Raw genomic sequence first — 144,179 nt, 5'->3', positions numbered from 1 at the left:
CTTTCCTTAGCACTCCTTATTCTTGGAAAATGTAAAGATCTGTTAACTGAAGGCCTGGAGAATCTCAGTTAACAATGTTTGTGTTGCCAGTGCACCTGAGGGGCAGAGTTGGAGGGGGCAGGTGTTCACCCACTCTGAGTGACTTCATCATGACTGTGAGTGATCCTTGCTTAGAATGTTAGAATGACTTTCTGGGTATATGTCGGAAAGGATAGACAGACAGTTAATGAACAACATTTATATTTCCTTAATGGGACACCTAAAAAGAAAAAAATTCAGGCTTCATCTCCTTGAGTCCCAGGTGGAGGAAGGAAGACATCCACCTTGCCTACTTAATCTTTTCTCATTCCCTGGGAACCCAAAGTCCAGTTAGGGTCAGTTCTGAAGCAAATGGTGTAGACTGATTAGTGAGTGCTTACTTTTTGCCTGATCTGCACATCAGGTTTCTTCATCTATGCTGTTTCAGAGAGTAACAGTTTCTCGAGTGTCTTTGCAAATGTGATAACATACCCTTTTTTTTTTTGTATGAGGTTATCAGCGAAGGAGATATCTGAATGATCATCCACTCACTCCTGTATACAGGGGCATACACATTTGGGCCTTTTCCTGGCCTTGACTCTGGAAAAGAAGGAGGCTTTTCTTGCATGTAGAAGCCTAAGTTAACCATAGATTTAAGGGCCTAGTAGATTCTTTATATTCAAAGAGCAAACACCGCTGCTATCATTATGAATCACTGTTCCTGATGAGTCTAATTCTTTTTACTGCCATTAGAGCAGATGCTCACATATCTGTACTCAGTGGCCAAATCAATCTTCCCAAACTTGCCATGAATATTCCAGGAAGAATACCAGATATTATAAGAGCATCTCCTGGCCTCGGCATGAGTAGATAGAGCTGTTCCTTCAAGTCAGCTTTTCAGACAGCTTACCCGCAAAGCCTAGGGGTACAACACATATGGATCCCTTGCTGAACATTGCTGTTACGCAGACAGATATTCACAGTGACAGCATATTTCCCTGTTAACAGCCTTCAATACAATATTCTTCTCTCTGTGGCTACGGCTCTCAGCTTCATCCATCTTCAAGTGTGTGAGCTCTGTTGCGGTCAACTATAAACCTTGGGTACTTTTAATATAGGGTATTTCTCAGAACACAAAGCAAGTGAACAAACTGAAATCTCCTGACAGACCCTGGAAAAAGGAAAGTGTAGTGAAATGAAACATATGGGTTGATCATAATCTCCCTAACCAGGTGGATTATCTGCAAATAGATTTCTCCTTAGATGCTACTTTCTTTCTCCCCATCATCTGTCTCTTCCCTTCAGCTGCTAACCATCAACAGTGTGTCTGCTAGCATGGCCATTCCTGTTTTCCTGTCTCCTCTTGGAAATCCTGTTTCCTATGGTCTTGTTCTGTACATAACAAGCCATGGAGAACTAGAAAAAAACATTTTCAATAAACTTGTGTGTTCCTGCCCTTAGCTGCTGCCCTTCCTGTAACTCTGCTGGATGTCTGTTTTATCCCATGTTTCCTGTGCTCTCGTATTGGCTCTTCTTTTCCGCACTCATGCAAAACAAGAGGTCTTACAGGAACTAGGTGTTGAGACTCATCTAGGAATAAACCTATGGACAGACAGTGGATACATGAAAATAGACAGTTCCGGCCCCAAAAGGTTGTCAGCCTGTGTTGGTGAGGTTGGCAAAGGGTGGGACTGGAAAAAATATGGAGTCATTTGGTTAGGGCTAGGCAGCTGCCAAGTGCTTGAGTCAAGCTCTGTTCTTAAGTGAGTTTATTGTTTCCTATGCAGTAGACAAAACTGCCTCTGAAATGCTTGGGGTCAAAATAGATAGATGACATGTTGCTTTTCGGATCAATTTTTGCTTTGTATCTTCCATGTCCTTGTGTTTTTAAGTGTTTTTCAAGGCTGCCTGAAGCCTTGGATTGGATGCTTTTTGGCATGGACTTTGACTAAGATTGAATTCTAGTTAAATAAATATAATGAGATTCTGAACCAACTGAGTTACTCTTAAGATTTGCTCATGTTTAGCTATAATTTCATTTCTGGAATATTTGTAAGGATTAGCACACAACAGCCCAAAAGAAGCATATATGTTGCAAGATAGCATTATGCTTTATTTCCCATAGTTGCTGCTGGAAGATTTCCTTCCTCAATATCTTTTTGTTTTGCTGTGCTTTCTTTCAGTCAAGAGGGGGCCTTTGCTGGTGCAAATGCTGTTTTCAGAAAGCAATCTTACCTACTGTCCTCCTACAGCATGAAGCCACAGCACACATAGCAGGTGGGGTTTACATGACACTGTGTGCAGCAAAAAGCATTTGGTCCATCTCTTTATAGATCTTGAATATGAAGAAACATAATTGGAAAGCAGAACATGGATTCAAAGGAGATGGCTTACTACCCCATGTTTAACTTAGTGTGTATCAAGGCCTACACATTAGGAAATTCCATCCAGTTTAGGATGTAGCACAGCTGGATTAATATCATGGGCATATAATATATATCCAGTGGGTCTCATAAGGGTCATTCTAGGTCCCAGAGACCTCAATCGAATCTCCCTCTGCCACAGCCAAGAAAACAGCTTGATTAATTTTCCAGAGCAATCATCTTCCCTTGAAAAGTGAATACCTTCTTCTCTTTTGATTCCTGTGTTTCCAAGTGTGTCTTTAGGATTGGATGGACAATGTTGTAAGGAATGTTAGGTGGGACGCTAAAACTCTAGCTGGGCAAGTTGTACCTACAACAAAGGGAGAGAAAAAGGCTCATCTTTACCTAATACTATGTGTGAATACCACACTTCCATGCTTACACCAATTTTTCAAAATAGTTTAATTAAAATATTATTGTAATGCCTTTTAGAAACATACCTAGTTAAAATCATCCTTGTTTGGAAATTCTTTCCACTCATCACAAACCTCATGGCTAGGAGGCAGGAGTTTCCAATGATGATTTTCCATCTATTACTTTGGATATCTAAAAGAACTTTTTGTCATCGACAGTATGGAATCTTTACTGTTGCAGTGCAATGTGATTTTAGGAATACTTTAAGGTTCCTGGTGGCCTGAAAAGATTTACAACTCCAAGTCAAATGTGTAGGCTTCTTACAAGGTATGAAGAGTTTGTTGTCTAAGATTTAGATCCACAAAAGGCAGCACACTGAGGGGGGAGTGGGACTTGTAACAGGAAAAACCAGAAATGAGGTAGAGGAGGTAACAGTGGTGCCTTTCTCCTCATAAAAAAGCTCCAACCACCAGCACATCCTGAGCTAGACATACTTTAGTTCTTGGGTGTTTCCTGACTTGGGCCTTGCACATAAGAGCAGTAGAGGCAGGCCCCTGCCTGACTGCACATTTGCGTGTGCAACTGCATGAACTGTTAAAATTAAGACAGATGAGCTCACAACTGTGTAGTGAGGGCTAGAATAACTTCATTGTAAAGGTTAGAGAAACCTCTCATGGCACCTCTAGCCAGCTTAGCTGAGGTTTTAAGGACTTAAGGGCATGTAGACTGAGCCACACACAACTGTGTGTTGGGCTCCGAAGTCTTATCCAAATCTCTTTATGAATGTAGACCAAAGGCTTTCCCTGATCAACAACATAAACCTAACTCCTTTCAAGAGGAGCAACCCATGGCCTCCAGTGCAGGTCAATCAACATGACTGAGACGTTTCAGGTGGTGTCACCGGTCACAGGGTAAAGCCACCTGAGCTCAAGCAGCATGGCAGAATGTCCATTTCAAGGAAGCTATCTGTAAATCATAAAGAAACTAGGATTACAAACCAGTATTCTTTATTAATTTCTCAAGCAGGAGAGCAGAATTAAGATGTAGGTACACTCCACGTTATACAGTATAATATAATTCAAACAAGTAAATATTCTGTAATGTAGTTGTACCTTATCTTTCTAAAGAAGCCCATACCAAGCAAATGCGCTTCACTAGTTATGTAAACAACTTCACTGTGTGTATGCAAGTAGGAGCCCTTTCTCATTACTGTGGCAACCTTCTAATATCACAAAGCTTAGAAACTAATTGCTGCTGTGTACAAATGCAGTTGGCCATCCCTTCTTCAGTGAGTTTATGATATATTTCCTTGGCAGAACATTAATAATAGACTCAGTAAAACACACAGAATTTGCCAACACCTCACAAGGACTTTCCACAGGAAATCCACAGCAATGCAGTTGATATATGTTTATATTTACCGATGAGGTGGCATACACCATTCAGTATTTCTCATTAAAGGTTGTCCTTATTTCTTTCTATTTTTCCTAGCCTTCACTAACATCTGCAATTCATAAAAAGGAACAAAAAACCAGTCTGAAAATAGCATAAACTAACAACATTCTTGCCACCCAAAGCTTCTTTAAATGGATATCCTTCTGAGTCTTTAGTGTCTCAGTCTGTTGCTGATCATAATCCTCTGTCCTGTAATTAATTTTTCAAGAGTTACACTCCTGTTCTGTAAATCAGAGAGTTTTGACCCTAAGTGGGTATACTGCCCAATCTTGCAGGGCAAGAGTTCTCTTTCTGTGCACAGCTCCATGTACTACTCCTCAATAAAATTACAGAGGTCAGTGGAATAAACCCCAGGCCCTAGTGGCTCCCTGGGACCAGCCCACAAAAGAACTTTTCCATTCCAGCATAAGGATAAGTCATAAGTGGATAAGTCATAAATTCATCGAATGTTCTATCTAAATAGAGAATTAAATAAAACCCCCACAGTAACAAGACCCCTATATTTTTAACCCCAAAACTTGTGTGTTGTTTCAAATTTTTTTCATTCAGTTATTCGTGGCAAAAGAACTCCTAATAATGTTTAGAGAGCAGATAAAGGCAAGCCATAAGTAAGGGATGTCTAGGAAAGCTGTCTTAAAAACAAGTATACCTGTGAGGAACAATTGGCAGACTGTTGGGACTTTTATGGATAATTACATTACACAGGCTTTCATAATGTCAGATGTAATATAATAAATAGACTGCTCACTTTGGTGCTCCCTACAGTCAGCCAGAGCTATCTGGAAGACAATTCTTCATTTTTCTGGTTTGTGTGAAAATAATGTCTTTTTGTCGGGAGCTCTTTACTTTGTGGAACACCACACAGCGCAGCAGTTGCTCTTCACAGCTGTAATTAGATTATATCAAACTGGCAGTGTTGAAACACTGGTGCCTGCATTGTTTCAGCTCTAACTCCTGAGCTCCTCCAAAGCACTGAGCTTGCCACAGTGATGCCTGCTGAGGATGGTAATGGTAGACAGGTGAGGATGGACCCTACCCTTGGAGGTGTTAAATACACCAGTCATTGCATCCTATTCTGAGGTTGCTCTCTGTAGTTGGAGGTACTCTGGATCTGGTAAGAATGGTTATCTGTTATTTTCCTATAGAACCAATGAAATGCTGTTAGGAATTTTTTGTTTTGTTTAAAGCAGTATAGGAATATCAGGCACAAAAAAATCCCCTTAGGGAATACATATGGAACCTATTTACTTTTTGCCCTGCCCTGTGCACAGACAGTTTATCAGGTCTTTCAGGAAAGCATCAAGGGAAAAGAATCAGCAGCTTTTGAGCTGTTGTGAGCTAGGAATTTTGCTGGAGAGGGAAATTTCAGGTCTATGCTTCTCACTTTATTCTCCCCTGCCTGCCTGACCCAGTGGAGGACATCTGTGGTAAAAAGGCATTGCTAGTCAACCCTGCACTGAGTTGGGTTCTACTTCTCATCCGAGTGCTCAAGGCAGGTTCCTGGAGAGCTGTCTGTGCCCGCAGGGAGGAAAGAGCTTCAGCCAGATGCCAACCAGTGTGTGCTGATGCTTGAACTACTGCCCAGACATGCACATGCAAAAGACAGAATTTGGGAGCAGAGGCTGGGGTAGATTTCCCCTACAATGCCCCCTGCTCACACAGGACAGTGCTGGCAAAATGAAAAGCACCACCTGCATGGTCTTTTTCTCCCAGCTTCTCCAACATAGTCAAAATAGTCATGCTACCATACCATGAGTGGAGGATCAGCTCTTTCTTATCAAGCATCTCTGTCCCTTTGAAATGATGGTGCTGAGCCTGGTGGATCAGTAAAAAGCCAGATTCTTAACCATGGAGTACGTAACTGCATTTCTGGATACAGCTTGAAGCAAGTGGATTTTTCAAGCAGTGGGGTGAGGAGAGCTTTCAAAATGTTTTATTGTTGTTTTTTTTTCTTCTGTGTCTTACTCCATTCCCCCACCCCCTGCATCCCCCCAACTTCACCTATAAGCCAAGTGCCAGTGAATGGGGTAGATCTGCAAAAGTAGAAAGCTCCCAGTTTGCCCGATATTTATCAGAATCTTGTTCTAGGCATTTCTGGTAGCCATGTGAGGAAGAGACCAAAATAAATGTAACTATCTTTCACAGTCTATTTGAGGAGCCAATCTTTTATGTTATAATGACATGTGCATTTAATAAAGATATAGAGTATTCTGAGGAGAGTAAATCTACATCCTTATCTTGGAGACACTTAGAACGAAGATTTCACTTAATTGTGGCTCACTGCTGAGCACAATTTACCAAAATGGCAGTAAACTGCTATTGAACTGTAACATCTAAAGATGTCTAAGTGCTTGGATAATTTGTGGGTTTTTCCTCCTTTGGAAGAGAGCAATAAAACAGCTAAAAACAGGAAGAAAGAAAGCAGCAAGGTCTTCAAAACAAAGAAGAGGTCAGGTACTTAGGAGCTCTAATACAAACATCACCCCTGAAAGTGGTACACCTTGACCACCTTATTTTTGTTCACAGAGCTGTAGTAACATAACAACCATTACATATTAATAAAATGATGGGCTTGTATCCCAGAGAGATGCAACCCAGCACTGCTGGTGCTTTTGTAAATTTGTGAGAGCTTTAAGAAATTTGCTATAGGTAAGTCATGGACTTAGCTTTCTTAATGGAGTTTCACAGACTCCTTAAAAGTAGAGTGTGACCTCTTCTGCTTCCTTCACAGCCAGAGGTAAAAAACAATGGCTGCAGTTGCACAGGATTTGTTTCCACAGCTGAATCATTTTATTATCACTTGTTGCAACTCTGAGGGTCTTGATTCTGCACTGGTGGCCCTGGGAGCTCACTTTGATCTCTGCCCATTAGTGGAAGACCCCTGGGGAATCAGGCCAGCAGCACTGATGTGCCAGTGACAAGCTGCACAGGTTGGCTGTAGTAACTTGCAACAGAAGTTGTGCAAGTGGTAGCTCTGAGATGGGAGTGGGAGAGGAGTTTAGGAACAGCATAGGCAGCAGGAAAGAAGTGGGAGAAACCAAAAGGAAGATGATGGGAAGGAAACAGACTCCTGAATTTCATCTAGATTTTTCCTTTTTTTAAACAATCTTTTATTGTGGTTTTGCTGTTGTGTGAAGGTTTTGTTTGTATAATCTAGAAACCATGATGCAGGCTGTAATCTTTGTGTTTGCTGGGTACAGAAAGTGTTAGTCACAGCTGCAGCAGATTTTGTTAGGCTGAGCAACAGGCTCCTCTTCCTTGGAGTGGATAAATGAAGTATTCCCAGCAGTCACCGTTCCACACAGATGAAGCACTGGGAGCAGAGATTTGATACACTGCACTGCACAACATCAGTTCTGAGCTATGTGCTTAAAATGGCAATGTAAATTGGTACCTGGGTAACATGTATCGAGAGTGTTATGTTGAAGCAGAATCCCAGGAGGGTGCACCTTCCCTTATTCTTCTTAATAGATGGTGTAATCTACTTCTAGGAGATAATAGCTATGAACTTTACTTATTTGTTACTAGCTTCAGATAACATCTAGAATGCAAAATTCACAATGAACGTATCTCGCATTCATGTAAATCACATTGACTAGAATATACTACTTCTCTCCCCAAGATAACAATTATAATATTCCAAATAATCTATTCTAGTGATGCTAGGGTGTCTAGGGAGGGTTATTACAATATGAAATTTAGAGGAATCACAGGAGTTGAATGTTGGATGAATTTTCAAGGTAATGATGTCTTCAGCTGTGTTTGTGTGCCCAGGCAGGTGAATGGCACACTGCAGAAATGAAGAACGTGTTGTCGTGAGAATCCCTCTTCCAACCATCATCCAAAGGCAGGACTGCTCACATTCCTCTGGATTTGCCAGAGGGATCAAGGAAACACAGCTACTTTTCTTTTTTTCCCCCTTTCCTTTAGAATTTAATTTTGTGTATTTGTTTTGCTGTACATATTGAGTTGTTCATCTCTGTCACTTCTGTTAGCAAGGAATGAATAAATAAAGTCAAATGAGCTGAATGAGTTGTCTGAAGAATAGTGTGAAATTTACTTGAAAAATCATTCAGCAGTTGTTTGAGACAACAAAGAAAACCGAGAAAAGTTGGTTGCACAATTATAGAGCTGGTGTCAGCAGCTTTCAGGTCTGTCTGCAGCTCCTCTCCTGTTTTGCACACATGCAAACAGGAGAGCTTGAGATTTTTGCCAAGGAGCTGTGCAGCCATCCATTGTGCTGAGGCTTTGCTGGCCCCAGGAAGACTGACCCAGGGCTCAGGGGAAAGATTTACAAATGCATTTTCTTATTTTTGTGTGCTACTTTCTAAAATGAGTTTTTCACTTAATTTACCCCGGGGGCTTGGAGTTCAGAGCTCAAGCCCACTGGCCACGCTGTAAAGTAAAATAATGCCCAGCCAAACTTCTGGGACAACAAGGAGAAATTATTCTCCTCCATTTCTTTGTTTGCAACTCACTGTATTTCTAGTGGAGATGAGAGGTGCTGGGCTGGCATCCTTGGACAATAAAATCCTTCACTCGTTTGTGTTCCTTCAGTGCAAGACTCACACCAGGTTCACCAATGAGCTGTGTTTCTGGCTAGAAAGGGCTACCCCAGAGATGCCAGAGTAATTCCATCATCTGCAGCTTACTCAGTCCTTGGCTGCCTGGAAACTCCCAGAGTTGTTAATTAATGTCATTTCTGGTTGTACTTTTCATAGCATAGACAGCAGCTTCCCAGGACTGCAACAAACCAAACAGGCGTTTCAGTTTCACGCAGACCCCGAACAGCTGTCAAATGGTGACAGTGCTCAGCTACTGCTGAGCTTGACCAGATCTGAGATAGCAACCTTGAGAGCTAAGGCTCAGTACGGATTTGCAGCCCTGGTGCACAGGAGGAAAAAAATGTTGAGAGCAATAGAAGAAAGCTGCTTTTAGCTAATAATGAAAAGCAAGTGCTATGAAAAGTGTCCAAAAACATTGATTCCATTTCTAAGTGCTTGCTTAGTTAACCAACCTAATTGTTCCCCTTTCTTATGTGATGTTCACAAATGCATGATGTTCTGAGATTGGCCTTGTATCAAAAGATACAGATATTTGAACTTTCATATCAGCAGAATGGCAAAGAACAAGGACTGAAATATTGGCCTGTTGAGGTCAGTGGAGTTTTGCCATCGACATTCAACTGAGGCAATTTTCTTCCCCAGGCACATTGTGAATTGAGAATAAGGCATTAATCCTCCAATTTATTTTTTTTTTTAGTCACATGCAGTTCAGAAAATATACTTATCGCTCTTGGCCTTTAACCAAAAGGAAGTGTTTTACGAGCAACTGAAGCATGTTTCTTCAAGATTTAAAAGAAGAATAAACTAGAAAAGCAGTATTTATCAATGAATAATTTTGGTCAGAAAAAAAAGGCGAAATGGAAAACAGAACTCCTGCTATTTAAAGGATGTATTAGAAATCTCCCCAAATTTCTTTTAATACTAGAACAAAACTTGCTTTAACAGCAATAATGTTTGCTGGGTTATTTATATGTTATGTCTGAAAAAGCTGACTCCATACAGCAAACATACATAAAATAAATAAAAAGAACTTTTTAGTGCTATACCTTATATGCCTTGTACTACTATTTGTTTGAATCATCAGTCTATCCTCCAAACTTTTTTTAATGTCACTAACAGCGGAGAAGAATTAAAACATGGTTCTTGAATATTATGTCCTTATCTTAAGAGAATGTTTTTTCCTTCTCTCATTTTTGGGGCTCAAGAGTAGTAGTGTAGAGTAGTGAGTAACTGCTTATCAGCTGAGTTGCAGCAACCATTCACCTCTTACTGATGGCCTGTGAGAAAGTGCAATGCAGCAGAAACGGGGGTTGCTGTAGAAGCAGTTGCCTCATTTTTATACATATCCACTGGCCCTCCTCTCACCTGACTGCTACCAAGTCTCTGTGGGGTGTTACTGCTCCCAGGGCAGCACTTACTGTGTTGCTTGCGTGAGCAATCCTCATCTGTTACACTGCAGTTTGCCTTAAACTGTCAGTGACAGCGCTGACTAGAGGAAAACTGCTTGTATAACCTGTTCTCACTTTGCTGAGAGATAGAGATAATGAACTTGAGCTATAATGCAGTAATGCTATCTAACTTCAACTTTTAAAAAAATTATTTATATGTCCACTGCCAGGGTCTTTAACACTAATTTAGCAGAATCAATTAAAAATATCAGACATTTATTATGTTTAGGGTAAGCCAAAGGCAAAATTCTCTAAAATAAGAATGCAATAGAATCATAGAATCATTTCAGTTGGAAGAGACCCCTCAGAATAATTGAGTCCAACCATAACCTAACTCGAGCACTAAACCATGTCCCTAAGAACCTTGTGTAAATACCTTTTAAACACCTCCAGGGATGGCGACTCCACCACTTCCCTGGGCAGCCTGTTCCAATGCCTGACAGCCCTTTCCATGATTTTTTTTTTTCCTAGTATCCAATCTAAACCTCCCCTGGCACAACTTGAGGCCATTTGCTCTTTCCCTATCACTTGCTGCTTAGGAGAAGAGACCAACACCCTCCATGCTACAACCTCCTTTCAGGTAGTTGTAGACAGCAATAAGGTCTCCCCTCAGCCTCCTTTTCTCCAGGCTAAACAGCCCCAGTCCCCTCAACTGCTCCTAATCAGACTTTTGCTCCAGGCTCCTCATGAGCTTTGTCACCCTCCTCTGCACTCTCTCCAGCACTTCAATGTCCTTATGATGAGGGCCTCAAAACTGAAGAGAGGATTCGAGATGGGGCCTCACCAGCACTGAGTACAGAGGCACAATCACTTCTCTGGTCTTGCTGGCCACACTATTCCTGATACAAGCCAGGATGCTGTTGGCCTTTTTGGCCACCTGGGCACACTGCTGGCTCATGTTCAGCTGTCTGTCAATCAACATCCCCAGATCCCTCTCTGCCAGGCAGCTTTCCAGCCACTCTTCCTATAGCTCCACCTGGGGTTGTTGTGACCCAAGTGCAGGACCTGTCACTTGACCTTGTTAAACCTCATACAATTGGACTCAGCCCAATGATCCAGCTGGTCCAGATCATTCTGTATGGCCATACTACCCTCCAGCAGACCAACACTTCCACCCAATTTGGTGTCATCTGCAAACTTATTAAGGGTGCACTCAATCCCCTCATCCAGATAATTAACAAAGAGATTAAACAGAACTGGCCCCACTACTGAGCCCTGGGGAATACCACTCCTGACTGGCTGCCAGCTGGGTTTGGCTCCATTCACCACAACACTTTGGGCCTAGGCCTCCAGCCAGTTCCCTATCTATTGCAGAGTACACCCATCCAGGCCATGAGCTTCCAGCTTCTCCAGGAGAATGCTGTGGGATAGTGTCAAAATGTTACAATGGTTTGCACACTAATTTAACTAAAATGTGGTTTAAAATTTTGAGTTTTGTACATGATGAGAAGTGAGTTGAGGAAGAGTAAGAGAAATAAGGGAAGTAACAGAAAATTTCTTTTATTTGTCTTTTTAAAGGTACATCACTATTGTACCATGCAGTATGATACAGTGCTAACAAATGCAGACCTAAGATTCCAGAGACATTGCAGATAATGAAATGAAATTTTTCTGCTGTATTGCCAGAAACAATAAGACAGCTTTAAACATCCAGACACAGAAAGCAGAACTTCTTAGCCCTCCAGGAGGAATGAGATGCACCATTACCGGTAAACTTCTAAACAGGAACAAACAGGAGAAGTAGAGTGGACAATTTCACACGCGATGGCAGTATCTGTAAATTCAAGATGTTTTCTGATGCACAGCTGTTTTGAGGCGTCTCAGAATGCTATTATATTTATGAAGACTTTTAACTATTGAAAAGTCGGTTAGTCTTCTCAGGGCAGTTAGCAAAAACCTCCTTTGTCCATGACAAAGCCTGTATTATTAATACAAGAACTATATGAACACCGGTGATATATCTGGATTTGCCCTCTTGGGTCATCTTCAAATCTCCAAGTCATATTTACTTACAGTCAATTTAATTTCAGCAGAACTCCTACATTTCAATGAATCTGTTTTTATTGCAGATAGGCTTTTGATACCTGTCTGTTTTGAGAGGTATCTATGCTATTGGATTCAAGAGATCCTTTGGTATCAGAAGGATTCAAGACCAATAGAGAGCCAACTTCTGAAATTCATAGATACTGATGCCAAACAATTTTTATGCTTATTGATAAGCAAACTTTGTAGGCTTCTATACCTGTCAGTCTTGAGACTGATTCTTATATTGGTAGACATTGAGACCTATCAATAAACAAGACCTTTGAATATTGATAGGCATTGACACCTATAAATTCAGACACCTATTTTTAGGCATGGATACTGAAAGCTATTGATGAATAGATATAGATCAGAAGGTATCTATACCTTCTGATCTCAACAGCTGACTATACCTATCAGTCGCAAGAACAGTTTTGATACCAGTAGACATCAGCACCTATAGATAGTGAGACATTTTGGTATTGACAGGCACTGACGTCTATCAATTTCAAGATGTAAGCATCAATATCAATACCTAGTGATATGCACTGACGCCTTTTCATCTCAATAGACATCTACATCTATTAGTCTCAATACTTTTCTTGATATTAGTAGACATTGTGACCTATCAGTAGTGACACCTTTCAATATCTGTGGGCATCAATGCCTAGCAATTTGGACGCTTATTGACAGACATTGATATCTATAGATATTGGCCAATAGCATTAGGTACGGTTAACTTTGTCTCAACTTGTGTCTATTCCTATCAGTCTTGAGGCTGATTTTGATATTGTTAGCATCAACATATATCAATAGTGAGAGTTTTCCATATCATTACTCATTGATGCAATAACCATCTACACCAATTTATCTAGAGACTGCTTTTGACCTGAATAAGCATTGAGATCGATAAATAGCAAGACTTTTTGATATTCATAGGCATTAATACCTTTCTTTCTCAATAGGGATCCAAACACTTCAGTCTCCAGAAACTTTCCACTACCGGTAGGAATCAAGACATAGATAGTGAGCCCTTTTGATGTAGATAGGCATCAAGGCCTATTGATTTTGACATCTATCTAAAGGTGTTTGTATCAATAGGTTATTATCACATCATGTCTATCAATAGGCAGATATCCTCTCATATCAATAGGCATTTATATTCTTAGATCTCAAGACATTTTTTATATCTGTACAAATCAAGACCTAGAGATAGCATGAATTTTCCATACTAGTAGATTTCAATACCTATCAATTGCCAACTCCATATTAGTTAAAGGACATAACATTTTCTACAAAATATTAATGATCATCTTGTAATATACTAAAAGTTAAAAGCTAAATATGGCTGAAAAGTAGTATTTCCCTGAAACTTCAGGCTTAATAAGAAATTATGTGAAATAATGAAAGGTATTCTTAGAAAGAGGAAATTACAGAATATACTGCAGTTAATGATCAGTTTTTCATGAAAAATTATTATCTAAGTGCACATAAATTTCCTGATAAGTATCAGTATAATTGTAAAAGATTAAATCATATAACACATAAGAGTAATTGTGATGTAATTAACCGTTGATCACTCTGTTTCTTTTCCTCTGTTGTGCATGTGTATAGGTAGACAGAACAATTAACAAGTTATAAAACAGTTTGCATTGATTTGTACAGCTCTGGTTCAAAGCAGAGAAAAATCCCAGATGGGCAGCAAAATTAAAATTGCACTGTGGCAAAAAAAAAAAAAAAATTAACCTTGTTCCATTTTTTTGCCCTACTTTTTTCTGAAAGCCTATAAATTAGCTGCTACTTAGGGTTCTTATACAGAGCAAAGCATTTGTTATCCACTTAGCCCTGCTACTCGTCTCTGCTACAAAAAATATCAGTGTTAGTGCACTTCCACTGAAAAGCACTCAAGTATTTAAAAAAAAACCAAGCACACACAACACCAGAAACAATTAACTTTGATCTAAAATCCAGCACTTATATATACAAGAAATGGAACTCAAAGCTTACTAATGCATTTTCTGTGTCCTTTGTATTTGTATTGAAATAAAGTCACTTCATAACAAATGCACTTATTAGTTTCTCTTATATCTGTGTTCTTTCCAGAAGGACCTTAATTTCTTCCTCTTTTTGTCATGTTTGTTAAGATTTGCATTTACTGGGCTCCACTGACAATGTTTCAGTGAAATAATATTAAAATAGCACAACCTAGCACTGTTTGTGGATCACTGCCTTTAACTCACTTGTTACTCTGTAGTCAGTGATATCGGTCTTTCATCCATCATCGTTACAACTTGTTATTGAGATGCTGAAAAAAACTAGGAAATCTCCAGTACCTTGATATACAAGAGGATGAGACAATTAGGTTGGATCCTAAAAAGATGGGAGCATTCACAACTGGCAGTGCTTTGCAGGGGCTCAACTAATTCAGGCACCAGTCAGCTCACAACACACCTGTTGGAGTGCAAATGAATTGCTCATTTATATAACTGTTTAGGTTTCAGATAAACACTGATTTTTGGATGTACTTTTTGTGTTGGTTTTTTTTTGTTTGTTTGTTTGGTTGGTTTGTTTGTTTTTTGTTTTGGGGTTTTTTTTTTTTGAGTTCAAGCTGTTTTTTGGACTGGAAAACCAGATATAGTTAAATACAGATGGCAGAAATAATCTCATACTTTAAATACTAAATCTTGAGCTGGATTTGTACTTGGGTAGATTTTCTTCACCATTTATTTTTATTTCACTATATATCCTTTTAATTAAATTGGGTGCTTTCTAGAGCTTCTCAGCTTCAAGGTTTTGACCCCTAATAAGTTCCATAAAATGTATTATAACTTCCGTATTATTGTCTCCTCAGTGAGCCTGAATGCTGACCGGGAGAGATCATGTGCAGGGACCCCAGTTTATGGGCTGTAGAAGCACATTTTGCTCCCAGGTCTCAGCTGCAGCAGGCACTGTATCCACATAGGTGGTATATAGATTTTCAGGGCACTTTCAAGTATGCAGCCAGTCATCAGATGTCAGCCTTGAGTCACCATGAAATCAACAGTTCATATCAGGATGGGGTCTAGTCATCCATCACCCTCTCACAAAACTGCTTCCTCGAGACCCCATTTATGTCAGAGTACCACGGAAGGAACGTGTGTGGCAGTAGCTAACCATGTTTACAAACAGAGGATTTATTCCCTGTGGTTATAACAAGATCATCAGGCCTGCTCTATGCAAACTCATCTAAAAGATCTGCCTACACACTTAAAAAAAACCCCCACACACAACACCAGAAACAATTAACTTTAATCTAAAATCCAGCAAAATCAAGCGTGGTGGTTTGTTTGTTTTTTCATCACTCTTGTGTGCCCATTGTGAATTGCCCATCATCTTTATTCACAGTCTGTATGAACAGTATTGAGCACTTGTACATCAATTTGAATCCTGAGTGGACTGTTTTTCTGAGGATGTACCTAATCCCCTAAGTCAGGGGATGTCAAACTCATTTTCAACAGGGGCCACATCAGCCTTGCGGTTGCCTTCAAAGGGTCAAATGTAATTTTAGGGCTGTATTAATGTAGGAATAGTTACTTTTACACAGTCCCCAGTGGAAATGAGTTTGACACCCCTGCTGTAAGCCATCCCATATTACTCATTTTGTCACTTGCTAATTTTGACTCACTACCTGAATGCTCTGAGAGCATGGGTAGTAAGACTGTATGCATATTCTTTATTTTAATTACTAAAACATTGCCTATTCTTTCTCTCTGGACACACTATATGACAAAGCATAAAAGAATCATCAGTAATAAATTTACCATGGTATCCGAATGTCCTTTGCAAGGTTTATTTTCACCATGTCAAGAATTCCTCTCTGCTTCGTTTGCCCAATGCATTTCCAGCTGTTCTAGTGTCATGGTTTAACCTGGGCTAGCAATATAACCATGATAGCCGCTCACTCCCTCTCTCCCTCTGCCCCCAAATAGTGGAGAGACAGGAAAGGGAAGGAGAAACTTGGATTGAGTTTAATAAAATTAACAAAATACTAATACACTACCAGTAAATATATACAAAATAGAAATAGAATATAAAATTAAAGATACTCAATGCAATTCCTCATGAACTCCATCTGCACTGAGCAACCAATCCCAGGAAGCAGCACCTGGTCCCAACAGCTGATCCCAGAGAGAGAAAAGAGGAAAACGGCAGAAAGGCCCAGAGGCCTCTGAAAAACGGCAGGATGGCAAAAGGCCAAACTAAGGAAAGTCCCAAACAGAACTTCCCTGACTCCAACAAAAAAAGAGCAAAGAAAGCAAAGAAGAATGCGAGAGCCTGGAAGCTCCTGACTCTCCTTAAATATGAAGCATGATGTTAATGGGATGGAACACTCTTACTGATCAGTCTGGATATTAGTGCCCCCATCCCATCCATGCCTCCCTTCCTCAATGCCTCACACCTGTGAGCAGGGCACTCAGAACATCCTTGGCTCTCAGACCAGAGCAACTAAAACATTAACTCTGTCCCAGGGTGTTACCTTCTTGTTCTCAAGCTAAGTCCAAATAATGACTGTGCTAGGTATGAAAAAGAAAGGTTTCTAACTCCATGAAGAAAATTAACTCATTTTCAGTCAAACCAGCACATCTAAGTTTCCTTATTAGAAGCTGTAGCAAAGTCTGTACCACCGAGAGGTACACAGACTCTAGCACTTTGGGATGACTAAAGAGAAACTGTTGGCTTCAATGGCCTGTTACTGTATGTACATGTCTAGCAAGTCCTTTTAAAGAAGTTCATGAATAATGCAGATCCCTCAGGTGAACCTTCTCTTCCTTGCTTGCCATTTCAGAGTGAGACATACATGTACATAATAAAGAGCATATTATGAAAAGACAGTCTCTAGATGACAGAAACATGGGTGGGTGTAGTATGGTCAGCATCAGAAGCCCAAGTTCAAGTCCTTCTGTTCAGACATGTATGCAGACACCACTCGTTCTGGACCTGTTTTCTTCAACTGGTGATACAGATGCATCCAAATGAATACATGGCAACTCTAACACTGCACATGGGCATGAATTTCCTAATCAGCTATGTTGCTCTTGCCTTCTGGAGGTGTCGCAAGTCACTCATCCCACTTCCCTTGGCATGTGAGGGTGTGATGGCTCTGAGCTCAGTGGGACACAGGCATCAAGGAAGCGCAGAAATTCCTCAAGTTCATCCTCTAGGATCTCCCAGCAGGAAAGCCAGCAGGCTTTCCTTCAGCCTGTTTGCAAGGGAGTCAAAATATACACCTGCTCATCCAAAACTAATAATGAAAACACACGTGGTTGTGGATTACCTTTGCTTGTTGCTCTAATGAGATACTCGAGAAGTCTTAATGTGCCAAACATCACTGTGAATTATGGTTACTTAACTGGTGTACCGGAGAAGCAGCTACTATTCTCTGTCAAGCTGGGAACCAGCGGGTGTTAGGTGCTGTACAAACACCTCAGGAAACAAAGTCCCTGCAACAACCATCCCATTCAGTGAGGACAAGTCATATTATGCTTGCAGCTGAAAGCTACAGCAGCAGTTTCCAGCTTTAGTGCTTTAAAATTTTTATTGCTAGTTAAATAAAAGCAAACCAAAGTTTTCATCTAAATTAAGCCTATAATTTTGTGGGACCCAGTGGCTACATTTTTCACATGGTTGTAGGAAGAGAATGAAATCTCTGGGCAGCACTTATTATCCATTCTCCTAGGCATTCGTTCCAAATTCTGATACAGATCAGCCTCAGGCTCTCTGGTTATTGATCTAAGCCAAAAGGCAGATCTCTCAGCTCCAGCAATTGTTTTTGCCAATGTATTTTCCTTCCAACATTAATACTCTCTCTAATTTCAACCTCAAGAAGCAGCAATAAATTGCAGTTTGTGGCTTTAGCTTGTAAAAGTAGAGTGGACCATATGAATATGTGTTGGACAGCTTGTCACAGCCTGCTGCAAAATCCAATTAATTCTGAGGTTATTATGCCTTCCTTCACTACAGCTATTCTAATTGGGGGGAATAAGGTTGAATGTCCAGCTCAGTATTAGAAAAACACCAAATCTCAATTAATTAGCTGAGATCCCATCAAACTTGCCTATAGTATCTATTGAAATACATGGGGGAGTTTGAGCTTGTTATCTAAACTTACAGGCAGAAAATGGTCAGTGTTGCTCCGTAAGTCAATGAAAGCTACCTTAAAATACAACTGTGTATCTTAATGGCCTTGACTGGACCAAGTGCTAGCTTTCTTGTTGAGTGGGACTGTTACAATTTGTCTTTCTTCTGATGTGTTATTTCCCCATAGGCAGGCTGCCTTACCTGGCTGAACTGTTTGTGCCACTGGTGTTACAGGTCTGCAAACACAGCACAACTAGGAGTGTTGGATCAACCTCTCCACACAGCCCTGCAAGGCGAAAAACGTCTGTACCCTGCAAAGGGAAGGTGCAGCCTTGCTCCTATGGTAGGACAGAGATAATATTAGCTGGAGAACAGGATACCAAATCAAGATGTTATTGTTGGCCTCTTGGTGCAGTGCACCCATGTGGTCCCTTCCTTGGGGTCTTGTCCAGATACATGGGGTTTGTGGCAATTGCACATCCTGTGATGAGATCTGAAGCCTTCAATAGGGCAGCTGATGGCTCTTTAGCACATTTTGTGCGCCACTGTGCCTGTCCTCATGTACACACCTAGGGTGGTGCCAAGGTGATGACGGTAACATCCTCCCCTCCCCACCATGGTGATTTCACCTCTGCCTGGCTGGGGGGCAGGAGGGATGCAACCCTTGACAACATCCTCCTCAACAAAGGAGGTGCCCAAAGTAGCTGAGAAGCTTCTGGACCATATCATAATGACCACAAACAGATCTGACCAGGCTATGAAACTGGGGTCTGGCTGAAGACCTGCTTTGAGTGGTCTTCTCAGAGCAGCCAGACTGTGAAATGGAGCCTTCCCCTTAGACTGGGACGCTGTCTAGGAGCCTTCCCAGGACTGAATGCACCTCACCTCCTCGTCTGGTGAGTCATTGTTTTTCTCTTCCGAATATATCCTAAGAGAGCCCTTGCCTAACCCAGGCAAATGATTATTCCTTCCGGGTACCCTTGACTGACAGAGGCCTCTAGTTTTGTTTCTCGTGAGTGTATGTGTGGACACTATGGATCCTCATTATTCTTACGTGGTCATACTTCAATAGTCTCCTCAAATGGTATCTGAATCTGTGTTTTATGTTGTTGGAGTGCTAAATAGTTTGTATAAATCCTGTTTCTAGTCGGTTTATTTGCTATACTTTTCCGGCTAGAATAAAGTCTGTTTTGGAGCTTGCTGTCCACCTAAATTGACTTTTGGGGTGCCTCTGTGAAAGGGTTTTACTCTGTCTCAAGTCTTAAGCAAGTCAATTGAGAGCACATGACGACAGGATAAAAAAGGAAAGAACATTGGGCCTCCTATTCGATGACTCTGATACAAAAAAAGTGCAAGCTCTTTTTCTGTTTTTAACCTACAGTTTTCTGAATTACTTCTTAAACAGGAATGTATAGCAATTTCTACAGACAGATATAAGGAGCAAATCATACCTTCCCAGAATACATAGTTTATTATGTGCACTAGTATTACAAAATCTCAGTTAATTACTGTGAATTATTCGCTTATTGTTGCTCCTTGGAATTTATAGGACAAAGATCAAGTCTAAACAAATCTTTTTGGTCTTTTAATGGATTTTGTAAAGGCAAGGGTAAGAAAACCCTATCTGTATCCCTACATATTTGAACATTATTTGAGTTGATTTTTTCTTAAGATATTGATGTACAAAAAAAAGGAAATTTAATTTCCATAAGCTACAGAGCAAGTCTCAAACCTAGCATTAAATGTAGTTACACAACTCTGTGAATGATAATAACCCTTTGTTTCATTATAGAGCTGACATTAGTTTTTCTGGAGGATACTAACAGAAATGTTTCAGAAGCAGTTAGCGTTAAACAAATGGTCTGGCTCTTGGGTGACATTAGCTAATCAGATATAAACAAGGACTTGAAACATAGGATAAAAACAACTTAATTTGTAAACTGCATATAAGTCAAATGGCTTTTGCTTGCCCTTTATATTCCGGAGGAATTTTCTCAGAAATAAGCTGGCTAGATAAAGAAAGAAGACAATGACATTTGTCTGGATCTGTTCATATTCACCTGAATCTTTACCCACCATATTTAATTCTTATTTTTATTATGCAGTTCAAGTTCCCAGTCTTGAAGCAACTGAAAGGCTGGAGCTACCTTCTGGCCATGGGCTACCAAGTTAGCTCAGGGCCATACCTTGATTTAGCCACCTCACAATTGATGGGCAAAGACCAGTCTAGGCCCAGACAACTTCTGGTGTGGATGGAAAGAAGCAATGGGCACAAACTGAAACACAGGAGGCCCTGTCTGAATATCAGGAAACACTTTGTTTACTATGAGGGTGACCAAGCACTGGAATAGGTTGCCCAAGGAGGTTGTGGGGTCTCCCTCATTGGAGTTATTAAAAAACCATCTGGACACAGTCCTGGGTAACTGGATCTAGGTGGCTCTGTTTGGGCAAGGGAATCTCACCAGATGGCATCCACAGGTCCCTTCCAACCTCAACCAGTCTGTAATTCTGTGAACAGCAGCAAGGACTCAGGGAAAGAGCCTGCCTCCGTTGCTGCTACCTTGGAGCTGGAGATATAAAATGCTGTGGTTTGGCAGGGCAACTCTGCCAAGAGTCTCTGTGCCATTTCTGCAGCCTATAGTCCAGCCTCTTCCTCAGCAGGAGAAGCTAGCTGGGCTGTCAGTGGCTCTGACACAGGAGCCATTGGAAGAGACAAAATTTGTTGGCATAGGCAAAATCCCAACAGTCCACCACCCTAAGCAGCTACCTACCCTGCCTATGGCTCAAGACAGTCCAATCTACAGCTTGTTCAGATTATGTTCTTATGCACAAATGATGTCTGCATGCCTTTTCAGAGCCTGCAGAAGCCCTCCTCCAAATGCAAATTTTTTTAGTAGCTTCAGAATGTACTGCCTTAAAGATCTTCAATATCCATTACTTGATAATGCTTGCCTTTTTTTTTTTTTTTTTTTTTAAACTGAAGTATAACTAGAAACACATTATTATGAAGAGTGCCACTTTTTTTAAAAACAGAGTAACTAGAGTGAATGCTTATTCTGGCAAGGTTCAAAGGGTTGCTAAAGCTTTTCTATAACCTGTAATTGGGTATCATATTTTCCAGAAACTCATTATACTGTATCTGTGAAAAATGATTTTGCAGCAGATAACATGAGCCCCCTTCATGCAGAGACCATGCATAATACAGTGACCCAAGTCACAGCACAAGGTGCTGCAAACAACTGAATTTGTTGTTGACAATTCACGGTAAACTGAGTTCAGATTTGTTGTGCAATGCAAGGAATTGATAAAAAGTGATCATTGGGCAGATGTGACCTCGAATTGAGCTTATAAATGTTCACATTTGAGAAGTTTTTCCACAAAACTATTTACAGTTCTGAGGAGAAAAAGAATATAATATATGAGTGTTGCCAAATTGCTCGGTGGGCTGTTAGTGATTGTATGACATCTCCAGCCCAAACTCTTCATCATGTAGACCCTGTGCAACTTTTAAGCCAGTCCTGCTTAGGCTGGATTCCTGACAGTTAGTCCTGCCTGTTGATGATAACTGTGATAAGAAATATACTTAACCTGGCCACATAAAAAAACTTTATGGGCTGTAGGTAGCATCTGATCTTTGCACTTAATTAGCTTGGGACCTTCAATGTAGGCATCTGCTTCAGGGGTGTTTCCACATTGCTCTCAGCATGCTTCTCATGCAGCAAAGGGATGTGAGTGCATCTCATTAGCAGGAAAAAGGCTAAATAAATCTTGCTGTGCTTGCACTGACCTCTGGTTTCCAAGTTCACTCATGTTTCTTAAGTTCGCTCCAACAGACATCTGCAGTTTTGCAGTGATCTCCCATGAATGTACTCATGTAGTTAAAATTTAGAAATCCCGGTTTAAGATGTTGTAGACACTGAATCCTCACCACAGTTCAAAGAGAGACTGGAAAATTAATGGGGTCTCTAAATTTGTACAAACCATAGACACATCAGGAAGTCTGTGTGATATATATATACTGCTGATGGGTGAAAAAGTAACTAAGCAAGAAGATTTAGATGTAAATGTCCTACTCTTCCCTAAACATCTGCTGTTGCTATGTCAGAGTGAAGGCTTAGTTGGCTTTTTGGTCTGACTCGGTGTATCTGTTCTCATGTTAAAGAGCTTTGTTTAAACAAGGGACAGACAGAGGTTCTTTACTTATGCACTCTATATTGCTCCCTGGTGAGTATGCAGACGACCCAGGTGCCTGTATTAGATGACTGAAGTTTGAAAGTGTGCCTCTACTTTGAGAGCCTTGAAAGAAGAAGAGGCATCATAGTTGAGGAATGGATCTGCTCAGTTTGACCTGGCAGTCTGAAAAAGGTCTGCAGGAAATTATTTATTCTGGATTTTAATTGGTGGCATGAGATGCTCCTTCACTTTGTAAGCTGTCTCATCCTCCCTGCTTTGGGCCTTTTGTCAAGGAGTATGAGAAGGGGCTTGAGTCCCAGGTCTCTTTCTGTGATTCAAAGCTGCAGCAACACCATTCATCACCCAGACCACGGACTGAGAGATCTCTTGCCTTTAGCCCATATGTCAGCTTACACACCCAGGTCAGGAATATGTTTGCCCAGTGATGTGAACTGATGGAGTTTTAACTAAAGATCTTGCTTCCCTTCTTTAAGGCTAGGTAGCAACAAGGCTGAAAATTCAGATTTAGATAACTAAATTTGAATGTTTGTGAGTCAGTCCTTTATGGTAACTATCTGTAAGTAAATTAATTTCATTTTTATGAAAAGTTAACAACCTAAGACAATGAATATGAAAGATTTAACCAAGGTGACTTAGATGACATTATTCTGGGAATAAAATTCAGCTTAATTGTGATTTGTGTGTTTAAATAGAAAGACCTTTAAATCCTGTTTAATCTGATATAAACTTGTATTGTCATTCCCAAGCACTGCAAAATGTCGAGGCAGGCTCCAAACATCCATGATGTAGTTTCAAATATTGTTAGGTCTTTGTCTCCTTAAGTAATGGTTTATTTTTTCAGTTTGTTTTCCCTTTGATTGTTTTTCCCTACAGAGATCACACTTCCATGCTTTTCTCTGATATGAAGAAAGTGAAAGAAAAACAGTCCAAACTCTCATATCATAAGCTGGGGCGGGGGAGGGGGGCAAAAAAAAAAAAGCGGGGGGGAAGAAAATAAGAAAATAAAAGAAAAGTCAAGATTTCCAAATTAGAGGGTATGGCAAGATTTGTCATGAGCTCTGAAAAAGGTAAAAGGGTAAAATATTAATGGAAATCTAACAGTATGGTTCTCCTCTGAAATGGAAGAATTTGTTTTTCTAGCACTAGCACAAATTCTCCTAAGGGTGTGAGGTTTGCCCTAACGCAAGGAAACTACTCACAAAGTAGTTACCAGGAAGGAAGGAAGGAAGGAAGGAAGGAAGGAAGGAAGGAAGGAAGGAAGGAAGGAAGGAAGGAAAACTTCACTGTTTCTATCTTAGACATGGGACCAGAGATCAGATGTGACCAGAGGACAAATGATTTCCTGGTCTTGACAGGCCAGAAATAACATAGGAGAAGAGCAAGAAATGTAAAAACCATCTCTCCTGGATACAGCTATGATCAGCCTGCAGGTAGACTGCAGCATGAGATATGGAGACTTTTTTTTCACTGTCTTTTTCCCTGGATGCATCAAGCTAACCAGTCAATTAGAGAGCAAGATAACATGTATCACCCCAATAAGCTCTGAGCTGTGTCACTGGAAGCACTGCATGTTTAACACCCATACTTATTCAGTTTGTTTATTTAGTTACCCATACAGTAATGCTTATTGTTAAGTCACTTGCAGAGTATTTAAGCACATGACAGCACAGTCTCAGCTGTCGTGCTATCTTTGTGTTCATTGGAAAATAAGAATGAGTCTTTTTAACATAGCTAAAAGGATGAGGAAAATAAAGGTGTCGTTTCTTGTTACTTGCTAGAGGTAGCCCTGGCACAACCTTGACTCTGCAGGGGAGAGGATGGCCTAATTTCAGCACAGAGAGTGTGTGGTTTCTCTGCTGAGATTGCCACTGTGGCCCATCCAGCAATTAATGTCACTGAGGTCACCAGGCAGACATGAGGTGGTAACAACTTTCAGTTGCCACTGAACTGCCTGGATCCTAGCCAGAGACCTAGAAATTGGAAGTTTTGCAGGCTGCTAACAGTCCCCTTAGCTAACTTTACTTAACATATTTCAAGCTATGGAACAAGAGAAGAAAAAAAAGCAAAGGCAAGCAGATGTTGCAGGGATGATAAAAAAAGAGGCAAGAGCAATGGGAAATTGGGTTGGCAGGCAAATGATGCAGAGAGATACAGACATCAAAACGAGTAGTTTCAGATGTTTGTCTGTCACTGGTTATCGGTTGCACACCCATCCCATATGGTTTTAATACTGAATGATCATGCGCAGTATCTGCTTCTCAAATATATAGGATTTTGTTCTGCAGTTGATTCCCTAATCTGCAAAGCAAAAGACACTTTTTGTTGGCAATTAGTAGTGCTGTGGTGAGTCACTCCTCTACTGGTGGTTCACTCCCTCCCTCTCTTCCATAAATGCTTCTAAGCACAGCTGCTATAGAAATATCTTTCACCTAGGGGAATAGACCAAAATAGTAAACTCTATCCCTAAAAGTTAGGATCCCCCAAAAGTCCTGGTTAGTGATTAGCAGACTATTAGACTAGAAAGAATAAAAGCCTGAAAGTACCTAACAAATGTGTTCCTTATCAGTTTATTTTTTGCTACGATTTCTGCTTAAAAGTACAACAAAATTTCAATATATTTATGTTTCCATAATAAGAGAGAGTTTGGTTTCTTTAACATCCTTTAGCCATTGCTAATGTCCTATGTTGACACCATTTTGCTTATAAGTAAATTATCATTCTGCCACAAGAAAAAAAGATCTGAGTCCCAGTACATGGGCCAGAAGCTGTGCTTATGACAGAAGGCACATGTTACTTCCACGGTGCTGAATTTTGCAGTAAGCTTTGATGCTGTAATAACTCAAGTAATTCCAAACAGTTTTTCGTTTGTTTGGGTGGTTTTGTTTGTTTATTTGTTTGTATGTTGGGTTTTTTTCTGTGTGTGTGTTTGTTTTTTTTTACTATAATATCAATGAGAGGATGACAGAAAGTGTGCTTTATGCAGCAGAAAGTGTAGCTCTCAATTGACTGAGCTTGTGGAGTCAGTCCATCTGGACTGATGTAGTTTTGCAGGTTCCTGTGCAGCTCAGTGGGCTTGCCAGTCTCTTTAGATTCTGTGCTTTAGATAACAGGGATGATTTGCCACAGTGATGTTTAGCAACTGGTTCATCTCCAGGGATCTAGAAACAATGACTTTTTAGATGGCACTTTTATTAATTTGCTTACTCCCTTAAGCAGATTTGAATGGAGCTAATAGGCCTGGATTCTTTATTTAGTTAACCAAGGACTTCAAAGTTTTCTACTCTTCCTCTGGGCTTTCACAGCTAAAAAGCCCAGGTTATGCCCTTACATGCACTGGGATCTCAGCTCTGCTGCATGCAACTTCAACTCTGCCTTCTTTTGCAAGTAGAAAACACCAGACACAGAAAAGAAATAGCCCAATCCTCTTCTCAAAACAAGCAAGCTTTGTAGGTTATAAAAAAAACCCAAACAACTATTTGAGTCAAAGCAGCTGATGGCAGGGGAACAGCCTTTTAGACCAGAAGAGGTAGAGAATAGGCAAATGAACAAACGTGGGTAAACACATTGAAGAATATGGGCTGGCCCATGACATTTTCCCTTGCTACCTGAGCTCTACAAGATATATGTCATGTTCCCAGGAACCTGGGCTCAGGAGTTTGTGGGAAGGTTTCAGTCAGGAAAATAAAAATCACAGCAAAGAGAAACATGCACTTCTGGGTTATTTTGCTATCTTAGTCTCTACTCTGAACGTATTCTGAACTGTTGCCCGCTTAGTGTTTCTAAGTATGGTAGCAGCACCAGTTGTCATCAATTGCTCAGTTCACCATCCTGTGGCTTGCTGTCCCTCCAGACGTGCTTCAGACACAGACTGGCACCATCCTGAGCAAACTGAGAGTTGAGTTTAATTTCTAATATCATGATTTATTCATTAGACCATGGTGCAGACTGACAAGCCTGAGCTTTGCACCATGTAGTGCCTTTTGAAGGCAGGTTTAGCAGTTCCTGTGCTCCCTCAGCTTGGCAGCCCCATTCAGTGGGTTATATGCTCAACCAGGGTAGCTGATGTGAATTATGAACCAGTTTGGTGCTCTGCTTTTTACATCCTAAATCACTGTGCTTGCTGCTCTGACAAATTCTGATACAGTGTCTTGTCACAGACCAAACATCATGCTCTCCTGGCAGCTTCCTTCGTGCAATTTCCTGATACAGGAATTCATGTAGATTTGGTAAGGAAGGACTAGCAGGACTGAAGGCAGTAGGTAGTGATTCCCTCCAGAAAATGGAAGGACTGGTCAAGGCAAGGGAAGACAAGGTCAGCAGATGTGCTGTGATGCTGAGGAAAACTATGGCACGATAAATAGCATTTGTTCCAGGTGCTGATAGCTTCTATCCCAACCAGGGTATATTGGGTTATAGCTGGGGAGGGAAGTGCAGTCGAGGTCATTCATGCCATCAGATTTTGCATATGGGCTGTATAAAGTAGAACTAATAAGACCCTTAAGTGCTGTATCACTGCTACCATTTCATCACAGTTCTACATCCAAAAGCTGGGAATTAAGACATGTCTCTGTATTATCCCTGGGGTCAGCTCTGACATATTTACTCTATTTTAATTAGCCATGGCCAGCTCCAGGTTGGTTCAGGGGATCTCAGAGTGAGCATTTAAATTTGCTACAAAGGGATGTGCATACTATTAACTCTCCAAGACACAAGGGCAGTCTGGAAGCGACAGCAGAACATGTGTGTACATTTATTTTTGGTTACAGAAAAGGTGGGCCACGCAGAGTGTGGATACACTGCCCCTTCCCATTCCCACTATGCTGGCAGGAGGTTACCCTCTCCACTCTGTCTCCAGCAACATCAGGCACAGTTCTACTCTCAGGTCTATACTGGCACAGGGGTCCTGAGGCCCCTCACAGTCAATGCCAAATGTGCCACAGCTATCCCATCTCACCACACCTGCACTAAGTGAAGGAACTGCAGTATCAGCAGGACGTCAAGGGGAGCAGCCCTTTCAGTTGGTAGAGCAGGTGTTGAAAAGACCATTTTGCCTACATTATTCTGTTCACTGTAAGGTTATCGCCAATGCTGATGTCATATGTGGGGGCTTCACCCTCCTCTGGTGGAGGGGAAAGGGTGGAGGAGCACATAAAAGCTTAGATACTGGAATCCTCTGTGAATCTCTGTTAGATGTGGCATTGCAGGGACCAAGTTTAAATTGCCCTCTGTACCTTCCTTTGCACAGAGGGAAATATCAAAAAGAAAAATAAAGTGCTACAGTGATTTGCAAGGATAATTAGAATGTGGCTTTGGTTAATGTCCTCAAATAAACAGCTAAAATACCAATTTTTCTCCACTTGGCTGAAGATAATGAAGTATTGCGGCCATCTGAAAAGAATGGGCGAAGATTTCTTCAGGTTTTTAAATAAACATACTTAGACAGTGTTTGTGTGCATTTTATGATTGCTTCCTACAAATATTCTGGCAGAAAGATTTCCTGGCAAGAATATACTTCAAAACAGTCAATATTTAAAGTATTTACTGATAGCAGATTTGGAATCCTTGAAATTTGCACCAAATACTCCATTTGCAGAGACATTATCCACCGGAAGCACAGAAATACCATGTGAGTAACACATTAAGTCTAAACCAGTTTGATTTTTATTTTTATTTTTGAAAATCTACAAAAAGCTGCTCACAAACAACCTACAATTTTTGGAAATTATTCACAGAGTAAGTTAAAATGAAGAATAAGGTAGGTAACATCATAGACTGTTCAAGGAGATTCATGGACAAGAAAGAAATAGACTATATGCCCAATTAAACTATTTACATTTATACTGCTGGAAAATTAGTCATTCAATTCTACTGGCAACTATACATCTGTGTAGTATTCATGTCCCAATATGGAAGGTGTTTCAAAATTGTTCTTCCTAGTGTTTACCAGAGAGGTTTCCACTTAAAACAAACAGATGGCATAAATGAATGAAGGAAAAATAAAAATTAGTGATGATACTTCTTCATGTTTTTCAGCAGTAACTTTTAAACTGAACTTGTTCTACAGGCACATTATCCTTAAACTGCCAAATCACTGGTATTCCACATGCTGCACTGAACAGCACCTGGCTATGCATGCCCTGACCCTACCAGCTGTCCCACCATGGTCTTTGATTATCCTTCTAACACTTGGACTTGCAACCAGTTGTTCTGCTTCCCATGCCATGTCCTTAACCCTTGCTGTAATGTATAAATATTGCAATGGGTTTTCTCTGACTTTATGTGGCTTCAGTGTAGTCCTGTCATTATCTCATAACTGACTGCTGATCTCAGAGCAGCAATGCTTCCTTCAGTATACTGTTAATCATATTAGCCTCTTCTCCCTTCATTTCTCTTTCTAACCTTTTTACTGGTTTACTTATTCTTCCTTTCTAGTGTATTAAAACAACCCTAGAGGCTGAGCCTCTTGTTTCTGTTTCTTATTTTAGAACTCTTCTTGTCAAATTGGGCAGCCTTGACAACTGAAGAAAGGAAACTTTAGGTTAAGTCTGACCACTGAAAAGAGGCTTCTGTACATAATAATGCATCATGCCATTTATGCCATAGAGGCTCTTTGGGACCCTCTGCAATGTGGCCTCTGATGTAGTATGCAAAACAAACAAGACACATGAGAAATAGGATTTTGAAAAGCAGGCAACTTGCATCCAAGCAAAGTAATTGAAGCTGCCAACTTCAATAAATATGTAAGGATTTGAAAAAAATATTAGCTATATCTTTGCACACCCACATTCCATAAATTCAGACACCCACACAGTTTATCATATGTATTGCCAAATAGCTTGGAATTTAAAATAATAAGTGAGTTGATAGTTTATTTTATTTAGGTTATATTCATGCATATAGGAGAATGACTATTGCTCTTATCCATCCACTCTGTAAATGCACTGATTATCTGTGTATAAAGCAGGCAGTAACTGCATTGAACACAGTCAATTGGAAGAAGCAGCCTACCTCATGGCAAAAATTGTGGGAGTGATCCAATACAACTTTGAGATGGATAGCAAAAGTTTGATGGTGTGACTCTCTTTGATATCACAAGTTTGATGGTTTAAATTCTGTTATGAAAATGACTCTAACTATTGAAGCTATTTTTGCTCTTTTTTTGCTATTTTTTGCTTTTCTGAAGGTTAAAAAAGGACAGAAACTTCAAATAGTATATCCTAGTCTAATTCCTGTTTGACTTTCTAGGAAAAAAAAAAAAAAAAAGAAAACAAAACCAAACCAAACAAAACACCTTTCAGTTTTCAGTTGCACATGGTATGGCACACTTTGAGTTTACCCTCTCCCCAAGATCTTGTGATAATTTCTGTGTATTTGGGATGGATTGGGGATAATTGTAGGGAAATAATCTACAAAGAAAACTTTAGGTAAGATGGTCAACGTTGTGCTGCCTTACTGAAGTCAATTCTGTGCCCCTTCTGCACACAAAATGAGATGATTCTCCCACTTTTCAGTTCCTCTCCAAAGTGGCTTCTTGCCTTACTTAGTTTTGGCCACAAAATTAATTCATTCAGAGCCTGGCCTCCTGCCATATTGCAGGTAGGAAGAATTGCTTAAATACTTCCTAATTGTCCTCAATTTAGCCCTGGTTCTCTTGTTGGAAGGCTTTTATTTCCATAGCTAATGTTACGGTTGGCTCACTTTAGCCTTGGATGCTAGTCCAAGGCTTCCACAGTCCACTGAACGTATCAAGCTTGATCTTGTGCCATTGAAGTCAATAGGAACTTTGTCATCAAACAAGCTAGAAGCAGGAGGCAATCCATAATTAGTCAACTGATTGCTGAATGCAACTTCCTCTTTAACAGCCTCTGATTTATTTTCTGCTGAATTATTTTCTGCTGATCTGTATCTGACTAAACACTCTTGCCAGTGTATTTTTGTGCACTCCCCTCTTCCCAGAGTGGTTAATCAAATGACAGTTGCTGCTTGTTTTTGTCAGAAAGAGGGGATGGGATGGCATAAACCCCACAAAATACAAGCTAAATAAAAGACCAAAAGAGCCAAAACCATGGATGGCTGATGTTGGGTGTCTACACAGAGTCAGTAGCACCAGGGCCATCCACATGCCTGAGTCTATCATGAGCAGCAGCAGCAGCTCAAAGCTCCTTCAGCACCACACTACCGCAGCACTGTCTGATCCCCTCCCACTTACATTGCGCCTGATTAACAGCCAGCTGCCTCAGCCCCGCGCTTGGGAAAGACTGTCCGAAAATTCATTTAAACCAAATGGGCTCTCATTAGTCTCAGAGTCCTCTCTCAGTGCAGCACAGCATGACTCTGGGACTATGTATTATTTGGTTTTAATCAACATTGCCAATATTTGAGAGAAGGAAAGAGAGCAAGGTTTCTACTGCAGCCTTTAATGTGTCTCTAGTGAGATGCTGTTATATATTGGGCTGTGTCTCAGTATAGGGGCTTACTTGACAGGCCCTGTCATCATCTGCCTCCAAGGTTATCATTCATGCTGCTGGGAAGACAACTTTATTGGACTAAATATTGGCATGTGTCTGTGTGGCCCACACAGGTAAAGACTCTCCCTGGGCCTCATTGGTGTGTCTGAGTCACTATGTGTGGGTGTAACAACTGCACTAGTTATTATTAATCTCTCTGAAACCTCTTTATGGTGATTAAGGGAGTACTGTGTGAAAGCAGTCTGTTTTGTGGGCTCTCGCCAAGGAAGACCCAGTGAGCAGATTTTGTTGGATCCTTCAGCCAAACTGCTCTTTTCTTGGCAACTGAAATGCACATCAACATAGATGCAATGTCAATTTCCAGCATTTTTTTAATGTACTTTATTCATGGTTTTTGGATGCTACACAAACCACTAAAATCAAAGCACAGTACTTAACATAGCCAGTCACTTTTTTGATGTGCCAGTGTATATAAATAAACATGAGCAGAAGATAAGAGGTCACATTTAAAAGACAGAATGAAGGGAAAAGCATGTGTGTTCTTGCCTCCAGTCCCCTTTATGTGGAGAAGGGGCTTCAGTGAGGGACTTTGATATGAGTTGAGTGACAGGTATATGTTGGCAGGTACTGGACCCCCCTACACCATGACCAGAACAGCTCAGCAAATTGCCAGGGATCTGCTCAATGTTTTCTCCAACCTGACTGCTAAAGGCTGGGCATTTGGGGATCTGAAGGGTCAAGTTCTCTCTGAGTTATCTGTGAAGATGAGCTCATGTGGCAATGGCCCGCAACTACATGGAAGGTCAGGTAAACCCAGCTATGGGTGAAAATAATGATCACAGAGAAGGTTTTAGCCTCCGCATGTCACTAAGCAGGGCTGGTAGCTAGTTTCCATGGCTGAGTCAGTGGAAGGGGAACTCCTGTTCTCTAGAGGAAGACTCCAGGACATTTCATCTGACCCCAAATATTGTATTTTCTTTGAGCTGTGGTATCTTTCACTTCTGTTTACTCCTGTATACATAGTTTTTTTAAAGAAAAGCTCCCCCTTTTTCTCTCTTCCCATCTCTATTTCTGACAATTGATCAAAGCCTGTGTTTACTATTCTACTATGTGCCTCATGACATCTTGTCCTCATACACCAGAAAGTGACTGTCTCTAAAGCAACTTTATGAGGCTCAGTAAAGCAGAGTAAAATAGCAGCAAACTGAAGTTTTTCCAGCTCAGTCTGTCCCAGGAGAGCTAGGCTGGGCAAAAACAAGGCACTGTGAGGGAAGCAAAAAATAAGAATAAAAAAGAAACCAGGCAGTCTCAGGAAGGGAGGAAAAACCCCAGAATTTAACTTGAGGCAGAATGTCAAATACATATTTAGAGTTCAGAGTACTACACCAGCCTGACTATACTCAACTCTGACCACCTACAGCAGTTTTTACATCACCAGCTTTGTGTCATTAAGTAATTAATGTTGCGGTGATGTACCATTTTCTTCTGTATCACTGCACTCACTACTCATCATACTGTCATCATTTCAGCTTCTATTGCATTAAACTACTTAACAGGAAACACTTGCTTTCTGAGTTGATCTATTCTGTATACACAGATTATGTTTTGGGGTTTTTTTCCCCATTTCCAGAGAGCAACAGATCAAATATGCCCGAGAGGCTTCTAAAACTCATTTCGTCCATCCATAATGCCAACAAGCTTACCCTTAAGAAGACAGAAAAGAACACACACAGGACACGCTTTGCTAGCTTAATTTTGTGTTCCATGCAAAGCATGTCATATTCTTCTGCCTTCGTGTACACAACCATAAACTGACACTGACTAAATGAGGTTATTTCTACAATGAGGGGTATCGGGCTGTATGAGTTGTACATCCCTGAGTGATTTTCAAATAGGGTTATGTAGTCAGAGCATTACTCTGCCTCTACAGCAGAAAGAGGAATGATCCTTGCTTTACCGTGTTCGAGATGGTGCCAGTTATCGCATTTTAGTTTCATCTGTTTTGTTAATCTGCATCAAAAGGCTGCCTAATCATGACCTTGACCCTCTAGTGCCCACACAGTGATGTACATGCACTGCTGCAGAGGAGTGATACAGCTTCTCCAATGCAGCTCTGGTCCCTGCAGTAGGAAGCAAGACAATGGTGGGCTAATGTCCTTTCTTCCCCCTAGGAGCTACACAAGGGCTGGAAAGAGTAAGATCTTTTACTGGGACTTTGAACTGTTTATATTTAGATGAAAGGCAATTTATAGACTTTAAGTGCTATTAAAGAAATAGGATGATGAAGACTTGGCTAAAAGGAAAAAGAAATGTAAGCTTATGTGCAAATGATATCATAGCAACCAACACCACCAGTCCTTGCTGAGTTGGCCAGTGTTAATGGCCATGGAGGAGAAGTGCTAATGACCCCTTGACCTCCCCAGTAAATCCACACTTGAAAGGGAGGGGATTAAAATGTCTTAAAAATCATGTGCTGGAAACTGAGCTTAACGTTTTCCTTATGCTGATGTCAGATGACTTTCCCAGCACCCGCATTGATTATACATGCTTCAGCAGGTCAAAACAGAAGCACAGAAGTGCTTGTAAAAAATTTTACGTGTCTTAACTTGGCATGGCTTCACCTTGCTGTCTTTGTTGAGGGACTGCTATGACATATCTGAACTGCCTCCACAGATTATCATCATCTTCTTCTCCATTTTGCCCACTTTTCCATTTTGTGAGTGTGGGAGTGCACAAACATGTGAGCATGCCAGTGCAGTATGCCCCTTTCAGATTTGCAGACCAGTTGTACTGGACTCAGTCAGCTGTGCTTCCTTCAAATGGAGTAAGAGTTCACCCAAATTCCTGACTTTGTTTAGCAGCATTTAAAAAAAAAAAAAAAAAAGAGAGAGAGAGAGAAAATACAAGTATAGCAGTAACTCACTGGCTGAAAGGGGAGAAACATAAATATCTACCAAGTAGTTAAAAAAAAAAATTAAAAAGTTCCACATCGTAAAAGGAGAAGAGATATAACAATCAGTATGCTAGAATGAGATGTATGGACAATTACAGGGAAAAATTAATAAGATCCAACAAAAATAAATTCTAAAACAGAAATTCAAATTATCTAAAATCAGTCTCCCAGAAAGAAAATCCTTTTGCATGTTGCTAGCAAATCTCTATGTGATACTGATAAAACCTTGTTTGATATTACAATAAATATAAAGAGGAGACAGCATTACCCAAAACCACCAGCAATCTGCCTCTGTTAGTCTTCAAGTAATGCAGTTTTAAGTTCTGTGACTAAAATGAATGAATGAAGATTTTTACAGCCACTCTGTCTGCACAAGACACAACTGCAATGAAATTGCCTTCTTACTCCAGAGAGACACAAAATTTAACTTACAGCCATCAGAGACCTGTCTGCAGAGCCACATTTGTACTAGGGAAAATAATAAAAAAAAACCAAACCAGGCTCATTTTTTTGGTTCATGTCCTTTAAATTGTTTTGAAATTATATCAACAGGAGCTTGGAAATATCATTTACTACATGACGTTACTTAATACAAGTAAATATATAGATATTATTATAATATTGTAGTTATTATGTAATTACAAATGAGTGGTACTTTTGTCTGATACCTTGAGGAACCCCTCCACTGCCATCCACTGAGTCTGAAACGAGCAGCTGCTTCCTCCCCAGACTGGAGGCAAGTTCAAATCTCGGTTGACCTAAACACATTTCTAAGGTAGTATCAACTGCCCCAAAGCCTTATGAGGAATTCATAGCACCCGTTGGTCACTTCTGCTGTATGTGATGTATATATCAGTTTGTGGGCTGTCATGGCTCATTTGCTGGTACTTACTCAGAGTTGGATCTGCCATCCATTGTCACTTCCAGTAGCATCTCACTGTGTGAATAATCTCCCCGTAGCAAAGCAACCACCTGTAGGTTCTAGAGAATTTTTTGCAGAAACCCAGCATTATTTTATCCTGGTAGGAGGCCTGAGCACTCGGCCACTGTGGGTGCTAACCAGCATGTGCTGAGGAGCATACTTTTTGCCCAAAGTCTGGTTGCAGAGTCTGAACCAGGAAAGCCTGTGGGCTGAGGACGCATGAGGCTGAATTGTGAAAAAGGACTGTGCACTGCGACAACAGCTTTAGAAGACAAAACAAAACTGGGTTATATTTTATGCTGCTAACTTTTGAGTATTGTTTAAAAGCTGTTTTGTTTGATTAGTCTCACTTGCTATTTCTAATGGGATAAAAAATATTTCCAACATAAGAGTAATCTTCCAAACAGAAAAATTATTTATCCCTCTGATACTCTCTATCTATAAGGTATTTGTATTTCTGAAAAAGGCACACTAATATACAACATGTCAGAAACAGCACACATATCTCGGCGAGGCTACAGAATAACAGGTTTCTGAATTCTTCAAAGCAACACAGAGTTCATTTTTAGGATGTTCAATATTTTTCCTGTTTGGAAATTCAGTATATTTTGTTATGTGTGCAAAGGAAATAGGGGACTGGGAATGGCTTAATTAGGCACATTTTTTACAATTAACTTTTTGTCAGCCATGGAAAAAAACAAACCAAAAAAACCAAACAACAAACAAACAAACAACAAAAAAAAAAAGACAACACTCTAAAACTTAGCACTATTGTAAATTGGATATTTAGCAAAAATGAAAAAGCAATTGTCTATCTCTCTGACAACCATCCATCTTAAATATTAGTCATCCTCAAAAAGTCACACAGAAGTGGTTTATCTGAAAATGCTTTGAAAAGCCTCTCTACTGCCAACCCACACAAGAACACTTGGCCCACTCTGCTATGCAAGCATGTTGCAGAGCAGCCTGCATTGTTGAGAAAATAATTCAGTATTACTTTAGCTTCTTTGTTTCATTGCCTAGTTATATTCTTCACTTTATTCTTCACTTTACCTACATGTACATCTCATCTCCACAAGAAATCAAATTATAGCATAGCCTTACACATAATCAAAGTAAAACAAGAAACCCTCTTTAACTGAGCAAGACGGAACTCTATTTGGATGGCAGCTGAATGTCCAAAAATTTGAGAAGTGGCTCCTGCAGACTGTAGGTAGCCAGAAAGAATGTCTTAGGGGCAACCACAGTCATTTCTGAAAGAAAAATGGTGACAGCCTTGGAGCACTGGAATGTGAGTAGCCCAAAGAGCTCCACCTCCATTGCCTCCCCTGCTGCCTGGAGAGGAGTGGACAAGAGCACCCCATATGTACAGCAAAACATGATAGAGTTGATATTTTGACTGCTGTGAGGACGCACAAAGCATGAAGAGCTTCTTTGTGCCCAGTACACTGCTCTACACCAGTGCTCAGCTTCAGCTTCCTTCTGCCTTGCGCTATTCCAATGCACAGTAGCTGTGACAAAAAGTGGAGGATCCTGCAGGAGGTGAACACTTATCGCTGCTGCTGGTCTGAGTTGTGAAAGCAGGCAGGAGTCTTTGTTTTCAACCTGAGGGAGGTGCAGCTCTGCCATGGAAAAGAATTATAGTAATACCCTTCCAGCTAGAAAATTTTTAAAACTCCATAGGACTTCCAGCTGTTGAGTTTATTTTCTTTTTTTTTTTTTTCTTTTGTTCTTCTCTTTAGGTTTGAATTTCCACTTTTGTTCTCAGACCATCACTATAATCTTATGTAATGGAATCTGTTCATGCCTCTTGGTCTCTTGCTGTGTTTCGTTTGCAGCTGTATGATGTACATAGTAATTAGCTGCTGATGTACTTTTATCTGGTCTCTAGTCTTTAGCATGGTTTATTGTACTTCACATTCTCCATATGCTCTAGAAAGTCAGTCAAAGTCCTAATCTACTTACATAAAAAATAACTTCGAGCTGTGAAGCCTGACACTGGTATTAAAATGCTTGATGGAATTTCTGTACACATGCACTTGTGTGTGTGTGTGTGCAAGTGTGAGTGTGTACCTATGGTAGAAAGAATTCAGGAGAGCATACTTGTTAGTGCATTTGGCAAATATACTAAAACAGATTAAAGAAAAATTTGGGTTGTATCTGCAAATTTCAAACAATTATCTTTTTCTGAAGGCGATTTTTCATAATAAGCATGCATATTCTTCCATAGCAATGTAAGCAAACATCAGCAGAGTCCCAGCCTTTCGTTAATTTTTTGTGATACATCTTTGTGCCTCATAAACAAGTATTTATTGCCATGTTTATATCAAGAATGTGGGATTAGGGAACTGTGACTGACTAAAAATTTCAAAAATTAGGAAAAAGGCTAGAATCTTAATAATTAAGACTACAGTCAACAGGATAACTTTCATGAATGAAGTTTTAGAGCAAAATATAATATTCAAACAGTCAGGCTCAGTTATTTGGATGAACTCCTGATCCCACCAAAGCATGTAGGAAAGGTAATTTCCTAATGTGCCATGTGAAAGAACATTTCAGTACAGTTTCCTTGTATTGGGACAATAAATGTTTATTAAAAAAGCATTTCAGTAAAAACACTGCTTTCAGCAAAATTAAAGCCCCCTACCTATAATACAAACTAGAAATATGTATAATTTTGCTGAAAGCCTAGCTTATTTGTGTGTGTGATAGAGACAAATGTAATCAAAGTGAGGCAATTTCAATAAAAAGGAAACAAAAAGACATTTTACATCAAGCTGCCCTTCCATTGTGTCCCTTCATAATAATTTCACCATATCTGTACTTTCTGTCAACATATGGCTGGGACTTCTCTGGAGGAACTTCAGGATCCAGGAAGGCTCAGGTTCCAGTGTTGCCTTTGCTGCAACAAGCCATCTACTTTATGACCTATGCCTGTTACTAACAAGTCAGGAAGATGAGGCCATAGAGGTGACTCCCTGCGTTCCTCGTGGATGTGATATTGAACAGAGGTGCTACAGCCAGAGGAATTCCTCTCTGACAGCTCTTGGGGGAGCAACTTGTCATGTTACGTTATGATAGGCACTTCCATGCCATTCTCACCTCCCTGTATAGATATCACACAAGCGTTACTGGATCTCAGTTGCACAGCATCTCTGCAAAAGTAAAACACCAGTACAAACAAAATCACAAGACAGGCTGCAGGTACAATTTATTTGACAAGTATCTGTCCATAATATAGATGCCAACTACAGACATGACCACCCTGATATGGCCATAAAGAAGCAGAGAAGCAGTTCCCTCTGGGGGATATTTCTCTCATCCTAAGACAGGAATAAAGTAAGTCTGATGCACTGCATTCTTGACATGTCCATTTCTCTTCATTTCTAGCTTCTGAAGGGAGACAGAAATGACCATCTCAGATGTACAGTGTAGTCATCTGTGGTGAGGCAACATCATTTTCACCCTACATGCCAAGTGCACGCCAAGTAAGACTCACATCCAGGCACAGCCCTATTTCCCTAGCAGCATGGGCAGGGAGGAGGAATGTGCCTAGGCTGGTCCACCCATGTGTAAAACCAGGCACAAGCTGGCACTGTTCTCAGTAGATGACCCGCGTACCCAAAGTCCTTTCTCACCTCTACATTGGTCTCTTGGCACTCAGCTGAGCTGTTAGCAGGAGGTCGCGGTGCTTCCTGCTCCACCAGCAGTGTCCAACATCAGTGGTCCATGAATGTTACCATAAGCACTGAGAGACTGAGTTTTAGGAGATAGATATTTTATTATTTTGTGTCTGTAAGAAAGGCTGTTTGTCATCCTCAAGCAAGGCAGCCACAAGACATTGCTTAGTTATGTCAGGATCACAAGCTACAGGCACAAAAATGCAACCCTCTCGTTCTGCCTTTGTCACTAACACCCATGCTACTTCCTTCTGATATTTTTTAATTAGATCACCATTATTTTTCTCTTTTTATTCACTTTACCTTATTTCCCTCTCTTTTTCTTCCTGTCTTCCTTCTTGCTGGAAGAATATGCAATTTTCCAGGTGAAGAAAACAAATTTTAAATTGCAGACAACAGCAGGAAAATCCTGCGTGGGTTCATCTTTCACCTTTCCAGCCAAGCATACCTGACAGGAGGCATAAATCATCCCACACCCTCTGCAAACCTACCTGGATTTGAGGCACGGTACAAAGTTCATGTCTTGTTCTGATATTCCCCTGGCAAGTCAATGGGCAAAGAGGCAGTTAGACCAGCTTGCTCGTCATCTGACAGCCAGAGTGATGGGCAATACCAGCCTTGCCCTGTCTGGGATCCCAGTAATGTTCATTGCTCTCATCTGGGAGCAAAAGGAGGATTGAGGAGGCACTAAGGGCCACCTTTGAACTTCAGGTCTCTCCAGGCACTGTAAACCCGCCTTTTTTTTTTTCTTCTCTACCTCTGTTCTTTCTCTCCTCATGCACCCTTCTAGCATCACCCTTCTAGCACCCCCTTCTCAGTAAAATGCCGCAAAGGGATGTAGAGACGTCTGGCACTGGCCTTTCAATATATTTAAACACTAGCAATTCACTGAGCTGGAAAATTGTAAATCTGCAATTTTATTGAAAAAGGTGGTCACCTTGTTCTTTGGAGCCATGTTCAGAGACAGCGGGATAATTAATGGACCCTATGTGACACAGAGACAAAGAATAGCAAATTTTAATAAAACTATTGGGATGATTGTTTTAATTTCTACGAATCAGACTTCCTATGTCTAGTTTTGCTTATTACAAGAAAAACCATCCTGTGCAGGTGAAAACTTCGTCACACAACCTGTTTTTCCTCTGAACTAACATGGAGGAGGACAGCAACTGCTACTGCAGAATTAGTAATGTCTGCTACCTGTGTATTTGATGCCTACCCTCCACCGTGTCTAGACATCTTCCTAGCATTTCATGTAACAGCATTTCAAACCAAAACAGAGACAGACCAGAGCTGTCAGCACAGCTCATTTTAGTTATAAAGTGCATCCTTACTTGATGTGATGTTGGGAAAGTTAAGCAAGACACACAACTCAAGTAAAAAAACCTTTCAAGTGGCCAAAATAAAAGGGGAGGCAAAAGGCCAAAGTGGAAAATAAAGTGGAAAATAAAGGTGAAAGGTTTCAAATGTAGGACAGTAGTCTCTCACATAGAGGGGGAGTATAAATGAAATGAAACACAGCTTGTCATCATCCTTTTCACAGAATGTGGGTGGACTGATGTAGCTGTACTGAATTATGGATAGTGTTGTGAATTATGTGCGTAAAGAGCTACTACAGAGATGACATAACCCCAATTTGGAGGAGAAAAAGGCCACAGAGCTGTAAAACCTGGCCACAAAAATACATAAGAGGTGATGAGAGAAGCAGCATCACCTCCTTCAGGGAAACTCTTTCAAATTAAGGACATAGTATGAACTAAGAGTAGAGTATCTCCTCCAAAATAACTAAATGTGAATGTGTCATTTTTTGGAATAAGAAAACTTTTTCCAAATTAGCGAAGCCACTTTAGCAGAAACAAATCTTCCAGAATAAGTCATTAAGCAGTTAAGGCCTCTGAGCAGAGAAGTCCTCTGCAGAGAGGATGGGGAATACAGCAGCTGTAGAGCAAGCTCTTCGTTGCTGATGGCCACTTGTCTTTGTTAGATAATTAAGATTTCCTAACACCCAAATGAAATGGTTGACTGGGGCCTAAGCCTTCAGCACTCTTAGGAGGAGCGCTGCCAAGTAAAGATAACTGAAATGCCAGGTTAAAAACAGACTTCTACCCTTTCTGTTCTTCTTATTCTGCCAGTTCTGTCATTCGGTCTCTTTAACACATCCATCATTCAGGAGCTGAGTCATGTGCTTAGTTCCTCATTTACACAGCAAGCCCTGCAAACATCAGGCACAGCTGAAAGGGTGCAAACTAGTGATGTCTGTCAAGAGCAACTATTCATCCAACCTCATGATATTTAAAAATAAAATAAAAGAGCATATAATTTTTTCCTTACTTATATTAAGCTGCATCATTTATGAATATAGCCTGTGTACTAAAAGAAAAACATCTGCTGTGAGCTTGGAAAACAAATCATTATTGCCTGTTAATATCTTTATTTAAATATTTGGGGAATTTGTATATTAATTTCATATTTTGTAAAGGATTCTCCCTCCTGTTAGCACCATAGCTTCTTCAAGTTCTTATGTCTGTGCTCCCAGCAGTTGCACACAGTTATAGCAAATCAGGCCTGATGAACCACGGACAATTTCACACTTGTTTCCATAGCTGGGTGCAGCACTCAGTGAGAGGAGCCACTCAGGCATATGGCCTGTAATAAGCTGAACTCCAGCGAGCTGGAACCTCCTGCTTCAACAGCTATTTGCCCATTTGTTTTCTTGCTGCAGCTCTTTGATTATTTCCCTCCCTTTGAAAGAATGATGAAAGCAGCCACAGGGTTTATGTGCCACCTCCACCAAATGTTGCCCATATTCCAGTAATCAGTCAGAAAGCAGGGGATATGGGTGGGGATAATGCGCTCACTGGGTTTAGAATTCCTGAGGGTTGAAAGGCATGCATTCTATTGAATATGTGCAGTTAAAACTTCTCAAGCCAGCTAGGGAGGCTTGTGGTGACCACCTTTCAGCTGAGGTTGTCCATTCAGCAACTGGCAGTCTTAGTTTTCTCTATTACACCAAGACTGGGCTAATAGTTTTTTACAGTATATCTCCTCCATAACTATTACAGCATTTCATTTAGAGGCACATCAGCTTAAAAGTCTTTGAATACTCGAATCCATCTCACTGAAAAAGACCAGTTAAACAGGTGACATTCCTAGTGAGCAAACACAGGGACTTCCACAATGTAAACATCTAAGGAAGAAACAATAAAAAGGAAAAAGCTTCATCCCTGCACTAAAGAATGTCAAGTCATACAATTTCTGAGGAGAATTCAAGGGGGCTTTCAATAAACTAGACCTTGTTCCCCTCCTCTTAAGTCTATAACTTGAGCACAGAAGTTGATCAAACATTTATTGCTGGTGAAGATACAGGACAACAGCAAGGTTGCCTTCTGAGCCCTGGGATAGCACAGAGAGTGCTCTACATTTGTCCTAATTGGAACCAACTGAGAAGTTTTATATCAAACTGTTTTGCAACAGAGAGTAGAGCTTTCAGTGGCAGTGAATTTTTCATGAAATCGTTCTGCTTTCCACAGAACATTTCAATTTTTCATTGAAATCTGAAGCAGGCAAACCAAGAAACTAGATGAAATACTTCAGTTCTGAATGGCCACCATGGCACTCCAGAGGTCTCAAGTTCCTCCCATTCCCGTTCTTTGTTGGGCACTTGGCCCCTCCACCAAACTGCATTTCCCAGTGATGCTCTGGCCAGGCAGCAGTGCTGATGCACACCTCCCCACCAGCACGAGAGAAGAATACCTTTCATTATGGAAGATGCAACGACATCAAGGAGTCACCACTTTGTTTGTTGGGACTTGCAATCCTCTACTACTGAACTCAATCATTGTCAAAGGAATAGGGAGGAAAAAAAGCATGAGTATAGGGCAATATGGAAGAGAAATGGGCATGGATCCTTTCAGCCTTCTCAACTGCAGCAGCTATTTTGTATAGGAAATGAAGCGGTGCTAGAGGGCTCTCCAAAAATGAACAGGACAGATACTGAAGCATGAAAAAGAGGCCATTCAGTCATGCTCAGCGACAGCCACAGGATGTGTCAGCCAGCTTTCATATAGAGATCAGTCCAGCACCCAGTCTGAAGGTCAAGGAGCAAGAGAAGTTAATATATTAGGGGAAGGTGAATTTATACCCAAAGAGCATGAAGAGGACCCACAGAAAAGCACAGAGAAAATTCAGGAAAACAGTCTTTGACATCCTCAAGCTGAAAGTGAGCACTAACAATAAAAGTAACTTAAAGCCAACTGGTGACTGTACTTTTTTTCCAGAGAGGTTTGCTTTTGATTTCTCCAAGCAAAGTCTCAGCTGGTGTAATGTAGATAGCTGATTTCAGTAAAATTCATGTCAAATTACCTGTTGAGCTTCTTGTCCTTATAAAACTGGCTTATTATCTAAGGTGCAAAATACGTGCTTTGGCTATGCTTAAATTCATGTTCAAGCAGAAAATACCATGAGCTGGAGGCTTCAAAACTGACAATGCTTCCTCCCAGCTATTAAAAAAAACAGAGGTAAAAAGCTGCTTTCACTCCTGAGATCAAAAAAATCTGGCATATAGTTTTGAAAATCTTCTGAAGAAAGGTGAAGAGTGGATTGTTAATGTAGGGTAGCTCTTAAAAATATCTGCAAAGAGGATCAGAAATAAACATGCAAAAGGAACTTGACACATTTCTCGAAGGGAGAAGTTATGAATGATTTGATATGTTTGAAAATTGGTGAGAAGACTTGCAGAACCAAAAGATCAAGAGACTCTTGATCAAGGAAATCTAGGAGAGGCAGAAAGAGAATCAGAGGTGAAGGAATATAAGCTCATAGCAAAAAACCTTTTTTTGTTGTGTTTCAGGCCCTTTTTCTGGTTAGAGCTGTGGTGGGCAGGAAAGGACAGAGATGTGAGCACCTGTCTTTTAAAGCTGAGCAACATGCATTGAGCTTCAGAAAAAAGTTTGATTCGGATTCTGTTTGAGGAACAAATTGATAAGCTCTGAGTGGTCCTCATTTACCGATCCTTCTGTACAAGGGAAAATAATTGGTGAGTTGATCAGATAAGAAAATGCTGAACAAGGTACCCAATTGTAGCAGAAAGCTGATCTATGGAAAGAATTAGCTTCTTGATTCTCTGAGTCACATAGGAAACTTGAGAAAGATAAAGAAAATTATCAGGTGCTGATGAGGAATTTACTGGATTGTTTTGACTGTGCCAAGTGGCTTTCAGGGCAGGATGTTCAGCAGTGCTTCTTGTGATGCTTCAAAAAAGTCTGCCATATGATGTCCCCTGTGCTTAACATTGGTGGGCAAGCATGTATGTGGATAACATGGGTCTTCCATAGGAGCTCAGTGACCATACACAGAGTAGCACAGTTAGAGAGAGCCACGACTACCCTGTCTTTATCCATTACTGTTCCGTCAGCACTTGCAAAGCAGAGACCAGTTTTAACAGCAAAGAAGTACCTAGCATGGCTGGAATTGCATACACCATCCCCATATGCTGTTGAGGTCTTTTACAAGGCTGACGTCTCTGGTTGGTGCCACCTGCCCGGCTGCCACCGGTCGGCTCTGACCTGATGCGAGGGCTCAATGGCTCAGCTGCCGCAGCGGCCTGCAGCTGCTGCTGTGCTCATCTTTGATCAGCTGAACTTAAAATACAAGTTTCTATTGAGGCGAGCAACAACTTTTCTTTCACCAAGACACGGATGCTGGCAACTGTTTTAGAATTCCATGTTGAATATTTGTCTGTGCGTGTGCGTATGTGCACTCTGTTATTTGCAATATCCGCTTAGAAGCAGTAAGGCAGAATGCCTTTGTCAGCTTTGCCTTTTTCTATTTGACAACTGCGGATGTCATTTTACTTTTGTTTGTGAATCTCAGCCTGCTTGCTGCTGAGTCACAGAAGAAAGCAATTGATAATAAATATAGCCCCTTATCAACCCAGAAAGCTGTAGACCACTGGAATGACAATCAGAAAGAGAGTCTTTCTTAACCAGCAATAGCAGAACAGAAGGATCCTGTTTTCTGTGCAGATTTCTCTGTCATTCACAAGCTTTGACTGATGTGGGCTGCATCCTCCAAACCAGAAACATGAATATAAGAAACAGTAGCAGAGACTGCCCTCATCTACAGGAACTGGAGCGCAGCATTGCCCTTACAGGCCCCCTAGAGTGGCTATCTGCTGCTAGGGATTTTACAATGCAAAACAGGAAGCTGAAACACAGAAAGACAACTGAACCTTTCACATCCATGTTCTGATTTCCAAAGGATTTATCCTTTATCCAACAGACCTTAGTCTTTCAACTTGTTTGACTGAGGCATGAAATATTCAAACTATTGTCCACATTTTTAAGTTTAAGAAAAGTTCTCTTATTGCTAAAAGCAGCGCATTTCAGATTGACTGGAGGATGATGGCATCACAGGACATGACTGTGAATCCATATGGTTCTGGAGAAGATAGATCTACATGGTGTGTGACGATACATTTCTTAGAAAATTGGCAGGCTATAGAGTCCACTGATGCACACCACCATCCTTGCAACCACAGAGTCACATGAAGTGGAACTACAATGGGAACTTTCAGCTAATGAATCAAAAAAACTGACAGTAGGACCCTACTGTTGCATTATGGTAGAGATCACATGGTTGTCCAGCTGGTAGCTTGAGAGATGGAATGAGACAACGAGATGTATCTCTTCTTGCATATGAATGAAAGGCTTCCCAGGATCTCTACAGTGACAGAACAATATGAACAATCCCTGGGCTTGGAGATGTCCTTCAGCCTTATTCAAGACAGCATATAGACCCTCTATGCTCTTCACTACCACAGTCCAAAATATTGTCATCAACTGTAACAGTTTCAAACCAGCACCACAAAGTCCTACCTGTTTTCCTGCAAGAAGCAGTGTTTCTGAAATACTGTCGGGAATCACGAGAAGGATCCTGGGGTGCCTCTGAGAAAAGCTGGTCACAACAGGGGAACCACTGAATCAAAGTATAAGATAGGCCAGATGAGATTCCTGGAATTAAACTCTCACTAGTCTCTTCATGGGTGTTTAGGCTTGAAAACATTCTCTTGCTCACAGACAGGTTTATTCTGCTGTAAAGAATTCACTCAAGCAGCCAGCAGGGTAATGCACAGAGACTTCCCTCAGGGCACAAAGAGCAAAGAAGTATCACTTCCAAAACTGTGACTGGCAAATCACAGCAGCTGAAAGTTGCAGTGCAATTGTAGACTTTCCCATATACACAGCTAGTAATACAGCATGTTTGGGTGGCTTCCACCACCTACTGTTCTCAGCTTTCTCCTTTCTTTTCAAAGTTGCATCACATACAACAAAGTGCTGCTACTTCCAAAGCCCAGTCTCCTGAGGAAGCCCAGAAAGTCATTCTGCTGTTGCCCATTTGATTTGCATCCACATTAATTACTCAGGCAGTAATTGAAGAGACTTTGAATATTTATTAAAACTACATCAAAGGTGCAGTGCTATTTTCCCTTCTTATATGACCTGCAAGGAAACAGAAAAAAGCCCTAGATGATTCAATTCAAGTTATTTAGGCCCATAGCTTTCATCTTTTCTTTTTTTTTTTTTTTTCTAAGAGGTTATAGGCTGGGTTTTGGTTTTGTTCTTGCCATGACTAATTTAGTTCTCTGTGGGTGTTTCAAGGATTTTCCTAAGGAGCTGCATTGTTTGTAATGACATTGAGGGTGAAGGAACATCAGCCCCTCTCTGAAGTCCTACACTGGCTGAGAGGAAGGCTCCCAGATTCATACTCTCCTCATTAGGCCAAAAGGTACACTATAGCCCATTTATTTCAGAGACAAATGCCAGCAGGATTGAGATGTGCAAGTTTGCTTGCCCAATGTGAGCAACAAAGAGAGGCTGATCTCCTGCCAAGCAAGAAAGTTGAAGTGACGAGAACATTAGCCTGCTAAGCCACAGTGCTAGACTTGATTGCTGACTTAGGAAGGATAAAACACATTTTATTTACTGCAAAGTCATAGCTTCAAATAGATATTCAAAATACATGGCTGAAATATTTTCTCATACTTACACTCTAAAACAGATGTCATTGCCTTGGTGCTAGTGGAGCATACTATGTTACACACTTACCCTTTTCATAGGTTTGACATTAATGCAATCATAAGCACAGGATTGACTGCAAATCTATCTATTTATTTATTTATTTACAACAATCCCATGCATTTAATAGAAAAGCATTAGGGATTTCTAATTTTTTATCCTTCCTAAAAATATGTGCTCTTTCTTTAAATTAAATTAAAAAAAATGTAGTGGTTTTGTTGTTCAGTGTGAACTATGATTTTCCTTTGTTATGCGTTACGGCAGGAAATTTAAATAGAAGCTCTTCTGAACTCAAAAAGAAACTTAAATGACAGAAATAAAAAGTTCTTCAGTTCTTCTGGTTTCAGTTGTGTCAGTGACCTCCGTCCAACTTTTCTGGGGCTTGATATTTTGCTCACTTAAATCAGTACACAAAACCCCTTAGCTTTCATGAGATAGAAAACAGGGTTTAGCAAAAACGCTTACCACTACCTGTCTCTACCTTCTACAGTGTCTGGTGTTGTGGTATTTCACAAAACACAAGGTGTTTTATTTCCCTTGTACCCAAAGCACACATAAACAATAGAGTATTTTGGCTTTTCCAGCATGTCTCTTGTGTTAGAGCACCATTCTTTTCTCATGAGCATCAGCCTGGGTTGCAAGCGGGATTCATTTCATGTCACTGCAGCTGTGGAAAAAGTACAGAGGTCCCATATTTGTTTTTGCTCCCTTGGGACGACAGATCTTTCTGTTCTAAGCTGTCTTCCAAATAGCTGCAAATCATTAACCTCTGGAGCTGCCTTTTGTGCTGGTGCCTCACTGTACAGGAGTCTGAGAGATTACAGTAGACCAGAAATCTAACTTTTTGACAGCTGTGACTAGTGGAGATGAATCCCACTGTAGGTAACATCTTCTGCCATCTTTATTAGTCAAGGCTAGTTCCAAGTCTCTCTAGCACAATGCTCGTGCTCACCTTGGTTTTTGTCCTAGACCTCAGCCACAATTAAGACCCTCACAAGAAACTTATCCCTCAGAACTTCAAAGCCAGCTCTTCACCTTCAGAAACCAGCACTGGTGTGTATTTCACCGTTATTCTTCCCTACTTCTCATGAAAAAAACGTGTTCTCAGGGTTGATTCTGCACATGGCATACTCTCTCTCCAGTTCTGTATTGCATTTCCTTAGTTAGCCTTTGCTGTCTACACTAACTGAAAACTATTAAAAACAACAAGTACTTCAAAACAAGCAGGTGTCAAAAAGCAAGCTCTCTTCTAAGTATCCCTTGCTGCTGCTGACCATTACTTGCAGTTACAAAGCTGATAATTTAAACCTTGTCTAGCTGTCTCCCACATTTCTAAAGCATCTCCTCCCTGAAGGAACTTTAGCTGTCCTATTCTTTCACTCAGATTATTATCTTCACGTTACTCCCGTTAACACATCTTGTTGAGAAATCACTCAGGAACAAAGCATCTGACACAGGTCTGCTGCTGTCAGTGCCTGAATCCCAGCTGTTTGGCACTGGGTTAGAGGAGTTGCATGAGCTTCTGCAACACAACACAGCCACCAGCAGTCAGGGCCTTCCCCGTTGCTGACTTGTTAGTCATAGGTACATCAAGGAGTGGAGCATGTATTTTTTAAACCTGGTATTACCAAGGTGGCATGTTCCCTGAACTGACATTGTGGTTTGCATTTTGGTGTATTATGGGCTTATTAAATATTTTGGTGTGGATGTCACAGCAGGTAAGTAGAAGATGAGATGGATGTTGAGACCAAGGATTTGAAATAGCACCACCCCGCCCTGCATAGGGCTGAGCTGCTCTGTCTGCATCATAGTCTTTGGTCCCCTATTTATCTGCAATGGGGAACTTATTGCAGGATGTTGTGGCTCCCTCTCAGCTCCCACCACTATGACTCCTTTACTGTTATTCTAATCAGGTTGCAGCATCTTTGATATATAAATCCAGTCCTCCATTTACACCACAGCATACATCATTGCTGCAGTTGTCCTGATGTGTGCATATTTATATTTATAAATACATATGCACTCAAATTATTTATACATGTATATTTACATATACACACAAAACCTCTCTCTTATACACACAGTATATATAAATATGTATACACAAGCATATATATAAAAGAATCCATGAGCTCTTTTGACCTATAATTGAGAATTACAAATTGGATAGAGGATGAATGCAATTTTCTTTATCCTTTTTTTTTTTTTTTTCTATAAGGGGTTACATATCCTGTGAATGGAGCTAGAGTAAAGCATAATTTGCAGCACAGAAAAGAAATGGTTTTGATGTTTATGAATCACTACTGTCAAATTTGTACAAGTAAAATACAGTACACTAGATATATATACACAGCAGCCTCCTTCATGTTTAAAACATTCTAGAGAGCTTAACAAGTGATAACCTAAGATAAAGCTACTGTTGGGTCAAAGAATGAATTAAACAAGTGTTGCCTTTAGTCTTGACATGAAAGCATTTACAGAGCCAATGTTCTAAATCTCTGCTGGCAGAATATTCAGAGGTAGCAAACCAAAGAGCACTTAAGATGCACAGGCTCTTTCAGCTATGGATTTATAATGATATTCCTGTAGAGCATTTGTAGAACACAAAACCTGACTTGAGCAGTAAAGAAGTAATACCTCAGCTGGATATGTAGGGCCCGGAGATTAGATGAGTACCTGGAATACCTTCAAGAGCTAAAGAAAGCCTGAGAATAGATCACGTTCTGGGGGACTGACAGCAGTAGCAGCTGACTTGGTGACCCTTCCCTCCCCTTCACTGCTTTCTTAAATTCATACAAGCTTTTTCTTGCTTACATTTTTTAGGTACATTTCATGATTATGCAAGTGCCACGCTGAAAGCTCCAAAATGGGTATCCTTGGCACAATGGCTACAGCCATACTTAGCCCAATAAACTACTTTCCATCTGTCCTGATTGAATCAGCATGAAGCAAGGGAGAGGGGAATTCTCCCCCTGTGGCACTTGGCTGAGCAGTTAGTTGTGTTGCTTTCATGATGTAGATACCTGTCAGCCAAGATTCAGAGAACTGGTAAGATTTGGGTGGATGCTCCTTCCCATACAGCATTGAAAAGCTGAGGGATGACTTCAAGTTCTTCCTCAACTGATCCCAGCTCAGTCCAGTTTTCTGGTGTGGATCTTACTCCATCATAGTCGTAGTAGACGTCGTATTGGAGTGAACCATTTGTCCCTTCTTGAACCCCCAAATGTACTTTAAAAGTATTGCATTGCATGTACTTTAAAAGTATTGCATGAAAATAACTGGTTCATTTAAAAAACAAACAAACACCCCCCAAAAAAAAACAAAAACAAAACCAAACCAAAGGCAAAAAACAAAACAAAACAAAACAAAACCAAAAAACAAACCACAACAAACCTCCAGGAAAACCAAGGGGCCAATAACAAACATAAAACTCTGAGAACATTTAGAATGAGCCAAGCCTCTGGTCCTGACAAAAGCCTTTCATAGCTATAACTTTTCCCTGCGAAGTGCAGTAGACAGAGCCATAGACTAAATTGTCCTTAACACAAAATTTATTTTGATGTATGTCCCACTGTTTTGAAACGATGTTTTTCATCGAGAATTCCAATAAAGAGTAGAAGTGCCTGAAATTAGAAGAAAGTGAATTTTAAGTGCTTAATTCCAGAATTGCTATTCAAATCTACCTTGATGCCCACATTCTTTCGGTGTCTTGTATTTTATTTTCCTTTCTGTAAGCTCTAGAGATGCCCAGGATTCTGTTTTGCCGACTACATAAAAACACCCTCTGTCTGAGCATCTCCAGTCTAAAAAAAATCTAAAACCTACACAGACTAATACTTGTCATAGAGTACACCTCATCCATAGGGACAGGATCAGACACCACACAAAAGGGACAAGCTCCTGTATTTCCTAGGAGATACTGCTGCTTAAGAAATGGCAAGCACAGGGTCTGTGCCCTCTGCAGCCTGCCAGGGTTCAAGCACGTCTCCACACAGTGGAAGGGGTCCTCACCTCGGCAGGACAGGCCAGCCTAAGCAGAGGGTCTCTCCACTGGGCTCACTGCATCTGCACAGGAAAAAGTATATGGAAATTGGGGGATGAGAGACAAACGGGATTTGAGGAGGGCTCAAGCAGCTGGGGCACTCACCTGCACTCCTGTAGATGTTGGGAGTTCTGGCACACCAAGGATGACCACAGAACTGCTACCTGTGAACGAAAAATTAAATTTTACAAATCCCTACCCTTGTGCAGTCCCTGCTTATATCCTCCCTGCTTATATCCCCAGAACTATGTAAGGTGCAGGAACACCTTTACTCAATGCACTGTTTCATTTTACATTTGTAAATGCCTTTTAGAGTATTTACCTGAAGAGCAGGTTCTTGCCAAGGGACTGGCAGCTGATTTTTGTAACTTGTTAGCTCTGCATGGTGAAGGGGCCAAGATGCACACCTCATGCCAAGGAGCTCACCTCTCAGCTGTGTGAGAGCACACCCCTCTGCTGTCATGGTGCTGAACGTCTCTGTACATAAAAACTGCTTAAAAGGTTGCTGTTAATATGTAGTAGAGGTTAATTCCACAAGTTGGGAAAGCTGATGTTTTGTCTCAAAACAAACACAATGTATGTTTGTACTGGAAGTTGTAAACAAGGAGGCACACTGGGTAGGTAGCCTCAAGCTAGCAGAATTTTTTAAAAATCCCGAGACTTGTCTTTACATTATTTATAGGCTGGAGAAGACTCATTGTTTATGAAACAACCGGCAGCCCTTGTGCTACATCTATTGACACAGTGAAATGTTCTTGGATAGAAATTTGCTTTGATATCCTATGGAGATTTTCTCCTAAACTCTTAGTTTCTTAAATATGCTGCACTCAAGCTCACCCCTATCTCTCACATGCACGCTCTCTCGCTGTGCCTCATATGTTGTATACAACACTTCACAGCGAACTGAACCCCATGTGGGGGGAGAGAATTATCAAGGGTGTATGATATCTTTAAAGAGCAAATTAGTAAAACATTGATTCTTATTAAATGAAACAGAAGCAAATTTCATGAAGGCGCTGGCAAAGAGTGAAATAACTGTTACGTAGAAAAAGTTGGTGTGTTCTTTGCAGAACACAACATGAGATAAAGATGCTACTTTTATAATAGTATCAGAAAGCAGGGAACAAAGCAAGAAAGAGTACTGAAAGACTAATTCCTCCCCAAGGAAAACAAGACAAAACACTGTGTCCTAAGAGAATAGTCTGTACTCATTGTCATCCTTTATCCTTCATGACAATGCAAAAGCAGACAGCAAAGGCTCAGTGGGTCAAATTCCACTGTATGTTACTCCTCTGAAGTCCAAGATAGTACACCAGAGATTAAAACAGACCATGTCAGACTCAAAACTGTTTTTGCATTTTATTTATTGTTATTTATTGAACTGCAGTAGCCCCTAGAGGCTCTCAGTAGGACTGCTGTCTTGTTGTGCTCCAAGATCTAACAGAAAAGGACAATGACGGGACACCTGGGCACTCACTTTGATTTCATTAAGGTCTGGCACAAGCTCAAAAGTCTTCTTCTGTGCTTATTTTCCAGAGATCAGCTTCATGTCCTCTTTTTGTATGTATCACTGAGTGAGATCCTCTGATAGAAGACCCCCAAAGTTGGTGAAATTACTACTACATACAGCTTGCTGTTGTCTGCGCCAACTCATCCTCACCTGTTGCAAGCATTGTTGCAACTCATTTGCCAGAAAAAAACAATGTCCCTGAAGTGTCATAGATGAGCTTCACAGCAGGGATCTTCTCTTAGTCAGTCCCAAGATGTCCAGAGGAAAAACAAAAAAAAAAAAAAAAGAAAAAAGTCAAAGTTAGCAGTACAGCTGCCAGAAAAGCACTGGGACAGTTAAACAGAATCTTCAGTCATTCCCCTTGGGCTGGAAAGAATGATGTCTTGTCATGTGGAGCTGTTAGGAGAAAAGTAATTAAAAGCTAAGAAAAAAAAATAATTAAAAGGAATACCCCCTCTATACCAGATGTTTTGAATTGCTATAGACGTTTTTTTCTTTATTTGGAGAAAACTGTCCTTCTTCTTTTCCCTAGCCTAGGTCTTCAAGCTATACCATTGCCAAAGAAAGTAGCTTCACTATTACATAGGCTTTTTACAGTATGAAGATACCACTACATACTGCAGGGACAGGCAAAGGACAGAAGTAGACATGACAGTAATGCTGCACCCCTGCCCATTAAATATATAGGCAAACAGCCTCTGGTGTTCCAGAGCAACACACCTGGGTCAGTTGGGAAAGGACATGCACGACAAAATCACATGTATTGAAAGGACAGCAAAGAAAGTTCTTGTTTTCAGAAGATAATCTTCAACACTAATAACGACAAGTCTTTCTGACTAATCCAATTTGTCTGTAGTAATCAAGGGATCCTGGCAAGAATCTTAGTCTTCTCCATGCCCCAAAGACTGAGCCTTTTAGCACATGGCTATGTCCTGATGCAAAGGGATTAGGGCTTCCTAGTCACCTGCCAACATCAGTTCTGCAGAGTTTTCTTCAGTGACTTCCTCTGTTGCTTGTCTTTGCCTGTCAATACCTACTGAGGCTGGATGGAGCTCATGCCTCAAGATATTCTGTTATGGCCATTTAGCGCCAATTCTCCTGCTGGCTGTGACATGAGGTCCTCAATGGAAGATGTAGAAGGGATGCCTTTGTATCTGTTTTTCTCAATAGCAAGCCAAGACTGGTTTCTTCTTCTCAAAGGTAAGTAATGAAAGGAGAGAATGTGACAAACAGGAATGAGAAGGAAAAATCATCCAAGCACACCCATGGGAAGGTCATAGTTAATGAGGAGGATATGTGAAGAACAGAATATGAAGAGTACAGTCTAATGGAATAGTATTTGTCAATACCTCACTGCTGCAGACCTGGCATAGACACCTGTGCGATTAAAGAAACAGGAGGTAAAACAATCATACCACTTTTTTTTGTAGCTTTCTTTTCCTTTCAGTTAAAGAAACCCAAATGAACTGACTATTTGCCAATTTAACTCTCTAGCAGATGCTGTGGCCTGCCTTGAGCAGGCAGGGATGCTGGGGTTCCCTGGAGGCACCTCCCTGGGTACTTGCACAGCACTCAGCACCAAACTAAGGGTGCTCCAGCCCAGCAATGAGGTGGGAGGCACAGACCATCATGTCTGCTGGGGGCACAGACCATCATGATAGACATGGAAGGGAGCACACACACTGCCTGGCAAGGATGCTCCTTTCGTATGTGTTGCACAAAGCCCACTTCATGTTCAATGAAGTTCAAGTTTCATACCTTGGATCACTGGGCTTAGCCAGGCATTTTTTCTTGCTGGAAATGTGATTATTCAGCTTTTCCTCAGGTCTGACCTAAAGACCATCTACACAAAGGTAGAGGCTCAAGGCAAAAAATGCTCATAGGTTTCATTTATACATGAACTGGAACAGAATATAAACTAATGCAAAAGGGAAGCCATACTAATAATAATTTATCATGTCAGTGTGTGCAATGGGTGGTATTAATAGCATGCCTAATATTTTTTTGTTAAGTCAGAAAAGATGCTCTGGAGTGATATTGCTAATGACAGTGCCGCATTGTTATGTAGATGAAGTTTCAGGCCAAAAAGATTAGTGGTGCAATTCATACTACGTTTTAGTGGAAAAAAGACAAATCTAGCCTTCCTTTTAGTCCCCCTTTAGGGATGACTTTTTTTCATCCTTTGGATCCAGGACGATTTGGACTACCTTTCTGCCTGGTGTGACCAATGTAAATTTAACAGCAGTATTCACAATGGACTTAGGTGTCTAGAAACTACATTAGGATCCAGACTCTCTGGATTGTTTCATGTTTCCCACAGAACAAAATCTGTCTTGATGTAGTTTTTCATGTAAACTGGGCAAAACCAAAGTATGACATTTCTAGCCCCCAACCCCACACTACCCTAATGCCTCCACTGGTCTTCATAAATACAATTCTTTCTGAGAGATGTTGTCAATGGGAGCAGAAACAATGGGAGCTTAGAACAAGCCAAGAACTAATAAAAATAAGTACCCTCAGCAGCTGGTGAATGCTTGGGATCTGCATAGTTTCCAGCTCAGCAGGAATTCATGGGCCTCCAAAACTGCCCCAGAACTGATTTGGTGGGCCACTGCAACTTGAAGTTGAGAGCAGTATACAGTATATGTTAATAAATATGTGTTTTCCTTCAGAGTTTAAATTTTCCTTCAGCTCAGGCTATGTAGCTAGTTTGCACAATGCAGTTAGGAGAATTTGTTGCTGCAACAAATTTGTTTGCAGTAGTGGTTCAATCAGGACATGTGAGCCACAATCGAATCTAATTCATTTTTTCCTAACTGTATGGACTCCTCAATACTAGTTAGAGTAAGAGCTCATTACAGTAAGAGCTCTGCCTATGAATATGTACACAAAGCACCCCTGTTGTAAAAGCAGCAGCCATTTTACGTTGTCACTTCTAGAAAATAATTTGATTTCCCAGAGTGAGAGAATGCAACACAGGACAATCATGGATTTTATTCGGGCTAGCACCTTCAGCAGTAAAGTGGTGGGTGTAATCCTTAGAGAGAGGTTCTACCATTTTAATCACAGCAGTAGAGTGGTAAAACTCTGTGTGTAGGCAAGCTATAAAATAAATTTTGAGAGCCTGTTCTGAGCTATGGCATTCCTATATTCTTGCTTTTATACTTTTTTTTCGCAACCTCCGTAAATTAGGATGAGTTATAACCTAATGTTAACTTGGATGAAGGCTGAGTTTGCAAGAGGTGCATGCAGAGAGAGGGTTGTATATTTTGGGAGGGTGCTCTGTAGCTCAGATCCATTGCTTCATTTCTGACTTGTAAATAGTAAAACTATTTGTTATTCAGTTTTCAAAGACAGCAAAATGTGTCAGCCTGTCACACTCTGTAAATCAGCTGTCAATAGGAACTTTAGAAACAGCCCATCTTCCCTTACTGCCTAGCAAATAACAACTACCAAAAAACTAAACACTTGCCTTTTATGTTCTTCGGGAAACAAGAAAGCAAGAAGAAAAAAGAAAAAAAATAACATTAGCATCTTCCATGGAGACTCTTTTATGTGCTGGCACTACAATCTTTTGGAATATTTCCTCATTCTGGTTTCATTCACTATGTCACCATTAGCTTTGTGTTCTAGATAGAGTGGCTAAATTACTGTGAATGCTATGGTTAAATTATTAATGTTGCCTTGGTTGCTAATCCAGTGCTGACTGCGTGTTACCTTGGATTGTGTGGCTGGTTATAGTTCACTGCCTTTTGTCCCTGTCTTCCCAGGGTACCATCTCTAAGCAATTACCAAGCCTGATGTTTTCTTGTTATCTTGCTAGTTATTAAGCAGCTCTCTTAGCTTTTCCCTTGGTGTCACAGCAACAGCATTAATAGACCTGGATTGGACCTGGAATATGGAAGTTGTATTTCTATCCACAAAGCAAGCCCAGCTCAGCCTGCAGCACAGTAGGCTTCCCTGCTTTGCCATGCCAGACCTTAGTTGACCTGCCAAAGTGGACTAATTAATGCTATTTCTATTGCTGTCACCTACATCCAGGGAGATAAACTCATATCACACAGCTGAAGTCATGCTATCAACTTTTCCTTGTTCCCATGCAGGCTCTCTGGATGTGAACCAGCAGCCCATGACTGACTCCATAGCCTGCACAAATTCCTAGAGCTATCTACTGCCTTTGCCATGGATTGTTTCAGCATTGTCCAAAAGAAGTAAATAAACCAGTGGACAGAGCCAGCTGAGAACTGAAATTTTGGTTTGCAGGCTCTTCTTCATTTCAATAATTCTAGTTCCTAGTTAGAATAAAAGCTATTCCCAAAATAACCATTTGCTACAACTGCCAGTTCTTAAAAAAATACATTAATGGACAATTTTAAAATATTTTGCTCTGAATCATTTCACTTTAGTTTTATATGACATTCTGTGCTGTAACTGTACATCTTTAGTATGTCTAATATCATGCACAGAAAATATATAGCAATCACAGAATCACAGAATCATAGAATCACAGAACTATTATGGTTGGAAGGGACCTCTGGAGATTATCTGGTCCAATTCACCTGCTGAAGCAGGTTCACCTAGAGCAGATCACACAGAAGGTGTCCAGGCAGGTTCTGAATGTCTCTAGAGAAGGAGACTCCACAGCCTCTCTGGGCAGCCTGTTCCAGTGCTCTGACACCGTGAAAGTAGATAAGTTTTTCCTCATATTCAGATAGAACCTCCTGTGCGTCCGTCTGTGCCCGTTGCCCTTCATCCTATCACTGGACACCACTGAAAGGAGTCTGGTCCCATCCTCTTGACATCCACCCTTGAAATATTTATAAATATTGATGAGAACCCATCTCAGCCTTCTCTTCTCCACGCTAAAAAAAAACAGCTCCCTTAGTATCTCCTCATAATCACTTACTCTAAACAACTCATCAAAATGAAATGCCGCAGCATTATGTTTTGAATTTTCCCTATAAGAAGTAAATAATTGAACTTCTGCATAATACCAATTTATGTGAAGCCACATTTTTAATGGAGAGTTGGTTTTCATCTGCTGAGACCAACAGTTACAGGCAATATCATGTTACATTTATTTGGCATATCAGAATGCACTAAGACATGGGGGTTTTTGTTAACACTCACAGGTTAGTCATACACAGCCAGAAAAAAAAGGCTACTTATTCTCTGGATCTCAAGTTTTTATCCTTTCCATATTGTCCTCAGGCTTGCTTTGACCGGTTTCTTGCTGTGCTGGATGTCATGGCCCATGCCTCCTTTCCAGGCATTGGGAGGCAGAAGCACAGGTGTGCCCATCTCAGGGGCCTGGCAGGGACCCACCTGAACCCAAGGCACTGGACTGGCAGAGGGAAACCAGTGCTACCCTGGAGCCCAATAGAGCACCCACAGTGACCTCCTCTTTGCAAGGAAGTGCTTGTTCTGAAACGGTTGCTTGTGTTTTCTGGCCCGCATAATATCTGCTTTTTCCTTTCATGTGCCAAAACCTCATGGTCAAAGTGGAAGAAACCTATCTTGAAGTAATTCTCCTATATATGTACCTAAATACGTGCGTGATAATTGCGCTCTCCACAGCCCTATCCACCCTGCCTAGACAGCAACAGAAACTTCTGGGCTGATGGACCACTATGGTCATGCACACGCCCCTTGGTTGACAGACAGGGCCTTTGACCAATGAGATGTCTCAGCTGAAAGAAGTTTCCAGACCACTGCCATAAATGACCACAGCTCAGATTCAACTAGGGTATAAATGGAGTCTGACAGAAATCCCTTTTTGAGTTGGTCTTCAATGGAGCAGCAGGTAGGTAGTGGGAGGGTCTGCTCCTTAGTCTGACCATCTAAGAGGTATTTCTTAAACACTTTTCTGACTTGATAAGTAATGTGGGTACTCTTGAGAGTCCCCACTTCGAAACAGAGCAGGAAGATGCACATTTTGAGTTACCGCTTTAGAGTTTTGAGATCTGATCCTCTTGAGTTTGAGTCAGTTGTGTAGTAATTGAACTCTTAACCAGTATCTGAACGTGTATTGTATAATGTTGTCAGAATGCTGAATAATTTTGGATAAACCCAGCTTGTAGTTGGTTTTCTGCTAAACAGCTTTGGTTAGAATAAAGTCTGTCTGGAGCTTGTTTCCTGGCTAAATTGACTTTTGGGGTGCTTCTGTGGCAATATGTGTTTCTTCAGTTATCTCTACCTATAGAGATGTATTGATATCAAATCTCTATTGTGTTTAGATGGTTTTGCCCATCTTTGATATTGAGGAAAAAAGTATTTGAGTAAAAAGTGCAAACTCATTTCCTTGCTTTTTGAGCTTATTATGTTTTTTCCTTGGTATACTTGGAAAACAAATACTGTCAGCCTTTGTCAAACTGAGGACAGCTGCAGTGCCAGGAAGGAGGATAACGGCAGCCTAGCAGAGCAAAGAACACATGGCTTCCCACCCACTAAAATCTCTGCTGCCTTAAAAAAAAAAACCAAAGCAGCCTATGCCAACTCAGCAGAGGCATCACTCTATCACTCTTTTCCTCCTCACCAACCCTCCTGCAACCTCCCTCTGGTGTGGGCTCATCTTCTGTCTGCTCTTTGGCAGGAACCTCAGCAGGGAAAGTTTTTGTACCAAGTCTGCCAGGCAAGTCAGGATGACAGAGTTTGAGCTAACATGAAAATTAGCAAAAATCAGCAGATAGATGTATTGCCTCCAGCCACTGAGACACCATCAAAAGATCTACTGTTTGACAGCTGGGTCCATAGGAAGTCCTTTGCTCTAGGTGTTGAAGCAGATGCTAGACCTCTTGGATCTTTGACAAGAGAGAAGACCTTTAACTTGACTGCCTCCTGTGTCTTAGATACACTTCCTTATCATCTTGTTTCTGCAAAAATTTACTGCTTTATAAGGGATGATAGCACCAATAAGTCAAGAAGCTCTTTGCTTTGATTTTCTCGGTGGAATGATTGTCATGTGAAGCCTGTTACTTTCTTCAGTCTTGGCAAGGCAACTTTCAATGCTGGTAAGGAGTCAGGAAAGCATTTACTTGGAAAGAGGCAGGAGCAGGCATACATTTCAGAGGGAATATTTTTGTAGTCTACACCACAAAGAAGAGCCATGCTGAAAAATATGGCCTACCAGGTACAGCTGGATTAACGATGAACCAAGTTTTCTCAGTGACAGAAAAGACCAAATGATATTCAGTATACCTCAGTCAATATTAGATGCTACCTGGTAGTAAATGGTTTATTCCCATCTATGCTTACAGACCACCACTAGGTCTGGGGAGCTATTCTGATCTCTATTGCAAACAATGTAAAGCACTTCTCTTTGGTGCCAATGAGAGCACTGAGCTGGGGCTCCTCGCTGTCTTGTGCCATGCCAGGTAAACTCATGCAAGGCTAAAAAAGAGGTTTGCATTGGGGTCAGAGGATGGAGGAACTTCTTTGTTTCTCTGCTTTTTGAAAGAAGAAGGAGATGAACTTTAAAACAGAAGAAAATGTTCCTATCCCAAAAAAAAAAAAAAAAAGAAAAAAATCCCACTCTAACATGGCATTCAACTATTCAACTATATTTCAGCTAAATTTTACTAGAAATCTGAAGCAAAACTGAAACATTGAATGCCATTTCAAATGGAGATTTTAATTTCATTTGAACTCCTGAAAACATTTTACTTATGAAAACCCATTTATAGAATCATGCTGCCTGCATATCAGTTTCGCATCACTTGCCTGAGTTCAGCCAAATTTGACAAAGACATGGAGTCCTCAGCAATAATGAAGGCTCTGCAGGTGTCATGACTATCTTCAGAACAGCCTTTGGGTGGCTGTGCAGAGACCCTGTCAGTGGCTTCAGCAAGAAGAGGTAGCAATGTGAGTTCACCCGTTACACATAAAAGAGTTCACACAAGAAAAAGACATTATAAAACATTCCAGCCTTTGGAGATTTTCTGTTAGAGCTCTAAATAACCACAAATTCAAATCCACAGGAAAACAGAGTCACTAAATCTGCAGCTTACAGAACTGCTTTTCTCCTTTTCATAATATTTTTCTGTTTTCTATCCCTGGATGTGTTCTAGAAATGAAAGGCATGTAATGTTCCATTTTCTTCAGTTTCCTGTCTTTCTTCCCTCACAGTTTTTAAAAACTACCTGCAGCTACAAGTTTCCAAACAAAAAGGGGAGCAGGGAGGTCTGTAACTGTTTTTTGCTAACTTTCCCAAAAGCAAGGAATGTTTGTGGAAGCAGACGTAGTAGAAAGTAAGCTTTGTCTTATGGAGAATCTTTTTAAGGTAAGAAAAGGTAAAATTTCTAGAAAGGGAAAAAAAATTCCTTCATTTCCAAAACAAAATGGTAATGCAAAAAAATTAAAAAGGTCCATATGAATTCCCTGAAGTTAAAATAATTGAAAATGTCTATATTGTGATGTTGAAGCAGCAAAACTGAAATGTCCAAGAACTAGATCATTAAGTGAAGGCCTCATTTCCCATACAAATGCAGAAGCATTCCCTAGAGTATATTTCCTGTGATAGGCTGCTCTTTTAACATATATGCTTATCAGTGACACTTGAAATATGTGGCTGCAGTTTTCAGTCTCTGAGGGTGGTTTGTTACAAGTCTGCACGTTGATAGCAGTGAACATGTATTTGTATCTTATTTTTTCAGCGTCCAAAGAGCACCTAAGTCTTTCCCTATAAACAACACTTAAGTACAGTTACTGGATGGTAGCAGCTCTTTTGCAATTAACTTCTCTTGGGTCAAGAAGGCAATGAGGATTTTTATTATGCAGGTCTTTTGTGGAAAGCCTTCCCAGAGAGATACATCTTGCTTATTGGAAATTTTGTGTTTTCACATATCTGAACATGAGCCTTTTTGTTATGTTTTGCTGTTGTGGTTGTGGTGGTTGTTTTTTTTGTTTGGTTGGTTTTGGTTTTTTTTTGGGGGGGTGTTTTTTGTGGTTTGTTTTGGTTTGGTTTTGTTTTTTTGTTGTGTGTTTTTGTTGTTGTTGGTTTTGTTTTGTTTTTTTAAATTTATTTTCCTTTCTGTGATGATAGCTTATTCACTTTTGGACCAAAACAAGAAAGGGGGTATTTAAATAATGGTATACCTAGCTCCTGTTTTTCTCTTCTTCTGAGTGTCATTTTTTTTCTTCCTTCTCCCCCCACCTTCCTTGAGAATAAGAATATCTTTTGTCTTAAAGATAACCTTAGTTTTCTGAGACCAGCTCATCTGGGGAGCTTGGTGAGTTTCTTATCTAGGAAACAATGAAGTGCAGAGCACAAATGGAATTGCTTTAACAGCTAACAGGATGGGATCTGCATGAAATTTCCCCCACTGTCTCAGCTGTTCTCACTATATGCCAAATCACAGTTTCAGAAGGATGAAATACATTCATTTCTGCAGACTTTGATTTGGCTGCTACAGAACCCTGTCCTTCCAAAAACAAAGGCCTCTTCCATAGTCTTATACAAGAGAATTTGGATTTAAAGACTAAAGCTGTATGAAGTTTCAGGAAAATTAAATTATATATAATTGAAAAACATTGTCCTACACTGCTTGAATGTATCTTGCTAAAACCTACTTTTTGGGAAAGCAGATTCAGGCAGTGGGCCCCATGATAGGCACCCAGGTGTCTCCCTCTCTGATATTGCACTGAAAAAAAAAAAGGTTAAACTTTAAATTCCTGGGTGCCAGCTTCAGCAGTTCTTCTCTACAATCTGAATATACGTCAGCCTTGAAGCCTGCTGCAGTGCTGACTGGCAGGTGATGCCCTGCCTGTGCCTTTCCACTCACATGGTCCCATCTGCACCTGTCCTTTGGGTTAACATCAACACCCCAAACCACAGGGGCACTGGGATCTCTGTGTTCCTCCCTGTGGTCTGAAACTCCAGATTGGTGACAGGCAACATCAGCCCTCACACCACTGAGTGATCAGCTGACGTTCAGGAAGCCCACAGAATAAATCGCACACTATCTTTACTAGCTAGCAGAGGATGGCTTGGTGCTACAGAGCTCCTGGAGCCCAGGACCATACAACCCTCCTCCAGATGAGGGAGGAGGAGTGGTGTTCCACTGACATGCCTAGACCCAACTGAGCGCAGGCAAGAGATGTCATTTCAGATGAGTAAATTCAGAGAGTGCCACCAGTGACTGTCCATGCAGACTCCTCTGTCACAAGCTCAGATGTGTGTCCCTTAAATCATGGACATGTATGAGTTGCATGACAGCATGTAAAAACAGCTCACACTGAGCTCTAGCAAGTCGATAAACTTTTGCTTAGCCCTGTTGAGCACTCTACTGGCTAGGAGGCATATGAGTTTCACAGATGTTCTAGGGGATTTTTTTTGGTTAGTTGGTTATTTTTATTTCAGTGCCCATGTGTTCACAAGCTCCATTTCAAGAAGATTGTCACGGAGCCTGCAAATAGCAGTGACTTTTAATTGCTACCTATCTGTATTGGATTTGAACCAGTGACCCAGAGATGAGAAGAACCATTCCTGATCCCATTACCCATCTCCTGAGTCCACCGGTCCCTGAAGAATGTGATTCATTAACTGAACTGCTCTTTTGCTGATTGTATTTTTCCAGCACCTCATAACCTACATGAAATTACAATATTTTTCCCATTCTGACTGTATGTATGTCAGATACTTACATATCTCCAGTTATTTTGCTAGCTAGCCTCATAGGAGTTGTGTAAATGGCATTATCAGAATTGCATCTCCCTGATTAATTATTTCCAATTTTATAAAATAGCTGAGTTAGTGAAGACACTATCAAAAGGGTTTTTAAATAAACATGCTTAATCTTTTGGAGATTAAAAGAGATAGTATGGGTGACATATAATGATTATTTTACCCCAAAGCCATCAGAAATACAATGTACAAGAAAAACACATCAAATAAATAGGCACAATAGAGAGCATTTCAATGAGAAGATAATCACACTGCAGGATTTGCTTCAACTCAGTGGCCTAAATATTGCCCTATAAGAAAAATACAATGAAATAAGAATATTAAAACAACAAAACAAAAAACAGATTTATAACTGAGTCTGTTTAAAAAAAGGTACTACAACTAATATCTAAGGTCATTTATTTTTAATTCATAGTATCTAAATTTGTCAAAGAGACAAAAATTAAAATAATTTAAGAAGCTAGAAAGAAAAAAAACAAGGTGATGAATTTCTGGCATGATGCACACTTTTATTGATAAGAGTAAAATGGTTAGGCAATGTGTCTCTAACCAGATATCAAGAAAATTACACTGTCTGACTATCTTCATATTTTTCACAGCTATGTATTGTACGTAAAAGAAACACACGGCCTGCCAGTGTGGAAATTTATTAGAAGCAGTGTAGATTCACTCTGTATAAAAGGAATTAATTAATAAATCATGCATCCTTCTGCAATTCATCCTGGCTGCAAAGGGATGGCTGATGCAGAATAATGCACGGTTTTCATACACCGTGCTGGGCTATTAGATGTACAGATGCTATTAGGTTCTGTCCAGATCTTCTGTTGGTGTAACCTGCATAAATCAAGTGAAGTTAATTGAGCTATGCAGATTCACCCAGGTAGATGGGAGAAAATCACATATTCATTTATAGCATGCCTGAGGAGCCCAGAGAAGGTTATTTTAAGGCATATTGTGTTCTTTGAAGTTAGGAACCTGATTAACTCTTTCCAGCAGATGCAGCCTCTTTGTGACTAATGGCTTTTCCACTGACTAGATATTTGGAGTTGTACTCCACAGGGCTCAAGCTTTTTGCCAGATTTTGACTGAGAAAAGATCACATTTTCACTGTGTAATTATTCTGTTAATTAAGCTTTTCACACATTTGTGTCATGTGCACTGTGGCATTTCATCTGCCCTCAAATCATTCTACAAAGAGCTAAGGTAGGAAAAAAGTCATATATGCTACCTGGATACAGGCTTTCACTAGCAATTTTAGGTCATAATCTTACCAGCTGATTGTCCATGTAGCTATCTGACTAGCATATAGCCTAACTTACAAAGACCCAGTGTTTTCCGACAGCCAAAACCAGTGGTCCAAAAGAGCCACGGATCACTCACAGCAGTTGGGAAGGGAAGAGCTTTGCTTGACCCTTCTAAAAGACTGGGCTGAAATCCGCTCCCTCCCTTCCTCCCTTCCCAAGCATTTTGCTTTAATAAATTTTGCTAAGATGGCTTCAAGGACTCCAAACTCAAACCCACCCTTCTAATATTGTTCACTTAACTGACATTAGAATAAAACCTCACCTCAGGTAAGGAGCCCCACCACAGATTTCTTATCAGTCACTACCTACGAACAGTACATGCTATGTTCACGTCAGCATCAGGAGAGGAGAAATAAGCAGTCACCTCCCTTTTGCTTGAAGCTACAGACAAAATATTTTTACACTGTTTGACTTATTTCAGCCCAACTTGTGTGACAAATACATTTCATACTAGGCAATGGGCAGGCTTGCAGCCGCTGCTGGAAAGGCAGCAGTTACAGGGACTATTGCAAGCTGGCCTAATGTCTCAGATCTCTTCAACAGCTCTTTGCTAGTTCAGATGCCAGATTCATCTCTGCTGGGCTACAAGGGTGTCCCCTCTAGTCAACTGCATGTTGACACTGTGCAAGTATTAGATTAAGTTCTCAAACATCCAGAATTCCCAATGTGCATGTTGGCTTAAATACAGGGAGGACACAGAACCTCATGGCTTTTGAACATTACATATTTTAGTTCCTGACATGTCTAGAAAACACAAAGTTACTCAGACTCGAAAAATGCTCCTTGCAATTGATGGTTGGCCTGTACTTACTGTGTACCGGGTGTTAGATGTAATCAGGCCAGACAGTTCTTGATGGCTAGTGCCTTGTTCTCCCAGTAACCAGAGGAAATAGTAATATAAGGTGGAGGGAGGAATATGGCCCTGAGGTTTAGCATCAAAATTTAATTTTCCCGTTGTTCTGTAGATGTATAGTACCAACAGTACTTCTCAGAAGTAGTAAAATACATCAGCTTCTTGTTGGCATGGAAAAAAAAAAAATATACCAGCTGTTCGATATTCAAACACGGCAGTCACATATTTGCATTGACATGAATGAGAAAGGTTTCTCAGTCATTTCAATGAGAGCTTGGATGAAAGAAGCAGATCTAAGAGTTTTTTCTACTGCTTCTTTTAACACTGCCTGCAAGGTACTTTTCTACCTTCTCCTTTTTTTTAGCTTATCAATATATATTTCAGAGTTTTTTACTTTAATGTTTAACACATCTTTTTTAAAAGGAAGCACGATCAGTTTCTAACAACGCTACTTAGAGTTACAGTGACACAAAAAGGCAGCCACAGACTGTGAGAAAAGCTTTCAAAAGCCCACAGGAGGTGACAGGGTTGGAAAGCTGATACTTTCATGGCAAGTTGATCCCTGGTTAAATTCAGCTGGTATATGCTGTAGCCTTTCACAGGTTCCAGGTAGTACTCTGGACTGGGATAGATCTCTATCACTAGTGCTGAAATCAAGGCCAACATTGTATGGTATTAGTGCCATGCATCAACATGAGGGCCCTGAGTTCTGCTTTTCCCTTCAGAAAGCACTTGAGTTCATTTATTCCACCTTTTAATCAGGCACCACTTCTCTTTTGACTACAGCTTAACCTAAGGGAAAATCTGAGTACAAGCTGAGCAGAAGAATCCTACCTGACTTTAGTCAAAGAAGAGTGGTTTTATTCTTGATTTGAGGCAAGAGGCAGTTTGATCTTAATAATATTGTGCTGTAACCTCCTCTCAAATTAGGACACTAAGAGTTCTTTCACTTTTGTTTCTGCAGGTCTTTGGTAGGTGGTTCGCATCTTGAATATGATTAGCAATCTGTACAAAAACACAAAGTTAAGAATAAAGGAGTCAATTAGGGTTATATTCAGGTATGCACACCACTCCAAAATAGTAAGAATTCAAATAATTATGCAGTTCAAGGATAATTCATACGAGTGTATCCCTTGAGAATCTTCAGTTCATCCCCTGATCCTTATTTCTAATTAATCCTTGAGTACTTTTGTAGGTTAATACAATTAACAATAGGGATAAACCCTCTGCAGTCTTTAGTCGATTGGATTTGCAGAACTTGCTTTTCTTTGCTATGACCAGCAGGGGTCCAAGGAAGTCCTGCTGCCCTCTTAAATCTGACTTAATTCCAGCATCAGCCAATGACAGGCACACAAAACCATCTCATTTTAAGCACACTAAGGGTACCAAAGAAGGAAAATCAATTTAGTTCAATATTTCTTCAAATGACTGCCACACAAACCAACATGTTTGACCTCCATATACACATTTCCTATCTTCTCATTGTACTCTCACTATCCAAAATGAAAACTGCCAGCATGTCCTCGAAGGCATTAGATTTAAAACCAAAAATGTATATATAAAAACAATGTTTTCCCCCAGGAATTTAAAGAGGGAAAGGTTCTGTAGGGTGAGACTGAATTTGGCGTAAGATACTGATATCTCCTCTCCTCCTCTCCCCCTTATTTTACTAGCCTGTTGCTGTTTCTGTCTTTTCCAGGTCTTTCCAGGTGGATGTGAATCACAAACACGGGTGCTGCTCCCCCTGCCTCTGTCTCTTTCCTTATATGCTCATTAACTTTCTGCACTTCATATTATAGTCATCATAGTTTAATACGCAACTTAGATTTTCCTTTTAATCACTCACAAATGTGTAGTCAGGACCTGGTATACTTCTTTTCCTGATCACACATAAACTGTATATGCAATATTGGGTCCCCAGCCCCTTTCCATCTCTCCTTTTTTAGTGTCTTCTCCTTCCATGCACATTAGGTTATCCAGTCCTTGATTATCACACCAAGGGTTTCACTGGAGAATCTCAAAGGGCAACACTTAACTGGCAATGGGTCCTTTAGTTTCCAGTGTCTTGTTAACCTTGTTAACCTCAGCACCACTAACCTCCATCCACTATTAGATGTTCAAAGCTTCTTAGATCGTGTCCTTCATCTCTAGATAACTGCTTGCAGGTGAGTATTTACGTTCTGTTGAATATCTCTCCCTCAACAATGAGACAGAAGGATAAGCATTGATGAAATACCTCTGCAGGACTCCTGTTTCCAAGAAAGAGACTGGTATCCTGATTGCATCCTGCAGCTCTCCTGGGTGTACTGAAAGAGCCTGAGAGCCCACACTCACACTAGATGTTATTATTTTCTTTTCTGCAGAATCTCAGAAGGTTTCCAAATGGATACTTTTGTTTTGCAGGCCCATGGGGAGTCCATGTTTTTTTTAGTTTGAAATTAAAAAACCAGTAAAATGACACCAGGCATTTTTAGTAAAGAATTTGTTATGGAATATGAATACTGAAAATTGAGAAATTAAAAGAACCATTTAAAAGGGTTTTTGATTAAATCTATATCCCCACTGTCCTTTATCGCTGTGTGTCCATGCCTTCTGTGGTTCCTTTTTCCATTTTCAAAAGCATCTGTACTGCAGTAAAGGACTTAGGAGGTAAAAACCTTCATCTGTGTGGCTATACGTTCAAAATGTGTGACTGCAGAGTGGAAGCCTGAAATGAAAGGGCTTATTAATAACATTTTTTATTCATACAGCAGTAAGAAAAGGCTTCATTTGTTCATCCCTTGATTGTCTTTTTCTTTTCAATTACCTTTTCTAAAAGCAAGCTTAATGTCATCTCTGGATTCCAGCAGGTTTCCAGTTAAAATGAAAACAAGACAAAACACTTTTCAACTTCAGGTAGGTTTTCCTGTGACTTTTTCCCTATAATTTCATCTATTTGTTGATAAAGCATCTGGTATCTACTAACCTGAACTGAAAAGAGCTAATTTTTGTGGTGGCTGACAGGGCTCATAACTCCTAGTCTGGGTGCCAGTCCCCGACACTGGCTGCCTAATATGAGGACTTCCCCCCAGTCCGAGACCTCAGAGCAACCTTGCACCTGGGCTTACAAAGTGGGAGAAATCATCCCTTCTGATGGTCTTCTGGAGTCCGACTTTCAAGTGTGCCCCACTGAAGAGCTTCCCCATCTGCAGAGCTGTGGCACAGCTGCCCTCACTGCACTGCCCCAGTGGTGGTGGTGGAACAGGAGGGCACATGGGAGCTTGGTGTGAGGTGGTGGGTAAGACCTGATCCCACTCTGGGGTGTTCTTCTCCCCCATTTTCCTCTCTTATGTGGCTCATCCTCCTTCTGCCTCCACGCATAGTTTATACTCCTACTTCCCCAGCAGCGTTCCCTGTAGAGTTCTCCAAGATCTCATGTTCACACAATACTGATTGTGCCCCATCTTCTGAGCTGGGCCAAAACAGTCCAGACTTTGTGAGGCTATCACAATGAGATGAGGGCTTCTAAGCTGAGTCAAACCTAAATTGAAACAGGAATGCAATCTCCTACCAGAATGCGGCAGAAGAGTATAAAAGAAAGGAAAATGTCTCACCTACGAAAGTCTGATTTCCAATCAGACTGTGCAGGACTGCCTTAAATACATGATTCAGAAGGGTGTAAAAAACTTTATAGTGATGTAGGTCGTGCACTGTAGGACCCATTGAGCACGTATGGCTTTCCAAAATCTGAAATAACTATAAAGTCTTTCCATGATCCTTAAGCTTTGGCTGGTGTTGAAAAGGGGACTTGAGTAAAATGAGAGCAACGCCTCTAGATAGTTTTGTGTAGATGGTAAGTGATCCTTAACCCATCATTTCAAACTGAACGTGCATCCCATGGCAGAACTTTCCATCTCTATACAAAGAAAGGCTTGTCCTTTTACTGTAACATTAATTAATAGATCTTTGCAGTATTTCTTGTATTTTCCTGTTTATATGGAAGTGACATTAATACCAGTTTACACGTCTTACAGGGGATCATCTATATTTCAGCTTGTGGACAATGTTTCCAGTACTTGAGTTTGTTGAATGTTAATTAACACTAGCCCCTAGTGCAAAACACCTGTTAAAAAAAAAGAAAAAGAAGCAAAAAAAGTAAATAATATGCTATTTGACTAGTTTGAGAGGAAATGGCATTATTTTTTTAAATCAGAATTATTGGTAAACTAATTATCAAACAAAAGCTTCTTAAATGTACTTTCTGGAAAGCAAACACAAAAGTCAAACAATAGGCAGCTAGAAACATGTAGAAAGCAGCAATCATTTGGGTGGTGCTGTAAAATCCACAAAGAAAATTTGTATTTTCCTTATTGAAGGTCTGTAAATGATCTCCTGACTGACTGGTATCAGTCAAGATACCTTTGAGGGACTCTGTACTAGGAAATAAATGCTTTTTGGCTCTGAAAAGTATATTTTTTCCTGGTTCCTACAAACCAATTGGAAGAATAATCCATTTAGAGAAGAGCTGTTTCTGGATGAATCAGAAAACCAGCTGATTTTTGATAGGTTATTCGGTTTCCTCTGTGATTATGTTTTGTCAGTTAGCTAAGAGGGTTTGTTATGGAAGAGCTTTTGATAACTGCCTCCTTTACTGAGACAGTCTAGTTTTTCTTGGCTATGGACTCTTTGCAGTAGAGTTGGTGCCATGAAATAGGGAAATGAGTGCTTAAAGAGCTATTTTTATGACTCTGTAATTCTATCTCACTTTTGTTATTTTTTTCCCTGTGATTTTTCTTAAGTGTGCTACCTTAACAAGTAACCTACCTCCTCCTTGCAAGTCAGGAGCTATTATTTTTAACAAAGCCAGCTGATTGCTGCCAGCCTTCTATTTAGCAACTATTTCAAGTATTTATCCTAGTCAACTGCTATTGATAGCTTATAGCATTGTCTGTAAAGATAGATATAGCTGCACATTGAGCAGGTCTGTGTCACCGCATACTCTGCAGTTCTAATTAATCCTCCTTTGCTCCCTAGTCCAGTGTGCTGTAGGAAGCCCAGATTCACCTTTTTGTTCTAATTCAGATCTGACATACCCAGGAGAAGAAAGAATACCCTGCCTGTCATCAAACAATGGGCTAGGCTGGGCTAGATTATCTTCAGCCTGTCCTTTCTTGTACAGATAAGGAGGGCAAACCCAAGATCGCAAGTCCACAGTAAGGAGTGCTGTCGTCCCTCACCTTGGTTGCTGAGTTCCAACCTTTCCCAGGTGTTGGCACAAGTACATAACATGCCATGTAGAAACATGGATCAGTGAATGAATCTGGTTAAAATCTTATGCAATATAAACATGTTAAAACTAGTTTTAACATGGAGAGGTTTTCTCACTTTATCTTGAATATGGCTGTATTGAGGAGAATTTCACACAGGCTATTGTTAAGGAACACTGACAGAACAGACTAATTGATGCATACACAATTTGTATGTTTAAAAGTACCTTTTCTTTTTGGCAACAATCTTGTTTGTATACTAGTTATAAGAAATCTGGGCTTGTGGTTAAGTGCCAGCAGGAGTGAAAACTAAACCTTGAGGGTAAAAATTGCTTCAAGAAGCCAATTGGAACATGGTAATATCTTAAAAAAAATCCATGCACCTTCTTGTTTCCTGATACTGGGTGTCATTGGAGTTCTGTGTTCACTTTGCTTTGAGGGAGCAGAGACAAACAACACTGAAACATCAAATTAATTGCTTTCCAGTCAACAGTCCTTCTTCCAAACGTATTAGATTACTCATTAGCTGACCATCATTTTGAAAAGACTTTGCTTTCTAAGTTACATCCAATTAATTGCAATTATCCTTAGTTTGAACCTAAGACCCCGTCCTCAAGATATTATCCACTAAATGAAGTTTTGACACTAATCTCCCCACATTTTGTTTTTGTATGTAGTCCTGTATAATCCAAACAAGAGTGCATCATTATACTAATCTCAGACACAGAAATACGAATCTATGTTGAATGGGCAGGTAAGATTACTATGTCTCATTACCACTTACAAACCTTTCTGTAACTGTGTTTTACACTTGGGCAGTTAAAACGGCAACCTTTCTGAGGTGCAGAAAACAGTTTAAATACAAATCAAAGCATTTGACGTAATTAACGTAGTTTTAACATCTTGATGAGATCATAAAAAATGGAATAAGCTGTTGAGAGATAGCAAAAATGTGACATTCTAAAGGGCTTCACAGTTCTGGAGTTTTATCTCATACTCTGCTGAAACTCATTAATGTACCTCAACTGAAAGCTGTGATTTTAGAGAATCTGAAATTAAGATTTTGCATGCCTATTTACATGCAGATTATTGTAAAGAAGTTGTATTACCATTTGTTCCAAGAAATTCAATTTTGCCAGGTGTTCATGTGCAAGCTAAATAACTATAGTTGTGGTGTGTTCTGTACAAAACCAAGGCAGTTTTATATTAGAGATTTTCCAGACAACTTAGATTATTATTTCTAATCTCAGGGTAGGGATTAAGAACCTGTAATAGACCTTGGTGGCTAGAAATCAGGCAAAACAATATTTACATTTCAAATGTCAGATTCTCACAACCTGTCTGTACTATGTGTGTGGGACTAGAAATTTAGGACTAAACAAAATGGGATCTTCTGTTGTCATGACATTACGCAGCAGCAGCAAAAAGGAACATGCCATTTGGAGCCTGTTCCTGAAGCAAAACCCATTCCGCAAAACCCTTTCAGGGCTCTCTCTTTTTTTTTTTTTTCCTTTAAAGACCTGGTAAAAGGAAAAATATGAATTAGTTAACAGAGATGGTGCTGACAGTGACATATACTATTCACTTTGCATTTAATATAGAAACATCCCACAGGCTAAGCAATGGTACCCAAGACTCTCAGCTTTTACAGTTGTCCCCTTGTTCTCAACTCTAGCTACATTCCTCTTTTTCGTGCCTTTCTCCTCACTTCGCTTTCACTCCCAGTAAATTTTCTTGATTTCTCCTTTTCACAGTAAAATAACTTCAACATGACAGGCAGAAAGTACATCCAGCTCTCATATGGTATTTAGGACACCTCAGTTAGAAGTTGCAAATGTAGTTTTGAACCTCCTGATCAAGGAGTGAGTCAAAGCAATTTCCCGGTTCCATCCATAAGATACTGCCTTGTCACCATTGAAATTGAACTGTATTTTGCAATTTTGGGGGAGCCAAATACTCTTGGCATATTGTAGATTAGTTATGAGAATGTCTCTCAATCAGAACCACTAAGGATGCTGAGGGGAAGCTTGGAGTTTCCCCAAAGATATCACTATTTTCCCTTCACCTGTCAGAGACCTTTCCATACCAAGGATCATACAATGCTGCTGCCCTTTGAAAAGCCACGTTCATGAATAATTTTTAATTACCACTGCGTAGGACTAATGGTCATCTGTAAGTACAGAGAACCCATTGCCAAAGGTGATAATGATGGACACTCTTTTTTGAGCAGTTTACAACCAAATGGCAGGAGAAATGAAGTGGTATTGTCCATTGCCTTTCACAGCGGAGCAGGTGGAAACATAGATGAAATAACTTGAGTACAGTCACAGAGGAAGTATAAGACAAAACAGGAAAATTAAGCCGATGTTGAAGTACCTCATAGTGCCTTAGCCCCTAGCCCTTGCCTACTCTGTTAGACCTTTCTGAACTATGGAAAAATCTTCCTCTAATTTTTCTGATCCTGATGCAAAGAGTGTAAAAAACAGGGTAGGCACAGAGAGATTTTGCCTCCCAGTTTTGGGCATAGTTGTGGTGCTAAAAGAGCAGCCCAAAGGATGAACTGCAACCTAGGATTCATATTCTGGTCTCTCCCTATCTCAGGAATGGAAAAATTAGTCCAGGCTAGTCTTCACCTGACTAAGATGGCCCACTCTGGGTGGCTGGTGCTCTGATGAGGATCCATGTACTCAGTTCTGCCTGTGCTCTGACCCAATGTCCATGTACATCTAGGGAAGGACACGGTGGCCCTGTGAGTCTCTCTGTCTCCTCTGCACTGGCATGTGCCGTGCAATTAGTAGTGAATCTGCTGGAAATACCACTTGCCATATCCCTTCTTTTCCTTGTGCTTAAGTTTTGCCGTTTCTTTGGAGAACAGAGAAGTCCTCAGAGTGATGGTGACATATATGAAATTATATAAACTGTAATCTATAACAAGGATTTTTATATATACATGCACACGTATATATGTTTTTAATGTCAAAGTGTTTTCTTACTTATTCTATTTCACATTTCAATTGTACTGTACGGATTTCTAAATCTGTTTTTTGAGTAGGTCTCTGAATGTCCCCTTAAATTCAAATGTCAGTGTATTCGTCTAGGCCTACTTGCAGAACCAGCCAGCTGAGAAATGGAGCATGAATTCATTAGCAAATCATACCCACCAGAACTGACCTTGCAACCTGCCTGAATCAAAAGGAAAGACTTAGCTTGGCTGGCTTTTTCTGTGGAAAAACAGAGGCTAACCAGCACAGTCGAAGAGGGCAAGATTCACAAAGACTGAAACATTATTGTCAATCTTGTAGCATCAAATAAAAAACAATAGAAAGAAAAAAAAGTAGAAATAAGTGTCTAAGACTACTCCAGTAGATGTGACAGTTGCTTACTAGCTTTTTAAAAAAGTGCACAGGTAGACTTTGTCAGTGTGGAACTGTAGAGTCACATAACGACAGCATACCCATTTTCACTCTAGGGAAGAGAGCGTTTTACAGCGTAAAAGAAATTGCTGTAGTGACCCAGGGGAGCAGCCAATGTTTCTTGGATCAGGACAATTAACCAAAACAATATTGTTAATTTTGCCACAGGTTTCAAATGATCTAGAAAGAAGAAAACACACTGTGCTAATAGACTCAACTTAGGTTCTGTAACAGAAGGGAATTTCAGTAAAACCCTGCAGCGGCCAGGGCTGTGAAAGGGAAACCAACACACCTGCAGGAACAGATATGCATGGATCTTAACAGTGCAGCTGAGCTTCTGTTTGCTGTGTTCAGAAGGGAACAGCCTTGACCAGCACAGGCCGGTGCTATGATATGCCCCAGCTGGCACCTCTGTCACCTCTAGAATCACAAAGAGCTGGCAACCGCAGTAATCACCTGCACACAGTGCCTTTCCCCACCTCCCCACCCTCAAGGGTCTCCTGACATACACATCTGCATCACAACAGGCATTGCCCTAAGTAAATATTAGCTCCACACCACACATACGGAAATAGAGTTTCATGCCTTATCCCTGCTTACACAAGCCACTGGTACAACTAGTCTCCAACAACAGTCCCTGCTGAATCTTGATTCCCACACAACTGTGCTTATAATGATTTTAGAAATTAGCAGTTTTGTGAGCCCCTCAGCCTCAGAAGTGTTGAAGCAGGAGAACAGCCCATGGCTGCCTGCAGTGAAAAGGCCCATAACCTTCAGGCTGGTGGCACTCCAGCCTGTGCCATAGTGGCTGAGGCATACACACATCTGAGCTGGTGATAACAGCAGTGGTTTAGGCAAATACTTGTGCCAGCGATGTTCTGCCTGCCACTATGGTGTGCTGATGGAAGACAAGGCTGTGATGGACACACATACTCCTACAGCAGCAAAACACCACTGGCAGAGAGCATTGTTTCTTTGTCAGGAGTATTTCTTCTTTTCTTCTTTTTAACTAGATGACAGGGACCAATTAAAGTAATGATACTCACAAAGTATTTCCCTTGGCTAACAGCAGCCTATATTAATGTTTGCAGAAGTGCAGCATTAGGGCCATAAACTTTCTCGTTAGATGTTAACACTTCGCAAGATGCTTCTAAGTCCTGTGAAGTTCTACATCTATTAGACTGGTGTCTTTGTATCACAGTATCACAGTATCACAGTATGTTTGGGATTGGAAGGGACCTCAAAAGATCATCTAGTCCAATCCCCCTGCTGGAGCAGGAACACCTAGGTGAGGTCGCACAGGAACATGTCCAGGCGGGTCTTGAATGTCTCCAGAGAAGGAGACTCCACCACTTCCCTGGGCAGCCTGTTCCAGTGCTCTGTCACCCTTACTGAGAAGAAGTTTCTTCTCAAATTTAAGTGGAACCTCTTGTGTTCCAGCTTGATCCCATTACCCCTTGTCCTATCATTGTTTGCCACCGAGAAGAGCCTGGCTCCATCCCCATGGCACTCACCCTTTATATATTTATAAACATTAATAAGGTCCCCCCTTAGTCTCCTCTTCTCCAAACTAAAGAGACCCAGCTCCCTCAGCCTTTCTTCATAAGGGAGGTGCTCCACTCCCTTAATCATCTTTGTTGCCCTACGCTGGACCCTCTCCAGCAGTTCCCTGTCCTTCTTGAACTGAGGGGCCCAGAACTGGACACAATATTCCAGATGTGGTCTCACCAGGGCGGAGTAGAGGGGAAGGAGGACCTCTCTCGATCTACTAACCACCCCCCTTCTAATACACCCCAGGATGCCATTGGCCTTCCTGGCCACAAGGGCACAGTGCTGGCTCATGGTCATCCTGTTGTCCACCAGGACCCCCAGGTCCCTTTCCCCTACACTGCTCTCTAATATGTAATCTCCCAACCTATACTGGAACCTGGGGTTGTTCCTGCCCAGGTGCAGGACTCTACACTTGCCCTTGTTAAATTTCATTAGGTTATAACAACCCCTCTCTTGTTTCCCATGGCTGATTGTATTGCAGTGGCTCTGTGGATGTGAGCACCCGAGCAGCACAGCTGTTACTGCCCAAGGCACAGCTTCTCCTAGAAAAGCCATAGAGGTAGGAGTCCCGGCCAGGCAGTTTCTCTTCTGTAAACAGAGCCTAATTTTGCAACTGTCTCGTTTAATGTTTTTGTTTGTGGAGTAGGGTTTTTCTTCATAACTGTTGTAATAAATTATTATGAAGAAAAATTCTCTGTTGAACTTGACAAAGCTTCTGCTTACCAAAAAAAAAAAAAAAGGTAGATATTGACTTTGGCTTGGATTCTTCCTGCTTATTCTAATTACCACTCATTATATTCTTGTGAAATGCCAGACTTTCAAATATGTTGCAAATGTAAACAGTGAAAAGAAATTAAACGTGGAGATTGCACCAAAAAAATCCTCAAAGAGTTGTTTATTAACTTCTTCAGTTCCTGTTTCAATGTTCAATCAAGCAAGTGATGTGTCATGATGGGTGCAGGCCCTGGAGTTTGGTTCCAGATATGAATTTGCTTTCCTTCCAAACCAGGGCCTTTCCAGACCTGTGACTGACCTCCAAGTCTGTCACTGAAACTAAAACCAAGGCATTGTTCCACATTCTAAATTCAATTTTCATAAATTGTGAGCATTTTTTTTGAAGTTCAGTGCCCAGTGCTAAACCCTTGGAATGATAAATAAGCTGATGTTGGAGGATTGTAACTGAATAGCTACATCAAGCTCTGATTGTAGACTTCTGCTATAATTCTCTTATATGACCTGGGCCTCTGCTTTGTTATTACTGTGTATTCTAGTCAGCATCATGGCCAGTGAAAACTGCCCAGACACCTTGGTGGGAAATCAGTACAACAACTACCCAGGGCTCCCCCTCTATGACCAGCTCTTGTTCAAGGACCACATGAGAAGCAGGATGGACAAATAAGGAGATGTACAAGAGGAGCACTGCATTTAGGAGGAAGAAAAGGTGTGAACACTTTAAGTGTAATCCAGCACCATGTCCAGGAAAACCAAGCCAAAGAGAAAAGAGACAAGAGCTCAGCATACTTTTAAATATGGGCACACTTGCAAACTTCCAAAAGGGCTAAAATCAGTCTCACGGTGGTATAATCCAGGGCTTCTGCTCTTTTGATGAAGCATGTAGCTCGTGCTACATTTTCAGCAGCAAAGCATCCAGAATCAAGGTGCATCTTCAGAGCAGAAACTATTATTTCTCTTTTGAAGAAAACAGTTGACTGAAATCAGGATTCACAGACTCTAAGGATGCAAAAGTAATGTGAACAAGGCTACATCACTTTGGCATATTCAAGAGCTGTACCAATTACTCCAGCTTTTCATCTTACCTTAAGGTGCACAAATACTCCTTTATTAATCATCATAATCCTCTCCTTGTTTCACTGTTCCTCAGTTTTAAACAGAGATTGCTAAGGACTAGGAGAGATTGCTGGTGTTAAAACATTACAGTGGAATGGTCCCCAGTCCTCTCCCACCTTGTAAAAGAAGGGACTTATTAGTCATATACAAAGTGCTCTGGACTTGATCAAGTATATCAATGTCAAGTCTATAACAACATCCAAAACAGAAAACTGGAGTCCTAAGCAAGCCAGATGACCTTCATATCTGAAAATGCCATATCAATGTCACAGTGAAACCTTGCATTTATATATCACTTTACCTCCAAACATACCAGAATATGTGAAATGATTTACCAGCACCAAGTTATATTGTCATTATTATCCCTGTTTAAAGATGAAGATGTTTACCAAGATCCTGGACCTGTAAGGAGTTGCCCAGATGACACTACCCTGACACCAATGGGACAAGTGTATGTCACTTTGCATGATGCCCTATCTGATCATGCCAAACACATAGAGGGCACTGCCCAGAATACAAATTTTAGCTCCAGAAGCAGTTCCATTCAGGAAAGCAATTAGACATGGCCTTAAAGTTGAGCATGTGCTTTTCTGTTCCTGGAACAGAATACACAGCTCCTGATTACCAGTCTTTTGCTCAAGGCATTATTCTTGTCTTTGAGAATAATGTTGTTAAAAACTTGAAGGAAATAGTTATTTTGGATCAATCTAGACAACAATTTCATCTTGGATTCTTCTGCTACTACTGAAATCAGTGAGAGTTTTGCCATTTATTTCAATATAATAAGGATCAAGATCTTAATGCACACAATAGCTTTTAATTGAGTAAGGTAAAATAATTAGATTATTGTTTGCTTTGCACTCTTCTGAGACTTTTTGCAAAACGATACCCTTCATCTTACTTCAGTGACAGCCAGATATTCTGAACAGTCTGTGCATTTGCATCTTTAAGTTAAATATAATGCCAATTACAAAAAACCTCTCCTCAGATTTGAGACTCCTTTTAACAGATATTTGGTAATTGTTGCAAGTTGTTCACAACACTCTGAAACCAGCTATAGGCAATGATTGCTTTTATTGAAGAAAATAGAATGACCACAATTATGTTAAATTGCATTCTCTTATACTTGGAACTTAAAATTGGAACTGTGCTGAAAGGAACAGATAGTGCACAGATGTTAATGTAATTTACACTGATACTTGAAATTAAATTCTACAAATTACACTAGTCTTCTTTACTTACATAAGCAACAATTGGTCACTTAATCATTTGTTAATGATCATACTAAGGCAAGACAGCTACATGGCAAACAATATATTATTGCTGTAAGCTTGTCCAAATCCCAATTTAGGTAAACTAACAATACTCCACCAAGTTAAATTCCCCCTGTCTTTTGATCTGATATCCTGTTTTCTTCACTTCAGCTTAAATACTGTTATGGCATGCTGCTAAGCATTATTAAATACTTTAAGATGCTGTTGTCACATCAGCATGGCAGATGAGGTCCCCCTTAGTGTAAAATAACAGCACACTGCTGATGTCTAGGGAGCTACACTGAATAGTTTCACATTGAAAATTTGACCCACTGGGTTTAGATATCCAAAAGACTTAAATGGTATAATGTAGTACAGATTGTTAGGGATTGTAAGGAGACTAAGCAAATAACAGAAAACCCAAAGCATATTCTCATAGCAACTGTTGCTCAACCTCACTGCAAAGTGAATACATTTCAGAGATCTAGGTGTTCCTGCTCTGGCAGATGGATTGACTAGATGATCTTTCAAGGTCCCTTCCAATCCCTCACATTCTGTGATTCTGTGATTCTATGTGTAGGAAGGTAAAGCATTAAGTTCTTGATTGTAATGCCAGTTTTTGGTGTTTAGTTGTTAGTCATACTAGAAATCACAACTTTAGTAGTAACTTGATGGAGAAATCTTTTGCAAACAAAAATGATATAAATGATATGTATTTGAGCTGTCATCAGAGCTTGCTAGCACATGAACTCCCCAAGGGATGGAGCAATTTTGTAGCAAGCTTACACAAGTCTCCACAACCCTGCAGGGCATGAAGCGCTCTCTGCATGACCTGAGAGGATGCTAAAGGCACTGATCACCCTGCAGGTATATTCTAGATTAGAGCATCATGAAACGGTTTACAGGAGTTTTTATTTCAAGTAAATCACTGTCCGACAAAACAGTCTAAGCCTTTCCATGACTGCTGTATCTCTCCACACACACGTATGCACCTGTTAGCCAGTTAAGCTACAGACCTACAGTGTTTATCCTTCTGTACTGCAGGAGTGATTACATGACCATTGTATATGATACAAGGCCTGCCTTTTCTGTTTGTGTGCTGTCCCTGCTTATCTTAGGTCTTTCAAAGGTTAATGTCTTCAAAAATACGCATTTTTCTAGCACATTCCAATACCAATTAAAAAAAAAAAAAAAAAGAGAAACATTGTTAGAAACAGTTGAATTTCAAAACGTAGTAGCAAAGATGAATAACAAGCAAAACCCTCAATTTCTGAATCGGGTGCAATAGCGTCTCCTTATTAAGAGAGGATTCTCCACTATTTTCTCATACAGTTGCCTAATATCCTGCCCTGCCTAATTCTCCTTCTATGCTCCTCCTACTGTCAATGGGGACAAAGAGGCAAAGCAGCAGAAAATCCACCTAGCAACTTAGCAAACTTTAGAAATTCGTGCCGGCGGAATGGATCAATTGACTTCTAAAGGTGCTTGGCTCTCTCTGCTGGTCACAGAGGGAGCTGAGATAATTTGCTTGGACTGGACAGTCAACTTTTACTAAGTTTGTAAGGGAAGAACCCCTCCTTGAAAGACTGAAAGGCTCACTGTTCAGATGAGCTTAAGAGTTTCTTCAAAAAGTAAGTAGATGATAGATATTTATACTACATGCAACTGCACACGGTGCCATCCCTCAGCTCTGCCTTATCTCCTTGTGCCTTTGCTTGGGAAGTCCAGTAAGGCTTCTTGGACTAGATCACATTTCACTGTCTCAGCTATGAGACTTCAGAAGATTAGAAGGTTAAAAAGAGCCTGTTTGTATTGTTTCCTGAGGAAAGGATGCACAAAGGAGCAAATCTCTGTGCAGTACTTGTTCACACCTTAAAATAAGACTTGTTGGGAAGCTTTGCCTGCATAATAAATAGACTGTGCTATTGAAGGTGAAAATTGCATTCCTGGTTCCCTTTCAACACCTTTTTTTGAAGGAAGCAAGAGAGGTAGCCTCCAGAATATATCGGTCATAAAACTCCAATTAACTTATTTTCTCATTATTCTATTTGCTTTATAACTTGCTGGTTTGTGATATACACACCTAACCACTGCTTGAAAAGACCAAATACTATTTGAGGTCACCCTCTCAAGGAAGCAATGGCTTGTATAACCCTGTTTTCTCTGATTTCCTGCAGAATCCCTCAAATCCTCCTCTTCAAAGGTATCATTTGCTATTGATCTCTGCTGCAGCAGAAAGCATATCCTAACACACACACTTAAACTGAAAATTAGAGCCATCTGGAAAAAAAAATCCCTTTTGCAAAACAGGCTGAGATTTGAACTTGGTCTGTGCCCAGTAAAAGAGGGAAAGGAAATCGTCCCACCATCCAGTGTTTGCAATCTGCGTCTGAGATGCACAAGAGCCAACCTGAAGTCTCCATAGCTGGCCTGCCCACAGAAGCTTTCTGAACCTGTCTCTTGTATACTGACTGGAAGCTCTGGCTTCCACACTATGAATTCAACCCCTCTCCATGCCTCCTATTACAACTCTTCCATTTTGTATAAAATATTAATGACTTCTTGCCCAGAAAGAGGACCATGCAATGCTTGGATTTGGTGTTTGACCCCTCACATCACAAGTAAGAGGCTGCATCACCTGGCTCTGTTTACTGAAAACTCCAGAAGAGATTAAGAGAAAGGCTGACTACACACTGCTGAATATAGTGTTTGTCATTAGGAAGGTGCAGGTAGAAAAGTGCCTTCTGGCTTAGGAGTTTAATGCTGATTTCTTATATTTCAGAACCTAAACACTGGAGTCCTGGTAATGCTGAAGTGAGTCCCTGTTTCTACCTAAGTATCCAGGACCCCACTGAAAAATGTCCTGTTTTGCTGAACCAATGCTTTTCAATGAATGTTGAAGAGAATATGATGCCAAAATTTTGTGAGCCCTCATAGTGAAGTTTTGAGCAGACTTCTCTGGGAAGTTGTATATTTACATATAAGCTCCCTAGAGCAGTGCAGTGCCAGTTCAGTAGCACACAGCAAAAATGACATTAGTCCCAGGATTTACATATAAGTCATCCTCTCTTATCAAGTCTTTAGTAAATGGTTTGAGGGAGCCCAGACACTGGGAAAGGAGCTATGAAGTTTATCCAGAAAAAAAATAATCATAATTTGCTGCTGCAGTCTGTTTTGGAAAGAATTTCTTGAGCTAAGGTAGGCTGAAGTCAGGTAAGGGCAGACAAGAATACCATAGTAACTTCAAATCATGACAAAGTGCCTTGGGGAACTTTTGTACCTTGATGAGCAGCATGCATTTTAGAAGGCTTTGCATTTGTTGTTTGTCTTGTTCAAGATCCTTTTGGATTCTGGTAGCTGTGGTTTTATTAAAAACTACCCTTATTGTTGTGAGGGCTCCCAAGCTGATGGCCTCAGGTTGAATGCATGCCTTTACAAGTGGCTTGAAATCACTCACTGTCACACTGACTCTTCTGTTTCATTTTCTGCTTACTGAGCACAGAGCGGAGATGGATGCTTTCACTGGGCCTGTCACCTGCAAAGCCTTGGAGGGAGTGCCCAGAAATAAACAGGATGATTTTTCTTTCTGCCCTGATTCCAGTGGAAGTCAACTTTTTCCTAATCCTTCTAGAGTATTCTGTGTTTAAGGGAAAGAGATAATCTCACCTATCATTTTACACATTAACCCCACATGCATGTTTTACTCCAGTCCTCAGTATGTATGTGGCTCTTCCACTTGAGGGTAGCCAGAGGCACATTGTACCATTTCCCGAGTGACTCCAGCATTTGCCCCTCACTGTGCTTCCAGAAGAATTCATATCCATCCCTCTGACAATCAGAACAGAAACTCATTCTTAACTTTGCAATAGCCTTCCCAGTTCCTCAGTTCATTATCTCACATTTTTCTTTACTTAATATTTTTTTTCCTTTCAATTTGTGTGATTCCAGTGATCAAAGCTGGCTCCCTTTTTCTTCCTCTCCATGACATTCCATCAGTGAATGACTCTGGAGGTGAACAGCTCTCAGAGCACATACACATCAGGTGCCTCTGTGAAACCAAGAAAAGTCAAGCAGCTTCTCTAGCAGATTTTCATCAGATGGTGTTAAGTTCAAAATGAACAGAGAATAAATTTTTTTATTTTCTGTATGTAGAGTCAAAGACCTAGAGTTCTACAAAGAAAAAGAAAGTGTCAGAGGCTTTCGTAGACCCCAAATATAGAAACAAATGAGAGAACAGAGATGACTACTCTGAGAAATCCTGAGTGAATAACCTGTTGCTCTGGATAAGGCCAGGTCAGCAAAAGAGACACTCTTTATGCTAACATGCTCCTTACCAAGTGGTACACCAGAGTCCTGAATCCGTGGTACCTTGAGCCACGGATTGTGCCCAACTGCAGAGTAGTGAACTACAAAGCCTTGTTGATTTCCTTAAACATAAAGTGCAGCCAGAAGGGTCAAGTTTCCCCCAGGGTTAGGACTGCCTTTTGCCGTGTATTCCAGTCTGCAGAAATTTTAAGTATTCCCTCCATAATACTTTCTGAAAAATTTTTGTTCATTTGTTGTTTTATAAAAATTCCATGGATCTTGAGATTTCCAAGAGAAGTAAAATTTTTCCAAACTGTCTGACCAAAAAAACCTTCATTTCTGAGCTTAATTTAAAAAAAAAAAAAAAGGTAAAAAGGAAAAAGAAAAAAGAAAAAAGAAAAAGAAAGAGAAAAAGAAAAAGAGAAGAAAATAGAAGAAAATAAAAGAGAAAAAAAAGAAAAGAGAAGAAAAAAAGAGAAGAGGAGAAAAGAGAAGAGGAGAAAATAGAAGGGGGAGGGGAGGGGAGGGGAGGGAAGGAGAGGGAGAGGAGAGGAGAGGGGAGGGGAGGGGAGGGGAGGGGAGGGGAGGGGGAGGGGAGGGGAGGGGAGGGGAGGGGAGGGGAGGGGAGGGGAGGGGAGAGGAGAGGAGAGGAGAGGAGAGGAGAGAGGAGAGGAGAGGAGAGGAGAGGAGAGGAGAGGAGAGGAGAGGAGAGGAGAGGAGAGGAGAGGAGAGGAGAGGAGAGGAGAGGAGAGGAGAGGAGAGGAGAGGAGAGGAGAGGAGAGGAGAGAGAGGAGAGGAGAGGAGAGGAGAGGAGAGGAGAGGAGAGGAGAGGAGAGGAGAGGAGAGGAGGGAGAGGGAAAAAGAAAAGAAAGAAAAGAAAAGAGAAAAGAAAAGGAAAAGAAGAGAAGAGAAGAGATAAAAGAAAAGAAAAAAAGGAAGAAAAGAAAAAAGAAAAAAGAAAAGAAAAGAAAAGAAAAGAAAAGAAAAGAAAAGAAAAGAAAAGAAAAGAAAAGAAAAGAAAAGAAAAGAAAAGAAAAGAAAAGAAAAGAAAGAAAGAAAAGAAAAGAAAAGAAAAGAAAAGAAAAGAAAAGAAAAGAAAAGAAAAGAAAAGAAAGAGAGGAAAGAGGGGAGGGGGGGGAGGGGAGGGGAGGGGAGAGAGAAGGAAGAGAAAAAGGTAGTTTACTTTCTAACTTCTTTTTCTGTATACCATCTCCTCATGTGGCAGTCACTACTGATTATGATGCAGGATTTGTTGGTTTAGGGTTTTGTTTTTGATGACGTACAATTTTTATTAAGACTAAGATGACAGCAAAGAAGTACTTTCACATTAATCATCAGGTATTTTCTCAGTCTCTCCCATCTGAATGGCAATTTAGACTCAAAACCATGAAAATCTTATGTCCATTCATGTGAACTTCTGGATCCCCTAGATATTTTAGCAATGTTTCTCAAGCTGGTCTTAGTCACTGCATTTGCATAATTGATCATCTCGGACAGTTAAGGTTTTGTTCTTTTTTCACAACACAAAGGGTTCATCCTCCAGTTTTCCAAGAAAAAAATACTTCAAATTTAAGTATGAAATTAAACAATGGATAATATCTCTCAATACTTTTTTTTTCCTCAAATACCTTTTTTATCTCAAAACTAGTCTCAAAGAGCATCAGAGACCAGTGGAAATGCTCATATTTTTAGATTTAAGAAAACATCACTGAAATTCTGGAAACCCTGAGAGAAGAGCAGTGATTTGTATGCAGATGGAGAAATGAGAAGAATTCAGAAGCCCAAAATTGTGTTCACTGCAACTACTAAATGTGAAAAGGTAGTAGACAGTAAAAAACTGTGGCAGGAGATGCCTTGTAGGGCACTTAATACATAGAACACAAGAATAGTCAAGATGACATGGTAACCATTTAGAAATCGAACTCGTAAAGGTACTTTAAATAATTTCAATATTTTGGCTTCTATTGAATCACTCCGTCCCATCTGCTTGTTTAGGTGACAAAAAAATGGAACTCCTGCTTCAGTTCATACTGTAGCTCTACTGCAGCTATGGTAGAGCAACTAGAGTCTAGCCTGCTTCATGCATCATTGACGAAGTTGTCAGCTGAGTCCCCGGGCTGCAGATTCTCTATTAGTGGTGATAATGCGAAGAGCAGAAGGGAGCACAGCTTGACTTGCGGGGCCCAGGCTGAATTCCCATTTAGAAAAATAATCCCTTTACTCATAAACTGAGCAAATCTGATAATGAGTCATCAATAGAAAACAAATGGGGAACCCCCGCAATTGGCCATAAGGAGGTCCATCTGACTCCACAGAATCTGCAGAAAGGAGAAAAGAGATGGAGGGAGAGTTCAGTGGGATCAAGTTCAGCGGGATTGTACAGCAGGCATGTACTTTCTATGTGGTAAAGTATTTCAGAAAACTGTGAAAAAATTGTCAATTATTTATGTGCAGATGGTATGACAAAAACAAACAGTGGGCACAGCTGAGATATAATCCTGCCTTGCTACTCACCTCAAAAGGTCAGTAGTCAAGCATGGTGATTGCCTTCAAAGTGAAGAAGAAACATGAGAGCTTGACCACCTGATCTACTCATGGGAAATTTTTAAATGGAGGGGAAAGAATGAGTCTATTTGCAACAAAGAGCATACATTTCCAAGAGTCTTGCAGAGAGAAAAATCTGAACACCAACAAAGTTGTTTATGTAGCTACAAAAATGTTGAATTTTAAACATTTTGAGTTGAAGAAGAGCTCTGCCAGCATCCATGGCTCAGATGCTCCAGGTCACCACTGAACAGGAAACCTTAGGAAGTAGGGATGGAGCAGAAATTCTTAGGGGATTAGTCTCCTTTGCAGAGTCAAGATCTAGAAACCAGAAGTCCCACCTACAGGCTAGTCTCTTGTGTCCAACTCTCCATAAGTCTCAGGAGGGGTCAAGAGCTTTGATGCTGGAAGAGGAGTCAAGCCCAGAGCAATAACCACATTTTCTGGTGCAAAATGGTATGTGCAGCCATAATTTAAAAAGGTGAGATTTTGATTCTGTTTTCCTTCACTTTTCAGCTTAAGGGGGGCAGTTTCAAATCCTTAGTGCAATTTTACTCCATCCAACTTTTCTACGTGGAATAAAAAGTGCTACTGCACTGTTGAGTCAAAGTTTGTTTAGCTGCTTCTCAGATTGCATCTCTATGCAGCTAGGAGCCCTCCATCCTCAATCCACTTTTGCAATGCTTGACATGACAACTGCTCTATGGAGACCTGACAGCTTCAGTAATACAGAAAAATAGTCTAAAACCTTGCTGTAGTTACTTTCCAGATAAATATTATCTATTTAGTTATTGTGTTTTACTGGCTAATGTTTGAATGTGCAGAACTCTGTACAGCAGAGAATTTGCATCATAAAACGCTGTTCTGTACTTTGTAGTTATAATCCCTACAAAATTAACAAAGGTACAGGTTAAAGTCTGTTTTGTCCTGCTCCACTAAGATGTCGTACATGTGGGCCTTTTCTCTCCCACATCCCAGTGTACCCAAATCAGGTTGAATGACAATGTCATGTTCCTCAGCATTAGGCAGAAGTTGCTGTTAAACTATCCTAGGGATATATATACCGGCCCCTGTTCTCAGAGGTCTGCAGCAATTATGGAAAAATTGTTGCTCTCTGTATAAAATACCTTTAGTCCTGTATACTGACTTACAGTATCTAAGAAACTGGGCTCAGGAGTGCACATTCTAAAGCTGCAGTCCTGAGTGGCTTCTGGGTGTTTCTACACTTGTGTTTTAGTTTGGAGCAAGGTGCACTTTTGAAGTGAATCTTCAGACCACCCCCACTTAGTGTGTTTTGCTTCATGTCACAGAACTGTCCTGGTGTATACAGACTAAATTACCTGCAGAGGAAACTAAATCAGGAGATGTGCTGTAGGAACTCATCAAATGTCCTCCAGCTGCTGCTTGGCATTCAGTTCATGGGACCAGACTAGAGCTACAGTAAAATGACCCTCCTCTCTCACCACACCTCTGAAAATGTGTGTTTTGCAGAGGTAACAACATGAACCACTCATTTTCCTGAACCTGCTTCTGTTGGGTCTCAGTATTTGCTAAAGTAGGCAAAGTTGTTGTGCTCCCCACTGAGCCCATGGTCATATCTGGAGAGTCAGCTTCAGAGGGACTGTATCATGTCTTGAGGATAGCTACCATCAAGGATGAGTGTCATACATCGTCAACTACTATTAGCAAGTAGACAACAACCCTCTTCCCACAAGGTTTAAAGTAACAGCCAGAATGGTAACAAAGCCCTTTGTCTTTACTACTGTTCTTACCAAGGTTGTTGGTAGAGAACCTGAACATACCTTCATTTGTGGTATAAACATGCCAAGAGCATTTACCCAGGCAATTTGCTCTTTATGCCTGCTCCAAATTTTTTCCAGCCTTCCTTAGGCCAACACAGAGGGGAATTCCTCTCTGCTTTAAAATTGCTTCCTTTGCTAGGTTAGGTCTATGCCAGAGTTCCGTGTTTTAAACTGGATGATTGGGGAAATACACTTTATGGTTGTGTTACGGCTGTGTTTTAGGCAAGTCACACAAATTCTATGCATCCCTTTTTCTGCTCTTTAAAATAAAGGTAATGATTCTTCTAAACCTCTGTAAAGCAAACAAAAGCTACTGTAGCAATGTTTAAGTTTACCAGTATTCCAAATGTTTGCAGTTTCCCAATGTAAAAGTTAGATCAAAAGATTTTTTATCCTTTGAGTTCTGTCCAAAAATGCTTCAAGAATATTAACTGGTAACAATAAATCCATATTTTCAGTACTGAAAACTTTATCCTAGCTAGAAAACAAAAGTACAAAAATTGTGCCAAAGTGAAAAATATTTCAGGCTTTTAAATAAAAGAACCTTTTCAGCTATCCCATGAACTTTATGGAGAGGTTATTTTTTTCTATTTAATCCAACCAGTTTGACCATTTCTCAGTCAGCACAGAGGCACACAAGATCAATTCACATCTATGCAAGATCTTTCCACCTACTGTGTTTAATTTCTCTGTCCAAAGCCATCATTTAAATAAATAAATAAAAACCTTTCTTCCTTCATCTGTGTTCTTAGCTACAACTGTTTTCATTAAAAACAGCAAAGGTTTTTCTGGGTAGGTTGCACCTTTAAACCAAGAAATTAATTACTGAGAGGCACTCCTGCTGTCCAGCAACCCTGCATTTCCCTAGCTGAAGCCCAAATAACACTAAATCCATTCAGAGGCCATTATAAAGCTGTGTTTTGAACTCCTCATTGGTGTATATTGTTTATCTCTTTCAGCTTTAACCAAGTCCTTTATCATTTTGAATGTTTCTCTAAGTCACCTTGAAACCTTCCCTTGTGCAGAGAAAAACCCATCAGCTTTTGCTTTTCGTCTCTTTTCCCCTGAACAAATATTCCTCATCCATCTCAAACTGCGTTTTTCCAATCAGTCTCACAAAAAGTCACTCAAAAAGGTATAGTGCCGCTGTTCCAAAAAAAAGCTCTTTGTTAAAAGATTTTTACTTCCTTTTCTTATTCTGAACCTTCCCAAAGCTATTTTGAGGGATGGGGGGTTGTTGTTTGGATTTTTTTTGTAGTTGTGTCATAAATTTTTAAGTAGGTTCTTGAATGAACTCATTGGAGAGTTCTCCCATTGACTGGCCCTAAGCATTTGCCATTCATTGCATTTTCACTGCCATAATGTGTTTGAAACCTTCCAAATTAGTTAAAACTTAAGGCTACTTTCACACATGGCTGTCTCTAAACAAATTATGCTTTCTGAATTGCAAGGTGTTTCCTCCCTAGAGCCATGCAAATTGTTTCTAATACTGTAACTGCAATTGGTACTGAAGAAGATATTCCATAGTTACTGGATGTGTACTGTAGATCTCCTTTTGTAGACAGTGAACAAATGATACAGTCAACCAGTAAAAATTTGACTCATACTTGGAATGCAGGTTTTGCTAATTTCTATGCTCTCTCTTCTTTCAGAAGGGCAATTTGTGCACCATAAACAGTCATCTCAGTTCACCAGGACTGGAACTCTGAGCAGAAACAGGACCCTCTTGCACCTATATTTTTCCTGTTTGATTCTTGTACAGGAAGCTATGTAGTTATTATGAATAGGTATTATGAATAGTTATTATGAATAGTTACTATGACCACATGGACACATGTGCACACACACATGCGCACATGCCCTACAAAAGCTACCATTTCAAAAAATACCATTTATATACTAACCTGAAACAGCCTACTGGTTATAGTGCAGAGAATGGCAACATTATTTCTACCATCACTGTGTGGCAGGGATGGAGAGGTGATAACTTCTTAATGACCACTGCTGTGTATGCATGAACAAAACAAACCAGATACCATTTGTTCGAAATTATGTTAGCAACAATTTACAGGTAAGAAACACAGACAAGACATAGCTGACACTCCAGAGTTTTGCTGGTATCTCATTTAGGAGCATGAAGTTAGTCCTTCCTGTAGTTTCCCATAAAAGACCTGGATAGATCCTTAAAAAGATAACAGCAATGCATATTGGGGCTGAGTCAGAGCACCTTGCTTTCTGTGCTTACTCAGACATTTCATCTAAGGGTCTCTCTAAAATGCCACAATGTGCCTATGGAGAGAGTGGTTCCCATCACTAGGAACTGGAGGGAGAGCTTTGCCTCTTTGCAAACTCCTCAACAATCACATATAACCAAGACATGAGCTAAGAATAGCTCCCATCACTGCTGACTTGCTGTGTGCTTTTTTGAAGATCAGCTTGGAAGGTTCTATTAATCTTCATATAATTTCCTGGTTTAGAAGTGGGAAGCTGCTCTGAAAAAGCTGTTCATATATTTTTTTATCACTGTGGCTCTCTTTGGTCCCTTCCATTCAAACAACTGGTTCTTAACACTGTTATTTCCTTCTTTGTGCCTTCTCTAGTGTGGGCAACCCCTTTAACAATATTAAAACATTTTCATATTGTTACAAAACAAACAAACAACAATTTAAACCCCCTCTCTATTGCTTCTTTTCTCAGTTACTGTTTTTTAAGTACATAATCTCATCTTCTAAGCTGCTCACTCAGATAAATGGCCATTAATATGTTGCAAATGACTTGCGATTTTGTAGGTTGCAATTAAAACAAATGGCAGAAGGAAGCAATCCTTTAAATAACTACAGAAATGTGCTCTCTCCTGTAGAGTGCTCATAGTTATTATCATGAACAATCTCCAAGTCATTAAATCCCCTGAGATCAAAGCTCTCACCTTACAAGCTTCTTTTATCTCTAAAGACCTTTCTCATATGTATGTCCTAACTGCTCTGGGGAGATACATCATAACCTTGCTATATTGATTATCCTGAATTTCCACCAAGTTGTCTACAATGAGGACAAAGCTAAATTACACACGTCCTTTCACCTTGCAGATCTCATGATATCTTAGTAGAGACAAGCAGGTTTTGGTTGTATACCACGGTTCTTAGTCAAGGTTTCTTAAAGGTTCTTTGTAACAGGTTGAATAGTGATGACCCAGAATCCATGGCAGCAGATGAGTTAGAAATTTGGTCTCTAACTGATGTCTGGTAGCAATGGCTGTCTGAGATCCCTGGACCCTGCATCTTGGCTTTTTGATAGAAGAGATATTTGCCATAATGGTACTTCTCCAATATTATTTTTTTCACAGGGTTTCTAACATCTAGTGGGTTGCTTACAAGAGGCACTCAGAAATGTAGTCTATTTAATTACACATTGAGAAGATGCAATCTTTAGCAGAGCAGTACTATGACTCCCTCTTTCCCTGTGTGTTTTGTTATTAGTACCTGATACTGAATTTGAATCATAATATAAAAAATGAAGCCACAAAACTTCTGGTTGGCGAGGAGGAGGAAAGCAGTAACACAACGAATTAGGCCACTGTTCCCATTCTTCTCTTACAGGCTCAGACCTGTATAAATCAGTAGATTCAATTATAACATGGCACAGCATCTAATTATGCCTAGCAATCCAGTCATAACAACCTTATTTTGAGAATAGGCACTGACCAGCAACTAGATCATGAGCACAGCTATCATGGCTTGGTATAACAAACTAGTTTTTCTTCTCCACATTCGCCTTCCTTTGGTTTACCTTCTAATAATTTCCTACAATGCTAACTGTTGAATACATTACCTTGGTACCTCTAAATTACCTTTTCCCCTCTTAGATATTTATGCACTGAATTAAAATCACAGTAGGACATCTATGTCTTTGCTTCTACTTGCTGAGTTTTAAGTTGCCTCTCTCATCTTTTGATAGATGCATGTAGCATAATACAAGCAGGATATTAAAAAGCTAATTCTTTTCCTTTCCCCTCTTTAAATATCTTGCCTTTTTTTAAAGGATCAACTAACTCAAGTAGCTCTATTGTATTCCTTTATTAGCTTGCAGCATGCTTTATTAAGCATGACATGTTGACACAATTTAAAAATGAACAAGAGTGGCCATGATGAATGTGTTTTTTAAAAACGACTAATCCACAGTTTAGTCTGGTTTCCCTTTCTGGTTATGGTGCTTTTTTTTCTTTCTTTTTTTTTTTTTTTTTTTTTTTTTGGTATTCTTCCAGCAGGCAAATGACAAAACGACTTAGATTTCCAGAAATACTACAACTAAAATAGCAAGAACTCAGCTTGTGCCTATAAAAAATTACTAGAAAGGTTAGGCTGATTTGTATATCCTGAAGTAAAGTGTATTTCAAGTGACTGTGTGCTCTAGGGATAGAGGGAGAATTCAGTCTGATCTGGGCACTATGTGGATTTCCACTAAAGAGGGTCTGCTAAACGTTTTCTTCCAGAACAAGAATGGAAGATACAAAAACTAGTGCTGGTACATCATTACTATCCATGCTGGTTCATTAGTGTTGCACCTGTGCATTGTGAGAGTAAGGCACCATGAGTTCACAATGACAACGGCAGCACATACAGTGCTAGGTTTGCAGCTGGGACTACCCAGAGGGATGGGCAATGGTGGATCAAGTGCCACAGGCTTTATTCCTAGGGGCTCCCATTCATGCCAACAATTCTTCTCTGGTGTAAAAGTGCAATGGCTTGACCCAATTTGATTTGAAATGCACAGATCTTCATCAGCAAAGTATCTGACGCAATGAAGTAAAACATGAGGATAAATGGAGGAACTGAAGAGCAGATAACAGTGCTGCTGTTGAAAGCCACCTAGTCCAACGTTCCTGCTCCAAGCAAGTCGACTATAGAGCAAGCCAGAATATCTTAAAGGATCGAGACAACTGCTCTTGGCAACCAGTTTCTGTAGGACACTTCAGTAGGATGTCATCCTGTACATTTGCAGACATGAGCTAAAATAAATAGATAAAGGACCAGAAGTATTTCCAAGACTGTATATGCATTCCTTTGTCTGGGAAACTGTTATCATCCAGACTATAAAAATCTCGAGTTATTAGTTAGAGATTATGTGGGACCATCATCAGCAAATTTGTTCCTGGCCTACAGATCATTTGCAATGAGTTTGTTCCACTGATTCCCCATTCACTGTTCATGCTCTGATGCTTTGTTATTCAACTCAACCTCTTGGTGTCGGGATGATTTACGTAATTCTTCATCCCGGCACAAAATCTAAATAGAAAATTTTACACTACATGAAATATTCTCTCAGTAAATATTTGTGCATTTCAGCTTGACATTTGCCTTACATAGTAAGCACTCAAATGATTGTGAAAGACAGACACAAATGGCTTGCAAAGAAAACCATTTAATTTGAATTCACACTCAAATATGAACAAATATTCACAGAAAAACTGATCCTAACATTCACTGAACACTCACTAATCAATGTTTGGGAAGCCTATTTGCTTATAGTCCTCTCTGGTCAGTGTGTGATTTTGAAAAGCACCTTGCTTTTCTTCCAGTTCTGCTTCTCATAATTTATGTCAGACAAGCTTATTAACAACTGCTGTAGGCTTGCCCTGAGTCTCTTTTCCCCCTTCTCCCGCTCAGAGATCCTGGCTCTGTGGTTGCCTGACTTCCCAACACAAGACAGTAGGGACGTCATTTGGGAATTTCAGTGAACAAATGCCCAGTTATTTTGAGGAACTAAGACACATCCCATGAGCATTTCCGTCCTGGGTGTGTAATATAGGTGTGGCTTTTGGTCTTTTAGGCTTCAAGTTTTGTTTAAAGTATGAGGTGGAAAAGACCGTATTGGCACATGGAGCATGTGTGTCCTGGCAGCTGACCTAAACCTCTAGCCCAGGGGTGTCAAACTCATTTTCACTGGGGCCACATCAGTCTCGCAGTTGCCTTCAGAGGGCCAAATGTAATTTCAGGACTGTAAATATAGGAGTTGAGTCCCTTCTGCACAGTACCAAGAACTCTCACTACATACAGAGCATTTCTTCTCCCTGTGGGACTGAATCAGGGCTCCACAGGTTCCGAGGCCATGAGCTCTCATTCTTTGTTTTAATCTTTTCCTTACCTTATGCTCATGAACTGCACAACCCTTGTGATTTTCTACAACCCCTTCAATGGGGCTCATTACACTCATTTTCATTTTTTTGTTTTCACCTTCATAGTTAGAAAAACTTTTTTACTTTTTCCCTTCAGTGTGCAGCTTACTCACTTCTGAGGTAACCACTGCACCCCAACAACCAGTGAATAGAAATAAGAATTATAAACAGCAGTTAAGATAGATAGATAGACAGATAGATAGATAGACAGATAAATACAGACATATATACATGTTTAGAGTTGCATTCCTATGTAAAATTGACCTGAATTACTAAGAGATGAGTACTCTAACTGACATTATAGAAGCTGCTGGATGTTCAGATATATGCAAACATAACCCTAACTTCGGGTTTTTATTTTTGACAAACTTGGCCAAAATTTCCAAGAAGAGAGAGAAATAAAGAGACCTGAAAAAATGTGCTATGAGCAAGTGTAACATTCCATATTTGCAGTAAGAAGTATGGCAGCTGCTTCACAACAGGCGGGAAGATTCCCCTGTACTTAAGGGAATATGAAGAAAAAAGGAACAGAAGGACACTGCTTTCATTATTGTTTTACTTATTGTACAAGTTCTAGAGGACATTTTTAGAAGGCTTTGACAAGATTGCATGGCATTACTGGCAATGTTGACTGACATCATCTAGAGTTAACACAGCAAAATGGGAACTGACACTTTTTTTTTTTTTCTGATTTCTTTCCATAAAATAATCCCGTAGATCAACAGCACTTCCGAATAAACCAGACAGATATGATATTGGCTTCAAATTCACAAATAACTTTCAAGTGCTGCCCTGAACTATCTAAATATTCTGACAGCAAGGCTGGGCTGTAAATATCATTAGGTCAGCATGGCTTGTGCAATTTCACATTTTCCTCTTTCTGGTCATTTTGCAGATAAGTTGTTTTCCTTAACAGCTTATTGAAATCAGTAAGTTTTACACCTTCCTTCAGCTTAAGACCAGCCCTAGAGTGAGCTTCTGCTTGATATTTTGACACCTTCATTCCTGTCAGACACTAGGAATTATAGATGTGCAATTACAGAAGTACCCATAGAGGCAACTGGCATTTTGGAGTTTCAGGGATGCAGGACTCTGGAAGGTGATCGAATCTGAGCCAGGCAGCACATCCTTCATTGGGAGCATACAGGAAAGCAATGAAAAGAGGAGAACCAATTTAACATTTCTGCTAGTACCTGTAAAATCTACCTACCCAAGTTCAGCTGTTGAAGCACATGGATAACCTAATTGTAATTTAGAACTCCATCCTGTGGGAACCAAATTATGCAGTGACTCAGTCCATGCACAGATGGGACTTCTGTCTTACATCCACTGCTGCAAAAATGTGCTTAACTTTCTGTAATTACATCTTACCTTTTTCTGAGACCCCACAAAACAGTGACAAAATTGCATCTCAGACACTGATCTTGTTATGCCAGCAATTCCTGGGTCTCCCATATCACAAATGAAGTCTCATGAACTCCACAGCCAACAGGAGCTGAATTCCCTGGCCAGGTAACCCTGTTACGCTCCCTTCTCATAAAGTCATGTACTTTGCTTCACACCCCTGCTGCAACTGTGGGCAGGGGAACTCTGGTATTAGCTGCCTCCTGAGCTCAGGCAGGCTTGCCTTGCTAATGGGAAAGACCAATTAGCTCTCACTTTTTTCAGTGAAACCTTACTTCATTTAATTAATCCATCATTAGAGAGCATATGAAAACTGTTGTGCAAGGAAGAAGGGAAGGCAAGAAGTAATTAACATGTGGAAAAGTTAAAGGAGAAAGAGTTTGAAAACTTGTTTCAAGATACAAGGGGAAAAGACTGAAAGTAAAATGTGATAAACACAAAGCACATAAAAAGCCATGTTGAGGTAGGCAGAGTATAACTTACATCTGGAGTTCACTGCTGCAGTAAGTCCACATCTGACTTTTAAAGATTAGTATTTTGAATCTGAGAGCTTCTTTGGAATGAATCACATTAGCTTCTATAAAAGTTCACACTGGGAAAAAAAAAAAAAAGCAAAACAAAACAAAACAAAACAATCAACAACAAAGACAAAACCCAGTGATCTATCAGGAATCATGACTATGAGCTTAAAGACTTTCTACAAAGTTGATTTTTCAGGCCCATTGTTTAGATCTATTTCAGTTCCTGGATCATTTAGCAGATAAAGTAGTTCTGACCTTCTTTCTCATCACTTTAGCTGCTAGAAGTGTGTGCTTAATTCACATGCTAAAAATCCTAAGGACATTTTTATTGAGTATAATAACATAGCAATGCAGCCACAGTCACTGGTTTTTATACTGCAGGAGAAAGGCTGTCCTAATTAATTTTCTCAAAACATTACCAGATATTAAACTTTATTAAACTAATCACCCATTTGTGTTATCACTCAAATCCACTTTAAGTTATACAAATGCGATTTTAAAGTCTCTAATCCATAATGCTGTATTTTATTTATTTATTTAGTCAGAGACATGGAGAAATCTTAAAGTTTAAAATTTCAGAGCTAGTTTCTACTGGGAAAAAAATCTTAGTGTTTTGTCATTTGCTTTTTCCTTCTCCCTTTTTTTTTTTTTCTTTGCCAATCCCCTTTATATGCTACTGTCTGTAAAACAACAGGTGACCTTCTCTTCCTATTTCAGCCAGAATGGTTTTTACATGGTACTGAACTCATCCAGGTTGCCTTGTGTGTGAATACATGGTAAAAACAGGTAACACACCCCTCCATGATAACAGAAGGTAGACCAAAGCCTGAACTGTCATCGTGACCAGTCTCTAAAACCACGGCTCCTTCAGGTCTAGAGGGAGAACAGCAGCCCAGAGAAGCTTCCATTGCTGCTGACTGCCCTGTTTTCTTTTGTCAATTAATCTAGGGTAGATTCTTGGCCAGGGAGGGGGGGATGTGTGTGTAGGGGTACGGTATTTAATTTCTTTGCAGATTGCTATTTTTATTTGAAAGAAAATGTAAAACAGTTTTTTAAAAACATAAATACGTTTAGTAAGATTTGCCATGCTTTATTAAAAACGCATGTGCTGTGCGTTAAAGAGAAAGGAACAAAATGCAAAGCAAAAGCCTTCTTGGTAAGAGATTGCAATGATACATACAATAAAGCAACATAAACAATGAGCCCACTTTCATTCTTGCATTAAAATAACTTTTTGCCCCACTTTTTAAAATTCTTCTGGAAGAGATTAGTAAATTCTCATAGAAACAGATCTTGGTCTAAAGATCATTACTTTATAGTATGTTACTGTATTTTGGGTCATGTCACTGATTTCCGTGTTTCAAGCTTTATCACAGAATCACAGAAAGATAGAAAAAAAAATCCAAAATTTTAACCAAGTCCAGATACCCAAAACATCCATTTTCAGAGATGTTTTCTGATTGTTTTCTTGTGCTTCTGCTCTCTATTTATAAGAAGTAAGAAGAAGCTGTAGATTTTGTACTCTAACTTGTATTGTGCAAGCCACCAACAATGACGGATGTGTTTTAAGCTGCAGTTAGTGAGACAGCACAGATTGAAACTCTTCCTTTTTATTATTGGTTTTGATGCACACAAATCCTTTAAGAGGAATTTTAGCAATTGTTCTATTATTGCATGTCCCCTCTCCCCTTTAGATGAATTATTCATACTTTGTTGTCATAGCAATCCTTTCTCTCTCTGAAATGTTTAATAACTAGTCTTGACTCCCAACTAGACAATGAATCAAGGTGTAACAAAAGCTTTATTAACTGATGTGCTTTGAGGCAGACTCATTGTTTACCTTCCACCTACACTTGCCTTGAGCTGTTGTCAGTCCAGTCTGGTGATATTAATGATGACAGCAAAGACTCCTGTAAGAATCAACCTTTACATAAGCTAGTTTCTCAGATAGTGTTCATTTCCGTTGCAGAGTGATGAGCCTCCACTTTTCTGTTAGCCTGACTCTTTTCAAAGCAGTGGTAGGCAGCCACTGCTCTCTGCAGAGGACTCCCTGTCATGACAGATGTGGACATGGGGGTTAGTGGGACATTAGGAATCACAGAAAGTGTCAGGTCTTAACAGGGAGAAGGGTGACGGCAGAATTTTTCACTGTTTTAAGCCCATGTCTAAATTATGTAGCTGACTTGTTTTACTCTTTAACTGTGTCCCACTATGAAGATGAAATAGATATTGCTCTAACTTGTCTATATTCTCCTATCACTATGATGACCAGCATGACCGATATTTTCCATCTGAGCATTGTATTAGAGATCATCATAACCTTTCCACCTACCATATACCCAAGAAGCGAAAATGTGAGTCCAATAAAGTATTCAGTGAATACACAGATTTGAGCTTTTCCTACCATTTTTACAGTCCTTTGGGGAATATTAGTCAGAAAGGATAAACATCTTCTTTAATTTTAACTTTCCCTTGCAGGAAGATGCCTGTTTCTTTAGTAATGGTGTCACCTTATAAAACTGAAGACCTGAAGTCACATTAATGAAGACATTTTCCCTTCCTTTGATGAATGCTGGAGAACCAGCACAGGTGATGACCAGTGGCAGGGCACTGCTTTCCTGAAAGCTCAGCTTCAGTGGTACTCCATCCCAACACATTTCATTCCCTGCATGTCCTTTTTTTTTTTTGAAGTCGGCAATAAGATACTTCAAAACCTATTTTGAGGTATTTGTGTGAATTCTACAGTATTTTTATCCAGTCTACTCTTTCCCTGATTTCATAGTTTTTGGGAGCCCTGGTCTTCTGCATGCCATTCCTAAACCTAAGAAGATGGTACTGTTCACAAGAAGACAGAGACAGCCCTGGTGTTTCAGTTTGGTTCAGCTCAGTGTAGGTAAATTTGTAATCCCTACCCACACTCACTTTGCAATTTCACATATATCCTGTACTGGTTTCCCCTTGGCAGAAACAGTAGACACTGTTGGTGTTAAGCAACTGACATATTGTACTGCAGCCAGAGCTGAGCATAAGTGGTGGACAAACTATCTATATTTTGAGACATATGGATATACTATTCTGTAGTGTTCTGAATGAGCATTGGAGGGATCAGCTCACAGTGTCAATATTGGCCAAAATTGACCCGATAGTTGATAGAAGCCTTTTTCTGAAAATATAATGTTTGGCCTAAAAGAGGTAAATCAACGAATGCAAGTCTATGAACAGTCCTTCTGGATGAGAGGCCTGACAGAAGTGTAAATCACTAGAGCTTCTGATGCTTGTCCTAATTCAGGAATAGCAGTCCATTTTCTTGGAAGAGTGTTCATAGGAGTAACAAAGGCTTTTATTTTAGCACACCAGCTGCCTTCAAGACTGAATAATGCATTTGGGATGCATGCCTTATTTTTGCCCAGCTTGCTGAGGTGACAAAGCCCAATGTCCTAGGCTAAGTCCACACAACAAAGATTTGTGTCCAGAAAGGAATGTGGAAGCAGTTGTGTTCCCCAACAGTTCTGCTATGCTGGCACGACTCACACTACACTAAAGATGTCATTCAGGGAAGTGGTGCCAGGAGATAACAGATGACATCCTTTTTCTTCACTTCTATTTGTGATGTGTGTAGAGGAGCAAAGGAGTGACTTTGCCAACACAGATATCAAAAGAGCTGCTGTGGAGACCAGTTGTTATCCCAAGAGATAAGCATGGGCACACAGCACCTTTTCAATTTCATCCTAACTTTGAAATATTCTTTTGTCTGTCTTTATCTTATTTTACTACTTTACCATTTTTGCTCATTCTTCCTATAGTTTTGGCAGTGTCTAAACCTGAATTATTCCCTTCAGTCAGGTGAGGTCTGACAAGCTCCCCCTGAGCAGGTTCTGCACCTATAGAACTTCTCATTTGCTTTTCTGTCCACATGTGGAGAATCCTATTGAAAAGGTCCCCAGAGTCTTTCCAGACTTCTGACATGCAACTATTAAATAGAAAACAGAATTTTCATTATCAGATTTGAGAATATGTGGTGACACTAGTGTTCATTGTGGGGGGCCTATGCCAAAAACTACATTATTGAAATATTTTGTCAAAATCATCATTTGGTGTTGGGCATCTATTTTACTTCATGAAAGTGTAATGAATGGTCCCTGAGTTGGACTAAATTTGAGGTTTTTAGCACATTATGATCAAAACAAGTGATGTAAAAGAAGAACAATATTTTAAAATAATTCCTCTGGCTAAGATAAAATAATTTAAAAGGTGCAGAAATTTAACAAAAATATCTGAACGATTTAATAGACATTTCAGAATTGTGAAATAGTCATTTTCCATGCAAAAGATAACGAATAATACAGAATGCAATATGTGGCTGTGTGTCAATTTGAATAAAAATTCTGTTGTTTATTAAACCGCATAAAAATACAGGCCTTGTCTAGCAAAGTGTACTAGCTTGCAAGTCCACAAGATGAATTCAGCTACTCTCACTGAATCACCTGTCATTAGAAGAAATCACATGCTTAAGTTTTGTTGGCCTAGATGCAGCTGAAGAGCTAATCTTCTTCCAGCCCAGTCCCCTAAGTTGTTTTTTATTCTTGCTCTTCTTTCAGGCCTCTGTTGCTTCTTTTTTCGTGTTAGGCTTGCTTTTTTTTTTTTTTTTTTTTTTTTTGCTTTATTTTTTTTCCTCCTCAGATCACTTATTGAATGAAGTACCAGAATGGTTTTAACAATTCAACCTTTGCTCCTGTGCCCCAGCACTCCAACACTGCAACACCTTGGTACACTGAGTTATGAGATTTTTGTGACCCAACGAATTAAAAGGAAATTTATCTTTCTTGGAAGTCAGACATCCTGTTGCTTCCGTGAACTCCGCAGTATCTTGTAGTATCGCTGTTGTGAGAAAGGACTGAAAGTAATCTCCTTTGCAGTGTGTCAGATGCAATCCATCAATACCTTGGCCCTTGTTAATCCTCCCAGACAGCTCCAAAGCTGTAGGATTGAGCTAAGAGCTGAGGCCTGGAAACAAGATAGTCAATAGTCTCTTCTCATTCTTGTGCTGCCTGGACGGATGTGACCATGGGTCTACAGTAGGGAACAGCCCTTCTGTGGTCTGAAATGCTCTTACCTCTCAACGCACACTTCAAAGTATCTTTTAGCCCATTTTTCTTACTGGGAAGCAACAAAGAAGCTCCCCAAAACAACGCTGGACTTAATAGCCTTCTAAACGAGTAACAGAAACAAAGTACATTTCTGTGTGAAATGTGTCATCTGTGAGTCAGGCATACACAGCTTTATTCTGTCTATCCATTTCCTTGATAAAGAAAACCAGATAACTGTTTTTAGGAGGGAGAGAGAGAGAATACAAACACCTTGGTTTTTTTTGCCATTCCACATCTATATTTGACATGCCCTAAGACTACTGTCTCCAGAAGAGCCAGAATGCAGCCTGTGAAAACCGTGTTCCAAATTATCAGCATTAGTGACTATAACCCGCAAAGCAACACTTTGCTGTGGGCAATCAAGGACTCAACTGTAGGTAGACAATGTCACCACTGGTTCTATTGCTACGGGGCTGTGCGTGTGCAGCCCTTAGCTCCCCTGTACTTTTGGAGGACTTACGAGCATTCTCAAGCCCTGAGAGAGATCACCAGGAGCAGCAGAGGACAGCAGGAATGCTGGGGTGCTGCCAACCAAAGTACGCTTTGGCCCCTGGGCAGCTGAGCTCTCCAGCTGTGATCAGCACTCAGACCCATCTACATACCTGTCCGTACCACAGAGTTTGGATGTAAACTGTCTTCCTGTTTCCAGTAAGGAAAAGGCTGCAGGCAAAAATGTACTAATAAACATAAGCTTTGGTCCTCAAGTCTCTCCTGAACTGACTGTTCTTATGGCTTCTGCCTGCAGGATCTCTGAGTCCCTTCTTCTCTCTCCCTTGCCTCAAAGAAAACCTCAGTATTCTATATTCTGAGTTAATGAGCCAGCCTGCCTAATCTGACTGTCAGGTTGAATCAGCAGACTAGTTCAGCACCTCTGTGCCATGCTGACATTCTCTCTCAAGTGGATTTAGCATCATTTAATCATATTTTTACCTGTATCAGTCCAGTGGCAGTTCTCTCATACCTTAGATGCATAATTAACATTATTTCATTTAAGATGGGTCTCATAGTCCAGCTGTAAGATGGATTTTGCTCTTTGTAATAATCTGCATCAACAGGCCACTGGTCAGTGGGTGACTGCTTCTGTCTTTCTGCATAACTCTCTGAGGTGGATTCCAGAGTGGAAGCCTATGTTCAAATCGGATTCCTAATTTAGTAAATATACATAAAATTTAAATTTAAATACTGACAGCTCACATCCTTACCCACATTTTTTATAATTCATGAAATTATTTGTATTAAATAAAATATCTCCATAATACATGTGACCTTCTGAAGGCAAATCACTAAACCAGATCGTGCAGGGCTTATGGAGTTCTAAATCTAAATCTGTGAAGGTACTGAACTAGTTAAAAAGCTTTAGCCTGTTCTGCAACTGCAGGGATGATATTTTCTGCATTTCTCTTTGTTTAGTTACTTAAATTCAGTGACTAATTTATTCATAGCTGAGAAATTTTTGGCTGCTGAAAAACTGGATAGCTTATTATCCCCTTCCAATCCATAAATATAAATGAGGTGTAACAGGATGAGATCTGGTAGTTCTAAAATCATGACAGACATGATGATCAGAAACTATTAGTACAATTTGTTAGCCGTGGACAATACTTCCTTTGTTTAATGAATCAATTAGTTTTAAACCCCATTTCAATAAATGAATGTTTTCCCTAAGTAACCAGCTATTTAAGGTAGTTTAATTTAACTAAAACAAACAACTTCATAATGTTGGGTTTGTGCTTTTAATTGCAGTTGCAAATTCCACCCAACTGCATCTTGACAAGAGACACAAATAAGAGCATAATCATAATAAGGTAAATAGTAAATGTATCTTTTGTCATTTTTCTGAATTACTTTATAATCACAACCTGACTAAAGGTACATCAGGCTATACACTGCCTAAGTGCATATAATATGTCACCTCACTAAAATAAATACCTTAACATACAGGTTGTGTTTAGGTGAAAATCAACACGTTCCTGTGGTTACTAATCAGGAAGGTCCGATATTTCTTTAGAAAGGTGACTGATAAGTAAAAATGCAAAGCAAGATTAAAATTGATTATTTAAAACTAAATCTCCTGTTTGCTGGTTTAAATGATGATTAAAATTGGTAATAGAAATCAATCCACAGTGGTGGACTCCGGCTTTTTATTAGAAACAGCTTTAATTGTTTTCCTCTGGCAGAATATATCACAAATGAAGAGAAAATAACTTTTTGTGATCATTTATCTATGTGGTAATTTCTTAAGCACGAAGAACCCTTTTACTGTGCTGATGAAATTCTGCGGACTGGAAGTTAGTGGGTAAGCATCTCTTAAGAGTGGCACCAATCCAAAATGACATCATTCTGCTGTAGACCTCTAGCTTAATTTTAAGCCAGCTTTAAGATCATTTACATGTGTGCAATTCTTTAATTACTACCTAGAGCACTTTGTAACATTAACATAATATCCAGCAATATTATTCACATTTCTTTCATCAATACGGATGTTTACAAATACTGTAGCATATGGAAAGCTGCCAACTTCACTCAAGCCACTGAATTTTTCTGCCCATCATTCAATTTTCTTAGCATACATTCACAAAATAGAGGAATTTTAAAGAAGCACGTGATAGTAACCTGCATAGTACCTATCACAAGACAAGTCTCTTCATGTCGGCTGTCCCCCAGTCACCTCTGTGTGGGAATCTCTTTTGCAGCCCTCTTCCTCTTTCCCCTCACTCTTGTGATGTGAAAGACAGTCAAAGTCTTGTCAGTTAAGGGTTGAAGTGACAATCATGAAGATTGTGACCTCCTATAAACCCATCTAATAAGAATAACAGGTTTAATGGAAATTCAAACTTACTGTCACAGTCTTGCCAAGAGGCAAATTTTATGGGATGAGCAGCCTATTCAGATTTCAGCTTCCTTCCTCAGGATGCTCAATGGCACCATTAAAGACAATGCTTTATAAGGCAGGGATTGTTCATATAGAAGACATAACTGCAAATGCAATACATAAAAGGGGCAACGTCAGCATACTTCACAGAGTCAAAATAAAATCCATTGGCAAGGCAATCGCTCCAGCCCTCTGTGCAAGGACTGGAGGACATGTTAAATGAGCAAGGTACATGTGCAATATGCATATATCCACATAGTACCTGCCCATTTGCCCTGCCTTTTCCTGGCAGTGTGTGGTTAGTTGCAGGGAGCGTGGGGCCTGGAGACAGAACTTAGTTATGTGGACCTTTTATTTCTCTGTCCAGAACAGAGATCTCACACAGGGGCCCTCAGTGTCCCCATGCTATTGCACTCTGGTGCTGCAGAACAAACTCATATCTGTTGCTGCTCCATGGGCATATTTCTCTTTTTCCTGTAGTCAGCCAGCCTTGGAGAGGGACTTGCATTTTGTCTTTTCTCAAATGGAACAGAGTGAAAGAGAATGCCTTGATTTTGGGGAAGACATCTGAGACAACAATATCAAAGTGCCCCACTATTTTTCCCATTGTTCCCAGCAAATGATCAGGAGGGTCTTGCATCAGCCACTGAGGGAAATCACTAAGGCAAAATCAGAGCATCAGCCATGACCTCCCTCTCCATCATGGCCTTCTGTAGCCAACGCAAACTTAAACTCTCCCTTCGTTACATCCATTTGTGTACTAGGTAGAGGCACATCTCCTACATTGTAGGAGGCAGTTTTTCTCCAACAAGGTCTCAAATGCAATTCACTGAAGCAGAAAAGAGGAAATTACATCCTGGATATTAGCTGCTTTCAATTTTCAGGACACATTATTAACATTTAAATAATCTTGCCCTCTAGGCCACATGCAACTGCACTTCAAAGCCAAGCAAACAAGAGGCTGCTCCACACCTTGCATCTGAATTCAAGGAAAGAGTCATGGATGATCTCTGCAGCTCTTTGCTGGTGATATCTAATTATTAGAGTTAAAGAAAGAGACAGTTTTTTTCAACACAAACTTATAGCCCAATTTGGGTCATAAATTAAAAGGTAGCCCTAAGTGTCCTTTACAATGCTATTCAGATGAGGCTAATAAAAACAGTAATGGCTTTTGCCATGATCTATCTGTCTCGGTAGGGGATAAACACAAATTTTACTTAATAAAAAGGATTTTGATGTGATGTGGTCCTGTATATGTCATACCATACTAAAGAAAAAGTTCAGAATAGGAACTATTTTATGCAAAATAGTTCATCTCCAGAAAATTCTGTTTTCATCTTCTCTCTCCTCTATCTTCCTATCCTCAGTCTTATATTTAACAGAAATCTAAACGAAAGCTGGAATATTCTTCCTATAGGAAGACAGAAGTATTCCAATACCTGCTTTGTGTGTAAACACCTGATGAGGGGACTTAAGTGAGCAGAGGGAAACAGTGGTGCCCAGCAGGAAGAGGCAGTTGACACAAACTTACACACAGGAAATTCAACTTAAATATAAATAAATATTTTCACCCTGAGGGTGGTCAAACACTGACTGGCCCAGGTTGCCCAGAGAGATTATGGAGTCTGCATCCTCAAATATGTTCAACAATCAACGGAATGTTACTTTGAGCAACCTGTTCTGTCCTGGACCCGGCTTCAGACCAGAAACTTCCCAGGGTCCCTTCCAACCTCACCTGCATTAAATTACAATTGCCTCCTTTACTCGCAATTATCTTAGGGTAGATTATTCCTCATTATTACCTTCCTTTACCAGTCCGTCATTTACTTTGGTATCACATGTCCTGTCAACACTTGGCACAGCTAAACTGTGGGAGAAGAGCATAGGTGACAAAGTACCTAATCTGCAATTTCAAGAGCTTGGCAAAATCTTCTGTGTCTCAAGAGTAAATATTTTTGTTCAGTTTAAGAAACTGAACTGTTTTAAATAATTTAATTTTAATACTTTAAATTCATTTTACAAAATGACCAATAATCCTGAAAGGAAAACAAAACAAAACAAAACAACATAAGCCCCCTCCAACAAACAAAACAAAACAAAAACAAAAAACCCAAACAAACAAACAAACACAACAACAACGAAAAAACCCACTCAAACGACAACAACAAAACAAAACTGGAAAAACAAACAAATAAAACAAACAAATTCCAAAAAAATACCCAAACAAACTACACCACATTTTTTGAAGCATAATTCTATTCCCTTAAGTATACAGAAGCTACATTTCCCACAGAAGAAACCAAACAAAACAAAAATACCCCAAAGCCCAACCACACAACAAGCAAAAAACAAAATCAACCAGCAAACACATAGATGCAAACTACCAATAAGCACTGGGTTAACAAAGCGTAACTGCAAACTGTATTGTGCTTCACAATCATGTTTGAAATCCTGTTACTTACTCTGCAGTAGAAAAGGGGTTGCTTCACATTTGGTGACTCCTGCAGACAGCTATGGAGAAAAATATTGGGAGTGGGGAGTCAATATCCCAATCCTGCTGTCACCCCGAAGTGTCTGGTTACTGTTGAACATGGCAGAAGTTAAGAGATAATAATGAGCTACATGCATCTATCCCATCTAGTAGCTTCGATACAAAGTATTTCTTCCTGTACACACTGAATTAAAATCTAAGGATCAGTGGAGGATACTCAGTGAAAAATGATAAATGTCTCCGCAGCCAGATAAGTTCTCACAGCTCTACTCCCCGCTCTGCCACTTCGCTGGATGGTGCTACTCCTTGTGCTGCACAGGGGAGCCTACGTAGCTAAAAGCAGCCCTGAAAAAAACAAAGAGGAGATAATTTTTCTAGTTGATCCATTCCCTGAACTCCTACTGCCCATTCACAAGGAAGTCAGCAGGAGCACAAGTCCAGGAAGCTAAGTAACAACAGTATCAAACAGATTAGCCTATGTGGTTACAGAGTGGATTTCTGGCTCAAAAAATCATGCGTGCATGTTTGTATGTGTGTAAGGGAGATCTTTACCTTTTCAAAGCAAAAGCTGTTAATTAACTGGGCAGGTACTGGCACTTGGTCTAACAGAGGGAACTGACACCTCTCAGGAAATGAAATCATGTTTAGTTCAGTCAAGGAAGAAGTTGTGGAGAGGATGATTGAATCTGTGTGTACCTCCTGGAGGACTTCACATGGTCTATAAAAGCTAGCATCCACAAGAGTCTCTCTCCACAGCATGCAAGCCGAGGTGTTAAATACATACAACTCCAGGGTCCCTAATGAGGCATACACCAGGAAAAGCTGCAGCGGGTTAGCTGGACTGAGGGACAGACCCTGCTGGCTGAATCTCAGGGGAGGGAAATGACACAGCTGTTCATGATCTCAGGGCTCCTGCACAGCAAGGTATTCCTCACCTGAAGGCAGGGCCAAGCTGTAAACTCTGGTGCAAAACACCTGTGTGGACATCCCCACTCCCAGCCTCTTCCCTAGAGCAAGTGAAGGACAGCAGAGATGCTGCTGCTGTAGTCCTGACAGCTCAGTGTGTGTTCATGGGCATTCTTCACATCCTTGATGCACAGTCCCTTTTTCAAATGGCAGAATCCCTTATCCTCTGTGTTCATACAGTATATATAGTTTTTTGGAAATGGAAAAAAAATCTCTATGTATCTCAAAGAGACAAAAAACATTCAGCAGTTGATCTGTTGTGACGTTTATGTACACAAGTAAAGATCAGTCACCATTATTAAATATAATATACATTGCAGATATATTTTACTCCCCTGCTGTTCTTGAGAAATGAAAGTGCTTCTGAGGACAGGTGTGAGAAATGAAAAGTGCTTGGATTGTGTAAGGAAAGATGGTTCTGAATAATGTTGAATTTTTAATAACTTGCGAGTTGTGTCATCAGCTGAGCAGCAGTAGATGTGAGAAAGTAGAACTCAGAACCACACGGAAATCTCTCCACACATATCATTCCTGTTCACTTTCATTTTTCCCCCCACCAATCTTTTTGAAAGATGCTGCTGTTGTAAGTCATGTTGTGATGATCACCTGCCTGATCCCAGGACATCTTTACGCAAGAGGCATATGCAGGCTAGGAGTAGGATCTGTTTGAAAGGAAAAAACAGTCTCTCTTATAATTATTTTTTGTCCAGCAAAGCAGGCAGAAATAGTGGTGATTTCTCTTTGTCACAGTTAATTCAAAACACACCTTCCTTTTTTTTTTTTTTTTCACTGTTTAATAAGAAAAGAATACAGTATTGGTCTGCTTCCTGGTAGAAATTAAAACAAAAGATAGGTTTAGACATTGATTGTTCTTATATAACCAGCTGCTACAGTCATCTTATCTCATCCTGTTAAGAGAAAAACACAGTCACCTATTATGCACTACTGATACAGGAAATCTGCACAACGTGGGATGCAATATTCAGCTCACACAGCTGGAGTTCACTTGACCAATTGTGTCCTGAAGATCAGAGTAAGCTGACAATTGTTTAAACACATCTTTTTGCTCAGCTGGTTGATCATTCACAGGTGCAGGGGAACAGGAAAACAGCTTCTGTTAGTGTGAAATGTGCATCTACATCTATCAGTGACTTGCTGTGAGATCTTTGGCCATTGTTTCTCATCTCTGTGCCTCTGGTTTTCCTCCTACTCCTTGCTCTTTGCTAGCCCAGGTTCACATGGTTGGAGTGGCTGCCTTTTGTTAATTAACATGGAACATGAGACCCTTGATCTTGGTCAGGCCTCAAGATGCTGCTGTTCACAGTTAAGTAATAGCTGCTTCTTTTTTCCTGTGATAAGCTACAACATCATCCTCCCTTGGAGGAAAGCTGCTGAGCTGGAGCTCTAGGTAAGTTAAAGAGTTCCCACCTTGCCAGAGCTCCTCTACAGAGCCCGGGGTAACCCACTGAAAGTCCAGCCCAAGATAACAGGTTATGAGCATATCAGTGTCTTTATGCACTCAGTAACTCTTGAAAACCAGAGCAAGAAACACAATCTGTCTTTCAGCCCGTGACCCAGCCCTAACTCTCATTCAAAACTCAGACCCTGTCTGCTGCCTTGCTTAACAAGGCCTTTGTAAGTTCATTAGTGCTGTAGAGTTCAGCTTCTGCAGTGATGACAGTCAAAGTTTTAGAGACCAAAAGAGATGAAGTTTGACACAATACTGACTTAGGTGTTTTTTGAAGGCCTGTTTTGACTCAAAAAATCCCTATTAATTCACAATAATAATCTATTTTGATCTCACACCTCTGCAGGTGGTGCTGTCATATTGAAAGGACTGAAATCTCACATGCTTTATATTTGGTTGAAGGGTGTGCAAAGCTCCTTATCTGTTTTATTTATTACTTGGGGAATACTGTAAGCATAAAAGATGCTTTACAAAATACGGTAGAAGACAAGGTCACTGGCACCAAAAGTCCTGTTTGTGATCTACTTCAAATACAATACATGGAACAACAATGTAGATGCAAGGGTATGTAAAGGTGTCAGTTATGCAGGAAAAACAATGTACAGGTTTTCCTTAAAAGACAAGAAAGACTTAAACTCTCAAAAGACCTCCACTGATCTTTTTTTTCCTTTGAAATCATGCAATAATACATACTTACAATTCTGTTTTTAAACTAAAGCAATAGTGAAAACTGGCAGCATAATGTATTTGTGCAACTTCACACTAACAGGCCAAAAGTTGAGCCTACTAAAAAGAAGAAAAATCTATACTGAGCCAACAGATTTCATATGTAAGTGTAGTATGATTACAGAAACAAGTAAAAAAGCCTTCTTATTCACATGCATACAGTATTCAAGATTTCTAGAGGAAACAAAGGTCCTGGAGGTTCAATTGCCTTTGTTTGCTTGAAAGAGTAATCTCATAACAGTAAGATGTGGCAACTGCTATTCTAACTCCAGACCTCCACAAAATTCCTTTTTTTTTTTTTTTTTTTTTTTACTCTCTGCAGATCCATAATGGATATAATACTTAATAGCTCCTCTTACAAGAGGTTAAGATTTTGGGGTATGTGTGTGCTGCTTCTGTTCTTCGGACTTTTTTTCACATCATGCTTCAGTTTATGTTGAATATTAATTGTGAATGTGCATAACACATTTGACCCTTTAAATAATATAATTATATGTTACATGTTACATCACAATAAAATGTAATAAATATAATATATAAAAAATATTATATTATATTATGATACATAGTTAAATGCTCAGGCATTATATACTGTATCATCACAACTAATGAGAGCACTGTTGCATTCTGCAGAATACAGAGGAAAAGGGAAGAGTTTGGACAGAGAAACTGTTGTAAACTCCTGAATGAGAAAAAAATCACTGTTAAATAGTCTGCTATTATAGTAAAAGCAATATTGAATTAAAAAATTAGACAGCTGAAATCTCTTCACAAGACTGAAAAGCACATATGGCAAGAATACCAATAAATTACTCTTGTCAACATATTTTTTTCTGCTGTAAGTGGAAAAAAAACCCCAACACAAACCAACAAAAACAAGAACCCCCAACCAAAAAATAAAAAACACAAGCAAACATCACCCCACAAAAAAACCCACAACAAAACAACAAACAAAACAAAAAATCAGACATTACATAGAGTAGCAGTTGCTTCATCTCTCAGACATATTGTGGAGATCCTTATTTGTTTGCATTTGGATCAAAAGGAGATTGTTTGGGAAAAGACTGCATTGTGCCTGCTCTTCTGGAACAGATTTTCCTGGATTTCATATGAAGCAGCAGGCTGTTAGGAATCAAGTTGCTGTGAGCTCCAAAGGTCAAAAATACTTCAGTACTTCATTCAGATTAATGATGGGCACTGTTGCAGACAAATGTATTTTAAACTCCCACCTTTCCTTGTGTTAGAAACAACTGTTTTCTCTTTATGTTCACTAGCAGTGCATCTTCAGTGGTTTTGCACTAAAAATATTGTTTATTTATTTGCACGGACATCAGGGACCATCTTCTGCTCATTAGAGTAGCAGAGGTGTAATACTGAAGTTAAACAAGTAATGATAGCTTCCTACTGATATAATGCCCATCCTCCTAATAAAAACCTTTCTGCAGAATGCCATCTGTTCTTTAAATTTCAATACACAGAAATGAGTATGCAATACTGTCTAAAAGATAATGGGGAGCAGAGAGTGGCATGTATATTTTTCACGTCTTTTTAAGGTTAGGAAAAAAACAGATCAGATTTCATTACTAATGAGTGAAACTAAAAACATGCATTTAGATGCATAGAGCAGATTTCAGTGAAAAATAAAGAATTAAAGGCATTTGAAAGGTGAGATCTTTGCAAAGTGTCCTACATTAGCTTAAAAAAAAATCTAAGAAAAAGTATATATTTGACAAAGCTGAGTAATTCTTTATTCTCTGAGCAAATTAAAATCTTGAATGTATGTACTGTAAGTACATTGCAAAGTATTACATGACAGAAAATGTGTCAATTATGCTACTTTAAGATTAAAGATTGTGCTGCAAACCAACAGTAAGTGTCATTACATGACATAGCTGGACTTCTAAACCTTTGTGTCAATAACTAGGCTGAACACAACATTGGAAACAAGGAAGGGAAGGGCATCTGAGCTATTATTTCATGTTAGACCTAATGCGATCAGCTGTGTTCCTCTCAGTGTTTGTTCACCCTTGTTAGAAAGGTGGACAGTGTTAGAAAAGTAGTAAGCTGTGAGGTAGCTGCATTGTACCCAATACTTTGAACCAGATCCTATAAAACACTGTTTTTCTTGGTATAGATCCAGGAAGACACTGGTGTGTGTTCTTGGCTGTCTCGCATGGAAACAATCTTAATGCTGCTATTTGAACTTTTCAGGTGTTTGAAATTACACACATACCCACTTGTTTTGCTGGATTGGGGCTTTTTACACAGGAAGCCAAACTGCATGTTTGCCTTGAACCAGCTACCTGATCAAGGGAATACTAAGGCATGAGAGCTATATAACAAAATTTAGACTAAAAGATCTAATTCTCAGGTACTATGTTACATGCACAGCCCAGGAGTTGAGACCAGTCCTAAGAACGAATATCACTCTCCCGATCTTGTACCATTTTAAAAGATTAATAATTTAAAAAGATTAATCATTCCTGATATGTGTTTTCTGCCTCCTCGCTAAATTGTCATAATCAGTTTCTCACTCACTAATCCTTGATTTTCTTAATAACCTCTTGTGAGAAACTCTGCCTTGTCTTAATGCCATCTTTTTCATCTGCACAATTAAGATTAAATTATCAGATTTAATCACATATTACTCACTTTAGGCAGATTTGGATATCATTTACAGGGATCCAAATCAAATCTAAAAACCCTAAGTAAATCAATGAAGTTAAGATTTTTTTTAAGTGATAAAAAATAAGTCCACAGCCAGTGCTGACTTGGTGTGGAACAACAGTAGGTTCTGACTTAGCTGACTTAGCTTTCCTGATACCTTGAGATTCTGACTTGAATGTTCATCTCACTGGATTTTGACTGGCTGGCCATTCTGGAGATTCTGCTTCATTTAATGAGGTTGTTAAATAATGGGAGGTTATGGGAACCTGATGAGTTTTGGGAACTTCAGACTTCAGAACAATCATCTTTTAAATTTAATAGACAGCTTGAACTTCTGGGAAAACGTTAGTGACCAGCAAGAATCAGGCTAAGACATGACCTGAACAACTCATTTACTTTGTGACCTCCTTGAGCTTCATCACTAAAATTACAGGAAGATAGTTCTGTTGCTCATAGCAAGTGGTTTTAAAGGCACAGAAACCATGCTGAGAGAAATCTGCTTTCAGGTCTGTACGTGTAATGAGAAAATCAAACCAGGAGAAAGTTTCTAATCTTAGTTGCAAGATCTAAAAACTTACTTTTTCCCCCCTTTGTTTTCTCCTAGAAGAGAGAACAATGGTGAAAATAATAATTTTTCAAAGATCTTCAAAGGACCAATTTTGTTAACTTCTGAATCTTTCTTGTATAACTGAATAATGAACTATATTCTCTGTATCAAGCTTTTGCATCCTAAATAACAGCAGATAGATTTTTAAAAGGAGTCTTATAAAGACCAGGTCTAGAATTATATCTAATGTTTTAATTTCCCCTTTTAAAATAACCTCAGTCATTACATCAGCACTGACCTGTGTAATCTATTTCATCTGATGTTTAAATCTTTTATCATGGTAATACAGTCCATCAGTGTGTTAATCAAAACGCACAAGGACAAAGCAATCCCAGAGATTCATAGTAGCATTTTATCCATGCAGAGATTCCTGCAGACATTAGGAGAGCTAAATGCAAAATAAGATTTTGTTGTGCTTTAACCCCAGAAAACAATTAAGCACCCCACAGTCGCTCATTCCCTCCCCAGTGGGATGGGGGAGAGAATTGGGAGAGTAAAAGTGAGAAAACTCATTGGTTGAGATAAAGACCATTTAATAGGTATAGAAAAACCCACACATGCAAGCAAAGCAAAGCAAGGGATTTATTCACTATTTCCCATGGGCAGGCAGGTGTTCAGCCATCCCCAGGACAGCTGAGCTCCATCACGTGTAACAGTGACTTGGGAAAACAAACGCCATCACTCCAAACGTCTCCCCCTTCCTGCTTTTTCCCCCAGCTATATATGCTGGGCATGATGTCATATGGTCTGGAACATCCCTCTGATCAGTTGGGGTCAGCTGTCCCAGCTGTGTCCCCTCACAGCTTCTTGTGCATCTCCAACCTGCTCACTGATGAGGCGGCGTGAAGGGCAGAAAAGGCCTTGACACTGTGCAATCCCTGCTCAGTAATAATTAAAACACCCCTACGTTATCAACACTGTTTCCAGCACAAATCCAAAACATAGCCCCATGCTAGTCACGCTGAAGAAAAATAATTCTGTCCCAGCCAAAATCAGCACAGATTTCTACTGGGCAAGTCTGAATTTTTATTAGATTTTACAATATCTGTTTACATTTTAGGGAAACTACAGGGCTAACAGAAATGCAGCGCACACAGCCTCATGTCTCGATTACCTTAAAGGTGTTTTCCAGCCTAAATGATGCTATGATTTTATGTTATCTGGTGAGGATGCCCTCACCAGTTTTAAGTGATTCTGTGCACAGAGCACATGTTTACTCTCCTTGAAGTGCAAAATCTAATCTAAGGTCTATATTTTTCTCAACTTCTAGTCAGCTTGGATGTATCACAGCAGACCAGCAGGTATCACTAAAACATGAAACTGTATTTTATCTTGCCTTTCCTGCAACAACTTATCCACCAAGTGCAAAGCCCTTATCTCTCAGATGGACAGATTAAGAAATGGACCAAAGGGTAGATGAGCTCTGCAGTTATATCACTACATCAATACCAAGAGGGAAATCAATTTCCTTCAATAAAATAAAAATGAACTTTAATTTAATCATCTCACCAAGCTTATGGTTCTTAAATATTTCCTTTGAATTTTCCTATCCTTGAAGATTTTGCTTTTTTCTAGACATAAAAGAAGGCTTTTCTGTATGTTATTGCCAGCATAGGCAAGTCATGAGGTACTGGAAACATCTCCCATTATATTCTCATGAAATTTCCATCTCAGTTTCCAATCCAAAGGATTTTAGACAAGTTTAGATACATTAGCTTAGGTACGCTAAGGCATATGAGCAGGCTTTTTAAGCTTCAGATTGGAAGGACTGAGACCTTTTTAAAATACAAATTAAAAATTTGATAAAATTGTCACAGTTCATCTTCCTGAAACAAGCATTTTCTATTCTGTTCAGTAAACTGCACGCTTTTTATGATACTCTATTCAAAAGTCAAGATCCTTTCCAGTTCTGACAGACATCAGCTATCCCATCATATCATTAAACACATGAAGAGTGTGGAAATATTATTTATCAACATTACCCTTCCCTTCCTCCAGCAAGCTCTATACACTGACTGTCCACATGGTTTGCCTGCACAGCTGCATCCTCCAATCCATTCATGTCAACACGAATTTCTTAACTGAGTGTAACAGAAGCAATGCCAAGTTCTTAGTTTGAGGTGCAGGTACATTATATAGATTTGGTGTATGAGGTACATTTGGAGTCGGAGTGTAGAGACAAAGATTCTCCCACCCCTACCCCCCCCAAGATATGTCATATGTGTAACATTGTAAAATTATTTGGACTGAGAGAGCAAAAAGAAACAGGAAAATAGCATTGCTTGAGCTTTTCAATATTTACATCGAAACCAAACAGGCTATGGTATATGAAGAGAAATTATATGTATTGCATGTGTCAAAAAGTCTTCAAATTGTCTCTAGCAAACCTTTGTGAAGGAGATCAATATCGAGCAGCAAGGAGGGAGTTTTCAGTTCTACTAATGCTTTAAGCTGGTAATCCATTTGGAGGAAAAGCACATCTAAACTTCTATTCTAGTTATGTAGCCCTCCTCTCCTGCTGTGTCGGGCTCAGGTGGCAGCTGCCCTTACTCCAAATCAGCAGATACAGTCCAAACCTAGAAAAATATATTTTCTGTTCCTGTTCACTTTGGATTCCTGGGAATTTGTATTCTGAAAATCAGACCTTTCAGTATTGCTTCGTACATGTCCTTATAGAAAACACACTTCAGGGTTTGGGGATTGCACTTAAGGACTTTCTTTATAAATATTTTTTTCCTCCAGCCCCTGGTGTAACTCTCCCATGTTTTAGAAAATGCCAGAAGCCAAAATAGCAGAGGGCTTTCATGTCTGTATATGGCTAGAAAATCTAGTTTGTGAGACCTCACTGTTCTTTTCTTATTTCTGCTTATAGTTGCTGCTTAATAAGCAAACCAGAAACCCACCCAGTCATCTGGCAGAATTTTTCAATTTCTTCCAGATTACCACATTCTGTTTCTCTTGCCAGCCTGATTTTTTCTGAAAATCAAAGGGCCTCACTGAACTTTAATTTTTCTCAAGTCTCTGTTTCCAAACAGTCTGGCGGCATTTCTCCCTTTTCCCATCCTTCCATGGAACCATCCACGCACACACATCTCACTCTTGCTGCAGTCTTCATCCTTGCTGCTTCTGCATGACTTAGAACCATTCCCATCACAGACTTATTTAACAAAACATAATACATTTATTTAACATCTTCCTTACAAGAAAAGCCTATAAGCAGCCTGGCTTGTGATTTTTCTGTCAAGACTTTCCACCCCAAACACACACACAAAAATCACAGTGCACTGAAAATCCAGTACCTGAGATTTAGGATAAGCCAAACAGAAAAAAATGTTCTGCTTCAGTTTTCACAAAGGAAAATTGAAACAAAATTTGTGATCTTTCTAAAATTGAAACATTTCTGCTTTTCCAGCCAAAGTGAACTGTTTTGTCTGGCATTAGCTCAGTGCTGCTCTGTCTGCCTGTGGAGTTACAGCTCCTCCCAGGAGCAGCAGGCTGGTTGTCTGTGGCATATATTCCATGTTTTAGTTAGGCCTTCCTGTATAGACTATTGCTTCTAAGATAAACAGCACTGTCTCATTTGTCTTCTCCACTAATTCAAATATTTTAATGATAAAATTATTGAAACCAGTTTTTAGGGTTTTTCAGTCTACCAAAATACTAAAAACCACTCCAATCACAGGAGGTCAAAAGGCAGATTTAGAAACTAGTAAAAGCAGTGGAGAGACCTGTTTTCAGACTGCTACACCAGCACAGTATTTACTGTACAAATAGGAAGGACATAGATACTTTTTGCAAGGGTAAAAGGTCTTTACATTAAAAATTTTGATATAAATCTCCTGTCTAAGGAGATTGGCTTTCTTGGCCAATTAGTTGGTCTCACCAGCTCACACAACAAGCTCTGAATAAACAGGGATCAAAGAACTGTTTCATGGTATTGTTATTGTTATTTACTAATGGTGTTTAACTGCTGAGTTACACAAATATCTGTTTATCTTTTCATATTGACTGTCACCATTTCCTAGTATTCATTCTGAAAGTGAATATAGATGTGTCCATGGAAAAATAAAGCATCTATTGTCCCATAGAAGTACCATCTTAGAATATATGTATTTCAGCAAGTTTTACAGTAAAATCTTGGGTTTTTAGGATAACTTCAGCTCAGCACGGTGACCATGGCACTCCTACCCACCACCATCTTCTGTGCTTATGGGTCAAAATGTGCCCAAATACTTGTTTTCCTGAAGAATATTTATTCAATAGTGTATCCAGAGGTCTACCTGACCTCCTTTGAATGGAGATAGTCCTAGCTGGGTAGTATATAATACTTTGGTACATCTTGTAGGAACCATTCCTTTTACAGAGATACTTTTTCCAGGAATTCTGAGCATCCAGTCTGATTCTGTGTTTGAAAGCAGCTTCAAATACAAGGTCTGCAGGATAAGTAATCAGTGGTCAATGAGCATCAGACAAAAGTATCAACGAGATGCACTGAAGACCACCTTTCCAGAAAGCAACATGTCATTCTCCACTGCAATAACAGTTAGACAACGGAAGTATGGTACCCTGACACTTCTATTCAAATGTATGTTCTCTTAAATAATAGGGTAAATTTTTGCTTCTCTTTCAAATAATATAACACCAGAAATGAATGTTAGCCCAAGGAATTGTGTGTACAGGAAGAATCAGGCATGCTCCCTACCACTTTGCATAGCACCTTTCATACAAAAGGATCTAAACGTCAAGTATTAGTAGTTGCCAGTTATGTACAAACTGTGTACAAGATACTTCGTATTTGAAGAGTCAAGACTTCCTACTGTGCAGAGAAGGTGAATCATATTCCCAGGGCTAAACAAGATCCTTTCACCTTAGCCAGGCAACTACACTGAAAGGTAGCTGGAAAAGGAAAGAGTTGCGTGACCCCTCACTGCTTTTTCCTCCACTTGCTTGAGGCTTTCCTACTTCCACTTCTACAACCATGGGGAGATTGTTCTCATCTCATACAGGCCGTGTGAAAGGAGTATGAGGCACTTTTTCGTTCTACCTGTCATATCATGTATCCACATTAGGCGAGAACAGAGCACAGGGGGGAGTGAGGTATATCATCAAGACCTATTGACATTTATAATCGACACTGAAAAAGCATGCAAGATGTTAATTTGATTTGGAGTCTCTTTAAACCTCACCATGTCTTTGCTTCAATGTACGCCTAGCATGGAGAAGCTGTTACGATGTTACATCCTGGTTCCATTCTACTCCCTCACAAAAATTCCTTTTCAACCAAATACTTTAGGGTGGTATTTGAGGTGTACATGTACATATATTTATGCATATGACAAAAACATTTGTGAGAATTTTAAAAACATATTAATTCCTGGATATCTTCTGAATCAATAGGAATTAGGCAGTCAGGAACTTAAAGAAAAAAAAAATCCCTCTCCCTGCTTCTTTTCACATTGAAGAGCATAAATATTAGAAGCTAAGCAAAATATTTCCTATTGATTTTTCAGGAGTACCAGGAAAAAAAAAAAAAAAGATGACTGAACAGTCCCAGATAAACACTTTACAGTCTAGAGAAATCACCCACTTAGTGGAAAACTTGGATTCAACCCTTATGGCCTCTTGAAGCTGTTTGACCCTTCATCTTCCACCTTCCAAGTGGGTATCTTGTGTGATGAGCTATGGCATATGTTATTGTTTTGTATGACGTATGTGTGTCAATGTGAGGAAGAATGGCACTCTCTCTTGACTTGATTAATATGCTCATTGCATAGGCAAAAACAGAGAGTTTAGTGTGTTTTTCTTTTTCAAGTAGAGAAACAAAATGAGCCTTGGCAAGCCAGAAGGAGAGAGTGGCTTTCTCCCCTGCATGCCCTATGACCTCTCTCAGGAAACACAGGCTCAAAACTTGCAGGATAAAGGGAAGAGTGAATTAAGGAGCTTTGTACCAATTGTGAGCAATTTCTTAGTGCAATGGGCAATGACAACTGCCTGATTCAAGTCCTTTGCTGCCCTTCTTACATAAATAAGAAATATAATAGACACTTCAGTTCAAGGGAAATTGGGGAATTTGTTGGACACAAAAGGAAAGTTTGGAACATTTTGTCCTTTTGAGAAAAACTGAAAACTTTTCTATTTGATTAAATCATAACTAATTCTGTTTGGTGGGAGTTTATTATTATTTGGCAGTGGAGCTAAAAAATCAATTATTATTCCTTGTATTGTACACTACAGTACATTGCTGCACTGTCCCAAATATATTTTAAGTTATGGCCCTTAGTTCCTAAGGTAGATTTCCAGAAACAGGAGCTTGTGTTTTCCTTTCTAGGTCAATAAAATCCCAAGGGAAAGAATAATGTTTTATGTGACAGAAACTCTCAGACTGAAATCCCTAGACCTTTCAATTAATTTGTCAACCAAGCAGAATTTATGAGGTATCTAAAGTGGAAATGAGATGTGTATCTTAATGGTCTGTCCCCCCTGTAAGCAAATGAATAAATAAATAAATCACACTACTGTTGTGGACAAAATGCAAAGTTACTTGCATCTTTCTATTCAGACTTTAAACACTTGCAAATCATTATGTGAACACTCTGAAAAGAAGGATGATAGAAAATGTGTCACATACCTGTGATGCGTTGTGAAAGAAAAAATCCATTTGTTGATAAGATGGAAAGTAATAAGATCATTACAAGGATAAAACATTTTACTAGCAAAACACAGATTTTAGAACTCCCCATACTGTCATGGCTTAAGATATAGAGAATATTACTCAGCAGGTGTAGAATGCTGCATGTCTCAAATTGAAAAAGCAGCGTAACTCATTATTGCCATGGGGCTTTCAGGTCAAAATAACTTGGTGTTTTAAGATTTTCATGAAAAATAATGAAGGAATGAATGACTGTTAGAATTGAAACCCTGGTTTTACAATGATATGCATGATGACATAACCAAAATAAATGATTGCAGAGATCTGTAGCAGGAAACCATCTCACACCTACATCCCTATAACTCATAAAAATATAACCTACTTTTACACAAGAGTTGCTATTCCAAAATACTTGCTACATTTTTTTTTTTTTTCCAGTGCTGGCTTTCCAGGAACATAACCTTTAATATTATAGCTGATCAAATGTAAATACATTTCTATATCTAGACCACTTGGAACCTGTTCAAAATTGACCTCCAACCTCCACTTATGAAAACTGGACACGCTTGATTGCTCCACACCTACACAGAGCATGTTCAATTAATGCTTACATGATAAGGACTGTGCTAACACCACAAATGGAAATTAAACCTTTTCACTACTCATCTGCATCTGAACATTCATAAATTGAAAGAAATGTACAAGAACTGCACTCAATCAATTTCAGCTTGAGTCCATGACCTGATTATGTTATGCATGTCAATATACATTCTCTTAATTAAATATGGTTCCATGAAAACTAGAGGTAAGGAAAAAGGAAACTGTCCTCCACTTATTGCTACCCAAGATATTAACAGGAAAATGACAGAGAGAATATTAATGGGGAAAAACATATCTGAAGACAAAGCTGCTATGTTATGTTATTGTAATGTTCTCTTATGCTGAGAACGCAAGCAGGTAACAGAAAATGTCCCTATTTTTCCCTTGATGACCAACTGTGGAGCTTAACAACTACACAAAAAGGTATAGCATCTCTGAGGAAAACCAAATGCTACACTTAACTGCGTATCACCAATCATCTGCTGTTGCAGAAATGCGACACTTAACTGCATATCACCAATCATCTGCTGTTGCAGACAACAGGAAGGCACCTGCTGGAAATCTGCAATTTAAGAATGAAAGAGTAGCATTGAGCCCAAGGCTTCTGACCACCCTCAGCTCTTTCCATTTCACATCCGTCTGATATGGTTTCTGCACAGCAGGCTTTGTGTTTTGGTTTAGTTTTATATTTTCACTTTCTTCTCAATTCTCTTCAGTTTCCCGGCCCCTTTCTACCTCTTCCCCAACCAGCCTGCCACGGTCACACACACTGAAGCCATTGCACAGTAGTTGTTGCTGCCCACAGCACCTAAGTGGTTTCCACAGGGGAATATCTCCATCAGTGTGATTTGGAAACAGAGGGTCCCACACAAAGACTAAGTTTGCAAGGCTGCAAAGAGCTGATAATGGTGTTCAGGGGCATTAATTAAGTTTCTGGCAAAGACAGCTTTTTATCCAGGGTAATGCAGATCCTTGGAGAAAAAGAGGTGATGGACTGGAAGAGTCACTGAACACTGACATAGAGACAGATATAAGAGGGGAAAAAATATCTACAGTTTGCTTGTGTTATTTCTATCACATCTTTCCTCTCTCATAGTCTGGCTATGGATTACACAGCACTTATAATTCAGAAGGAATAAAACGTCCTCTGGTGTGCTAATGAGCATGTGTTACATTGCCCAGATGGGAGTTAGATGATCCCACTGTATCTGGATGCACGTGGTAGACAGCCTCACATTTTAGCCAATTGTGATGAGTTAATCGATTCTGGACATGGGAACAATATTTAGAAAAAGACCGTATAAGTTCACCTTCATGCACAAAAGCAAATTAAAACAAACAAATCAAGCATGTTGAAACAAGCTATTTGGAACTGACTACACTGGAACACAAATCTGACTCCAGCATGGTATGGCAACTGCAGTCAGGCTTGCAGAGACAAATATGGTGACAACTCTTCATCTTGCCATCTAGAAACCCTGCCAAATCCTACTAATGCTCTTTGCCCCCTGCCCACCATGGGCTTCTCCAATCTAACGGTCCTGAAGTCCGAAGAGATTAGAGAGGCTTCAATTGCATCTGTTGAAGCATATAGAATTTTGTCTCCTTTAGCTCTTTTTCTTTCCTCATTTATGAATGGTCTTCAGCCAGACTACAATTGTTTCTTATTTATTTGCATAACAGTTTCTGAAAACACTGATAGGCCTGACATTTTTCACACATATATAGTGTGATTTTCACTGAACAAGAAGAAAATTCAACATTATTTGCTTCTGAATGAAACTCACAAAGATGGTCCCAGTCCCAAATGCAAACAACTGTAAAAAAACAACACATGGGCAAGAAAACACAATATTATCTGTAAAACAAGAGCCACAGGCAGTAGAAAGTAAATTAATAAAGCTTAGGGAATACTTATGTTCAATACAGAACTATGTGAAGTGAAAGCACAAGCAAATAAATGGAAAAAATAAAAAATTCATTAAACTACCACGGGAAAATATTTTGCGTTTTGGTGTTAAACAATGAATTGTATTTTCTACTCCCATTATGGAGATAGGAACCAATCAATGGAAGAGAATGAAGTAAGTTTCTATTTTAATCAGTGAACATCTCTAAGTAAAATCCTTTGCTGAAATACACCAAGACAACAAAATAGCAGAAGTGAACCAAGATTTGGAAAATTCTATTTTGCCAAATTTAGCTAGTATAGATGGGCAAAAGTTGAAATCTTCAGCCTTATTTCTTTGAAGCAGAGAAACATGGTGTAACCAGTAATATCCACATCTCTCCTCTGGCCTTTTCCCTGCACTGGAGAAAATCTAAGTGAAAAAAATTATCTTAACATCCCCTAGCATATCCATTCTACATGAAAATCACAAACCACTGATGATGTGACAATAACCAGTTTTTCCAGCATCCAAACTCGCTATTGTGATATGGTCTTTATTTTCATTTTCTTTCAAGGGCTCACTGGGTGGACAGTTAGGAAGGGACAGAAGAGTCCTAGAGAAGACATTCAAGGTAATTTTTTGGGGGGGAGCTCTGCTGTGTCTATGTGTTCTTACATTTCAGTTTGTTTCAGTGAATGTGAACCTGAAAAGCAGCTATACAGATACCTGCCCCACTGTCCTGTCAGTAGTTTTTGGTCTTGCCAGGGGCAGGACAATTACCAGCAAATACTAAATATGGACCTCATAACCAGTAGAAGCTAGGAAAAAGTCATATATTCAGTCTTCAGTACTCGGATAAGCAACTCACACTGATAACTTGTCCCTAGTTCCTCAGGCTGCAAAATCATGTTTAACATTGTGTTAGTTCATATGACTTCAGCTTTAAGCCATGTAGTTTTCCCACCACATTCATCATATTGAATCCAGACCAACAGCTCCTCAATCTTCTAATGTGACCTGCTTTTCCACATAAAACAAACCTCTTGCAAAGCAGTCGATTAAGGGTGATAAGTTACTTCAGCCTTTGCTGATGTTGCCAAACAGGATGCTAATTAAAGCTATTTCTGGTCATAGCATTTTCTTCCTTTCTTTGTTCTTTCCTTCTTTCAGTCAGTATCAACATTTAGTCACATGAAACCCAGACTAAATGCAAACAAACTTAATCTAATGCTAGCACAGAGGCACTTTTCCCCATCAGCTTTTCAGGGACTCTGAATGGCAGGCAAGTTCCTAGAATTTTAATAGCTGACGTGGTGGTGCCTCTTCCAAAAACTTCCCCCGCTTTCCTCTGAGAGCTCTGCAGCCACAGTACTGTAAGTAAAATCAATGACTACTCTGATAATTGTAAAGCTGTCAGGTGAGCACAAGAAGGGTCCTTTTTTCCCTATTTTTAAAATCAGAAAACCATGCTTTTCTGCTGACCTTCCCAGGTTAATCCAAATTCCCCCTTTGCAAGAACATCTGGAGGAAATTAAATGCAATAATACAAATCTTTCCAAATGGTTTGAGTTGATGCTTCCATGAAAGTCCTGTTTCATCTATGTTCCTATATTTCCCCCATCTTTCCACTCTCTCACCTATTCAGGGACAATAAAAAATATTGCTCACATCTATCAAAAGACAAGCACTAAGGAAGCAGAGCAAGTCCACACGGTTTGGCCTATACTGATGAAGCAAAAATCCCCAATAAAACAGCACATACAACTTATGTAAACTGTTAGATTTTGAAGCCTGAGCTTGGCTCTGTGACACACAATCACATAAAGATCTTTCCACCTTTTCCTACAAACACTTCAGCCTTGGTCAAATAATTTCTTTCTTGCACCATGAGTTTTCTCTCCCAACTCATCACAGGGTCGAGTGATCTTCCTCAAGACTTTCTGTTGGTTCTGTCTCCTCTTCATCCTTTTGTCTCTCTGCCTGCCTCAGCCCACTAGTCCATCACCCCCAGCACCTTACTGCTCTCTCAGCACAACTGTATCTTAAGGTTTGAAATTTAACTTTAAAAAAGAGAAGAGCTGTCCGATGTTAAGTGCATACTTTTTCTCTGTCTACATCCATGCTTCTGTCTTTACTTAGGATATCAAATAAAACCTAATATTCTATACAGAAAATTCATATAAGAATCTAAAAGCAGTAACTCATGAAGTTAAATTTCTATTTTGTATGAGATGCATTATAAAAATTATGCAGATAGCAACATGATTTGAGTTTTGCCACTTAGGAAACTTGCCATTGCTTCACCTGTGAGATAACAAATTAAATATCTTGACTAGAACATTAGAGGAAGTATCCATATTTCTCCTTCCCCCTCAGCCATTTGACCCCCACAGTGGCATCTAAGGAGCTCTACCTGCGATAAATAGCACAAGTGTTATATTGTGACAGATCAAGAACATCTCAGTATTATAAATTTCTTATTTACTGGTTGATAGTGAAGCAGATGCCTGCAACTGATAGTTCCATATTTTGTCTTTAAGGGCTACTGAATTGATATACAGAGAAAAGCAGCCTTGCTGTTGTATTTTCATAGGGATACCATGACATCTGTAATACAACTCAGTTAATCTTACTCTCGGTTAATACTCCCCTATGGCAGTCCACGCAAAAAAACAGGTCAATTACTATTATACGCTTGTGCTAAAAACCCATTAGAGAGATGTGTGACCTGATAGTTAAAATCAACCAAAACCAGAACAAGTCATTTTTTTTTTCTGATGATGAGTCTGCAAGACTCAGAGTTCACATGGAAGAGATAGCTTTCTTGGTTCCCTCTTGATATTATCTCCCTCTTTTACATTATTATCAAATATAAGGTTGATCCGTTCAGCCTGAAGCTTCCACTTGCAAGACCCAGACCATGATTAAGTCTGCATTCAGTCATGTGGCCTTCCAGTTTTCATTGTGTGGGTCCCATGGGAGGAGGTTAATTGCTCTGCATGTGAATGTGTGGTGCTGCATGCATTTGTGTTTACGTGCAAAATTTGAGTTGGAGTAAAGCCAAATATTCAGTGCCATTTAAAGTTACCTGCAGTCTTTTATCTGAAACATACTGGTACTCCAGAGTTTTGGGCAGAGAATTTTCCATTTGTGAAAGGAAGTAGCAATAATGTCTAGGTAGGGTAGCAGTGAAAAAGATTTCCTTGATGATGTCAAAACTAGTTTTTCATTTAATAAGGTCAATAGGTATTTTGCCAAAATGAAAATTTTATTTCAGACTTTTTCATCTGCTAAAATTTTTCTCAGTTTTAAATAAATACATTATTTCAATTTGGAACTTAAAAAATATTTAATAGTGTTTTTTTAAGCTACTGCATTAATTTAGGATGATACATCAGTATCTATAGAGCCCAATATGCATTATAAAGATGCAATACATGATTTTAAAAATATTTTTCATTTCATTTGGATTTTTTTTACTTTTTTCTTTTCCATATTCAAATTATTAACAGTTTTACTAAAATACCACTGATATAAAATAGTTGAATTTACATACAGTTTAAATGTGTTGAAATCATTAAGTCATGCTACTTAGTAAAAATGAAAATATCTTTTCTCCAACAAAATTTGGAGGGTTTCATGTATTATGAAATAGTTTGGTAGTATGATACAAAAAAGGTATGAACTAGAGGAATATTATATCTAGAATTTCAAAACACTTACATACATACTTCAAGCCTGCTTCTCAGGCCATCAAAAACATCTCTTTGCTTCTATTTTAACCATCTCCATTAAAAATGCTCATTAAGAAGCTGTAGACTAACAGGCTTCCAGTGAAACTCTTGTTAATGGTCAGAAAGATCTAGTCAAATATTAAGCTTGGAACCTGATATTTAAATGCATTAGCTATAACAATTCTCTAAAATATTGGTATTCCCAGGCCCTTTTGTGTTGTTTCTGGTTTTGGCCTCAACACTGTCACATCACCATGAGTTTTACAATCTTAGAAAGAGCTTTAATGTATCTTCTTTGTGAAATTATTGAGGCATCTACTGAAGCGGAGAGTTTTCTATGCAAGTTCTGCTAACATTCACATTTTAAGTATGTGATATAGGCTGATGGGTCTAATATAAGGACGGGACTCTGCAATGAGAGGTCAGCAGCCATAGATAAGACAGTATGATCTTGTGATGAGAGACTGATGTACGTGTTTTTTGAGACACACAATTACAGACTGAGAATCTTTTGGAGGAAAATGTCAGTATAACTATTACATGGTCAGTAAATAACAAATATGACAAAAACATATAATCCTGTAATCCTTTGAATATCAAGGTCCAGACATGCTCTAGCCAAAGCCAGCAAGGACTTAGGTTCAACTTCCAAAAACTTTAAGGAAGCTTTTTCTCAAGATAGAGGAACAGCTTATGCAACAACCACCACCATTTGAATGAAATCCATGTAGGATTTCAACGCACTTAAAACTGAACTGAATTTAAATCTAAAATTAACCACTATCTCTTCTACCCCCTCTCCTGAAAATAACAAGCTGAATAATCTTTGTTCATTTTGTAACACAAGCTGAACTGAAAGCTGACAGAAATATGCTGGGTTTGTATAATGCTAGTGGAAAAAGAAAATATTTCAAACCTGAAAGAGATAATTTGTCCAAATTTGTCCAAACATCATGTACATAACTTAAAATTACTGAAACCATTCTTCACCTGGGGTGCTTCAACTGAAAACAGATTTTTCGACTGTTTTATCACAGTGTAATTATCAAAATATAGGGTGGGAGCATGCACACATGCAGAAAATGCAGGGATAAAATATAAGAGACTATTCAGTGTGAAAAGTTTAGATGCAGAAAGTGCTTAGAAGTCTTTCCTCACCATTCTGCAGAAAAGCTTTTGTCACACCGTGATTTCTTTAATAAGCTTGCATGAAGTATATGGTAAATCTTGATGGGAATAATCTAAGCCAGTTGAAAACTGAGTGGACTCAGTCCTTCAATGTTCTTGGTTCCCCCGATAAAAACTATCCATCATGCTCAAGAACAACCTAACAGCTCAGTCTTTCAGAAGATATCAGATTTTTTTTTTTTTTTTTTTTTTTTTGTGCACCAGGACCAGTTTATTATCATTAATTCATAATTTTCTGTGTATTTGGATTGCAATACCGTACTTATTATGTTAAGTCTCAGCACTTGAAAAAGTGGAGCTTGGACAAACTGTAAGGTATTATATCAATAAAGACTGCAGTGAAACCCTCATCTCCAAAGCTTGAAAAAATAAACAGAGCAAATAAAAAGTGGTTTTCTTGCTCCTCTGTGCACTCAGTGGAAAGAAACTATCAAACTTTTGCACCCCACTGCTCCAAGATGCATTAAAAATCTCTCTCAGTTGAGAGCAAGATGTGTCAACCACCATTGCTGTTCTGGCTCAATTTAAGGGGAAAGAAATCTGTTTTTGTAAAAGCTGCCAGTGAAAAACTTTCATCTTAACATTCATTCATGCTCGAGAGCAGTCCTGTGTTTAAAGCTTAATGGGCCAAATTTACAGAGAACTCTAATGCTGATAGCTGGCATTGACCCATGCTGTGTGTTGACAAAAGGCACACTTATGTGGCACCATTTTTCTAACGTTAGAATGCAACTTAATTGAGAGAATCTTCCGAGCAGCTTTGGTTTTCTCTGTTCAGCAGCAGCTGTGGGGTGTGGGTACATGGTACCTGTCATATCAGATCAGATCAATGATGCCACTGAGCTCAGGGCTGTCCTAGCCACTGCTAGAGATTTCTGAAAGAGATGTAGGCTCCCAGCACAGGAAGACACAGTAGGCATGGGAATGGAAGTGGAGGAAGCTACAAGTTGAATCCTCTCTGGAGTAATCAGTTTACCCTGAGGTGAGAAGTTTCCTTATTGCTACTGCAGCACATGGCACTTAGCAGGGTTATTTCAGAAGCCACACACAGTTCCTCATGACAACTGTAATTGCATGTGACGGCTGCAGCCCTGATCAGTTAGAAGCAACAGGCATGCAGTGGTCATGCATTAATATTTGAGGAAAAGCTGTAAGTGAAGAGAAATGAAGGGACGGAGGGAGAATATGACCTTTAAAAGATTAAAGAGAATATCACATTGATTCCATCAGTGTGTGCCGAGACAAAACCTGTTTCTTTGCAGATGTCTCTCTTTCTGTCTTTTATACAAAAACATTGAAACTGAGCACTTATGAGTAATACTTGGTGTAAAACCAGGATATTAATTCTGAGCAATAAACTCTAATGTGAAAATCTGCCTAGGAGCACTGTAAATACTTACACATTCTCATCTAACCTTTTTCTACAAACCCTTGATAACAGTAGGGAATGAATATTATGGTTTTAGCCTAATGACAATCTAAATGCTTTCTTGATAAGGATGCTACACACAGAACGTTTTCCTAGATACCAGCTTTTATTATGAGAATAAAATAGTGAGCCAAACGTAAGAAACAGACCAGCAAAATACCCCTCTTGAGACTCTAATCAAAAGATATTTTTGTATTCATATCCATTCTTGTTGTTATCTAACTCAGAAAAAAAGGGGTGGGACGCCTCTCCTGCACCATGTATGCAACTGTGCAGCTTTCAGTTTAATCTTTCTCTGGAAATAAGGTTTTGAAATTCTTCTGTCTAATTGATTTTGTTTGTAATACCACCATGATAAGGCATTCTGTCCAATCAGATACATTTAATTGACGGACATTTTAAATGTGACAAATTTACAATGATCTGAGTGGTACATGGCAACTGCTAGGGAATGAACTTCATTTACCATTAAATCAGCCTACATTTAGTGTTCAGGAAGACAGCATGCACTGGGTGTCATTGCCTGCGAAAAAGCATGTTTCCAACTCCCATTATCATTAGGCCACTCCTAAGCTGGGCTTGCAGTTGTCTTTGGCATTTCCCAGAACAGCAACCTCAAAAATACACAGAGTCATATGCCTCTTAGCATCAAAGTGGACCATAACCTTGACACACAATGATAAGACTCCATATCTAGGGATTACTCAATTCTGAAAAAAAAAAAAATAAATAATCTTATATTCTTATTTTGCATTTCTATTTTCACACTTTTGTGTACTTCCTTATTTGTTTTCTAACTTTTTATTCGTTTCTTTGTTCATTTTTACTGCTTGACTCTCTTTCTTCCTTCTCATACTCAAAAGACAATAACCCTGCATCCAAGTCCCATGCACATGAACAGCCATTTTCTCTAGAGACACCAATGACACTGACCCACAGACTCTTGCTGGAGGCAGAAAATGTTGCTTGCAAGACCTCTCCCTTGTCACCAGCTTCATGGGGCATAACATGCTAAGGGGATACTTGTTACCAGAAGCATCTCCACAACCTATATTCTGCCTACTTTTTACTGGCTGCCAAAATACCCACTTATTATGTATACTTACTGTCCATCTCCAGTGCCTGTTCATTAAAATTTTGGGGTGAGCTCCCCATCAAGGGTTTGTCAAGGTGAATTAGCTGAGACAGAGCATATCAGCAACATGGCATAATATTCTGGGGACACAAGCTACCTAATTTACAGATAATTTTTTCCATCATATGGGATATACAGGTCCCCAAGCATCTGCAAAAGCACCTCTCTCTCCTTCTTTGAACTCTCATGATGTTTATAGGAAAATTTTGGTGACTGTGAGGCTGTAGAAACTGTCGTCCCACAGAAAATGCTGACCAAATACTGTTTGTCTCTTTTACTCCCCTAACTGACTTTTTTTCTCTCTCTTTTTGTTTAAATGCTTAGATGTTGTACTTAGATTGTAAAGTTCTCTTGGAGCAGGATTGTCTGCTCTGATGTGCTCCCAGATAACTTAATAAGGTAGACAGTATTTTAATTAACTATGAACATGTGTGCAGCAATATCAGAAGATAGATACAAGTAGATAGAAGTTGCACACTTCCTTACCCATCTAGTCCTATTTTATCCTCACACTGGCCTAAATCCATATTTTAAGCCCAAGTTTCTTTAAAGTCAAAAAGTGTTATTTTGAGATTAATTTTTGACCAAAGGAATAATTAAGGAGCTTTCTGCATTTGCTAGATCAGATGGTCTTCTGTATCATGCCTTAGATGGTCTTACTCTTATTTATTTAAATATACCTGGCCAACTCAGTCCTCCCCTTTGAGTAGTTCAAAGGGTTTCATTTAAGTTTGCATCCATGGGAAATGGAGACTACAGAGACTTGTGAGGTCCAAATACTGAAGCCTCTTGATATACTGTTAAAAATATTACTTCCGTGGCTTTAGCAGTTAATATGATAGACACTACAGAAGAAGTTCTATACTTAAGCTGCACAGTTGCATACATAGCAGGGATGTGCACACCAGGTGGACTGACATCAGAATGTTTTCTGGACTCCAGAAGCAAGCACAGAAAATAACAGATTAATTCATTTTCAGGGGTAAAGATCACATGAGAGCAAAGGAAAACTCCAAGCTTTCACTTTCACACACCTGATCAGAGATTTGGCATTACAATTTTACTTCATTTCCCTTTTGATAAATGAAGTATGGTTATTGGAACTGACTAAATGACTGTGTTCAGTAGAAAGACTGGAAAAATAATGAAGATGGTAGTCAATTTTTTATATATTATACACAGACAAAACATCTCCTACATAGAATCTTAGATGTGCTATTTTGGAACTCCAAAGGAGAAACAGCCTTTAAAAAAATAGCAATACTGAAAAAAATAATATATCTGTGCACTTATCACCACAGCAGGAAGTGGAGAGCAGAGGCAGCAACACCAACAGTAAGCATGTGCCTAATGGCTCAGCAGAAACACCCTCCTAACGTCTGCTAGCTCTCCATACACAGAGCTATTCAGTGCCCTTTGAACATACACACAGTGTTTTCGAACTAATTATGAGGCTGGCATATGGTACATTTACCAAGAAAGAAAAAGACAAACTTTTTAAAAGCACTGTCATGACCATTATGGCAGAGAAACAGTTGGCCACTATTACAGGACCTGAGCCAACATTTATTTAAATCAATGCAAAGATTTTTACTGACTATACAGCAGACTTTGAATCTGGTCCACAGTAAATGGAGAACTTTTCTGAGATTCCTGGCCTCATAAAGAGCCAGAGACTGCTTTAGCACTACCAATGTCTGGCTAAACAGAAACTGTTCTTACAAAAAATCCTGTAAGGCCTAATAGAGGGGAAAGCAAAAGGTTCCCTTGGAGTTCAAGGGGCTTCTGAAAATGAATGATATGATTCTTACAGAATTTTTATGTACCTGTTTTATTCAATAAAGACCTGTAACCATACTATAAAATTCTATTGATCAAAATTACTGAACATGACTTATGATCATTCTCCAGCAAATGCTATGATAGATTTCCACAAAACTATAGCAATATAAGACAATACACTATGCCTTGTTAAATCTCGTCTAAGCAGTTGCAAGAGAGATTTCTAGTTACAGCATAGTGCTTACAGTCCTAGTGGGGGTTCAGTTTAGAGTTATGCCTACAAAAGTGTCTGCTGACTAGGCTGTAGTCTCCTGCAAGCCCCTCAACTCAATCACAAACAACAGTTCACCTCAGACCTGGAAGTTCTGCAGTCCTCACCTCCAACCTCTTCCCTCTTGACCGTGTTTTCACCCACTCTGCAGGCCTCCAGCATGGGAAATCAGTGAGCAGCAACCCCACAGTTCCACGTCTTAATGCCATGCTGGAGATGCAGTACAGATGATTCTGGTTAGGAAAGGTGGTGATGATGAGACAGCTTGAGCTTGGTCAAGGCAACACGGAGACCAACAGTAAATGTCACAGTGGACACAACCCTAAATGAAACCATCAATGATCTGAGGCTGGCATTTGGAAACATTTGCATTAGCGAGGTTCCTATCTGGGAATAGACTTTCATGTATAGCCCAAAAATGTATTACTAAATTGATGCAACTCCTTTTTACTAGTTTTAACTACTACAGATCAAACCCTCAGTTGCAAAGTACTTATGCTACCAGGAACTTCCACTGCAACCCCAGTTTCCAGTAACTTTTAAACTATAACCCATGTGTTTCTTTTTCACTCTTGCGGCTATTAAAATGATGCAAAGCCCTGCTTTCAAACAGGTCTGCAGCTCTTGCTCTAAGCAGCAACATTTTTTCTGAACAGCCTTGCATTCTCTCATAAGCTCACACAACCAAGTATGAAAAAAAGCTACCACAAAACAAAAGTATGATGGAAGCAAGTGACAAGGTAGCTTTGACAATGCAGGCAATAAAAACTGTGAAAAGGTGCTAGCACTGGCCTCATCCTGTGCTAGTAGAGTGACGATCTGACACAGACTTCATGTATTCCCTAGGGTTGCTAGTATATGCAGCATGCTTACCACAAACTCTTCTTCAGTTTTGCTGTGCTGAGATGCTTTCTTCCTGAAGTGAAATGAAGCCTAAGAATGTTTTGGATGAGCACAGAACATGGACTTGGCATCCATAAAAGATGACTTACTCAGTACAAGTGCAAAGAAAGGAAAAAAAACAGTTTAGGAAAAATCTTCTCTAAAATAAACTTTAAACAAACAGAGAAATCAACCCTCAAAGGGCTATGGAACATCAAGAATTATAAACCTTCTTCTAAACAATCCTTTTTTTTTTTTTTTTAATTTACGTTTGAAATTTATCCAAATTTGTGACACAAAGTATACTACAACAGAACATAGAACTAGTAATTGAGAACTAAAGTGACAGAACAGTTTAGAAAAACATAAATACATCAGTGCTATGGCCAACAAATCTGACTGCACTCTGAAACAGGCACCCAGTGCAGAGCTTCTTACATCATCCAAGCACCAAATGTTGCAAATAAAAGAGTTTAAGTTGCATGGAATATATAACCCGGAATGAGTGTTCAGAATTTTATATGGATTTCAAGAAAGCATTTGATATTGCATCACCACAACAGCAAAGATAGAGTGGTGAAAAGAGAAAGAAATATATTGAATTAAATGCTAAAAAGAGTATCAGTAGAAGATGGTGCAGTTAAATTACATACTCTGCTTGTTATATGGTATATTATGGTCTCCAATGAACAAGCCAACACTAGTGTACAGAAAAGTATTTTCTTGGAAAAATAAAATCCTCTCTTCTTATTTTGAGAAAATATGTCCTCTTTTATATAAGTGATGTGTCACCAGTACTTTAACTCTTAAATGCCTCAAAATCTGCCTTCATGTGCCTCTGGAAATGATGATATTCATGTTTCACAGATTATTAAGTGTGTTTTTTAAAGACTAATGAGTTATTTTATTGCTTATTTCTGTTTAAGGAAACTAGAAGCCCAGGTCTCGCTGACTGCAAAGAGATTTAGGATCCTATCTGCATAACAAACTTTAAAAATAATTTTGGACAGTTGGTATAACAGGGAACTAAATACAGATTTCCCTGACCTCAGGCTGATACTTTAACCTCTGAACCACGTTTTTTCTATCACAACATATGTGTTAAGCCAGCACAAAAAATTTGAAAACCAGGCCTTATTCATAAGAAAGAGGTGAAAACCAAAACCTTTACTGCTAGTTAAGCTCTCACAAGGATAATGATATGGCACATACTGGTTTGATTTAGTTTTCTTGTTTTATTTCTAGAACTCCACAGCACCAGGCTTTTTGTTCCACAACCTAGTATTCACAGAAACATGAGATGTTTTCAGCCTTAATAACACTAATAATGATAATGAAGAATACTGGAAAGTAGGAGAGAGACCACCCTAAAAATAAGCTCTGTAGACAATACATATAAACCTAAATGATTACACAACATCAGTGCTACTTAGGTGGACTCAGCCCACCTTCCCCACCCCGCAAAAATTATTCCTTAATTAATTCTTATCATGTTTCGTCATAGTCACAGACAGCTCTGACAACAATCGATTCCAATGAGGTTTGTTCATTTAACTTGTCTGACTCTCTCAACTCACGTAAAGAAATTGTTTTGAATGAACATTATTTATTCAGCAGGTTAATTCTTACAGAAAGTATTATCCATATCTGTGGGGGAAAAACTAGGGGGAGACAAAAATTTAGGATATAAATTTGGGATATAAAATAGTAAGGAAGCAATTGGACAAAATAAAAAGAATAAACTTCATCCAGTAATCCCCTAGCTCTTCTTCAGTTTTAAAAAGAGAGATGGAGAACTGAAGCAGCAAGTACAGTCAGAAGAACTAAGTATAGTTAATCTTTACAGTGACAATTCATGAGGGCTGAGTGAACCAGAGATGGTCCAGACTGATATTCAGAGGTGTGGTGTTGGCTGGATCACCTGCACCTTATCACCTGAACCTCCAGGCCACTATTGAGAGAGAATATTTCTGATCTGGGAAGAAACTAGCAAAACCTAACAAAAGAACAATGTCTGCTTGGCTTCTTCATGCCACTGCTGACAGTGATGAAAGTTGCAAAGAGGGAGTGACAGCCCCTAAAAAACCTGTAATTACTTCCATGTAAAGATGTTACCCTTTCCAAGGCACAGTGTAAATGGTTTTGAAGTGAGTGACATTGCATACATGTGGCACAAGAACAACATTAGTTACACGGAGGAGCTTCAGCTCTGAAAATGTCTGGTTTTGGACTAAAAAGGGTTACAGACTTTAATGTCAGTGATTTATTCAGATAACACCCATTAACATTAAAAGGGCATGAGTTATGCTCATAACTTCCCGTACACCAAGAATGACAAGATTATTCCTCAGAGTCTGTTGAATACAGAGATCTACCAGAAGCAGATGGGAAATCAAATTTTGCTGAAAAACAGAAGATTCTGATCTCATCAACAGAACCTACAAATTACTATATGAGCCCTTTCAAAGTAAGAAAGACTATGGACAAAACCTTAGTGGAAAAAAACCCAGCATGTGTGCATCTGAGCTGCAAATAGCTGGTTCATATTCCTCATCATCTGTGCTCTCTAGCTTTGTCTGCACTTAAGTTTATGAAGCTTGCTGCTTATCACTAAAAAAATGATATACATCTGAAAGACAGGGTTGCACTAGGATGCTTGATGGTGCAGTGCTGAGGTTTACATAGCACAGGTCAGGATGAATCTTGAATGCTAAAAAGAAAAGAAAACAAAACATACAAACAAAAAGTATTGAACAGGTGCAATTTGTGCACTCATTTGTGAACAACCTGTGCTCAGCATGACTGGTACTGTGTTCAGAGACCATCTCTACCTCTGAAGTAAACAGAGGATCCTCATGAAAGGGCAATTCCCTAAGATCACTCTGTCAAGGGTGAGGAAACTAACACTACTGCACAGATTCTGTGCTCACTCGCCTTATGTGAATCTTACCCAGGCCAGGATAAAATAATGTTTTTAATATTATAGATGCTAAGGACTCTGTGCTACCGTCACTACTAGAAACTCTCATGCCCCTTTGCCTATTGCAAAAACACCTTCCTGTGGACTGTGCTACACAGACAAACTTCCAAGTTCTAAGACTTTGTCTGGAATGGACCAGCAAGGAAGGAAAGGGTTGGAAGACCACTTTTGAGCAATCAACCAGTTACAATATACTGCCTGTATGAAAAATAGAGAAATTGGAATTTCTTACCATCTCCTTTTATGGGACCTTTCTTTTCATTGCTCACTGATTTGTCTAATTTTACCTCTATTTGCAGAAAACTGATTTGTTTAAAGGAAACATAACCCCCATATGAATCTATGCAGAGAGACTGCTTTACTCATGCTGAAACCACTTTTGCGACCGGTGAAGCCAAGATTTGAAGTGGCTATGTTTCAAGGTCCTGCTCTTTAAAGTCAGTTGGCACTGACTCCCATTCTTGTGGGAAGTCAGTCAAATTTAGCTATGTATGCATTTTAAAAGCTACAGCTGACATGGTAGAAGTTCACCATTTAGAAATTACTCTCTCTCTTCCCCATAAAAGAAAAAAGAACAAAGTCCTTACCTGCAATGAATGTTCTAGCCTAGATCAAGTGGAGATTTTCCTGCCATTTCAAACACCTGAACCAAGAGTATTTCTCCTTCTACCACCACTGCTGGAGCCCAGGATCTTCCCTGGAACTGTACAGGAGAATGCCCAGTGCTACAAATAAAGGTGGGGAGGAGATGAGGAATGGAGGAAGTGTGAGTTGGACCATGCCAGAGAGATTTGGGGGCTGGCTGAATAAGGCAGGAAGTTTAGAAGAAAGGTCATAGACTTCACGTATTTCATGCCAAGTGTGGCTTGGCACCTAGCTGACACCATCTGAATGAGGCAACCAGGAAACAGGAGCCAGTTCTGGAGGGGAGGTTACTGGGTAAAATACTGACTTGGAAGATCAGGCCTGGATGAGCCAAGTATTAGGTACTGAGAAGCAGCTGGACAAGGAGTGAAGTTTTCAGGAAGAACAAGCACATTCTGGAACACAAACCAAACAAAATAACCTGGAAAATGGGAAAGGAGGAACTCAGGAATTGATCTAGACATCCTGAGAAGGAATATGTAGATTCTCTGACCAAAAGGATGGATACAGGTAAGGAAGCAGTATATGCTGGGAAAGGAGACAGAACTGCAAGACAGAGCAGATGAGACTGGGTATGGAGGGATACAAGCAGGTTGTAGAAGGATCTGTGTCTGTTAAAACATACTTGTCTCCAGAGTGTGGAAGGGAGCCAAGGAGTCAAGCCTCCCTCTGAAACCAGCCACTGTCCCTGCGTGGCTCACCCACAGAACTGTTTCAGTCAGCAGGGGTTTTGGCCATCATTACACCAGTAATGAGTCAAGAGAATAGTGAGTAGATTTCTTTTGTTTGTTCATTTGTTCGTTCTGGTTTGTTTTGGTTTATTTCGTTGGTTTGTTGTTTTTTTTTTTTTTTTTCAGATATTTTTGTCATTAATTTTAGAAGCTATGTATACCACACATTTAATAGAATGATAAAATGTAAATGCAAATGCTCAAGAATCTGAAAATCCCCAAGTTAAATTTGCTTTTGCTGAATTCAATGCACAGGGGGTATATGCAATTTACTACTATTTTTAACTATGCAATCATAGGCAAACTGTCCCCACATTTTGTACAATAGCCCTAATGTGCAGTTTTCAGGAGAGCCATAGCAATGAGGAAGCAGTGAGAGAAGTAAACTGCCTTCCAGAGCACAGATCCTTTAATTCTGTATTACCCAGTTTTATCTTTTCTGATTGAAGCTAGAAGAAAAGACACATTTGTAAAGAAGCACATTAATAAAAGGGAATCATTCACTGTACCTACGCTGAGGTTGTTTTCTATCAGCTGACCAGATCACCTTCCTACCCATCTGTATCTATCTTCTGCCTCAGAATTGTTCTAGCAAACCTAATTAAAAAAAAAAAAAAAAGATCATGCAGTTTACTGGAAAATGTATAAATGTATAAATGTATCAGGTTTCCCATAGGCACTGCATGGGCAACATTCAGGTCAATGACCCTGCTTTGGTAACTTATGAAACAGGGCTACTGTAATAGATTCCCACCTCACCAGAGACCAGTGTGGTCGCACTTACAGCCACTTGGGAGGAGTCTGGAGGGAAAGTGCAATAGCAATACAGAAAGTGTGATTTGTATGTAAAACTGGTATTGTGTGCAAGGTCAACTTGACTGGAAAATAAAAACAACAAAGTTTTTGACACACTAGCCCTTCCATCACAGCTACAACAGCACTACCACTGCTATGAAAACACAGTATTATAAAGCAAATCTGTTAGTTCAGACTATGAAAATCCAAGGTAAAGAAAGACAATGTGAACAGTATCCAGTAAAATGCTCAACCAGGCCAAGCACTTTATCACCTATTTTTGTCTACTGGTATGAAAGTTTCTGCATTTGTTTTCTTTAGAAAAGCAGAGTAGCTTCCATTACAAGAATTTCAGAACCTCTAGGGGTTTTTTTTTTTGTGTTCATCAAGGTTTTTTTCTTCACACATCATTTCGCAGGTAGTACATTGTGCCCTCCACCCTTTGGAGCAGCTGGTGTGATATTATTGAATAGATGCAGCACATTGATTGTGGACTGCTGGGAATTACTGGCTGGCACAGTGGGTAACAGTATAAGTATTAACTGTCACAGATAGAGTTGTTTTTTCTGTACAGAGAATTCAGTTAAAAATAAAATAAATATATTCTAAATATTTCTCTCTCTTCACATTTTCCCGGTTTCCAGGACTTTTAAGTTGATCCCTATAATTTCTCTTCCATATGCAATATTACCAGGTAACGACTATCGAGGGTTTCCTGCTCTCTATTTATATGCCCCATCTTCAGTTGAAAGATCTGATTTTTCACAACGTTCAGAGAGATTGAGAGTTGACTAGTGCAATGTAACATCTTCCAAATTCTGCTTACATATAAGAAATGCCACAAGAGCTCTGCAGTATAAGGATTAATAAAGTGCAGTAATCCAGGCTGCAACAGGAAGAATTTGCAGTATCACAATCAGCACACTGCTGTAAAGCCCCTGTACATGCTGGTTTACAAACAGTACAGATGGCAACACAAGCTTTAACACTGAGAAGCATATATGAGATTAGATATTCTTTTTCCCATAATCTTTGTTAAACTTGTCTCCTCACAGAAATAAAGATAGCAGAGGGTTCTGGGAGAGTGTACAAATGAAATCTTACAGGTAATGAGAAATAAGGAGCTTTAGGATATAGTTTAATGCTATTCTCAATAGACTCCTCCTCATGCCAAATTACATCTCAAATGTTTATGGTGCTTCCAAAGGGAGTGTCACCATTCTGAAGAGAGTATGTAATCTGGATGATACACTGATAGTGGACATATATCATCCTAATGACATTTGTAACAAGACATTGGGACTGTCAGTCATGCATATTCCATTGCAAAGAAAAAAAAAAAAAAAGTAGCAATAAATTGCAGTGCCATTATCTGTATAAGAAAGCCTCTTTATTAATTGCATCCCATTAGTGACTGCAATATTTTACTAGTGAGTACAAACAGTATCATGGGAAGCTTTTAAATTGATTTTTTTTCTTTTAAGTTGCTTGAATGTGATTAAGGCTCTAAACTCTAGAAGATGTTTTGACCTTTGTGAAGCTTAACTGAGAAACTGTTTCAGGAAAAGTAAAAATGACTCAGATTTAAATTCAATAACGGCAAGCCAATGCACATTGTGAGAAGGACAAAGCACTGAGGGGATGGTGCTAAGTAAAATTATGGTTAATAATAGGAGAATCTGAGCTAAAATGCAGAAAATATAGAAAGAATTATGAAAGATATCAGAAATACACTTCATAATGAGCCCAAAATGAGATGTAGCTAAACAGGTTGAAATGGCTTTTCTGATATATAAGAGGAACGATACTTGTAGGGAAGTCATAATGCCTCATTTCTTGAAACTGATAAGGCACATTCAGAACAAAATTGAAGGTATTTAAGTAAGACAGTGATGTTATATATTGGGAATTGGAGGTAAAGGTTTCTTAGCTGATGCAAGGCACAGACAGACTAGATGAATGGGTAAAAAAGATTTCAAATTATGCTTTCTTCATCCACCTATTCTTTTCTGCTATCTTTTTTTCTTTTCCCCACACTCCCCACAACTATTAAGCATCTCTCTGCAAGTATAAAGGCCCTAAACTAATGTACCGATGTGTACTTTACATCACTTTACATGTCTTAATCTGACAATTAGATGAGGGAATGTGAGGAGCAAACACAAAATAGCCCTGCAGGGTGCAGTTTCATGACATACCTAAATTATCCTAACAGCATTCTCTGCCATTTTAGCAACCCAAGCTGTCACACCAGTCAGGTGATTGCCAGAGCCATTGCAAGTAAGGAGAACAGAGCAGGGCAAAGCCCTTTGCCACCAGCAATTAGTTATAGGATTCATGTAGCTGTAAAGTAACATGCAGTCGTTTGTGGTAGAGTGTGTGTGTCAGTGGGCATGTGTTTGTGTCATGTTTGTATTCCTCCTCCAGACCAGCTCTCTGAACTGCTACTTCGCATGGATGTATTAGCACTAGTATTAATGTAAGTGGGGGAACCAGGAAGAGTTGTGGGGAGAAAAGCAAGGAAGAAGCTTTGATCTGGATGCTTCAGAACTGCCTCAAGTACAGGAGATACTAAAGTCAGACACTGCGTACAGAGTCCTTGGTTTTAGCAGATTCTTGCAAGATCTGGTTAAGAAAAGCAGCTAGATATTTGACAGGTACATCGAGGTTGCCACACTTGGTCAGCTCATTATTCCATTTGGCCTTTGGACTTCGCAGGAACTGAGTTTTCAAAGATAAACAGCCCATAATAGATTTACTACTATTTGGAAACAGTATATGAATATATATGTATATGCATAAGAAAATTTCTGCTCCCTCAGTGAGCATTTCTCTTATGCAATGAAGCTTGAAGTTTGAGTCGTTGTCTTAACTTGCATAACTGCAAAAATTATTCATGATCCTAACGCTACCAAATGCATCTACAAGATTTGCCTGGCTGACCTCCTAAGGCTGTGTTTTCCATGAGCCAAGGACAATGCATGGGGCAAAAAGTGTTTTTTTATTAGCTCTAGATTTACTACTCTTTGATTTTACTGCCTGTCTGGTTTTCCCATATGTCTACGCAGGTGAAAATGAGGGGTTGATTTATTTTCATTATGCTTATCATCCTGCAAGAAAACGGGAGAACAATTATAAAAAAGTAAACATAATCATGTGAAAAAAAGCAGGGAAAAGCACTTTCTCTCACCCTGTGCTTAGGCAAAGACAGTTGCCCCATATTTCCATCTATTTCAACTCTAGATACCTTAATGCAGCTTTGGTTTTAATTAATTATTAACTTCCTCAGGGCCTGCCATGCCACAGCTTGAGCACGTAAACTTGGGAAGGCCTCCCTGAATGCGCTCAACCAAACAATCCCACCCAGATCTTTCAAATCCTGTTGAAGGAGCTCTCTGATAAAAACATTTGCTTGATCTGTCCATTTGCAGATAACTTTCACTAAATGTAGTCCCTCTCAAATCATGTATCTTAACTTCATATTATATCCATAATAACATTTACAGAATTAAACTATCTCACATGCATGCACACACTTGTATTCTCTTTTTTTGCTAATCACCTGAGAATTGCAATTCTTCTGCCTAATAAACAACCTAATTGGTCTGTGTATGTAAAGAGATTCTGAATTGATCAGCTATTGGGGTACCAAACATTATAAACAAAACAAGCCTTAATTCTGCCAGACTAAACAGAATTCATCCCAGAAAAAAAATCATTTAGTCATCACAGACACATTAGGCATTTCAGTTTTACTCAATGGAATTAACATCCTCCTCATTTTAGTTGATACAGGAAAAATAGATTATTTGATGGAGCAGATCCAAGTGTATCTGTACACAATGTTCTTTAATTTGAGGCAATTTTTTAATACCATATGAACTCCAGTCACACTTTATTCCAATTCTGCAACATTAAGTAATGGATTTGTTTCAGCTTGGTTTAAGCAAGAACATTATGTTGCTATCTGCAAAGCCTTTCTTTCTTTTTCACATCTCAAAAGCAGAATTTTTACCAGACAAGGATGCCTCCTGCAGATGAGTCAGGAGCCTCTGCTTAAATCCATAATCTGAATTCATCTTCTTTTCCACTCTTAACATTGAAAACAAGGACAATACCACCATTCTTTGGAGTCCTTCATTCAATAACTTAAAGAAATAGCTGGGATCAACAGCTTCCAAAATATTGTTTGCTTTCCTGTCACCTGGCTATAGGAACAGCTAGATAAGAACAAATGTTATTTTCCCCATCAATGGTGACATACACAGTAAGGAAACAGTTTCTGTCAAGCTCAGGGCAGAACAACTGCTGAGAGGGAACAAGTCAGACCTGGGTCATCTTCTGAGGTAATTACTAGAGCAGGATAGAAAAGACAGAGGCAAAGTTCAGAGTTCTGCTGGAGCCAGACACCTCTAGAGCATGCTAAAACGTTCGCTCTTTTAGGAGTTTTTTGACCTCTGTCTCTGAATAGCTTCATTAGTGCAGCTACACCTCAGTGTGCTCTAAATCATCACTTTTTCATGGGAAATACTATAGCTTTGTATTGTTTTATCAAAGTTCCTCTTATACAAACAGACATTAAGAGCTGTTTGAATATTGGTCTCCTTGTGTTCACTTGCTTACTGTGGATCTTTCTGATCTCTGTGTTATTATTTCCTTATTTATCTGAAATTGTCAAATTATAAAAAATATTAAGAAAAATATTTTAAAACTCAATATTATGATTAATGGTAAAGCTTTGCACTTTTCCAGCCTATGTTTGTCAGTAGATGAAAGTCTACAAAAGAAAGCAAATAAATCGTCTGTAGGTGAACCTCAGTGTATGTGGCTGAGCAGGCATTGACAGAGCCCATCACCCAAATGCAAGTTTTGCCATAATTGTGGGAAGAGATCAGACTGCTCTAGAAAAGGTCTGTGTTCCCCTAATGGTAGAGATCCTGCACACTCTGCAAAGTTATCATATAAATAAACATGTTGTGTATGTACAAACATATCATTTTTTCAGTATAGCAATAAGCTTATGTCATCAAGTATGTCATCCAAGAATTACAAAGTTATGAGATATCTAACTTGGAAAATTCTCTGTGACGTGCTATGTATATATATGTTTGTTACAAACAAACATAAATGGCAAAAAGTCTGCTTATGCTGTACATCTACCACCTCCACTCTGGCATGCCCCATAAAACTATTCAATAAGCAAGCAGTGCAACACCTCATGTACCTGAGTACATGTGCATAGTCATTCTGAGTGGTCACATATGGTCACCTCCAGGATTTTCAAACACCTAAAAGCTGGATCATGCCTATCATCCAGTAGCACACCAAAGACAAAAAGCCCTAGAGGGAAGCAGTGTCTGTCTGGAAAAACATGACATTGGCAAGTAGAGGAGTAAGGTAAAGCAAAGATCATCAAGGCCCAAGCTCACAGACAGGGCAGAGAACAGAGTCCAGGGCCTGTGAACAGACTGGAACTTCCACAAAGCCTTTCAATGCATATGCTTATTTCTATAACTGTGAGCTGTACACTGTATATACATATATACATGAAGACAGAGCTTGCCAAATGAAGCCCTCCCCTCTGTCCAGAACCAGGGGTGGTTGCTGAGTTTGAGAAGGCAGAGGCTGCAGCAACAGTTGTTGATGCCCCTGGACAAGCACTGCCCTGTTTACTGGGCTTGGGCACAGGTGCTTTCTCTGAGCAAATTTGGCTCTCTGCAGACAGATTTACACTTCCCTATTGCCTTCAGCTGGCCTTATACCTGCAACAAACCTAGGTGCTTTATATTCTCACACTAGTTCTTCAATTCCCACACAGCTACTTCAGAGGGAAAAATATTTTCTCTATTATTTAGTGGCAATGAGACAAAGCTCTGACTAAATCTATGTGTCCTCTTTAAATAAGGTCTTGACTGCAGAATATCCAGCTGAAGCATTTTTACTTATTTGAAATATTTACCTTCATTAGAAATGTATTTATTGCTACATCTAAGTGACCTATCACAAAAGATTAGCCATCTCCTGTATTTTCCCCTCAAAGATTATGTGCCAGCTCCTGAAAACAAAATACATTGTTCTCATTCTTACCTTCTTATTACTTAATCTATTAAGGACTTCTGAATAGTTGAAGTTCCTACAAATCTGTGGACATATAAGGTTGAAAAAAAAATGTTCTGAATAGATATTTTTCACTTGCATGCTTTGGAGACAAAATAAGAAGGCAAAAAGACCTTAGAGGACTTTAAAATCTGGGAGGAATAGAGGAAACCCCTTATAGAACTGGATGCATAACTTCATAAGAAGAAAGAATTTTGAGAAAACAGGGATGGGTAAGGTAGTCTGCATTTTTTTTTTTTTAATAGATACTAGTGGCTTAGTTTGGGTAGGGAAATTGCAGATGTATTTCTGTAGTGACTTTGGTATTTCACTGTTTTTTTTCTGTTTCCCTGATTACTCTGAAGGCAGGTTTCCTGCATACCAGATCCAGAAGATTCCACACCTAACAGCTGCATAGGTACTTCTTCTACAGCCAACACTAGCAATGTGCCATAAAGCTCCTTTTCCTCTCTGAGAGTAAGACTACTATTTAACTTAATATTGCTCTCTAGCAGCTCCAAATGGGTAATGGATTAATCTTTGTCACTTCTGCTACATCTGAAGTTTACCTGTGTTTGGCTAACCTCTAGTTTCCTTTAAAAAAATTGCTGCTGCTTTTCACATTTGACAGCACCAACTTTGGATTCAATTCAGCCCTTTTTTGCTATGACAGACAAGCTAAATTTCTTTGGCTGAACTTCACCAAACTTCTTTGGTGGAAACATATCGTGCTTCTTTAGCACCTCTGGAGTTTCCCTTTCTTTTTTTTTTTTCTTTTTTTTTTTCTTTTTTTTTTTCTTTTTTTTTTTCTTTTCTTAATGTAAGACTAGTTGAAAGAAGCTTGTTGATTTTGAGAACTTTGAACTTTGATGGTCAAATCAAAGAGAACAGAATTAATCTGTATCTTCATGACCTATAGTTGTTATTTGAATTCGCGTAAGTTTAAACAGAAAGTTACCATGTTGTTAGATATCCAAAAAGTACCAGTTGCTAAATAAGGAGGAGGTGGCATTTGGAAGATTGCAAAATAAATTAAAAAAAAAAAAAAAGAAATCTGAAATTGAGAAGACTGAGTCCTAGTGGAAGTGAGATGCAACGAAGTATAGACAAATTCACTTGAGACCTCATATAATAGTGAAAAGAGAAGCTTAGACCAAGAAAAAGTAACTATTCCCAAATAAGTGCCAGCACTTGGAGCCTTAAGAAATGAAGTGTTTCAGAGAATGTATCCTATATGCCTGCTCCATCTCAGTACGCCACCTCTCCCAACCGGTGAAGATATT

The 144,179-nt window shown here is 39.6% G+C and overlaps 1 long non-coding RNA gene across 1 annotated transcript; it reads right to left on the bottom strand.

Annotated features, from left to right (window-relative positions):
* Positions 1 to 50,701: 50,701 nt before the first annotated feature.
* LOC309437998 lies at positions 50,702 to 135,350 on the bottom strand. The gene is made up of 7 exons (XR_014183703.1): positions 135,217 to 135,350; positions 105,871 to 105,998; positions 105,625 to 105,743; positions 95,106 to 95,214; positions 65,919 to 66,089; positions 50,842 to 50,900; positions 50,702 to 50,759 (listed from the first exon to the last, which is right to left on the bottom strand). It is a non-coding gene; the product is annotated as an uncharacterized lncRNA (long non-coding RNA).
* Between the last annotated feature and the right edge of the window lie 8,829 nt (positions 135,351 to 144,179).

This window comes from Streptopelia decaocto (assembly GCF_964273445.1).
Source record: "Streptopelia decaocto genome assembly, chromosome: 3".
Lineage (NCBI taxonomy): Eukaryota > Metazoa > Chordata > Aves > Columbiformes > Columbidae > Streptopelia > Streptopelia decaocto.
The sequence above is the reverse complement of the archived record's forward strand: the minus strand, read 5'-3'. Positions and strand labels throughout refer to the sequence as shown.